Raw genomic sequence first — 140,474 nt, 5'->3', positions numbered from 1 at the left:
CCCGACGACCCCTCGGGCCAAAGGACAACCCTTTCTTTGCACAGTGTTCGTTCCTCATTCTGCTCGTTCCATCCCCAGTCCAGTGTCCCTCCCCCCTTCCGCTCTGTGTTCCTGTCAAATCGTCATGATTTAATGAAAAAATCAAGTGAAAAAAAAAAATTTATTTGCATAGGGATATAATTTAGCATTAAACGGGCCGTAGAAAAAAAAGGATTTTCAAGCGAGATTTTTGCTTTTTTTTTTGGTCTCTCTCTCTTTTATTATTTCTGCTAGTGGTGTGTGTGTGTGTGTGTGTGTGTGATAGGAAATGGTTCATTGCTATCTGCTGTTTGTCTGAGATTAATATGCCGTGCATCTGTCGGTTTGTTTCTGTGTCGCCGCCAGAGCTGGAGGGGATTGTCCCATAGATCAGGGCGAAAGAGAGAGACGAGACGAGACACTGCCTGTCAGTTGGCTTTCTGTTTATCGCTTGCCGCTGCTGCTGCCGCTTGTTTTTTCTCATTTCTCGGTTTTGAATGATGGTTGAAAATTAGCATGGATACGATTTCACTTTTTCTCTGTACACTTTTTTGTGTACTTTTTCTGCATTTTTTGGGTTAGCTGTTTGCTGTAATCGATAGGATTGGGTTTCGACGCGGGTTAACGAAGCGCAAAAGTGCTTTTTGGATGGCTGGCTTAGGGTATACAAACGTGTGTGGAGAGATCTACAGGGAGATGCTAACAGGAAAGATAGATATAGAGGGGTAAGATGAATGATGGAGAATATAAGTTGATATGTAGCTGGTTTAGAGAATGATCTGAGTGAGGTTTGAAGGTGTAATTAGAGCTTTAGCAGAAGATTTAATAACTGGAAATATTTTAATAATAGTCATCTCAATATGCTCAATAATTATGCCACTAAATGGCCACAGAATGTCCTATATGAGAGGTTATCTTTATGCAGATGCTATAGGATTATGTTTTTTTCTTAGAAGATTAATTTAGGGCCTTGAAATCTTCATCTTTCGAATAAATTTCCAATCAATACCACAGCCATTTCTATGACCACAAATCAGCCCAAATGTTCTCCAAATATTATCGGTAAGCCCTGTAAGCCCTGCCTGACTGATGTATTTATTACCAAACTTAAATTGCCTTCTAATTACAGACGACTTCTTTGCATTAGCATTTCCACGGGGCGCTTATCTTACCTGCCAACCCCTAAGGCAGACTGATTCCCCACCTTCATTTTTGGGGGTAAAAATAACATGCAATGGCCTGGCATTTACATAAGAAATTGGCTTGTAAAATTAATCCGCAATAAGCTGGCCGCGTCTCAGACATCAGACTGCTGCTGTTCAGTTCTCAGGTTTTTTTTCGGTACAGAAGTTACCGTATTAGAAAGCAATTAGCTTTTGAATATCTCGCGCCCACTCAAGACAATGGGGCAGAGACATGGGGGCGTGACAGATAATGAAGAGAGAGAGAGAGAGAGCGAAAAACTTGGACTATGTCTGCCAGACTCTCCGCCACAGTCTCGCTTTTTGCCCGTCTGCTGCCGCTGATGCTGGAAAATTAAATTTCCGTCAAGGCGTCGACGCTGACGTTTTTGTCGGCGATTGGAAATTAAATTTGCGCTAGGCTCTGGGCCAAATCAAATATGGCCAAATCAGCAGCAATGTTGGCTGATAAACAAACGCGCTCGGAAGCCATTAAAAATTATCATTTGCGCATATTGATTAGGGGCCAGACCCCACAGTCGCAGGACCCAGTCCCATTCGCAGTCCCTGACGTAGCTGCTGAGACATTGGATTAGGCCCAGCATCGATGTGCCAGTGGGGTGGTCCGTTGGCAGTTGCTTTTTCGCTATTTTTTGCCGTTTATAGAAAACAAATATCGATTCCATCCCTTAAGCTTTGGCACCCACATCGCCTTACCCTCAATGGCGGCCAAACAAAGGAAATGAACACGCAAAAAAGAGAAAAAAAAACCACCCACCCACAGCGGCAAAGATTCCACCCCTCAAGCAGGCTGTGCTGTGCCCAACCCCCTGACAACGCCAGACGACGACGACGAGAACGACGCTGACGATGACGAAGAGAAGTTGACTCTGGCAGGACTTGGTCTCTTGGGCTGTGGGTCTGGCACTGAGCTCTGACTCTGACTGTGCTCATCCAGGCGGTGGGCGAAGGGCAACCATTAAAATTTCAAAAATCCATCATTGGAAAAATGGTTGAAAAAAAATATTCACATCAGGCATAAGCAGAAGCAATAGCAACAACAACAACCACTTCCGTGGCCATGTTTTTTTTTTTTGTTAGCTTTTTTTGTGGGTGCTTTGTTGAGGGTGTACAAGGGAGAGCCTTCTCGATGCTCGAAGAATATTTCGATTTAATTTTTCAATATTCATAAATTTTGTGTGTGTGTTGCGTGCAACTTAAAGCTAATGTGGCACGTTGCGTGCTACAGCGAAGTTATTTCAAATTGTCAGAGCCAAAAGGTGACCCTTCCCCCTGAGTTTTCAAAGGAAATTGTCGGTGGAAAAGCCAACGTGCCGCAGAAAATTCTGCCAACGGCGTGTGGGGTCCGGCTTAAAAGTGATTTGATTTTCTAATTTGCAACGAATTTCGGGCAGCACCACACTCTGCACCAGAGTGCACATGTCTGTGCCCACTCTCAGCGCTGAGTCTGCGAGCAGGGTTTCGACTGGAGGGCGCAGCCATGTAAACACAAATCCAATCAAATAAACGAAATTAAGTGCCACGTTGATTGGAGGCAAATCTGTTTTTTTTCTGCCTTCCTTCCTGCCTTCCCCCAGCCTCAAATGATGACAATCAAGCAACGCAAATCAAAATCAAAATCAAAAATCCAAGCCAAAAATTATAGACAGACAGACGGACAGGACAGACAGGACGAAGCTGTGCAGAAATATATTTGGACGAATATTTTCTGCAAATGCTGCAAAAATGAATATTACTTCTCTCTCTTTTTTTTTTTTTGGTTTTCTATCCCGCTAAAAGTAAGAAAAATGCCACACAAATTTGCATTAGGCACCTGTAATTTCCACAGTCCTGAGGGAGAGCCAAGCAAGAGCCTCCCGCAGGACACACAACGTCTTATCCCCCAAAGGCCAGCGCCAGATGTGGGTGTGGGCTTGGATATTTTGATTGTTATTTGTGGGGACAGTAAAAAAGCCAACAATGTGCGGTGGCCCAGCCAAAAGGAGGATACAGGAGACCAGGACTGTGGCTTTTATTATAAGTTTGAAGGCAGCCCAAAAATGGGTAGGGCAGGGCGCTGTGTGTGTGTGTGTGTGTGTGTGTGTGTGTGTGGGGCAGATTGAAATGTGAAATATTTTTTGTAAAAACCAATTTCGTTGAGCCGCTCTGAAGCCCCGTTTTTTCGCCATAAAGAAAATTGTTTTTATGAAAAAACAAAGGACGAACGGTCGCCAGGTTAAACCGAGATTCCCCAGCAACGGTAAACGAATAACAACAACAACAACAAAACAAATGAAATGAAATGAAAGAAATTTCCAAATAATTGTTTTGCCTTTCTTTGCGGCACCCCCTCTACCCTGTGCCCTACAATCAACAGTCATTAGGAGAGAGTGAAGTGTGGCTTAGTCCTGCTGTTGCTGTTGCTGCTCCTGTCATAACTTCACTTCATAATTAGAAGGGGAACAGAAATTGGCACACTTTTTGGCCAGGACCAGGGCTCAGCCGCAACCCTCGCCGATTGGCACACAAAAGGAAAGAGGCGAAAGGTGAAAGTGAAATGGCAAACAGCTCGACAAAGGGAATTAGCAAACATGACACTGATAATGCAGCAGTGACAAAAGAGAGAGCAGACAATGGCACGCAGGCAAATCGATTTGATTTTGCGACTTAATTGCTTTGACATTTGACTCTGGCAATTTTTGGCAAAGCAAATCGATAGGAGGGTTGATCGGATCGCTTCGGTATCGGATTGGTGGGTATTGGCAGGGTGTTTATCAGTGTTTAGAGAGGATAATAGTTTGTGGATGTTGTGCAAATTGTTTGGGCGTTGATTGATGCCAAATTGATGGATAAAGTCGAAAACCTGTTGAGCAAAATCCGATGCAAAAAAAAGAAGAACAGCTGCCCGTGAGCGGATACTCTGCATCGGGTACTATAATTTTCAGCCTGGGAGTTTCTCACGGGCCTTTTCACTTGCATTATGCATGAGATTGCTCTCCTTTGAGAGCAGAGAGGAAGGGAGAACGTGCCTCTAGCTGCCGTGTCGCGTCTTTTGTGTGCTCCTCATCGGGTGCCCTGCGTGACAGGAAGCAAATGTCCTGTTGTGTCACTCATATGCAAATTGCCAGGACAGGCTTCCTTTTTTTTCTTGTACCCTCGCGGCATCATCATCTGCGTCTTATTAATTAGAATAATAATTAATAAGGCAACTCCTCGCACGGCGTTGCACGTGCAACGTGCCAAAGAAAAAAGGAAAAACGTCTCGCCGAGTGGCCTCAACCTCAACCCTTTGTGGCAGCCAAAGGAGTAGGAAGGATGTCAGGATGGCATAAATTAGTTGTTACGTGGCAGGAGTGTACCTGTGTGTGTTGCCCAGAGCCAAACCAATTAAATGACAAGCAAAACAGCAAATGATGCGTACTTAAACACGTCGACGTGATGTGAATCAGGAGCAGGAACAGGACCAGCTACAGTACCCAAAAGTGTAACCAAATATTATTTTCCAGCTCGGCCGAGTCAAGGGGTTAATGGAAAAACTCAATTTGAATTTGCATATAATTTATATTTAATTTGGGAATTTTTTCTGGCACTGCCAATGGCCCTGCCTTTGCCACTGTCTGGGGTGGTACTGGGGCGGCAGCTGTCGAGCCATGAGGCGACCTCTCTTGCTCTTTGAGTTCCAGCTTTTTGGCCAATTAATAGACAACATTTTTACTTTGACTACAATGCTTTTTACACCCAAAAAAATGAGAGTAAAAGCGGAAAAGAAAACCTTTCAATGTGCACACTTCCTGGACAGACAACCACAACAACAGCGGCAAAAAAAAAATAACGCATCCGCAGCATCCTGTTCCAGCTGCCGATACTCCTGCTGTTGTTGTTGCTGTTGCTGCCGCTGCTGCTGCTGTGTATGCAAATTTTTTCGGTTCTAACCTTTTTTTTTCAATGTTTTTTCTTGTTCCTGTTTTTCCCCCCGGCCCCTTGGCCTGATGGAAAAGCGTTTTGTTGTCTCCGACAATATGTAACTGACACTTGAAGGGGTGTTAGAGCAGCGTTTCGATGTTGAAGCTGCGATAAAAACCAGGAGAATCCAGTCAATGGGAAACAATCTCTAATGTAAAAACTCCATTAGCAGTTCCTGTGTACAGCTTTCTGTTGATGTTCCTGTTCGTCCTGCTGCTGCTTGTCCCGCTAAAAGTTGTCGCCTCTTTGATGATTCTCTGTGCAATGTAGCCGCTGATTTATGATGTCCTGTCTCGCACTTTCAGGCCGCAAAAATATACACCACAAGCGGCGCGCTCTTCAGAAAAAATAAAACCCCAAACAAAAAATTAAATAAATATATAAAAAAAAGTAAAAGCGAAAGGAAAGGAAAGAAATCATCAGCACGTGGCTGAGCCAAATTGATATGCGCCATTAGGGTGGCTGGAGAAAGTGATTAGAGTGTGGGAGAGCAATAGTGAAATATCTGGCAATAGAGAGAGAGAAAAACCTACTCCAGAGTCTGTATTATTTTGTGGATTTTCTTGGACTTGAGACACGTGTGTGTGCGTTTGTGTGTGTGGTGCGGCTTAGCCAGAAGTTTAAAAATTGTACAGAAATTTTAGATAAAAAAAATTGTGTGGCTCTGCAACGAATTTTGAGTGCACTGCAATTAATTTGTTTATTCCAAAAGCTGCTCTAGATCCTTGCCTATTAACCCTGCCAATTATTATAAATCTACTTATTTTTTGCTAGAAATTTTCCAAAATATTTCCATCCATTAATGCGTCTCCCCTTTTTCATAACAGATCTTCAAAAACAGCGCAAAAAATATCTCAAAATGTAAGTACAGCCTATGGTTGCATCATTTCCTGTGCCTCAATCATTAAATGCCAAGTTCCGAAAAGCTGAAAGTCCTTCAAGAAAGTCCTTCAAACGAACACAACGAATATGGCGACTCATGCCGACTGCCTTGAGAGGATTCAAGTGGTCCGGGGAGCTGGGGCTTGGGGTGGTGGCATGGTGGTGGCACCTTATCCATAAGCAATGATGAATAACGGTGCTTACGCTCCGGACATTTGATTAATGATGCGTTTACCGAGCTCCCCTCCCCTGCCCGCCTACTCCGGCCATCATCCTGCGCCCGCGCACTCAATTTTCAACGCCATTTTTTTGTGTGTGGATTCTTAGGAGCTGAATGTACACAGTAGCATCAGCAGGGGGAGCAGGAGGAGGAGTGTGGACACTATTTAGGTGGAATTTCCAGTGCGTTTGGCGGGAGAGGTTTTTGCTTCTTTTTGTCCTCCCCTCACCACCACGGACATAACTTTATTTTATTAGCACTACGTGGCAATCTGCTGGATTTGTGCGGCATTAAAAGACAATTTTTACAACTTACCAGAGCGATGATTTTTCATACTTTTTCTCACTCATTTACTTGCGGCTCTGTGTGCGCTGCTTTCTCTCTGTTTTTTGTAGGTTTTTTGTTGTATTTTTTTGTACTGTTTTTACTATCCTATCATTTATAGACTCTGCGGCAGGAGGGAGCCATCATTTCTTTTTATTTTGTGGTGGCCATAAAGAGCCGAGCCGGGCTGTTTATTAAATTCTTGCCGCGAAGTTCATTAGACAAAGAGCAAAAATTAATCAGCAGCTTTGGCCACGGATGCCACAAAGGAGAGAGGCTGAGGACTGGAGATGCGTGTTGCAGGGGGAAGGGCAGTGCTTTGTGGTAGGAAACTTGTAGCAGCCAAAGGATCTGCGTAATTGATGTATTTGCTACCATGATCCTTCAATCAAGCTTCAATTAATATTTTATAAATGTTTTAGAAATGTTTGAAACATTTTTAAATGCTAAAATCAATTTTTGTTAGGAAAATTGAATTAATTACCACATAAAATGATCAATTTCGAATGGATTTAAGGTGCACAGGGTAACTATTTTCTGTAATTTATTTTTAAACATCTTCAGTGCATCTCCTCTCTATTTTTCATAACCCAAATATGTAATCATCATCATGCTGAAGCTATAGATTCCCTTGGTCAGCTGCAGGGCCGTGTTCATGGACAGCGGCATCACATCGGCGGCGGTAAGGGAGATCTCGTGTTGGGACTTGGCCAGCATGAGAATTACCAACTTTTGCTCCTTGACAGGCAGCTCGTACCACAAACAATTGGCATAGATCTCCGTGGTTAAGTCCTCGTTCTGCAAACGCAATAAACTAAAATTTAATCAACGAACAAAGACAGAGAAAAGTTTACCGAATTCTCCACAATGGTGCCCAGTCCGCAGAAGGTGTACATGCCTATAAAGGAGTACACCAGATAAATGGGTGCTGCGGGCCAGGCGCCTATGAAGATGCAGGATATAGTGCAGAGAATGCTGACACAACCGGTGGACAGTTGGACAAACAAAATGATTCTGTAGATGCGCTCCGTAGCTCGGAGAATGCTAGAAAAAAAACACAAAATGAAGCTATAAATTGGGGGGGAGAGTGCACAGACCCCACCTCACATACTGCTGATGCCAGGCCAGCAAATCCCAGAGTTGAGTCTTCATCCTTTGGTAGTCCTTTCGCAGTACAACCACAGCATTGAATTCCTGCAACTTGACATTGAATATATCCTTCAGCGTGGGCACATTGGTAATGAAAAGGAACAAATACATGTCGCCGCCAAAGTTGCCGAAGCCGCCAAAGGACAGGAGAATTACGTGTGTCGAAATGAGCATCAGGTAGCCACCATCGGTGCTCTCGTCGATCCACGGCACACGGAACTGCATTACGAGGGTTTTCTCGTGGTAGAAGATCAAAAAAAAGAACGGATAGGCAATCAAACCGCCCACCAACACGATGTACACCCACATGAAGGCCATCAGCATGTGCCACGTCGTCTTGATGCGCCGCTCCAGGCATCTGCTGTAGTCCCCGCCCCGCTGCCCGTACTCCCGGTAGATGGACTCGTAGGTGCGCTCGATGTGCCGCACCTCAGCGGCCATTCTGGCGGTGACCAGCAGCTTGGTGAGGCCCTGCACGGCAGAGCCAACCATGGCAAAGGCCTGGAGTATCACTGTGAGATCTCCCTCGAGCACAACGCCCACATACACCGTGTACACTGTGCAGCCAAAGAAGAAGAAAATGGCACCAATGACCATGTAGGTGAGCCACCACATGCGATAGTCCTCGGGAATGACATCATTGCCGCAGATACCCACACAGAAGCGAATGGTGCGATTGATCTTGCAGTAACGTTCAAGTGGTACCCCAGACATGGCTATATGGAAGTTTTTTCACTGGTTTCTAGAGGGATTAACTTTAACTTGTATCTATCAGAGTTCTATGAAGTTTATGCCACTTTTTCTCCACAAAAATCCCCTTTTATAGGCCATCATTGCCCGACAGTTTGGTGTCAAAATATTGACAACTTAATGAAAACAATTAGCCAAGGAATCGATTTATCGATTAATGGTTATATCAAGGCTATGCCATGCCTCTTACTCCCCAACTTTATGCATGAACACATCTGACACGACACCTCCCACCGCCCCACCCCCAACGCAAGAAAAATCTCCACGCAATTGATTTAATATAAAATTTTTTATTAAAAAAAACGAATGAAAAACAAAGAATGTAAACGAGAAAAGCGAAGATTGGCAGAGACAGAGAGCAGGAAAATATTTATATCTATTTACAGAGCGCACGGGGCACGGCCGCCAGCTTGTGGAGTCCTTGTGTTCGTGTCCTTAGCGCGGAAATTTAGGAGCAGGAAGCAGGAAGTGCCCCAGGGCGGGGGTGACTGTAGCAGTGGCAGTGGCAGTGGGAGAAAAGCAATGTGTAAGCGCCTAAGCTTTGGGCCAACAACTAATAAAGGCTATCAACAACAGTTCAAACAGCAGCAGGCAGGCAGCAGCCAGGAAGCAGGCAGGCACCAAGCAACAACAACAGCCCGAACAATGGGCCCAAAACATCAGAAAAGCAAAAGAAAAGCGCACTCAAGTGAATATTTTTCTCATTTTGCTTGCATTTTCACTTTGAAGTTTTTGACATTTTTCATAAAGCAGATTCTCGGCGCACATTTCTTTCCTCCACGCATTCGCCGGGCCTTTATTTTATTTTGGATTTTTTCCAAATTTTTTCGACGTTTTTTTGTGCGTTTATTTTCGTACGCATTTCCTTCTTCGTTTTTTTTTTCGATCGAAAATCCAGGCAAACAAAAGTAAAAGCCCACCCCTGAAGGAAGGTGTGGCCTGTGGACACAGAACCCAAAAAAAAAACGACCCTCACAGGCCTACTACCCCTGAAAAACAGAACCAGAGTCAGAGCCAGAGCTAGAGCCCACCTCCAAGCGGAGTGCTGCTCCCCTGCTGTAGAGTAAGGAAAAACGGCAGCTTAAAGTAGCCAAGGCAACATTTAAAGACGCTGCCAAGGAGGAGCACGGACATGGCATTAGCTGGCCCACAAAATTACTTGCTCGTTAGTTTTCCAGGTGGCCCGCGCGCGCTCTCAGTCTCCCTCTCTCACTCTCTCGTACTTTCCACCCCTATGCAGCCTTCTCCCTCTGCCAGTAGGCACAAAGAGCGAGAGGAGTGACAGAGAGAGAGAGAGAGAGACAGGAAGGCAAGCCAAAAAAAAACTTCCACTGGAAAGTGCGTAAGCGTTATGCAGCTGCCGAACGCCAGGCGGCGCCACCTACTTTGGTGTAAGGGCGATTCCTTTGCGATGCCTTTTGCTCGTCCTTGTTTGTCTCTAATTATATTTTAATTTGCACAATCTTCTTCCTGTTATTATTTCTGTTCACGGCAATTGCCTCAAAGTGTTTGCACTTCTCAATCGCGCAGGAGGAGCAGCGGAAAAAGAGAGAGAGAATGAAAGAGAGAGCGAGAGAGAAGTGCCAGGCAAACATTTTAATTGCAATTATGCCAGGCGTGGCTTCGTCCTTGCCGCAGGGCGTTGTGTTTGGCACGTAGCCGTGCCGTGCCGTGCCGTGCCGCCCCATTTGAATGGACACTAATTATTGCCGGAGTTCGGCGGCCGCAGTTGCCACATCAAATCTTTTTGGGCAGGTAATTACATCTGGGAATTTCGGAATGGAAGGAAATTGAGCGAGTGCACAAATTTGGAATTTTAAACAGGAGACGGAAAACGGACCCCGCTTCGGGTCAACTTAAAGACGCCTTCGGTGTACCCCGTTCCATGACTTCATTTGCACTTGCAAATCCAATTTTGGAGTCGGAGAAACGCGTCGCTGGAGAACGAAAACAAGTCACGTACAGCCCAGCTCATTTCCTGTGCCACAAAAGGTGTCAAACGGATGTAGGCAACGTGCCGCGTATGCTCAATGTCCTGCCGGAATGGTTCCACTTCCTGGTCCAAGTCCACTGCCCCTGCCGCCTGCTGCGTAATCAAAAAGGGAACGCAGCATCCCAAATTCAGCGAACTTTAAACGTTTCTTAATTGTTAAACTGCCCCCGGGAATGTTCACCCACCAGCCAGACACGAAGGACACTCACCAGACGCTGGTCCACAATTAAGCCAAAGCAACAGTGAAAAAAAGCACTGCCAAAAGACAAGAAAAACAAGCAGCAAAAGAAAAGCACAGAGGAAGAGACAGAGAGCTGGAAGCAAACGCACGCCATGTTAATTAATTTGCCAGCACAGGCACAGGACATCCGCCAGCAGGCAGGACAAGGCCCAGGCTGTAGGAGAGTGGTCTGAGGGGGGAGCATGTTTATTTTATGCCGTCGCGCTTAAGTGGTAAGCCCCATTAACAACTGCCTGTCGTTTGCCCTGAAAATAATGGCGTTAGATCATCATCGTCGCGTCGCGTCCTGCGTCCTGCGTCCTGCTGGTCTCTCCTCAGTCGTCGTCATTTGAGCGTAGAAAGCTTTCAGCGTAAATTGTTGGAAATTAAGAAATGTTCTCGCCCCAGCAGCTACACTCCCCCTCCTGGCTGTACCACCCACACGGATGTTTTCTTACGTTTTTTGCTTCCTTCCTTCTCATGTTTCATGGATCGCTCACAGGATTCGCTCAGTGCTCTGTTCGCTGTTCTCTTCTGTTGTTTTATGGCCGCCATTTGCCCCGGCACTGGCCACTGGCACTGCCAGTTGCCATTGTTAATGTCCTGGCAACCACAAATGGCGCCACCCATGTCCTGGGCTCTGTTTTTTTTATTCTCGTTCTTCCTTCTGTGTTTTCCTTTAATTTAGTGAACGTCTTGGGCGGCCGCTCAACAATAATTAGATGTAACGGATATTGTAATTGGTGTTAAATTGCGTCAGAGGCCGTGTTAATGTTTGTCATGGTTCGTGGGTTCGTGGGTTCGTGGGAGGGGGTGTGTGCCACATGGCTGGGGGAATGTGTGGCTCTGTGTGGGGAGATTGCTTGTTATCACAGCGAACTTCACACGGCAAGGATTTAAGACAAACTAAGCGAGGGACACACGGAACCGGCACTACCTGGGGAAATGCTGAGAGCAATCCTTTGCTGCCTGTCTGCCGCTGCCCAATTAGCATGACAATGGAAGGATATTTCAAGGAAGGGATGCCTTAGAAAGGGTTTACTCAAAAGCACAAGAACCAGTTTGCTGATGAGAAACCTGACAGGATATGATTGAAATGCTTATGGATAAAGATTGTGCGGGTCTGAAGATTTCTACAGATTTGAATATGAGAAAAACAAGGCCACAAAAGAGCAGTAGAGGCAGAGGCAGAGGCAGGGGCAACAGAATCATCGCATGGCGTGTGAAACAATTTACAAAACTATTTGGTACAAATTCAATTTACGGCAGAGGAGCAGAAAGTTGTCTGGCTACTGGCTGGGTGCTGGCATCCGACTCTGTGTTTCAGGGCATAAATCACATGAGATAATTTGCATAAGTTGGCAGCAACACAGCCAGAGACAGAGAACCAGAGAGCCAGAGCAAGGTTTATCGCCCCAGAGCCACGCCTCTGCCTCTGCCACAGCCCAGCCACTGCCTTTGCAGTGCCTGCGCCTGCCCCTTGGTGGGTCTCTAATCAAATTAGCAACAGTTAACCGGAAGTGCGAAAATCCGCAAGCACTTTCCCTACATCCCACCCCCCGCTGCATTGTTGTTTGCCTTGTTTTTTGTTTATTTGTTGGCTTTGTTGCAACATTTTGGCATTGCTGCCGCCGCTGCATTGTGTCCCTGTGTTGTGTTGCGGTGCATTTATTTGGATTTGATTGTTGCGATCACACACAGCGGGAGAGGGGCGGCACCCTCCTCTCTGCACTGTGATTTTTGCATTTCGGATAATTTTGCATTTTGCATTTTGCATTTGGGAAATTTGCATTTGAATAATGCTCGCGTGCGTTGCATGAATCATTCATGTTGCCTCTGCTGTTGGCTGCCTCTCTGCTGCGACTGATGATGATTCAAGTATCGATTTGCATTGATTTGCATTTCAATTGCAGTTTTTCGACACTTTACAATGGATTATGCTGCTGCTGCAGTATGATTTATTTATGGGCTAGACCTGGCCCAGACCAGGCATTACATATCAAGTGATTTTTGCTTCTATTGAGAAGTGTCAATTGTTGCTGTTTTGATAATGATGCTTTGTTTGCCATTGTTCTCTACGACAACGATAGATAGTCCTTTGACATAGATATACACAAACCTTAAAGCTGTTAAAGTGCACTCTCCCAAGTACCCGCTCTCTGCTTCCCAGCGTAATAAATCATGGCGAAAATTACAAAACAATATGCAGCCAGTCAGCCACACACACACACAAAATATGCTGCAACAATTCTCCGACGCTTTGGCTGCGGGTTGTCCTGTCGCTCGATTTTGTTTATTCATTTTTTACATTTTCCTCGACTCCACTCACACACCTTGCCTGTCCTTTCTTGCTTCGTTATTTTTTTGTGTGTTTCGTGTGGCATGCAAAGTGAGTTGCCCGCCAGAACATATTGCAGCGAACTACATGGAAAAATTGCAAACGCATCCGCGGGTCGAGTCGACACTGCCAGCATGCAATTCCACTAACAAGTGGCTGCAGGAGCGTACAAAAAAATAGTAGGAAAATCAGAGGGGAAATGTGGTAACAAGAGACGACTTTGGGATACCCTAAATGAGACTTTAAACATTTTCGGTGGATTTTAATGAAAAATTGAATTGATTTTTGTTGGGATATGAGACACTTTTCTTACCATATATCGGTATTATGTAGAGGGAAATGTTTGATTGGCAAACAGCTGGAATTTAGAGCTAGAAATCTTCCGATTTTCGCCTTAGAAACTATTTAAAATAATATTCGGACGGCAAACATCCAACGACCATGGAAATTGGCAGCAAATATATTTCCTCAAAGCGTATCCTCAATTCCTAATTACAATGCTCCTTCATAGAGTATCTGGCCATATATAAAATAAAAAGAAATATTCTCAAACGGACAGTGGATTGGGTAACCAACCGACAGACAGACAGCAAATCCGTTGAATATTGGGTATGCAAATTAATTTTTTTCTTACCTACTGCGCATAGGGTCCGTTTCCGTTCCCTACCCTTTGACTCTCACCTACCGCAACCCTTGGTACCCTCATATGATGCTGCTGTGCCAGCATTTTGTTGCAGAGATCAGCGGCGGTCGGTGACGCGTCATGTCGGGATGAGTTCCGATGCGCCTCGAGCCCCGTCGACATGCGGATGCAGCTAAAAAAAAGAGAAAATAAAAAATTGTTAAAAAATAAACTGGAAAAGTGCGAGAGAGAAAAAACGGACGACAACGGACGCATAAAAGCAACCGCAAAATGTAGAGCTGGCAATGCCATTTATGTCGTTTTTTTCACGAGTGTGGCAACACCTTTTTTTAGCAGATGTGTGGGCACACTAATTGGACTGGAATGCACTGAACTTTAGAGGAGTATTTGGCGACATTTAAGTACATTCTAAACTGGGTTCTTGGATGAGAATAGATCACTGAAACCCAGATTATAATTAGTGTCCTTCAATGGTTAATAAAAACCTTAAGTTCAACTGAAATCCCATCAAAAGAGGGTAACAAACAAGTAATTTATGGAATATAATGGGGCGGATCAGCGTTTCTTATGATAAATACAAAAGATTTCCCACTCCTACGCTGAAAAGAGAAAAAACCCTCAAGAAAACACAGCGCGAGTAGGGGGAGAACAGTAGTAACAAAAATTTGACAGTTTTCCAAAGAACAAAAAAAGAAAAAAGGAAAAACACAGCGCTGGCCACGTGTACAGCTGCCCAGAGGAGACGCTACCACTCCCCCCGCAAGTCCTTGATGCCAGCATAGAGCACCCGTGGACCCAGGACGACCACGAACATTTACAAAAGGCGTGCAAAATTTATAGAGGCACGCATTAAAAAAATCCGCCGGGGCACGCTCGACTAACTGCTGCCAAACGCGCCCACGGCGCTGGCTATAACTGTGGCGGGAGTTACGAATTTTTGTTGGTCCCCAGTCCTGCCAGTGTTCGGTGTCCTGTGTGTCCCCCCACAGCTATGAATAAGCGACAGGACAATATATTTACGCAACTTCTTATACCGCTGCTGCCTGCCTGACTGCCTTCCTGGGTGGTTGTTGCTGTTCGAAAACAGAACTCAAGTGCTGTCGTTGTCCTTGCTGCTGTCCTGCCACAGCCACTGCCCATCCCCATCCCCATCCCCATACCCCGACTCTGGTTCTGGCTCTGGCTGCGCAGCATCTTGCCCCATTCGTTTGTGGCAGTTATCTTTTGGGTCCTGCTGGGGCGAAAAAGAAATGAAATTGTTTACTCCACTGTCATATGCACGTGAGGCGATGCTGGTGGCATCTCTCCTTGCGGCATGGTCCCTTGTCCCTGTTTCTTGTCCTCTGCTGTGGCTATCAAAAAATGGGAACTTTTCCCGTGTCTGTGTGAGGGAAAAACTCAACGTAATAATTCTTTTCCGCTTGGATAAGACGCGCGGGGTACAGGGTACACTTCGTGCCTCGTAATTGTGCGCAATTTCAGTCGGACATGTCCTCTGTCTTGAGTCCTTGAGCTTAACTGTCGCTCTGTCTCGAGTTTAGCGCTCTCTTTTTGCAGCGCCATTTTATCTATTGGTTGCTCCCTGCCACACGCACATGCCACACCACACATGGCACTGGTACGCCCACTGTTCCACCATTGTACATGGAGCTTATTAAGGGACTAAGTAAAAATAAACATCACAGTCCATTTAACCGATTTCAATGATGAAAAAGCAGTGCCAGAAGCAGTCGCAGGCCCAGAGTGGATCATAAAATAAATATTTATAATCATAACAATGTCCTGTCGCACGGTGCACGGTACGAGTCCATCTTAATGATGGGCAAACAATCGAAAAGCGTGAGCATTTTTAATTTGCAAACAGCCAAGACCCAAGACCAAGACCCAAGAGGGTAACCAAGCGGAGCCGAGACTGTGGCCACTCATTATTCGTAAACCGCGTATTAGCAGGCCATAAATACAGGATATGTGTAGTCTGATCGGATGGGATCTCTGACTCTAGCTGGTTCTTAAATATGATAAATGCCGCGTATTGCATTACAATTGGATTTAGGGCAGAGTGCTCCCAAAGACAATAAATTAGTGGCGGACACACAACGATAATTGCACACATGCAGCGCTGCACAACAGCCAGACCCAGAGCACCAGAGAGGCGCTCCATAATTATTGGTGAGGCACAGAGAGGGCACGGCAGAAGAAGTTTTTGCCAAATTTATACAAATTCCTTGGCTGGAACTACTGGAGTTTGCTCTGCTCTTGGCCACTGCCACTGCGATTCGGGGGAGCAGCTAGTGGAACGTGTTTCCAGAGCAATTATTGAGGGGCTGGGGGAGCACTCTGGCTCTCGGCATCATTATTATGGGCAGCGTGGCACCGCAATTATGTCGTCCAATTAATATCAACACAGCGGGAGTCCGGGAATCGGCTTGGAGTGTGTGGAGTGGAGTCCAGTGAATGCATTTTATGCATAAGCTATTTATGAAATTTATTGTCTTAAATGGCCAACGGTAGTCCCCCCACAAAAAAATAAAAATAAACTGTGGGTACGCGACCACCCGGGGCATTGTCTGGGCACTGTGGACTCCATATGCAAAAGGCTGACTGCCTGGCTGCCTGCCTGCTGGAACCGTTTCAAATCGATTTCGATTTCTCGGGCTAAAAATGCTAAAGAGACACCAGGGCGGGGCATGGGACAAACATCCATCAAGCTGTCAATATGGCCATATGCAATTGAAGTCCAAGACGGACGAGAGCAAGGTGTCTGCATAATTATGAGCCGTAACTGCGGGCCAAAAACTTGCTAAATTTATTATAATTTCCACACTTTGAGGCACGTTTTGGCTCGGATCACGTTTTGTGTCAGTGTCATTACAATTGATAGACGTGGCCCGAACCAGCGAACCAGCTACGCAGCTGCCTTGTGTGGAGTAGCCTCTAGGCCAGGTCTGGGCCTGTGCCGGTGCCTTTTAATTAACAATAAAGTTGCAATTTTTATTACGCAAACGCAACTCTTTAATCCCGCTGTGGCAACTAGTTTGCACTTCTGGAATGGTCAGTGTCCTGCCCAGATCCTGCATATGTGAAAGGGAACGGCTGAGTCGTGACGTTTTATTAAATTACGCATTCAGCTCGTTTCGCACACAATGAATCTGCAGCTGCAACTGGTCACTGTGCCCACAGATCGCAAGTGAGGATAAGCTGATCCTAGAACCTGCTGCGGCTTTTGTGGCTGCCACTTATCGCGCATGGCCCCGAACCTAATTGAATTTGCAAGTAACCGAAGCCGATGCCAAAGCTGTTCCCTCATCTTATTAACATGTTAAGCCGCACATTGTAATTCATATTTATATAAAATATCCTGTTTTAATACAAGTAAATGTGCCATAATGTGTGCCTGTATATTTTTGTGCTTGTGAAAGTCAAAGGAGGGTTCCCGGTTCGGGCCCTGGGGTGTCAATGGTGACATGCTGATGCATTACAGGCAAATTACTGCCAGCTCCGCCATACATTTTCGATGGGCTTTTAATGAATTTAATGGGCTGCGCAATATAAGCAGCAGGAGCAGGGCAGAATACGATGCGTTGAAAGGATCGAATGAAAGCTGGTTAGCCAGATGAAAGAGATATTTACAAGTATGTAATTTCAGCATTTTAATGGGTATGGAAATTGGGGAATGTTTTCCAACCGGAAAGCGGCGGCCCCCCATTAACAATGATAGTTTTAGTTATTTTATTTCTGTGTGTTTTTTGTATGTTTGCATTCAGAAGCAGTGATAATTATGCCTGAAAATGCTATTTGCATTTAGTTAATTATTTTCCATTCCATCGCAGAGCCAAAGCCGGAACAAGCCGCTGTCTCTGCTGCTGCTATGTTACTCACTTTATGGCCGGGTTGCACGCACTTGTCGTTGCGGCCAGATAATGGCTGTTGATAAGGCCGAAAGCCCTCAAAAGTGCACAACATAGTATCTAGTTTGATAGCAGCAGCAGCAGCGTGGCAACAATGTTGCATGTCAATGGCAGTGGCAATGGCAGGATAGGTTCTGCTGGTATCGCCTAATTATGGGCGGACTATCGCTCATCAAATATGCAGCAGGCAGAAAACACAGCCAACAGAAAAGATATACGAGTGGAAATCATGAAACGAATATGGAACTGGGGAGACTGCGGACTGTGGGCACTGGCTGCTTTGTGTGTTTGGGTTTGCCCTGCAATTAGCACGTTGTATTCCCGATCGGATAAATTGAATTTGCGCGCCCACACCCCTCCTAAACACACACACACACACGCACTGAAACCCAACACGTGGTGAGTTTTCTTCACCTGTGCTCACTCCCTCTCCCACCACAGATAACTGCTCTCTCTCTCTCTCTCTCTTTCGTTCTCTGTCTTTCTTGCTGTCTCTCTGGCGGCGGCAAAACAAATCGATATGCGTTTTGCATGAGGCCGCCCATCCACATCTGTGTACATCGTGACCCCCATCTCCGTACGTACTGTTCCGTCCGGTGTACGGAGTTGGTGCCCATGCCATTGCCCATCCTGTACTCTGATAGCATGACGACATGGCAAGGAGCACAGGAAACCGAGCATGGGGCATGCGACGACGGGGCATAATAATGCCAGACGCGACACCGGTCCCAGAACCATAACCAGGACCAGGGCATAAACTCAAACCCAATCCCATAGTCAGAGGCAGAGCCCAGGTCCAATCCCCAGCTACGGGCACACACACTGGCGGCAGCGCAACTGCTGCAAAGCGAACTGCTGACTGGCAACGTTAAAACCGGTAAATCTTCATAGAGTTTACTGCGTGTGTTGCCCTGCAATGTTTTCGCTGTCCTGTACCATAAAAGAAGGAGAGCAAGCGGGCAAGTTGGTTATCTGATGGGTTTTGTCATATACAAAAAATGTTTCTCGAAAGTTAATTTTATCAGAATTAATATTATCAGCAGTAAAATGTAGTGTCATGGGAATCTTTTTGAAGATTTCTAAGTGAGCGCATAGTAGATGGCAAAACAAATGGACTCAACTCAAGCATAAATAAGTAGATCTCAAACGCAGAATTCGATCAGAGAGCACAGCTATGTGGGAGTGGGACAGAGCGACAAAGCTTCATGCATTGCAAAAGAGCGAAATAAGCGCAGGTAGCTGGCAGCAAATGCAACAAAAGCTCAAAGTATGATCTCATCGACGAGACCCAAAATAACAAAGAAGAACAAGTCGAAGTCTGTGTAATTCGGAAGTGAGCGCGCGACACAGCAGCTTTTGGGGTTGAATCGAGAGATAAGCAAAGCATAACCGGACCAGGTAGAAGTGAAGACAGAAAGTGAGAATAGTAAAAGTAAAAGTAAGCATTTAATCTTGTTTTGATTGGGATCTACATATGTAGACATGTACATATGTACATTTGCGATGTATGCATATGTACTGTTCTGTACTACATATAATGTTTTACATGTTGAGCATTGTTTAGTATAAATGTTTGCTCAGTCGTAGGGCATCCCATTGTCATTGCGATTCACTCTGGGTTGTCGTTCTTGTTTGCCAGCGCGCAGGCAGGCAGGCAGGCAGACAACATTGCCGCTGCCATGTGCCGACGACGATGAGGGTTTATTTCATGCTTACTTTGGCTTTCTTTGCCAGCAGCCATCAGCCAGCAGCCCCAATGCTAAGCCCAGATCCGCCAAACATCCCCCACCTTAAAACCACCCAGACCCACTGCATTCCCCGCTCCATTCGTTTGGGGGCTCTGGTTTGCTACTTTTGCACATTCTTTTCAATTTCAGCGGCGACTTTTGGGGCGGGCAGCCTGCCACCTCGACTGGGTTGGCTGGAAACGACTTGGCCGAGGAATTTTCTTTTGCAAAACTTTTGCAATTTTCTATTAAAGCAATACACACATGGATGTGTGTGTGTGTGTGTGCTCGTGTGTCTTCATGTGGTGGTGGTTTGTTCGTATCTTTCTTTTGTGTGGCTGTGTGCGCGTGTGTGCGAGGGTTTTTCCTATTTTCCATATAGAATGGTAAATTTTCTTTATGTGGCCTTTGTTAGTTTTTCCACCCATGCGAAATGCTTTCATACACAGCCACCCACCCACCATTCCCCATCCCTGACGACTAACTCTCGCATTTATTCAGCAAATTCTGCAAATGTATTTACAAGGAGCTCTCTCTCTCTCTCTCTCTCACGCTCTGCCATCTCCGGCCGTGACGCCATGTTTGTTCGTTCGCAACCTCAAAACTTTGTACGCATTTTCCCCAAATTGCGTGGCATTTTCATCTTTTTCAGATACGAGAACTTTTTGGCTTTGAAAAGCATTGGCGGCTAACAGTTAGATGTAGTTTTTTCCCTGGCTTTTGCTGTGGCATTTGCTTTTAGCAGAATTTTCCCAATTGTTTTCGCCTTTCGAGTTTTAAAGCTTTAACTCTGTGCTGGTTGGCGCCAGTTGCTGGGGTGTCGTTGGTGGCGTGTGCTTAATCAGGCAGCGTGTCCAAAGCTCGTTCATGCCTCAATGATGACATAAGCTTAACACTTGAGCGCCGCACGCAGCAGCAGCAGTCGCGCAGGAGTATGAGTGCTGGGCAGCAACACTTCAAAAGGTTCGATGCACCCACAGAGAAAAGGTCGAACCGAGGATGGGGCTAATGGAGTGCATCCCGTGTACACACGGGCATTCCGTGCATTCCATCGATTATCTATTTGGGTAAACTTTTCTAGCTCAGATCATTGATTTTCTATTCTGAAATAGAACAAACTCTCATACCTTTTAGTCGTGTTTTCTAGCCATCTATCTAAGCATTTATTCTGCCAATATTTTTGCATACTCTACGCCCATCAATCTTAGCTCTATCGTAGCCTTATCCCAACCACATCCTGTCCATTTGGTGTCGCTATCTGCAACCCAAATCCCTTCTTTAGCTGCCTTTGTCTTTGCTTGCCAGCCATGAAATTTCCGTTCTTTCTCTCTCTTTTTTATTCTTTTTGTGTAGCCGCAACATTTGGGGCACACACAGGTGTAGCGTTGGAGACAATGTGGCAGGTAATAGGTACTAAAAGGAACAGGAACCAGGACTCTAATGTGGCCACCGTGTTCATGCGCCCGGGCAGCCCGTTCCGAGCCATTTTCTATTTTTATGTGCGCACAAACTGTAAAAACAGAGTCAGAGAATCCGGGGGAAAAAAAGGAAACTGGAACCTGAAGCTGATGCTTCAGGGGGCCGGGCTGGTGGGGGCACGGGCAGAAGAAAGAGAGCGTTATAAAACGGCAGTTTTGCTACGGTGGCCATAACAACACGGCCAGAACGAGGGCCAAGCGAGACAGCGAGACCAACGAACGACCAAGTTAACTGCATTTTAACGCGCATTTCAATTTGGAACGGATATAATTTATAGACGACTGACTGGCGCAGCCCGCTTATGTGTCCAAGTCAGAGGCAACGCGGATGCTGAAGCGGCGGAGTCTGTTTGCTTCAAAATTGAACCTTGCGCTCGACTGCCTCCACTGAGGCATACCCCATACCCTTCTGGCGCTCTATCTGCATGGCATATTTATCTAGATTTTGTTTTGGCCTCCACCCCACTGCCCCGAGCCTCTGCCTGCGAGGCTGTTAATGTGAAAAATGTAATAATAAAGTATTACGCCGCGGAGGCGCACAAACGGCGGCGGTTAAAGAGTTTAATGCAAATGCAATTTAATGCAAGTTTCCCGTTTTGCACTTTGGACAGGTCCTTTAATGGTCCACCTTCTCGACTGTTTTTAAAGACATTTCCGAGAGGGCAGTGCCGACTATTTTCTTGCCAAATTTGTCTATGACTGCAAGTGACTGCCTGTCTGCCACTCGTCTTCGTTTGCCTCCTCCCACTTGCCCCTTTGCTATCTTGCTGATGTTGAACTTTTTCTCTACGCTTTTCTTTTTCGGCTGTCCTGTCCAGCCAACGTGCAATTTTTCCACTCCTTTGCAGCCACTGTCTGCGTGCTTAAATTGAACAATAACCCTAAGTTGTCGTCCTCGAAATAATATTTTCTGCGCTCTCCAATGTTGATTTCTCATACAAAATGTGCGTCTGTCTCTCTACCCCCAACCCAGCTCAGTCTCTCTCTACTGTCCCACTCTGTCCCTCTCTTTCTTGCTTTCTCTGCTTAACTGTCCGTCTCTTTCTAGGTCCACCTTTCTTATTCACTCTCTGAACAACGGCGAAAATCGCAAAGCAATCAAATAAAATTTGAATAAAAGATTTTTGTCTGCCGTTGATTTGCGAAAATGTACGAACAACAACAAGAAATACCAACGGAAATGTTACGGGGGGAAATAGAGAATGGAAATCGTTCGGCATGGGTGTGGGCGTAACAACTGAAAATGAGGGGCGGAAACTTGTGAGTTTTTCCCTTTTTGGGGTAGAGGATGCGTACATCTCAAAGATGTACATACATATGTACAGGATGTATGCAAAGAATAAGTACAAGAAAATGTTTTTAAGCGTCAAATGTGAGTACAGTTTTGGCAAAGTTTCCTACAAATAAAGGAAACGGAAATATGTTTTGTATGAATCACGGGGTGGGCAGCACAAATATTGAAAGCATTTTGGGAATTCTCTTTGTGCCTTGAACAGGGCAGAATGCGGAAATTTGAAGAAAAAAATGTACATTTAATCATGAGAAAAGTTTGTGAATGGTGAACAGAAAAGCATTTCATTTTAATTTACTGGTTGAAAAATATATTTATTAAATGAATGCACTTAAAGATGTATCCATAGCTTAGTCTCAACTTTAATTTAAAGCTATCTGACAGCTCCTTATGACATCTTTAGTAATGTTTTCTTTCAATGAAGTTCTTAATTAATATTCCACGAATAATGATCATTCTTTCAACCGTCGAAAGTACCATTAATAACCTCTCTGGATTACCAGAAAGATTTTCTTTCCTTCCTGCCCCATTTTTTCCCACATTTCCAACACCTTTTTGGTGTACTCCACTCACTCATTAAATTCTTTAACAAATTCCAATAGCAACCAGTTGCCCCCAACTGCTGGCATGGAATGACCCTGACCCGAGTCAGAATTTATTTTGACATTGACCTTGACCAAAATATACTTGAAATGCAAATTAGTGGAACCCAGAGACCCATAGTCCCAGTGCCAGACTGAGACCCAGACCCGGACACGGACCCAAATAAAAACAAAAACTCATTATAAAGCTCTGTCCAAAAGCAACCCAAACAGAAGACAAGTTCCCCTGGGAACTTTGGTCTAATTTCATTTCATACCAAATTACATCCCCTCCCCCCCGCAAGGTCCACCCCAAACGATGACGTCACCAAGGCGGACACGAAACACAGAAGCCAGGAGCCAAAACCTAATTAGCCACTCTCCTCCTCCCACTCCATCTTCTGCTCCTCTGTGCTATCATTTTCACTGTCACGGGCGGCGACCCGAACAAACACAGCACCCAAGAAGGCAGGGGAAGGTGGGGGAAAACCACCCGAGCAGCTCCACCCAACCACCCCGCGAAGTCTGACCCAAAGAAAGGACAAACTGTCCTTTGGCCAAAAGGAAAAGGCGCTGAAGAAAAAAAAAAGTTTATTAACGCGCGAAAAAAGGCCACAGAGCGCGAAAGAGAGAGAGAGAGAGGGGAAAATATTTACGCATTGCATAGGGAAGGAGGAGTAGGAAAATGTTGGGGTGGTCTGGCGGTGACCTCGTTACGAAAGTGTTGAAAATGCCGCTGACCGCAAATTGAGGCTGCGACGCGCTGCGGCCCGGGGGTCAAAGTTTGCTGCAAGTGTCGGGCGCGCTAATGTAATTAACACTCCCTCCTCTCTCTCTCTCTCTCTCTGAAGCACTCTCTTTACGATGCGCTCTCTTTCTGTATGTGTGCGTCTGACTCTCTCATTCTCTCTATTGTGAGAGCATATCTATCTCTCTTTCTCTCCACCAAGGAGGCAGAGCAATTTGCCGTCACTTGTAACAGGCGCCCAGGAAGCGCAGCAAACGGCGAAAGTTTTTAATTAAATTTTACTGCTGGTGCCACATTCTGGAGGCGTGGCTAGACGTTTTGTGTATCTGTGTGTCCTTGCCCCTGAGCTTTGGAGTGTGTGTACCGGGATGTAGGTGTGAATGGGCCACAGAGTTGGCTGCCAAGTAAGTGCCAGGCGAACAGAAGCAGCCGAATGTGCACTGAGTAAATTAATCCGCAAACTGGGGAGAGGTCTGAGAAACAGTTCCAAGAGAGTGAAAGAGAGAGGGGAAGTGGACGATTTAACAAATTAAAGGAATGGTTTGGGAATGGGCTACGCGTAGACATAAGACTGAAACCAAATATTCCCCATCTTGAGATTCATTGCTAACTTGCAAACTCTCTAACATATTTCTAGGTTTCTTTTTGCCAATCGACACAGATTAATGATGGAATAATTGTATGCAAAATATTTGGACAAATAGATGCCGAATATCTTTCATCAATTGATCATTCTTCAGACATGTTGCTGTTAGTATTACAAACACACAATCCCTGAATATTTTACACATGCATCAACTTCAGGCATCAGAGTTTCAGGGTAAACCCCATAATAATCCACCACTTGACTGGCTTGGCTCATGTAACACGTAATTACCATTCATACGGCAGGAGTCAATGTCAGGGCTGGCAATTAAAATGGCAAAATGGCAAACCCACTGGCAGGGCAGGGCTGACACACAGACAATGCAAATTAGCACTTATACCATTCGATTATTGCCAATTGCCAATCGATGGGCATACAAAAAAGGCTCAACAGGATCACAGAGGGAGAGGTAGAGGGAGAGGGAGCGGGAAGTGAGAGTGCCACAACAAAGGCACAGCAAAACCAATGTCCTGTGTGTGCCACTTGCAAGAGGCTCCCTGCCTGCCTGTTCCTGTGAATGCTGCAATTAAGCCGAGCAGATCCGTCGTTCCCCTTTGCAGTATCTTTTGCCATGCATTTGCATAATTTGCATATAATTCTCTGTCGCACAGTTAGAAAAATATCCACACAATAAAGGGATAGCCAAACAGAAGACACAGCGAAAGGGTTCGTTTTTGCTATGCAAATGCTGAGCTCTGGCGGCGTGTGAAAATTTCATGCCGCTTATGGAGTCAAGACAGCTGCCGCTGCCACCGACTTTTGGCCCCTCTTGATGCTGTTCTCTTGATGCTTCACACCTTCGAGATATCATTGCATTCCATTCCCTTGCTGGCAGAACCGAAACCAAAACCAAAACCATTATCCTTTTCTCTTGCCGACTGCAGTCTATAAATATTCAGACCATCCATTGACAGGCTCCGCGCCGCAAAAAACTTTTCCCGGGCCAAAGTTTCCACGCAGCGACAGCTTAAAACAATAAAAAAAAGAACCGCGAAAAGAAAGCAGCCAAACATTTCATGGGAATGAAAACAAAGTTTTCGAATCATTTGGCATTTTGTGTTGCGCTGATTTGGCGCTGCCACCACAAGTTGCAGCAACTTGGCGAAGCATTTAAAGTTTTTTTGTGCGCCTCCAAGTGAACTGCGTGGCGGAAAAGGACACTTAAGCCTTTACCGGAAAGAGAAAAGTGGGAAAAATAAACAAATTTTAGAAGGGAAATTATTTTCGAGCGAAGCCTAACTAAAATGGAAAGCAGTAGAGTTGTTTTAAAGATGAAACTAGAAAAGATGTCGGTAGATGCAACGATAAGTTGGTGAAAGGAGATTACAGCAGATGATCCATAAAATATAAACATAAAATTATGGAAATAAAGTAGGTGGCAGATTTTCACAGGCAAACAGAGCTGGCAACTCTCTCAAACACACAATTCAAATAATATGGAGAAAGTAGAAAAAATAACCAAATGAGAGGTGGTGACCCCAGGCCGAGTATAGAAAGTCATTGAGGCTAAGACAGCTTTGAGCTGCCTTTTCCCATGCAGCTCTATGAAACCGCTGGAAATTGTGCAACCTGTGAGCAGTGAGCCCGTCGTCGAGCAGTTGAGCAAAAATCAATTTCAAGCATCATAAACTCGCGTCGAGAATTGCCGAAATTGAAATGAGCCCGAGACAAAAGGCCGCATATATCGGGCTGGCTTTACCGTTTCGGGAGCCAATTAACACGCCATAAAGCCAGCAGCTTGGCAGTTGGCAGTTGAATGGAGCCAACGGGCAGCAAACGGTAGCGCATAGCAATTAGCGGAGCTAATTAAGACGCGCCCATGGAGGTAGGCAGGCAGGCAGGCAAGCAGGAGGGCAGGCAGGAAGGAGCCGAAAACGTGGCTTATAATGAGCCAATTTGCATGTTTAAAAGCGCATTAAGGCATTAAAGCCTTAACAGCTAAAACAGAAATAAACAGCAAAAAGGCGAAAAGCCGAAAAGAGGCCATCGAGCAGAGGCAATCTCGCAAGTTCCGGTGCATTCCGTTTGCAAAATTGTATCCCAGCCTGAAGTGCATCTTGTGGCCAACAAAAGCAAAAAAAAAGGAAGAACATAAAACCAACAGAAAGAAGAACCCCCTGGGATGGCCTATAAATTTGGGCACTCGGCCATGTCCAAATATGTGGCTGCCCGCCCGTACCAATGTGAGGTCCAATTCCGGTGCAGACAACACAGTTGTTCACATTCACATTTGTGGCAAAAACAAAAGCAGCAGCCACCAAGAATGGGAGTGGGAAGTTTGCCTCTGCAGTTGGCAGCAGTCACATTTGGGCCACTGGCCATTTGGCCAGCCATTTGTCTGCCGCAGACACAACACACAGCGATGACGATACCAAATGACGACGGGGCGTGCATTTTGTTTGCAAAAGAAACCCCCAAAGGGCAACGGCAAATGGTTTTTGTTTTTTTGTGTGTTTTTTGGGGAAGCCAACTTATGATTAATTGCCCCTTGCAGGCGCCGGTTCAACCTCCGCATTTGAAGACAGTCGCCGAGGAGCTGAAACGAAACTTCACTTGTTAATACAAATAAATTAACGCAAATTATTTCAACGCATTCTGCAAACGATGGCCACATTAATTCCCCCTGCACCCTCCACCCGTCAGAGGGAGGGGCGTGACGTGACGGAAGGCAAAGACTGTATTTAGATGGTAATTAAAATTGACGTGAGCTCGTTTCAAATGGGAACCAGCCACCACCAACTGGCACATGGGGAAAAATGTATAAAAATGTTGATTGAAATTGTAAGCGAAATTTATAATGGAAAAAGTTTGTTAAGCAAAAGGAAAAAGGTCTTTAAAGACGATCCACAGATTAAATGCTGGAAAGCCAGAACGAGTTAATTACATGAGCGAGGCACAAAGTGATGCAGCAAATGATTAGCTTATAAAAGTAGGGAGCCCCTTTTCCCATTTCTGTTGCCAATTGAATCATCATTATTGGAAACCATTCATTGGCCACTCGACTGTCGGGCGGCCACTTCAGATCGGTATTATGGCCGTTATGCTCTCTCGCTGCACTTCAGCTGGCAAGTTGGTTACAAATTTTGTTTGCAATTGTATCTATCTATGGTAGATGATAGCTCCACTTGTATTTGTATCTATCTATGCATGCAGCGGGAACGGGAACGGCAACGGCAACGGCACTCCCAATCAACCGCCACTAATGAAGCCCATTCAGAGTGCAATGATATCCCGCTCGTAGCTCTCTTTATTCCCCGTCCTTTGGGAGCCTTCCGCTTGGCGTCGATTTTAATGGGCGCGAATATTAATGACATTTCCATTGCATTTGGCCTGGCCCAAAGAAGCGGCAAAGAGCGGTGAAGAGAGCCAGAATACTCTTGTCAGCATAATTATGAGCGCTTTCTCCTCCATCTTTTGAAGATGAATGTCTAGCCGTTAGGTAGTGTCTATCCATCCATCGTATATCTCTTTCTGCTGTGATTTTTTGTGTAATATTTTGAATACCCTAGGGCCAGGGGGTGCTATGATTTTATGTACATTTTTGCACTTAAAGTTTGAAATAATTTCACGAAAAATCTGCCTTCTAGCGAGTATCTCTCCAGCAACAGAGGGTATCCTTGTGTGCCATCAACCTGCCGTTAGGTTCCGCTTTTAATGCTGTTTTTTCCATTCGTTTTATATTATAAGCCAAAGGGAAAATCTCCCTCCCCAGGTGCTGGGGGCGTGGCAGCGACCATGCGAAATCTATACATAGTCGGTGTCTCTTCCCCCCCCACCATCCCTTTTGGCAGCGTGTTTCGCGCCAAAGTTAAAGTGCAGCTGTGGCTGTGGCAGCCACTGTGTTGCATGCTTCAATGCATATCCACTTGCCGAGCAACCAACCCAGAGCTCGAGGGGCAGTGGCAAAATGGAGTTGTTGTTGCCTGCCACTGCTGCCGCTTGCTGTTGTGGCAATACCTTGAAGTACGAGAATTATTTTCGCTTTTCTTTATTTCCATGTTGCCATAATTGCGTCGTACCCCCGAACCCCCCCTCCCCTTCGATGCCATCGCCTGCTGCAATTCTTTCATCAAAGTGCGCCTCATCAGTGGGGGTACAAAAAAAAACTGCTACCCACTCCACAAGCTGGTGGGAAGCCTCTTCATTCACCCACCCTTCCCCCTTCTTTCTCTCTTTTTCTCTCTCTATATCCCTCTTGCGCTCGCTTTTCCGCGCGGTAATTAAAGCAAACTGTGAATTTTTTTCGGCGCTTTTCAGAGCTGTAATTAAAAATGGCAAAAGTTTTGTTTTTGTTGTGTTGCCACAGCGGCAGCCGGCAGCCAGCAGCCAGTATGGGCTGTGTGGGAAAAAACCGCGTCAAAAGCAACGGAAATTCAATGGAACGGACTCGACCCTCAGCCCGTGTCCCGAGTCCTTTGCCAGCTCTAGGGTCCTGTCTGAGAGGGGCCTTGGCTTGGTTTTCCATCCTCCACTTCCTTCACTTTTGTGCAGATTTTTTGTTTTTTGTTGCCTGGCATTGATATGGCAAAATTTGTTGGATTGCTGTTGTTTCATTGGCGCTATGGGATTGGTGCTGGAGAGCTCTCTGGGGGCTTGCAGCTTGCGGCTTGTGGGTTTTGGGTAGTTATGACCGCAAAATCAGCTTAAAGTTGGGCCCCTGAGCTTAAATGAAGAAACAGAAGCCTCGCCGATGTTTCTCCCTTTCAAAACGTATCAATCATTGGCACTTAATCAACAATCAAACTTGCTGCACAATCATTTACATCCAATCAGCTGGTGTCCTTCCCCTGTCAAGCCTGACACTTGTTAAGAGGCAACCTCTCACCTCCCTGGAGTCACCAACCTCCCAAAAAAAACCAAAACCGTCAATCAGCGGAGACCAAAAGGAATAAATATTGAGACTCGAGCAAAGATTCGACTCTGACTGCTGCCAACTAGCCATAAATACAAGTGGCGAGTGCGACTTGGGGCCGAAATACAAATTAAATTAAGCAACGTGCAGACGAGAGACAAAAGGCAGGAGACTGGAGACAAAAGGCAGACGCAGACGCAGAGGCAGAGGCAGAGACCAATGCAGCAATTTACAGAAAAACTGCCAACAAATCAAATTGCCATAAAACCCAGAAAGAGGAGAGAAGAGGAGTAGCTGAGGAGCAGCCGCAAAAGCAAGGTAGGGGAGAGATCTCAATGCTCTGGTCCGGCCAATTCCCTCGTTGACAATTGCGGTGGCGGCGTCGGCGTCGGCGGTGGTTGCGGCTGTGGCTGTGGCTGCGGCTGCTGAGTAAATAATTTCGTCTTGGCCATAAAAAGGCTGACAAAGAGTGCCAGAAGCAAGGAGGGGGACGCTGGCAGGGCAGTGGATCAGGCCTGTCAATTTCTTGGGAGATTGATGCCCCTGGATAATAGCGACGCGAACAATTTGCAGACGACAACACGCCACAATCTGGTGGTGGCAGAGTGGCTCAGAGGCACAGAGACAGAGACACAGACTCCAGCGGTGGTCCCTGCCACAGAGAAAAGGAGACAACTGAATGACAACTCTTTAGCCTGTCTACGCCGACGAGAGGCGAGCTGCAGCACTCGATAACGGGATTTCTTGAGCAAGTTATTTGCCCAAAAATGGTCAACGACCACTGCCTGTGGGGCTCGCTGTGGCCTCTGCCACAAACGGACGAAGTGTTGACGTGGCTCAGACGGGTGACAACGGCGCATGCGTGACACCCCCAGAGACAGGGACACCGCAGTCAACAGTCAACAGAGATTGGGGAACAATCACAGAGATGCTGCTGCCTGCTGCCAGCCATGGAGAACAATTGGGGAATGTTGTCGTGTCTCTGGCGCTGATATGGTAAACAATCCTATCCCCGACAGACTTCAACTTCGACTTGCACTTGCGACAAATTTCCGATCTGTCCTCAGCTCAATTAGCCATCAAGATCGGGTTGCTGACTGTCTCTCTGTCTGTCTGGCATCCACTCTGCTCCGTGTTGTTGGTGGCACAGCTGCGCCTAGACAGGCCTAGACAAAGGCCGGCATTGTTCTGTGGATGCCACAGGATGCAATAAAACGCAGTCAAAGCAGGTGCATGGCTCCAAGCAGATCCATCTGCCAGTGCTCCCCGCTCCACTCCTCGCTCACCCAACTGTAGCTTGAACTTTTGCACTCCTTCTGCCATCAAATGCTGTGGCCAGGGCCAGGGCGTTCTCAACATGTTGCCAAGTCATTAACTTGAGCCTGTTCCTGGCTCTGGCTCTAGCTCTGGCTCCTTTGTTGCATGTTTGTGATTACACCAGGTCTAGGACGCGGGTGAGGGTGTCATGTGGGGGGCGTCGGCGGCAACAAAAGGCGGCCAGGACATGGACATGGACATGGATATGTAGCTCCTGCTGCTGCTGTTGCCTGTTGTTGCGCCTTGAGCGTTTAGGCCATTTGAAAATTGCAGCAACAGCAGCGGCAGCGGCAACGGTCGTGGCAACGGTCGTGGCAGTGGCAGGGTTGCTGGCAGTGGAGCCACCACTTTGGCCAGCCCTCTTAGCTCATTCTCTCTCTGTCTCTTACTCATGCTCGCCCTGTCTTATTCGTTGTGTTCGTGCTGGCAGCGGCAGCGCCATTGTCTCGTCCTCTGCATGCGTTTCTTGCTCATGTGGAAGTTTTTTATGACTTAAAGAAAACAACCCCCAAGTGGCAGTCACACACACACATGCCACACACCGAGTGGCAGACACACACATTCACGTGTGGCAATGTCAACTGGGGCGTCTACAAGCTGCTAAGTGCACTTGCCCAGCATTTCTTTTTCTTTGCCACATTCAAAGAAGGGTGTGGGGTAGATGATTTTCTTTTGCCATGAATACATAATGCCCTGCACTTGAGGCGGACGTCGTCTCCGACTCCTCTTTCCCCAGCGACACAAAAGCAAGCGGCTAATTCAGATGCTAGTACCTGCCCCTGGCCCCCTACCCTGCCACAGCCTCACTCAGGGTCCGTTCGTCAGATAAATGCATTCTCTAAATGTTGCAAGCAAAACCCAAGCCACTCTCACTCTTGCAACCCTTTTTCTTTTACTTTTTTTTGGGGTCTTGCTTGGGGGTGTGTGTGTGCGTGTTTGTGTGTGTGCCTTCCGTTGCCAGTCGGCCGGAAAGTAATTAAAATCTGCGCTTAAGTGCAGCTCTTCAGAGTGCAGCCAGCAAAAACAAAAAATGTACACACAAAACTTGCACAAGAAATGGGAAATAGAAGAAGAAACGGGTAGTGGTAGGAGTAGGAGTGGATGCTACGACGGGTTCTTAAATCAGCCAGAAAATGGTAAATAAATTTAAACTAAAACCCCAAAAAAACTTAGAAAGGGCGCCCTCTGGTGTGTATCTTGTGAGGCACCAAACAAAATTAGAATATTAATAGAAACATCGAAAATAGAAAACATGGAAATCTGTTGGCGCATCCTTTGAACCACCGCACACCAGCGCCATCTATGTGGCTGCAAAACTGTTCCCAGTTGCCTTTAGCACAGACACAGCTCAGGGTGGGAACAGTCTGTGCGGAGCAGCAGGAGAAACAACATCGAATGGAACCCACAGCCAAACGAAGGGGGATGAGCGATGAGAACATAGCAAAACATCGAAAAATATCGCATGAGTTGTGAATCAACTGGCGACCCCTGCGGAGCGACACTCAACTGTTACCCCTGCGCCGAGAACTCACTCGAAAAGGGAGCGAGCGCAACTCAAGAGCGAAGAGCGAAACGAAGGGGAAATATTCTCGCACGAGGATTGAGTGGAACAGGCAACAGCCACGCTACTCTAAGAAGGGAATCGCTGTCCTATGTATTTAGCCATCCTGACAGCTGTGCTAATTAATTGAAAAGTTGCAATTGAACAGAGAAATAAATGAAAATAAAATTGGAGGAATTTGAGCACATGGGAGGAGTGTAGGAGAAAGTCAGAGAGAGAGAGAGAGAGAGAGGGAGAAGTAAGAGAGCGCCTTCTTATTGCTTTTAAAACATACTAAATATTAGTCAGCAAATTAAAGATTTTATATACCAAATTAAAGTAAAAAATCAACAACGTTTTTGGGTATTTAATTCCAGCCATAACATAAATTATTTTATGCCTAATTTGCATCCCAGAACGATTTATAAAATATTCATTTGGTTTGAAATGCCCGCGGGGAACCTGTGGATATCTTGATTATTTTCAACTTTATTCCATTTTGCAAAGTCGGACGGCGAGAAATGCCAAAAAGAGTTTTCAATATGTTGCAAACATTTTCCTACATTTCCCGAAAACTTTTATGCTGCACGCCGCCGCAGCTGCCGGGGGGGAGCAAAAAAGTTGCCAGTGGCAAAGAAAAGCAGTCTAAAACATAGCAAAAACCCCAACCCGTGGCACAGAGAGAATGAATCTTCACCATCATCCGGCTCCGCATTCGCATTCGCATTCGCATCCCGCACTTCGCTTCGGGCACAAGTTCAATTCTCAAATGCAATGCTGCAAATGAGCAAAAAATTGTCAGACCAATGAGACTGGGGGGAAAACTGTGAAAATTGAAATGAAAATTACCCATTGTGGCAACAGCAGCAGCGTTTCAATTTGAGCTGCCATTTTGCACGTGCCCCGAGAAGGATTCCTTGGCATCCTTCCTTCCAGCACTCGTTTTGCCTTTGCCTTTGCCTTTGTCCCCCACTAATGGTCCATGGATGACTGCCTCCGATCCGGACTAGCCCCCTGTCCACTCCTCCAGCCCATAATCTTGGCCAAATGCCGTTGAGTCTTGCATTTTATTCATGGACCTGGCTCGGTTCCTGCCTGCCACGTCCGACTTTATTAGTTATTTTCCGCTCAATTTGTGTTCTCTGGGAGGCAGGATAACAAGAAAAATTATTTTCATTTCATTCAACACATTCTTTATGGGCTTCCTTTTCACACCTTTTCCGCTGCCTGTCCGCCAACACCTTTTTCTGCACCCGGACAGAGACATCTTTTGTTGCAATTCACTTTGATTAGCGCCTGGTTGAAGGTCGCTCCAATCTCTGCCTTGTCCTGTCCTGGGAACCCACTCAGCTGCTGGCCGAGAGTGGAAAAAGCTGAAAGCTAATTACATTGACAGTCATTTGGGCTTGGGAGTTGGTTGAAAAGTTTACGCACAATTATCAACACTCTGCAAGGCGTCGCATGATGGGGCACAAAAACTTAACAGACACGCCCTCGAAAGTCCTGCCATATAAATGGAGCCGACAGGCCGTAACCGCAGAATAGTACCCGACCAACACTTGATGGAAAAGTTCAACGAAAAAGTGACCAGCCAGGAGCAGGAGATGGACACGGCTCGCACCTTTGAGGACATGATGTGGGTGCCAGTTCAGTTCTATCGCAGCATTGGCGAGGACATCTACGCCCATCGATCGAAGCGTCCGTTGTGGTCGCTGCTGCTCAAGATCTACCTCTACGCGGGCTTCATTAACTTCAATCTGCTGGTGATTGGGGAATTGGTTTTCTTCTACAATTCCATCCAAGACTTTGAGACCATTCGCCTGGCCATCGCCGTGGCTCCCTGCATTGGCTTCTCTTTGGTGGCCGATTTTAAACAGTTTGCGATGGTCCACTACAAGGCAACGTTGATACGACTGCTGGACGAGCTGGAGGAGATGCACCCAAAGACCCTGGCCATGCAGCGTGCCTACAGAATGCCCGACTTTGAGCGCACCATGAAGCGGGTGATCAACATCTTCACGTTCCTCTGCCTGGCCTACACCACCACCTTCTCGTTCTATCCGGCGCTGAAGGCCTCCGTGAAGTTCAATTTCCTCGGCTATGAGACTTTTGACCGGAATTTCGGCTTCCTCATTTGGTTCCCCTTCGATGCGACGAGCAGCAATTGGGTCTATTGGATCGTCTACTGGGACATTGCCCATGGGGCGTACCTCGCTGGCATTGCCTTTCTCTGTGCGGATCTGCTGCTGATTGTGGTCATCACTCAGATTTGCATGCACTTTAATTACATTTCCATGAGGCTGGAGGAGCATCCATGCAAGCCGCACAAGGACAAGGAGAACATTGAGTTTCTGGTGTGGATCATTCGCTATCACGACAAGTGCCTCACGTGAGTGTCCGTCCTGTCCCGCTGTTCCTTTGGCATTCTCACTCGTAATTCATTTCACCCGATAGACTCTGCGAGCATGTCAACAGTTTGTACAGCTTCTCGTTGCTGTTGAACTTCCTCATGGCCTCCATGCAGATCTGCTTCATAGCCTTTCAGGTCACCGAGTCCACCGTGGAGGTGATTATCATTTACTGCATATTCCTGATGACATCGATGGTGCAAGTTTTTCTCGTGTGCTACTATGGCGATACATTGATTGCAACGGTGAGGGAGATCTGTCGGGAGGGACTCCTAAATCTCATTTTGTTCCCTTCCTTTTAGAGCCTACGAGTGGGCGATTCTGCGTACAATCAAAAGTGGTTTCAATGCAGCAAAACCTACTGCCAAATGCTTAAGATGCTGATTATGCGTAGCCAGAAGCCAGCCTCGATTAGGCCACCAACATTTCCACCCATCTCATTGGTTACCTACATGAAGGTGAGCTGCCAGGAGCTTCGATGTTCGTTTTCCTGAACTCTTTTTGTGGGTTTCCTTAGGTCATTAGCATGTCGTATCAGTTCTTTGCTTTACTGAGAACCACCTATAGTGCTAATTGAAGAAAGGAAAGTGCTAAAAACTAGCATTATTCTGCCTTATAGCTGTAGGCTGACCCTTGAATCACTTGCCTCCAACTCTACACGGCTGAAACATTCGAACTTAATGATGCCCTCGACACGCTTTGATAATATTTAATTAAAAATCGCATTTAAAATTAATAAGCTTAAATGGCAACCAATAGCGCCTGGCCGAGCACAAACCGAATGCCGGCAAATCCCACAGAGAGAGAGAGAGAGAGAGAGAGAGAGGAGAGCGAAAATGTGAGGCCAAACTTCAGGTTTTTTTCAAAAGCGAATATTACATCACAAAAACACAACCAGAAGAAGCAAAAAAAATTATAAAAATCATAAAAAATCAACGTTGAAATCAACAAAAAACTGTTATGCAAAGGACCTTCTCCCCATCAGCCAGCTACATCCATGTGGTGGTGCTCCATTGGCCTCCCTCCCCCGCCCAAGCGACCTGGTAATAAAAGGAACAACATGAAACGCAATCACAATCATCGGCAATAATCTGGCAAGCAGCAACAAAAAAGAGAATCACAAAAAAACATAAAAAAGCATACAAAAAAGAAAGAACGAAATGCTTATTATAAAATTTCACAGTTTTTCAATGAGCCAAAATGAAGGCAAACACGGGAGGAGATTCAATGGAGGAGTGGGTGGTGCGGCTAGGGATGGTGCGGTGTGGCTGGAATGGCAATGGCTTTTCAAAATCATAATGGCAGCTAGTAACAAGAGTTTTGTGTACAAATAGATGAGGAGTGGGCGAGGGTGGGGGAGTGGTACGAAAAAATGTTCCACCGATCGGAGAGGAGCGGAGAGGAGACTCGTAGCGGAGCTGGCAAATACCACGTCAGCAGGAGTCCCCTCCCAGTTCGCCCGATGTGCACGTCACGCGCGACCACTTAAAAAACCTTGGCCACCCAGCACACCCCCCCCCCCCCCCCCCCCCCCCCCCCCCCAACCACCCACACCCGCTCTGTACATGTCCCACACCAGGACCCATCCCCATCCGTAAAACTCCTCTGGCTCGTTGCATTTTCCCTTAACAGGCCGTTAGTCGTTATTATTTTGGTCCATTGACGCTGCGGGCCAGGGCTATATACACACAAGTAGAAGAGCAGGAAGGAGCAGCGGCAGGAGGAACGAGTCCTGTTCACTATGTACATAATAATGGCTCCCCGCATACATACATTTATATAGAAAAGAGCTTCACGGAGCACAGAGCAAGGCCAGAACTGAACAGAGCAGAACAGAACAGAACAGAACAGGGAAGGCCAACGGCAGTGCAGGGGCCACATTATGTACGAGTGCCACCCCCGAGAAAGAAGAAACCATTGCCAGGAGCACATTGAGGAAGAGAGTGTGAGGCAGAGGCAGTGGCAGGGGAGTCATTGCCATAGCCATGGCCGGACCCGGGCACACAGCCACCCTCATTGACGTTGATGTCCCGTATTGGAATCGCGTTCGTTTCGTTTCGTTTCGTTTAGTCCTGGTCCTGCTCGTGGTCCTTGTCCTCATCCTCATCACCATCACCATCATCATCATCGTCGTTAGGTTGCAGGAGCATGGGCAAGAGGAGGAGGTGCAAGGTTTTACTGTGGAAGCGCACTCTCGACAGGCACCACCACCGGGAGGGCAATTTTTATAATTTTAGTCTCGTTTGCTTTGAATTTATTTTTTATTTCCTTTTTTTTTTTGCCCATTCCCATTTCCATTTCCATTTTCTGCTTCTGCTGGTTCTTTCTCTTCTTTGGTGGGACAGACTCCTCCCCCTTTTGTACGGGCCACTGACTGCGGCTCGGGGGGGGGTGGATGCTATTTTTTCCCTCCTTTTTTTTGTGCCCTGTTTTTGCGCTGTTTCTTCTACGGCTGCTGCTGCTGCTGCCTGTTTCTTTTCTAACATTTCTTGTCAGAAAGAGAGCGTAATGGAAAGTGTGACAGACAGAGAGAGAGAGAGAGTTTCAGTTGACGCTTTTCCCTACCCCCCACACACACTCTCTCTGCCAATGCAAAATGGCGTTGACGGTATTGATTTTTGATTTATTGCCGATTTGCTTTTATTAATGCACAGAATGATGTGCCCACTGTGCAGGACTAACCAGGCTGCTAATGGCATGAGCCAATGATTAGTTAGTTACAGGCAAAAGAAAGGCAACTGTACTTAATAACAGGAGAAAAGCTACCAAGGGATGTGTGGTAAACACACATGGCAGAAGATAAAATTCTATTTTTTCCTAGCTTTATACCCAATCTTTAATGTTAATTATGGATTATCCCAATCCCAATCATTTGTGTCTCCCCATTATATGTCAACGTCCATCATTAGTTTTAATCGAATCTGTTGTGCTTTTTTCCATCCACTCCATTTGCTGCTCATATTTCCTGTCGCATTTCGCTCCAGGTCCCTGCCAAGCAAACATTTTCGTTCCGCTCGTTTCAGGATTGGCCGTTAAGGAGCGGAGAAGGAATACAAAAAAATGTACGCAAATACGTGAAGAAATCTTTTTATTTCGCCCCAGCATTTGTGCTCATCAGCTTTTAATTTTATGCTCCTTCCCTGCCTGCCTGCCCTGACATCCAGGGCTGTCTCGTAAGATGGCCCTGGTCGAGTCGCAGTCTCAGTGGCAGGCAGTCTCTCCCTGTTCCTCGCTGCTCGTAGACACTGACTGGGCCCCCGTGGCAAGCAACGCTAATGAGATCCAAGCCGGAGAGCGCAGGCAACTTTCCATTACGTCGAGTTTTTCCTGCAATTTTTTGTTGTTTCGCTTTTCCCCCTCCTTGTTGTGTGTTTCATTTTGAAGCTTTGTGTGCGAGATGGCTGGTTCTGGTTCTGGTCCTGGTCCTGGTACTCCTCCTGCGGGACAGCAAATGTCCTTTTGGCTTGTTAAGAAAATGTCGCTCTCTAATGCCCAGGACAAGGAGCGGCTGAGGCTCACAAGGAAGTGGGCGGCAAGGGGAATAAGTGCCACGACTGACTAGTCCGTCGTCGTCGTTGATGTTGCTGCCGCCGTCGCGCTCTTAAATTAGAAAAATGTAAATTTATTTTAATTAAGATAAATAAGTAACAAAATGTTTTATGGAAATTGCGTTAACAGAGCGTGGACAAGAGGGTGGCAGGATGGGGCAGGGAATTCGTGTTGGCCATTACTGGCCAAGAGGCGACACACTCCAAGCGGTGCAGGAGGCAGGAGAAAGTAAGTAAGGAATACGGCAAACGAGAAGCAGGACCGCAGGACAACTGCTTTAGCATGCAAATACACATAATCAGCAGGCAGCAGGCAAACAGCTAACAAACAGCAACAACCACACGCAGTCCTAGCAATTGTGAGAGAGGTCCTTTGCCGCCCCACTCGAAATGAAATTATTTTTTTTCTGCCATTTTTACCCATTTGTAAGTAAATTCCCGCCATCTTTTTTATAGCTTTGCCTGCACAAAGTTCTGCCTGCCGTTTGCTGTTTTTATTAACAATTTTTGTTTGTGTTTGTGTTTTTGTGTTTGCTTTTGTTGTTGCTGGCTTTCATTAAACCACCAATCGATGACTGATTCTCCATTATTTGCATTGATTACCCCACGTGCATGTACACACACTTTTGACAGCCACTGTTATCGACACTCGTCCGGTCGTCCGGTCGTCCGTCGATGTTGAAACTTTTAATTGAGCGAACCCCAAACCCCGCCAAAGCTCAACAATTAATAAAACATTTTTCCACTGTTGTTGTGCAAATTAATCAGAGAAAAATATTAAAATAAAATCAATGGGAAATTTATGGCAGGAAAAGTTGTGAAAAATGTCTATGGCTGAGTTTTTAATTGAACATTTGAGGCATTCAAATTATGAGATTGGCTGGGTTCACTTCTACTTTAAAGGAAATTCTTTCCACATCAGCCTTTCGAGCTCGAGCCTTTAACCACACGACAGGTCATGATGGGCTGAACCCGCTGTCAGGATCTTTGTTTCCTTTCCTCAATGGCTTTATACTTTCTTGAGCCCAGACTCTCATCCAGTGGACATTCTCTTGGACAGCCCTCAGGCACCGCTCTTCTGTCTTTCTTTTAGCTTACTTTTCATGCTTAATGGTTTAAATATTTACTCGTAATTAAAATTCAGCTCCATGCACAGCACATCAAGTGCATAATCACAGAGCCAGGCAGGGCCAAAACCAAAACGAGACCGGGCAGGGCAAGGCCATTGAGACAATTTTTAGCCAGGAGGAGGAGGCGGGTGGAGCTGGAGCTGGAGCTGCAGCCTGGCATTAGCCGTGGGGCAGAGTAGGCAACTGAAGATTATGTCGCCCCCAAAGTAAATGAAACTTATGCACAAATTACACAAGTCAGTTGACGGGCATCCACAGGGCTCATGGCTCATGGCACTCCCACCTACACCCCCCCCACGGCTGCTCCATACCCCTCTGTGGCTGTATACACTCGAGGCGCCTTCATTGCTGGGGCGAGCCTCAGCGCTCGCTCATAATTAAAACTCGTGCTGAATGAAATCCCATAAAATGAATTAAACATTTTAAGGCTATTTACGGGGAGCGCGCGGGTAGCCCTGGTAAGGCGCAGGGCGGGGGTGTGGTGGTGTATTGAGGGATATGCCTCTTGGGACAATTGCAGCGTTAAATGAAATATTAATGGCATGGATGTCGGCAAGGAACTGAGCAGGAGACGGAGACGTAGAACCACCTTCTTTGGCTCTAATAAAGCGTTGCCAGCCAGAATCCTGCAGGGGGATGGCTGGCTGACTGCCAGAGTGCTGACTGCTGGCTGCAGGTGGAAGAGCAGGGGCCGCTTTTAATGATATACTTTTTTTTTGTGTTGTGCAACTTGTGCCGCACTGTTGTTGCACACAGCACACACACACGCGAAAGAGTTTTTCAAGTGCATCATTATTTGTTGCAAATGGAGGCAGGCACAGCCAAGTGGGTGGATGGTGGGAGCGGCAGAGTCCTGTGCAAATTCAATGCGCTGCATTTTTAATCCCAACGCAAGGTTTTTCTCTCCTTTTCAATGCCTCAACTCAAGTGGATGCCACACCCACCGCTGTTGCTGCTGCAGTCGCCTGCCGGCCTCTGCCTCTCTGTTCTGTTCTGTTCTGTTCTGTTCTGCACTTCATATGCAAACATTTATGATGACGCTGATGTGGCAGCGGGGAGGAGCGAGTGGCACCGCGACTGTACAAAGGTAGTACGCCCAGCCTTTGTTCCCGCTGGGTTGCATGTGTGTCTGTGTGTCTGTGTGTGTGTGTGTGTGCCGCTTGTCGAGTGCAGGCCGCATAATGGGATGTCTGATGAAGCTCTTAGTCGGCATAATTACTTTTTTTTCCCCACATTTTTACAGCTTTTTTTTGAGTCAGCAAAGCAAATGATACTCTGCGGTGCTTCAGACACCCAACCACCCAGGCCGACCACCCAGAAAGCATTAGAAATGTTGGGGAAATTCAATCGGTAGGAATATGCATAGAAAGCAATGGAACGACTAGGTCAAAAGTGTCGGGTCCTTCCTCGAAGATCTCCAGCTGGAGTGAAACGATTTGGCAAATAACAGCAGGCGGTGCCCGCGACAAACCACTTGAATGCCAATTAAAAATGTGTAAATAATTTCTACAACAATTACGGAGCCAAACAAAAGGTCGCTCTTCGAATATGACTGAAAGGGAACGGCTGACTGATCGAAAAGTAAGGCAAACCTGTAGCCAGGACACAGAGCGACAGCGACACGAAATTTATGGCTACTGCATTAGCATATCAGGGTTAAGGATTGTCGAGTGCCAAGACCCTAAGAAGAAGAAGCCTGCAGAGGCAGAAGAAGGTCTGTCAGAGGAACGGTGAAGCGACGGAGGTTCGAAGGCAAATCATAAGCATAAATCGTGGGAAACAACGGCGAGGCAATATTCAAATTAGATGGAATGTCACTTCACAGGACACAATCCCGAACGCGAACGGAATACAGCCAGGATAATGCGGCATTAGAAACTAAGGCAACAATTTTGTCAACGCATTTCCCTCAAAGGGTGAATGATGAATGCGGGGAATAATGAATTCTGAATGGGAGAATAGAACAGAGAATGGTGAATGGAGAATCATGATTGTTGTTCTCACAATGTGGCGATCATCGTTTTGTGTATTCTCTCTGTTTGGGTGATTGTTAGGGTCCAAGGATGCTGCGGCTCGTCTTTTCATGCTATCCCATGCTAGAGACCCTTTCGTTTACCCTCCATTTCCACCCAATTTTAATTGAGTTTTTTACCTGAATTTCACCGAAACTTGTCTGTAATTTTCTCGCTGGCAAGCTTGTGCCAGCTGCAGCATCCCAGTTTCAATCCCAATCGCAATCACAATCCCAATCCCATCGCGGATCTAATTTATATGCATTCCCGTCCCGCTCGCTGGATATTTATATTTCAAATGGTTCAAATATTTTCATAAAAAATACCACAATATTTCGTTGAGTTAAGGAAACTGGTTTAACCGGTTCCCCCATATCACATACGCTTTAGCCCTTTTCTATGGGAATCTGCACCCATACATATTGGGTGAAATAATTTTACAATATTGCAGCATCAAAAGGAGTTGATTCTTGTTGGTGAGTTGGAAACTTTAAAAGATCTCAAGAAATAGAGAGCACATCGTACTCGACGTAGGATGCATGTCAGCGGATTTTCTCTACTTCTGTCAGTATAATTTTTCAGGGCACGTGTTCATGCTCATGTTTTCCATTTCCTTTCTCAAATTAATTGAAAGTTTAAATACATCGGAACCTTTTAACAACCCATGTAATTTGCTCATTCGTTAACTTTGCTAGCATCCCATACACATTCTCAGCATTCGGCCCTAAAGTCCAGGAAAACTTTTTTCTTTTTTCCTTCTCAAGCCAAACTTCCTCTGTGGCAGCTGTGCGCCGGTCGGGTCGGGTCGGTACGGGCTGGGACGCAATTCTCCATTTTTCGAGCAACTTAATTTACGCTGAAATCCATTTGACTTTATCTGACATTCCAATCAAGTCGTCTAAAAATTTGTAACAAAAAAATCAACAAAAAATATTATAATAAAATGCTGAAAAAAAAAAAGAGAACAGAAACTTGCCAACAGTCACGTCGTACAACTTTTGCTACAAATTTTTTCTAGATTACATTTTTTTAGGTTTTCGTTGAGGCGTTGATGAGGAGTGCCCTCTCCGCAGCATGATGATCGTGGGGTGGCACTCTGCTAATGGGCAATGGACCACCCCTCTCGCCACGTACAAAAATAATTCAATTGTTTGTGCCACACAGAAAGCGACGCGGAAAAATTAAAATAGTGTGGCACAGCCAAAAGATACACAAAAAAAAAAAACAGAAAATGCCCAAAAAAACGCGCTCCCTGTATTATGGTCTATATATGGATGGGTATACTACATACATATATTGTATATGTACTCAAAGCGAGTGTTATATGCTGCCGGAATTGGGTTTCCTTTCTGCGCTTTACCCCTCCCCTCCCTCCTGCTCAGCATCCTCGTTACGCACATAATTTCCGGTGAGTTTTTATTAAAATTTCTCTGTTTTTTTTTCATTTGCTCTTTGGAATCACATGCTGACATATTCTCTTTCAACAATGAAGGACCCAAAAAAAAAATACAGAAAAAAAGAAGAAAAAAAGTGTGTAATTTTATAGCCAAACTGTAACACTTTTTGTTGCTTTTTTTGTGTCGCTGTGTACCGATCTGGGGTGCTGCTCCCTGGAAATGAAATGAAATTAAAATAAAAAAACGCTCGCTTTATGCTCTATAAATTTTAATGTAAATGGATTCTCCTTTGTTGCTGTTTTGCTTACGCTTACGCTCGTTGGCTTAAAAGCGCATTGCCACTGACAGCCTGTCGGTTGCATTTAGTGTTATAAATTTTGACTCAACGAAATGTCCAAAGAGAAAAAAAACGGAGAATATCCAACTGATTTTCATGCTTGAGTTTGTCGAGTGGATATTCGGGTTTAGGGGAATAACATTTGGCTTTGGTATGAATGAAATGCATAAGTAGTGATATCGGTGAGGAAAGAAGAGCCAACTTTAGAGCCCATCATTTTAGAGCAGCAATAATAAGCTGTTACTTTGAGGCTTTAAGTTTGAAGAGGAGAGATCTGAAATCAGATAAGCCCTTGTTGCTACGATTCGAAAGAGAGCGGGAGCTTTCTGTGACATTCAAGTGCTCTCAAAGCTTGTAAGCTCTAACTGACGGCTTCACACAATTGCATTTTCTCTTTCGTCTGCGCTGCGTCCTCACATTCTGTTGTTGTCTTCATGCTCTTGCTTTCTCTTCTTATTGTAAAGTCTGCACATAGCAGCAAAGATGCGTCATCGTGCGTCTTTTTACATGGGAGTTTCGCTGGTAGTCACAACAACAGTTGTCTCTGACTTTAGAATACCCTTCTAGCAGTGTTAAGCTTTTGAATTATGCATTTAAGGAGTAAAATAGTCGAAGATCATTGCAATATTTAAGTTATTTTATAGAAATTATCTTAAAACTGAACTTGGACTATGCAGAGATCAGCACTTGATATAAATTGCTCCAATAAAAGCCTTTTTTGGAAGTTCCAGCTGGGTTTCTTGAACATTCCTACCAATTCTGCAATTACCACTCCCACTATTAATAGTTCTGCCACTGTCCCACTCGACAGACCTCATTTATAAACCCAAAATTCATCAGTTTAAAGCACCAGGAGGCAATCATGAACTATCCCACCAATTATCGTGCAATTTTCCAGTCGAATTCGTTCCACGTAGAGACAACTTCATCAGCCTTCATCTATTAAAACTTTCCACTAACTTAAAACCGCATTAATCTCTCTCTCGTTGCCAGCTGATGAGGGAACATCAATCAAACAGATCCGAATAAACCAGCAACAGGCAGCAACCAGCATCTCCCTGCAACAGTCAACAGCTCTTTCCTGCATATTTTGTTTTATTTTTTTTTTTGCAAATTTATTGACATACAAATGGGATTTTGACGGTGCCCGTCAAGAGTCAATAAAGCGGAATCCCAATCCGAATGAGACACAACGAAAATTGTCAGATTCAAGTGCTTGAGCAAATTTCACAATAAATAAAAGTCGAAAGTGAGTGGACGGACGACAAAAAATACAGTAAGCCTATTAACCTTTTGCTCCTCCACCCAGGGGCAACAATGGGAATACAAAAGATGAAAAAAACTGTGAGGGGTTGCACCCCTGCTGACGTTCACCCCTCATAAAAGGTACGCCAGTGACGGGTACGGTACGGGACGGGGAACTCGGCGTCGATCAATGCTCACTTTGCTGGTGTTGTTAGTGCCCCGATTGCTACTGATCGATTGTGCGGTTGTCATTGATTGGGATATTGATTGTTGATACTCTCATTATGGAGGAGAAAGGCATTGCATCGCATTGAGAGGGGTTAATGAGTGAGAGGTCTCAGCCCGAGGGGATTTCCGCATGGACCGCGCCTCAATTTGCTGCACATAATTGCATTGTCTGTGTCCCAAACCGAACCGCGCGCTACCCCAAGTAATTATTTTAATACTTTAATTTGCCACCTGAGTTCATTGGCGCCTCCTCGGGGGCTTCCTGATGCCGCTGTTGACCCTTTTGTGTGGCTGTGACTGTGCCTGTGCCCTGTGCCGCCTCCCCAGACGCGAAATGCTAAATGGAAATGCCGCAGACGCAGCCAAACCAACCAGAAGAAGTTCGTTTCGGTCAGAAAGCTCCCGTGGGGGGAAAGAGGAGCCAAAGCCAAAGGCAAGCAAAAAAAGTGCACATAAAAGTACAGTCACCAAAAGCCGAGAGAGTCCTCTTCCTCCTTGCGATGCGCTGCCCTACGGCAGATTACAGGGGGACGGAGCGAGCATTCTCTTTTACCTCTGCCTTGGTCCATTTCATCTGTAGCTCATCCGTGGGTCCTGGTGGCTGTCTCCGTTTCAGGGATTTCATTAAAAAATGCCTCAGCACTCAGCATTTGCCATTGCCATTGCCATTTCCATTGCCATTGCCACATTTGCCAAACCGCAGAGAAGGCAGTCGAGAGACACACGCAGAATGGAATGGAAATGAGAGGAAAGGAAAGAAAACGGAGGACAGAACCAATGAAAATGCCTTTAAACTGAATGTTGAATTCCGGTTGGGCCTTGGCTCACGAATATTTCTTCATTATGGCCGCATATTTGTGGGCTGTGGCAAATATTTTCCAGTTAATAAAATTATTTGACGACCTCCCTCACCCTCGTCCATCCATCCGCCGCCGTCGGGCCAAATGCAGTAAGCTTAGAAAACTATTATTTTTCACACAAAGTACAATATGGACTCGCCGGGGTTTCCTTATTAAATTTTCTACGCCCCACCCATCCAGGCAAGGCCTGTCCTGTGCTGTCCTCTCCTCTCCTGACGGATCCTGAGGCGGCGGCAGGACCTGGTAGGGACCCGCGCCACGCCACGCCATGCCATGCCACGCTCGTGTAATTCCTTCAAGGGAAATCTTTTCAATTACAATTCGTGCAGATGGTTGCGTTTCCTTGACATTTATTTTTTTTCTCCTCTTTTTTCTACTCCTTTTTTTGCTCCTTTTTCTCTGATTTTCCCCCTTATTTTATGTTGTTGCTGCTGGTTTGCTTTTTACGCCTCGCAGCAAGAGAGTCAGAGGCGGTGGCCAGAGTCGTCAGGAGGCAGTGGCAGCATCAGACAGTGGCAATTTCTTTTCATTTCGTGTGTCTCCTGTTGACAAACTGCTGTGCCGTTGCCACTGGGGTCCCTCGAGTGGCGCTGCGACATTATAAGGATGCTTAAAGCTTTCGTCCCTGCCAGCCTTTCGTCCTCTGTCCCGACCCCCCTCCAGCATTTTGCTTAACTTCAAAAGGTGAGGCTCACTGCCACAGGGCGGTGCCTTGTAGTTAATTAGTGTGTGGTGCGCACTTCTAATTGCATGTGACAGATGCTGCATCTGACGCTGCCCCTTCCACACTTGCCGCCGGATAATAGCCAGCACGAAGAGGGGAGCAGACAGTCTCGTAGCGTCTCTGCTCTTTACGACTTCATAAACCAGGTCCAAAGCCGAACGATCCACAAAGAGCTCTGCTCTCTCAGATCTCTCTGCCATTCATAATTCGACTGCAGATTGCCTGCAAAGTGGAACCCTGCTCTGTGCCGGTGGTCGGATATGGAGCGGACTGGCTGTGCCGCAAGGTGCGCGCTCGTAAGTTATGCCAATGGCTACAAATTGGAAAGCCATTTCAGCGCTAATGAAGATCCACCCATTGCTTGTAGCGCCATCACATATAAAAAACTGATACGGCCTCAGCCAGGAGGAAAGGGAGGAAGGTAAAGGCGTCCAGGGAGAGGTGCCATAGTGCTGCAGGCCTGGAAATATTCTTCATGGAAATATCACCAAGAAATGGAAACATTTAGATTAAATTTATACACAAAATCGGAATATTTTGCTCCTACCCTCCCCAGTGGACTCCCCATCTTGGGGCTGCCTCCTCTGCAACGTGAGGCAATAAAAAATTTGTTTATTGCCGGCATTGATTGAACAGATTCCCTAATGGAAGCGGCCCCAGCCACCTTGTGGATCCACTTTGTCTGCCCCGCTGCCACACCCACTCTGGGCACGCCCAAACGCTTATCGATGGCCCGGCAACACGCCTCCCCAGAGAGACAGAGGGAGAAATATTTTTAATATGTATTTTCTGCATTAATTATTTACAACATTTTCTCAACATTCGAAATGGCATAAACAAAAGCAGAAGGGAGGGGGCATGGGGCTGACCAATTTTGTGTCATGTTTGCTGACAAATTGCAGTTGGAAAATGTATTTACAAGCCAGAGACAGACCCCGATGTAAGCCCCGTGACACAATCCGCTTAAATGCATTTTGGCAGGAGCTGAGGGGAGTACTTTTCGCCATAAATTCCAGTGCATTGTTTCATGTCACTAAATCATATCAACAGCCACAATTTATGCAAAACCCACACAGAGATTGAAATCGAATCGAATCGAATCAGATCGGATTGGAGCAGCGTTCCCCGAATCGCTTGGGTGGACCAATTAAAATGCAAAGAATTGTTAATGTGCGACATTAAAATTCATTATTATTACATACGTTTATTGCAACTACAAGCCCCGGACAGTCGCACATGCCATGCCGCTGCGGCAGCTACAATTGTTGGCCTTAGATATGTGACTCTGGCTGCTGCCACATTTGCATGTGGCCTGGCGAAAACGCTTTGAGCCATTTAGGCAGCTTAAGACATGATTGCAGAGGCGCGAGGCAAGTGTTGAGTGGCCAGAGGCGTCGCTTAAAAAGGGAAATTACAACTAAAACATGTCACAACATCACTTTCAACTCAACTAAATTAATGATAAATTATTCATTTCTTTTAATTGCAGTTACAAGAACGGAATAAGCCCCCATGGACCACAGCCCTGCCACCTATCGGCACCTGAATGGAATACATGCGCCGCCTGCTATTTATGGTTCAACTCCTACCGTCTGTCAAACGCGTCGAAGACCAGCCCCAGCACACAGCACACAGTTTGTAATTAATAGACAATAATTTCAGTTATTTCTTGTTTCAAGTTCTATGGATATTTCCTGTGCACTGTGTCTGTGGTCCGCTGGGTGAGTTCTAACCGTGGCATGTCGCGTCGGTCTACCTTCATTTAGTGTCATTTAAATTGAAAAATGCCCCAACATGTCTGGCCGCGTGTTTGTTCATGCCCAGCAACCCACCAAGCCAACAGCCAACCAAGACAACTCGTTATAATTTATGTACAGACGGCATCTAGCCGCAACTTTTTCTGCAATTGTTATTATGCTTATTGAGTTGTTAACAAAAGTTGTTTAGCGACGGGCCAGCTGTCCGTTGGCCAGGACCGCACCAGGCCAAACCAAAGCGCGATAGTCTGTGAAAACCAAACCCCCGAAGGGCAGGCAGATCGATCAACCCCTGCCCAGCTAAGCTTAGCTGACCCCTGACCCCCTGTGCGGATTCCGAGATGGCGATAGGACAGACAAGATAGCGACAGCTGGCAGCACCCCCAGCCTCCTCGCACACAGGAACGGACCAACACCAGGACCTCACAGTTGGCTGCACAACAAAAGCTGCTGCTGCCTGCCTGCCTGCCTGCTGCCCGGGAGTGGGCCTTAACCCTTTGCCCCTTGAGCTCCTAGCTGGACCAGAGCAGGCAGGCCCAAAAAATGTCGAACTGAAAACATTTTTAATATGCACGCATGGTGGCCCCGTGGTTCGCGTTTGATTTGCAGTTCATTGCGAGAGATGCTGAACGTACTCGGTCCTCGTCCGGCTAGACAGCTGTCCTTCCCTGCCCTGCCCTGCCCATTCCCTACCCTCTGCCATGCCCGGATGGCTACTCAACCTCGCCCTTTCCACGGCCATCGGTCGGCCCCCCCCTCTCTCATTCAGTAATTACGAAGGGCATTTGGTTTTGCTTTTGTTTTTTTGTATGCACATCCTGGCATCCCGTAAAAGGATGAAGGCGCGCACTTAAATAAGCAATTACCGTGTAGCAGCGACCAGAGCCACCAGCAGCATCCTGTCAAAGTCCTGCCCAAAGTCCTGCCAAAGGGTTGAGGCAGAGTCGGAGGCTGAGGCTGAGGCTGAGCCACTCGTCGCGGACAAAGCAGCGAAAAACAAGGGTTCTCAACTAAATAAACCAAACCGAAAACCCGAACCGAAGCTGAAGCCGAAAGAGGCATACAAAATAGCCCAAACCCCGAGACCGAGACCAGTTCTGCCGCTGTCGACTCTGATTTAAATCTTTCGGCCCTGACATGTGGAGGCCAGACAAGGTCCCCTCTCAAACCCGTTCCGTGACTCTACTGGCTGCGCGAAAATCGATGAGAGTTTGGCTTTAAAAATGGTCAGACATCAGAGACAAGTTCAAGTTCAACACTTGATAATTAATTTGCCAGCAGCCCGGCGATACGGAGAGGGAATAGGAAACGTAGACCGAGACCCGCCCTGAGCAAAGTGCGTGGCTGACTCATTACCATAAGCTCCACCCCACACCACACCACTCCTGTTCTGCCATCCTGTGCTGTCCGAAAGGGTCACCAGTGCCCGAGTCGCGTCGGGCCGGGTCATTGTGCTTTTAATTAGAAAACGTTCCACGGCACGAAGCGAGCGGGGAAGGCAAAGGCCAAATGAAAACTCATTAAGATTTTTGTGTGTAAACCCTTTTTCGTCCTCTTGCTGACTGACCCAGTTTTTCGACGAGCAGCACGAGCGCTGAGCTGACCTTCTTTTCGCCCGGTCTCTGTCCGGGGCAGATCGTAATTAAGCAATTAAACTAGAAAACACTTTCACCCTTTTGGCCCACGTCTTCCACGGCCCTTCCTCTGCCCTTTCCTTCCTTCATTGGCATTGCCATTGCCAGTGCGGAGTTGGTATCACGCAGACCCGTTACTGACCCACGGCAAGGTGAAGTTTCTTGTGGAATCACGCATTCGGTTTTGGGCTTGGAGTTTGAGTTTGATTCTGTGGCAGGTGGTGTCTGTGCCTGTGCCTGAGCCTCGCCCCTCTCTGTGTCTGGCTCTGTTGCTGCATTTCCTGTCATTCGTTTTGGGGTAATCGCGACAACGTGATTGCATTTGGCATATGCAGACATGCACACAGGCCGCAGCCGCAGCCACAGCCCCAGCTCCCCTTCCGATCCGTTCTGTGTGTGAGGGTCATCCATCTGGTCAATCGGTCCCCGACCGGCCATTGACCAAATGCAGTTGCAGACTGCCAGAGTTGCTGTTGCCCCAGCTGGCTGCTTGACACATTTTTGTGTCTGTTGCTGCAGCTGGGGATTGAAACATTCCCACGCCTCACTGACCCGACGTAATGGTGATTTGGTTGCGGCGGAATTTCGGGTACGCTGTTTGATGTGTTAACTCTACTGGACTACCACATGGTTTTCATACGTCACAGGGCCTTTGCATTACCAGTCAATTGTGGAATTTGTAATTTTCCCATTGCGTTTGTCATAGCCCCCACTTTAACACATAAATATATTATTTGTGTAGCAACAAGATGAAGCACTTGCCCAAGCCCAGATACCATAAGGACAGCGTTCAAATCATTAAAATGCTGTCGGAAATCAATAAGCCTGCCAGCATGACAGAGCTCATTAAGCATGTGGAATTTCACTATAAAGTGAGTGCTTTGTTGAGGCATTTAAGAGTTCTTTGCTGAGGCATCCCCAACATCCGCAGCCCCAGCCCGCAGATCGTGACTTTTGGCACACTTTTGGTGAAAAGCTCGCAATTGGTGTCACCTGCGGATATATTCTGAAACAGAGCGGCATCTACTCCCTGGTTAAGCCACGGCCAACCGTCCAACAAATATTAACCGAGACCCTGAACCGAACTGAACCGAACACAAAACAAACAACAAAAACCAAAGTCAAAGTAGGATTAACCACGATGCGAACCTTCCTAATGTTGAAGAATGAAAAACGGTCCGAAGAACGCTTTGAAAAACGCCCCGAAAAGAGCTCCGTAAAACGATCCGAAGAACGCTCCGAAGAACGTTCCGAAGAACACACCGAAAAACGCTCCAAAGAACGCTCCGAAGAACGCGCCAAAGAACGCTCCGAAGAACGCTCCGAAAAACGCTCCAAAGAACGCTCCAAAGAACGCTCCGAAAAACGCTCCAAAGAACGCGCTGAAAAACGCTCCAAAGAAAGCTCCGTAAAACGCTCCGAAGAACGCTCCGAAGAATGCGCCGAAGAACGTTCCGAAGAACGCGCTGAAAAACGCTCCGAAAAACGCTCCGAAGAACGCTCCGAAGAATGCGCCGAAGAACGTTCCGAAGAACGCGCTGAAAAACGCTCCGAAAAACGATCCGAAAAACGCTCCGAAGAACGCTCCGTCATTAAGCTGCGTCATTAACTATTTGAGCATTTTTCTCGGACTAAAGACTTGCCTGGTTATTTGGCCTTCAGAGTTCTCTCGTCTCCTGCCGAACATTTCATTCACTAGTAAATGTGAATTGAATTATTTCTTGTAATATTTTCCAATCACTTTATGCGTCAAATTTTTAAAGTTTAATGTTTTTAATTATTAATTATATTTTTGGTATCGAAACACCAACAGATCAGAATCAAGCCACCACCTTTCCTTTAACTTAAGTTCGGGCTTAGTTATTCTTTTTCTGAGGTTAGAGTCTGTGCCTTTGTTTCCAGAATTTGTAGCAGATGTCTTCCTGTCGTTGGCCTCGTGCCAAAGGGGTTTGGTTTTGATCGATCGCGGCATTAGATGGAATCTTTAAAACTTGATTTATTGTCGCCGTGTGCACACATCAGCGGTAGCTTTTGTCTTCAGACCGAGGGTCAAGCACATAAATTAGATCAACTCTGCGATAGCCCAATGCAGCTTTTGGTCCTTTTCGTTCTTGAAAGTCGTTTCGTCGTTGCTAATGAGACGTTTGGCTCTCTAGTCAGCAGATTGGCTGGCGATTCCTTCTGTATTTAATTGTAGAGATAGTGAATATCCTTAATGATGGATCCGTTTTTTCTATGGTTGTTTCCACTATGAGTTTGCCCAATTTTGGGAGAGCCTCTGCTTTGATACATTTGGGTTTTGGTTTCTAACCGCATCCTTCTCCTTCTAATCTTCTTGCAAAGTCTTATAGTTGAATGTGCTAAAGATATACTCCTGCACTAACTAACTACCCAACCAACCACTCTGTGCCCCCCGAGAGATGCATGAATATCTCGTTATATGGCGCATTAGGCGCTCATTTCATCATTTCTTCCCATGACCCTGGAGCGGTCCCAGCGACTTAATCTGCTGCAGGACCTCACCTCAAGGTTCAGGGCTGACTTCCATTCTGCGGGGGAGAGCCCTGCTGATTCGCGTTTGCATTTGTATTGGTAATTTAGTGTAGTAGTGTGTGTGTGTGTGTGTGTGCTTGAGTGAGTGACGTCTGCCTGTGCTGTCCACGACCCTGGCACTGCCACGGGGTGGATTTTGTTCGCAATTTTTTTCTACACATTTTTTAGAATTTTTTGTGTTGTTCGCGCTCTGCCTCTCCCTCGCCCTCTCTCTTTCGCTCTGCCGCAACAGCAGCAGCAGCGGCAGTGTCTCACCCTGGCAGAACACCCGCCCCGCCCTCTAGCAGGGAGTGGATTTTTTTCTCCATATCTGCTTTGCGTTTTGCGTCGGAAACCGCCATTTTTTATGCGCTAACTGCGACACCCACCCCCTCGCCCGCTAGTTCGTTCTCCCTCGTTTGCCCAGCCTCTCATTAGAAAAAAATGTGGGTTGTGGTGGTTGTATGAGTGTGTGCGTGTGTGTTTGGCATACAAAATGGTTGTGTTTGTGTCGTGTAAAATTTGCTCAAGTCGCGATGGGCAGTTGTCCGCTTCGCGAGGAATTGTTGAACGAAGACAACTTGGAGGCTTGAAGCGGATCTAGGACCAAATTACGGATCGTATTGCTATTGCTAGTGCTACAACACGTCCTGACGCAGGACAATTTCTGAGGATCCGACTGAGCGTAGAACGGTGCCTCTTTGATTTGGCCGCCCGACCGCCGCACCTGGTAAAAAGTGGCCACCAAAGTTCCAAAAACAGTTCTAGCGACGCCACCTGTCTCAAGAGCAACAGCGCACCACTGTCAGCAGCGGCGATAAATGCAACCTGACATCCCCAAATTCGCAACAGCGCACAAGCCAGATGCTGCTAGCAACATGTTGACAAGTAAGAAGTTGATGTCAGCGTGTTGCGACTCGGACTTGCTGTCGTTACAACATTATTTCATTTCGTTGAAATTTGATACGAAATTGTTTTTCCAAGCCTTTGGGTTTTTTTTTGCTAATTTACATTCATCTATAAAAGGTTCAAGCCTAGCTGAACAGTGTAAAAATTGTTTTCTATTTTTAGAGCCGCACACCTGTGGGAGCTGTCGCAACAAATTCGCGTAGAACGTGTCGTCTCTTACCGATACATCGCTGTGTGGATGGGATGGTGCCATCACCAATGTGCGATTAGTCAATACAAACAGCTGATTGAATTTCATGACTAAAAACGAATTAAAAAGTGCGTGCAAAACAAAGCAAAGCAAACAGCAGCATTCTTGCGATTTGGATTTCGTGTGGGGCGTGGCAAGGAGAACTCCACCGTAGGGCAGCAACAACAACGCACAAGAGGAGCAACAACTGAGACAATGAACAGCAACGTGAATCAGGGTGGCTACGTGCCGCCAGGTTTCGGCGCTGGATACCAGCCAAATGCGCCGCCAGCCGAGGGCTACGGCTATCCGCCGCCAGCAGCACCACAGAATAATCCGTATGCTCCATCGCCGCATCACCAGCAGCCGGGACAGCCGCCAATGAATTATGTGAGTCATGAAATTGAGTCCGGTCTGCGCTTGGGGGCGTTGCAAAACCGAAACACACTCCAAAACCATGACGTCATAGTTGAGGAATCTTTAGTATCAATCATTATTTGTCATGTCTATTTAATTAGTTATGTATCTTGTCGCACCTACTATTCTCATTACATCCCCCCGCCGGGCGCGGTGGCTCTGCCTTTTTTTGCCCCCCCCCCCCCCCCCCCCCCCCCCCTACTAAGTTAGTTACAACAATTGCACGAAGAATTATATTAGTCACAAGTCAGCGGAACGCCGAAGAGAAAGGTTTGAAGTCGAGCCACGAGCAGATATACGGAACAGGATAAACCCGTTTCATTTGTACAGAAATTGTTACCAAAGTGAATAGAACCTAATTAGTGGAACGATCGATTTTTAATAATAATTAATAGCTTTCAACGCAGCGAATGTACTCCACAGAACGCCCACCAATTGAACATTTCTAACGCGAGTCTTTATCTTTGTAGGGTTTTGTGCCGGGTCAGCAACCACAGGGTTACGCACCAGTGCCACAGATGCCGCCGTACGGAGAAGCGCCACCTTATGGCGCAGGACAGCCACCGTATGTGGGCGGAGGAGGAGGAGGAGGAGGTCCGCCACCGTTGCAGCAATCCTTTGGCTATCCACCTGGACCGGCTGGACCACCGCAGGCGTATGGATATCCACCGGGACCGGCTGGGCCACCGCAGCAGCCGATTGTCACGCAGCCCGGAATGCCGCCCGCACAGCCGCAGCCAGGCATGGCACCCGGAATGGGAGCAGGAGGCAAGTTATCAAGAAAGTCGCATCTCTGTTTGTTTACGTGCGGACGTGTCAATGCACCGCCACTCGAGAGATACTGTCCAATCAGCTAAAAGAAACATTATATGGGGCCGCTTCCAGTGAACCCATCCGGCAGTATCAGATGTGAGTAGAAGGTGGGGAATCGCCGTAGTACAAAGTGTTCGATCTAACACTAAACGGACCGAAAATAAGCCGTGGGTAAATATTTACCTGGCCCAACAGAGATTCGGGTTCTTGTTTTACAATCGCTTATCAGGTCCAGGTCCAGATGTGCGTCTGCCTGCCTGTCACTCTCCGCGTATTCTTTGAGTCTTCTGCTGTCCGTTCGAAACTCGAAAACCGTGCGGAGCAGCTCGACGCTTATCGGGAAGCCTTAATTGGACCAATAAAGTAACACAAAGCGGCATTTAAAACGCTCGACTATGTGGACTACGTTGATTTTCCACACACAGACGAGCACACACAGCCTCCGGTTGATGTCAACTTGTGTACTCGGACGCTGCCAGACGCGTCAGTTCATCTCTGTGCAGCTTGGCAAGTGGTCGTCTTTCAATCGCGTTCGCAATGTCCACCGCAGGAGAAACAGTCTCTGCAGCAGCTCCTGGTGCGGCTTCAAACTACATTTCCACATTGGATTTGAGTGGCGAGCATGGGGAGCAGCGAGGATCAGGTGTTAGCAGCGGCTCAAACGTGATACGCTTCATCTGGCACACGCTCTACAGCAAGTACACTCACCTCTGCTCGAGATCCCAGACGCTGAAGCAGTTGGTCTGCCGCGAGGCCAACAAGCCGCTGCCCAAGAAGCTGCGACACACCATGCGGCTGAACAAGTCCGCCAAGCGCAAGGGATACGAGTATTACATCAGCGAAGAGGATAGAAGGTGAGCGAGGAATACCCAGTGTCCTTACCCGAACGAAAGTAGAACCCAGTTGGGTTCATCGTGTGATGTAGTTCGCTAGTGATGAAATTCAAGAGATTATGCTCATAAAGTTTATCTTCATCACAGAGATTAGATACAATAGCCGTGATATGTACGTGCCTTGAAGGCGGACAATTGGCTGTACACTTGGGGTTGGGCGGGCGCCCCTTTGTGGGGCCTTCAATTGGCGAGAGGGCAGCAGTAATTGTGTGGCGACATTGACCAATTGACACAGTGGCAACGAAACAAACGAGACAAGATGCCTCTTTTGTGCGCGTTGATTCAATTTACGAGAAGATTACGAGAAGACTTACTCTATATGATTGCCCCTTACCCGTTCTAGGCGACTGGATGAGTATACCAGCCGGAATTCCGAACTGTCCGCGCGGATTGGAATACCTTACGACTATCGACCAGCTTTTGGTTAAGCAGAAGGTGGAGCTGCTCGAGGCCTTCACCGGCTTCGAGACCAACAATAAGTTCTCCATCAAGAACGCGCTTGGCCAGAAGGTGTACTATGCGGTGGAGGACAACGACTGCTGCACGCGCAACATATGCGGTCCGTCGCGTCCCTTCGACATGAAGGTGTTCGACAATTACCGCCAGGAGGTCATCCACATGCACCGGCCGTTGGCCTGCTCGGCCTGTTGCTTCCCCTGCTGCCTGCAGAGCATTTCGGTGTCTGCACCGCCGGGCAACGTTATCGGCACCATTGAACAGGAGTGGTCCATCTGCTCGCCCTCCTTCCGCATCCTCAACCACATCGGAGACACAGTGCTGCGCATTGAAGGTCCCTTCTGCACCTTCTCTCTCTGTGGTGATGTGGAGTTCAATGTGGGTTTGGATTTACCTTATTTTTGAATGGTTTCCTTACTAATTGTTCTGTTCAACAGATTGTGTCTCTGACTGGCGAGAGGATTGGCAAGATCTCGAAGCAATGGTCTGGATTGGCGCGTGAAATCTTCACGGATGCCGACTTCTTTGGCATCAGCTTCCCCCTGGATCTGGATGTGCGCATGAAGGCGGTTCTGCTTGGCGCCACATTCTTGATTGTAAGTAGTTCCCATTGCTAACTCTGAGACTTGCTGCACTAACCGATCGAATGGCTGTGCCACAACTCAGTTGTACAGCGTTCACTTTTATCGGTTGAAGATAGCGAAACGGGTGCGAAACAGACTTCGTTGGTGCTGAGGGTAAGATGCCCAGTCCAGTACAAGTCCTGCTTTATTCGATTAGGCTAGCCCCGCTCTGAGTCAGAACCGTGTAACGTTTCAACTGGAAACCAAATGACTATTGTTTCCGTTTTCTGTTTTCCACAGGATGCAATGTTCTTTGAGAAGTCTGGCAATCGGGAGACCGACGGACCGGGCATGCTGTAATTACGTGCTGACACGTTCTGCTCTTGCAGTGGTCTCTGAACCACCGCGTACTAGTCTGCTGATGGCCAAAGCTGACGACTCTCTACCAAATGCTTTAAATTGGAAATGGAATCTAAATACTGGAATCTTTGTTAATGCTACGGACAACCGTAAACCGTAAACCTGTCAAACTCAGGTGTCCCTCGAATGGGCAGTGCCGGGATATTCGATTTTTTACTACGCTTAAGTAACAGGTTGGCATTTTTGCTCCTTTTGCCACATCCGCAATCTTCAACGAATGAAAATCTGCTTCCTTTATGCATTTTTTTGTACCTCTACAACGATGCACAGTGAAACAGAAACTAGCTAATGAGCAACTCCCACGTGAAACATGTACTTTAATCTGTATTCTGAGTGTCTTATACATAAAATAATATATTTAAAATGCATACCAACTGTATGCAATACAACTATCTACATACATTGATTTTATGTTGAAGTTTTCTTATATTGATGTTATCAAAGATATTTATGTACTCAAATGTATTACTCCGATGGTTTAATAAAAGAAAACCAAAATCAACAGAATGTTACTTAGATATAAGACATAAGTACGAAGTAAGTATAAGGATATCGTATTTAATGTATAACATTTAAATAGAATGTAATTTGAGTCAATGCATTGACCTATTGGTTCCCCGTACAGTCTGGCCTGTCTATAATTTCTTTAATGATTGTATCACACCTCAATATTAGTGCTAAGTTGGACTTGTATTAAATTATCGAAATACTGACTAACAGAACAGAACAAGCAACAGAATCACGCAAGGACCATAGCGCTGCAGTATGGATCAATAGGTAGAGTTTGAGGAGGCCATACTCATACAACCATACAACCTGATAACAGACGTTGAACCGATTGCATTCAAGAACCTGGTGGAGTATGGGATTCAGCGATACCTTTAGTAACAAAAATGTGAGATATGTAAGTAGAAAATGACAACTAAATGCACTGCAGAGGCTAATCGTTCTCGTTTTCAATATAGTTATGTATTTTGGTGCCGTCCTTAGGTTCAGCCTAAAGGGGTTTCTCCGTACCGTAAGTAGTGCCGCCAGGAGGCGTTATACAGTATGCCATCAGAATACGGACTTTGCCGTACCACTCGCCAACCTGCTGCTAAATCTCTTGCGTAAGATAATGCTCATTTCCTGCTTTTTACAAATACGATAACCCCCTCCGGTCGTTGCAGGAACTTCACAATTCCATAGATTTGGACAACCAGGCAGATGCGCAGAATCCACACTGTAACGATGGCTACTAGGCACTGCCCAAGGCGCGAATGGGTGCCAAGGGTGTCTTGATCGAGGCTCCGCTGGACCTAAATAAAGCCATGCCACCTTGAGAGGCGTACTTTATGAGGGTTTCGAAATGGCTGACAATGTGCAGGGATTCGTATATCGTATATATCGATATTGTCAAGACAGCCAATGAGGTAAGGAATTGCACAACAATATTGCCAGCAGGTCTCGTTCTACATATTTCCGTCTCGTGTTTTCCAGAATCGTACACATCTCTTCGACCCGATTTTGCAAACGGACAGGGCAACATGAGCGACAGGATAAGAAATTCTCAATCAAAGTGGCCATTTTCCTAGCTGAGAGTGGACATTGTCCTGGCTCGTTTGCAGTCACTTTGGATTCAAGGACATTAAGGATAATTCCATTTTGGCGTTGTTATTACACAGAGTCCTTACAACATTATAACTTAGCTGTTTCCTGTCGGATCAGGACATGCCACGCCTTCTCAATTTTTATGCAAGGACATTAAGAACAATGCCATTTTAAAGTTGTTTTTAGATATAATCCTTACAACTCTATATCTCGGCTGTTTCCAGTCGGATCAGGATATGGCTAGTCTCCTCAGGATCGGAAGAGTGTCCTGCCTGGCTTGAATAAATCAAGGATCCCAAGGACTGCAGGATAGGGATGTTTTTTTGCTATTTTGTAAATGGAATTACTTCAGCCTAAAAGTATGCCACACTTTTTAGGATAACGACAGTCCCCAATAGATAACACAAATATAAATAGCACCGAATAGCTACCCGTTTATTGGTAAACATCAATTCATTACATTTGTTTCCAAAATGGGTATTTAATGTTGTATATTTCAGTTGATCTCAATGTTGGCCAATTCGAAGCATATCGTTCATCTGTATATCGGAGAGCAGCCTGATCCTTCAGCTCCAGGATGTAGAAACCATTTTCGATTTGTTCTCTCTTGTGAAAAGACAGCTGCTTCAGTCTGCTTACCTTCTCAGTGCATGACTGGACAAAACTCGACATTAACGTTAGGTCATTGTTGCAAGTACAGATCCCTGCTCATATCCTGGCCGTCTGATGCACCCTTTTTCTCTTTATCTCCAGTAAGCCACGGGCGTTCATATTTCAGTGAAAAGTTCTGTGGAGCAAATAAAGTCACATTTTAGGTACACATTCAATTTGGTTGATTTGTTTTCTCAACTTACCAATTGAGTTACACTTGAGAAAGCCATTATACACCGGCTTCGACTTGGTGGCAGTAGTCGTGGCAGTTTGCGTGACCTTGAAACGGCAGCTTCAGTTGCAACTTTACGCTTGTAGCTTCCTTGATGGGTATGGGCTTGTGCTCCAGCTTCTGCTTCTCCAGTGTTGCCTTCTCCCGCAACGAATTATGACGGAATTCGCAGCTTCACGAGAACTGAGTATCTGCCTCAACAGGTGGTTATGTGTATGATGACATGATGGGCTGGGGAAGCATTAGGATCCAGATTCCAATTATACTTGAGTAGACCGCTCCACTTCAGGCAACAGGCGGGCCTGCTGTAGCTCTACCAGACGATCCGCTTTGATAACGTTAATTTGAGATTACTCCGCATGCATCTATAAAGATGATGCGTGTAGCCGGCCAGGCCAGTTGAAGGCATCCTGCCATTTCTACACTGTCCCTTTTGCTGCTTCCTTTACGAGCCATCGGGCTGCACTTGTTCGTCCTCCTCATTTCCCAGCCCAGCTGTGGAGGAGGAACACACATCCAAGATTGTCCATTAAGTCAATATCTATGGGTACCAATGGTAGACTCACATTCTCGTCATGCCAGGGTGGGATCCATGGGATCTATGCATACCTCCTCACCATCATCTGGTGTATTATCGAAATGCACATCGTTGCTGTTCTTCTCCTAGAACTCTTCGAACTTCACATTGCTGCGGTGTCAGTGTGTCTCCCAGAGTGTTCTGAAGAGCTGCGTTGACAGTTGGCCTGTCCGATTTCCGCTTCAGTTCGCTATTCTTTTTCCAGGTTATCCAGGCCTACATAAGACGAATGGCGTGGCTCAAAATCTGCTCTGTATCTCCCTGATGATCGGGTCCAACTGCAGCAACGACAGATGTGTCTGGATCGTCTAATTAGTATTGGAATGAGTAGATTCAATCTGGGGGAGATGATATTTGTTAGGCCTAAAAAACGGTTTGGCGACGGTTTAGATTACTTGGGTGCAGTCTTATTGGACACGTTCACATTGTTGTGCATGCGAAGACAGAATGCGCCGGTCCCAGATCCACGTTCCTTACAACTTTAAAGCCAGGTAGCAGTCCTTGCCAGTCCCGACTTGGACGCTGGATGTGGCGTGCAGCACAGTATAAGAGTTCTAAAAGCACAAACAATTGATTAAATTTGCAAAACAATCATCAAAGCAACGGAATAGGCGCCACATGGAGGGTTGTCAATGGAACATGCTGTCGGTTTGGTGCCTACCGCCTTGTACTCGTACTGTATTCGACACGCTGCGGTCTCCGCCATTCTTGTTCATCTTTTTACTTGAGATTTTGTTGCCTAATTATACTCTTTGTTTTGGTTTTTACAAAAAATAAACAAATTGAGAAATATGGCGTGATTATCAGTGTGACCGCGGAATTGTCGATCAAATATACCGACAGGAAATATACCGAAATATACCCTTTGATTTTGGAAATATACTGTAATTATACCGTAAATCTGAAATCATATTCCTCGATTTTGATATTCTAGTCAATATTAATAGTAAGTTGTTACTCTCTATACTGAACATATTATTTTATGAGATGAATGAAGCAATTTTCTAGAAGATCGTCAGTTTTGAATACTGCTTTTGATGGTTTTATGAAGCTTTTTCAATGAAATTGCGAAGTATCTGCTGTGTTGTTTTTCCAATTGGTGTTGCAAAGGGAGCAAGAAAATATCAAATATATTTTTGATGTCTGACATAGTCTCGTCGCCCTGAAACAGTGCTACGGATTAAATTCAAACAGAAAAGGCGCCAAGCCGTCGAGATATCGATGCCGATTGAAAGGCGATGGAATGCAATCGAATTCATCATACATTTAGCCATGGATCAACAGTCCCTGGTCGGTGGATTTTGCTCCTCTTCTTTGCACTTGCTCACGCTTCAGGGGATACATTAAATGTATTTATTAAAAGGAAACCGGCTTGCTGCAGGCATTCTGCCCGCCCCAAAAGTGAACTCAAACGGGTTTGCGTTAGGCTGACTTAAAAATAAACACAGCCAAGAACTTCAATCGGAGCAGTCACAGTCTTACTTTAGTGCCCAAAATGCAGGCACTAAGACTTCTGTTTGCGCTGCTCCTCATTTCCTTCGAGGCGTGGGCCAAGGATGTGCAGGAGTGTGAGGAAATCTCAGCGGGCAGTCACATCTGTCGCGAAATTGAGAGCTTCCAGCAGCTCAATGGATACGTGCAGGAGGATTGGCGCAGCGTCAAGGTGATCAACGAGCACACGGGCATCGAGAGTGGCGGCACCAAAGCTCTGCCAGCTCTGGCCCGGCTGCTGCACTTGGATCTGTCCGAGTCCGGTGGCCTGACGCTGGGCGACAGGGGACTGCGAGATTTCACGCAGCTGGAAGGACTCAACCTTACCCACTGCCAACTGGAGGAGCTGCAGGAGGAACACTTTCCACAGAACTCATCGCTACGCAGCTTGGACGTGAGCTACAATGACATACAGCTGATCACTGGGAAGGTAATGGATCGAATGCCACGTTTGGTGTATGCGAATTTCTCCAACAACCTCGTAGCAGAGGTGGAGATGAATGCTTTCAAGGGGCTGCGAAAGCTGGAATTCCTAGACCTGACCACCAACGAGCAGGAGAACGTGACCCTAGGGGAGAATGCGAATCTGCGTTACCTTTCCATCAGCAACAACAACGTGAGGGATGTAAGTAAACACCCGAAAGCAAATCCTTTTCCTTTTCAATACTTTTCTGTTTGCAGTTCCGTTGGTGCCGTCTGCGTGGTGTGCCCAACCTGGAGGAGCTGCATCTGCACAGCAATTGGCTGGAGAATCTCGACATGGGCCTCTTCTTTGCCACGCCTCGGCTGCGGGTGCTCAACGTGTCCAACAACAATTTGTACGAGATCAAAGCGAATCTTTTTGCGGCTGCCAACGAGCGAGCGGTGCCCCTCCAGCTGCTCGACTACAGCTCGAACAATGTCAAAGTGCTGGAGGATTCGGTGTTTGTCAAACTGTCCAATCTGAGGACTCTCAATCTGTGGCTAAACCAAATCAATCGGATCCATCCGCGTGCATTCCAGGGATTGTGCGCCCTGGAGTCCCTCCAGCTGCAGGGCAACAAAATCTCTGCCCTGCCCGATGAAGTTTTCTCAATGCTGACAGCCCTGGAACGACTCGATCTGAGCAGGAATAAAATCAAGCAGCTGGGCGCCAGTATCTTTGGGGGCACTCTGCTGAGACAACTCACCCACCTCAATCTGAGCCACAATAACATGATGGAGCTGCATCCACTGGCATTTTCTGGAGTGCCACATCTGCGAGAGCTGCGCCTAAGAGGCAACAAACTAAAGGTGTTGGATCTGCGCATGTTTGCCCCACTGCGGCGCCTGCAGCTGCTCACCATTGGCGAGAATCGGTTGGAGGAGATCGAGGGCGATATACTGGAGACATTCGGAAATCTCTCGCACCTGGAGATCAACAACAATCGCCTCAGCTATCTGGCATCGCTGCAGACATCCGAGTATCTGCTCCAACTGCGGCACATCCGCATCGAGGGTAATCCCTGGCAGTGCCTGTGCCTGGATGAGATCACCGCCTGGCTGGACAAGCGACAGGTGGGCTATGCCCGGCCCAGCAGCGCCTACTACAGTGGCCGCAAGCCGCTCTGCGTGGTCACACCCATGGAGCAGTGCCTGCGGGACCTGGAGGCAGTGCCCTGGGAGCAGCAATAAATCAATATCACTAAATGTCGGTGGAGTTTCGGTTGTGGTTACTGACCACTGGGAGGGATAAAGGATAGGGAGTGGAAGTAGGAGTAGGATAGAAACCTCCGTAAATCACAGACAATTGCATAACCATGAGGGCAAAACTTTTGCTAGCCAAAGTATTTGGCCAACTGTCGTAAAACAATAAAACGGAAGGCGGCCGCAAAAGCAGCACAGCTAGGGGAATAGAGGGGAGATTGGTACGCCAGAGGAGCAGAGATTTTCAAATACTTAACACCACTTAGGCGAACAGTTGGACATTGACAATGGGGGCACAAAGCATTGGGAATTCCAAGTTGTGGGCTGTCACCTTTGGCTCTGGCTCTCTGATTGTTGCGCGTCATTTAGCGCAGGAATTTCTTTTATTAAAATTCTCCATTTGTTTGCAATCAAAGTTTTGGTTTGCCAAAGTCCCACAGACCGTGACTCAATGCATTGATTGATTGATTGATCGATGGACCAAATCAAAACATGTTCTGTGGCATGCAATTGGGATATAAATAACGATTGTCTGGACAAACACAAAATGTTATGAATGCAACTCAAAAATCATTCAACTCAAAGCTTAAAGCTTTAAACTGACTCAATAAATCTGTAATTATTCCGATTACTATTACATTTTATACCCAATTATATGCAGACAGATCTCAAATCATCGGTGAAATATGTGTCGTGCCACATCAGCTTGAAGATTTAATGAATGCCAGAAAATAGAGCACCGAAACCCAACCCTGCTGCCGCCTGTCTCTCTGCCTTTCAGGACATTTTGCATTCAGAGTGCGTCTAGGAATCGCAGCAGTCGTAAGCAAATAAGTAGTTCAACACGTTGAGGGGGGTGCTGGGGTTGACCTATTCATGGAGGGAAATTCATACCCGCACAGGTAGAGCGAGAAAGGTATTCCAGGCATTCAAACTCGACCAGGGCACAAAAGGCGTTGGGCACAGGGACAATGGACCAAGTCGAGGTGTTGGCAAGCCCAGAACATGTGCAGTCAATATGGCAATTACACGGCAATACACACACAGAAAGGAGGCTGCTGAGGTGCACAATTTCCCCGCTCGACAGCTGCAATAAAAGTTAAGACTCAGACAGAACAGAAATTATACAAATGAAAGTCGTGGCAACTTTTTAACTTCATAAAAAAAGAGAAACTTAATTTAATTAAATTTTTGGGTTCGCATTTTCCCTGTCCCCAAAGTTGTTGTCGATGAATCAGTTTTCCGGTCAAAGGTGGACGACAGTTTCTGGCTACCCATTTACACGTACGTTTTCTTATGAATTTTGTCATCGACAGTGGGGACAGAGGGGACAGTGCGGACAGTGCGGACAGCAGGGTCGCTTCAATTAATTTCTGGACAAACTTTGAACATAGTCGTTGGGCTTTTGTTTGCTCAATTTGATAACCGAAATGGCAGGAGTTGCAGGGGAGACAGAGACCCCTGTGTATCTTCTGTGGAGTGTATCTGTGTGTGTGGTTCTGACAAACTTGTTGCTCCGCTCAAACACAGCCAGGCAGCACCGGGCTCGGACCTGCACCCGGGAGACCCTCAAACATTGAACCCTTATCAACATGAAATGACGCGCCGCTGAGGTGTCAAAGACATTCTGGCCCTCGGGATCCCCCAGGACCATATACAGGCTCAAAAATTGAATTTGATTTCTCTACGTAATCGCTGGTGGTATTTTTTTTTCCACTCACCATTACTGGAGTGTTGGCCGACAGCACTTTGCACCCACCCATTTTGTTTGGTTAATTACGTGCATGGCTAATTGCATTTCTGTGGCTTAAATTGCCGCCAAATTTGTTAACAAAATATTTGCTGAAAAAACAGGCGCACAGTTTTGCACAATTAGCTCGGTCATTGTACATTTTAATTTGTCAGCAAGTGTGAGTGTGCTGTGCATATTCATTATTGCAACAAAATTCCCAAAAACTGAACGGAAAGAGACGAGACTGAGCTCAGGGACTGGGACTGGGAGCGAGAATGGGACAGTTGCAGGATGCGGTTGCGACTGCACTTCAAATTACAACATTTTTGCGGTACTCTGAATTTGTAATTATCAACAGTTGCAGTTGCAGTGGCAGTGGCAGTGGCAGTGGCAGTGCTAGTCCCAGCAGCACCAGTTGCAGGTTGTTCAACTAAAGGCAAAAGGGGGTTTGGTTTAATCAATAGATTGAACCTTAATCCAGCTCCAAGCTCACCAATAAATTTCAAGCTGAGATCAAGCTCCCGGGGCACTGTCGTGGAATTGGTAACTAAACGCCACAAGCCCTTCACTTGGCTGCAGTTTGCAGCGCCGCTTGTGCAGTTCGACATCAATCAGCGCCTCGTATAGAATGTCCAGCAGTTCTGGCTGCTGCGCCACAATGTCCATCACCTCGTCAATCATCTCCTCATATAGCTCATCGGGATTTTCAAGTGTGCTGCCGGAAGACATCTTTCTGTGTTTCTGTGTTTCTGTTTCTCGACTGGCAATAGTTTGAGTGTGACTAGGGGATCTCCTCTACAAAGTCAGAGCATGCTACGAGGGCTCAAGTTTAATGAAAAATGCCTGCCACAAAGTATGCAGCAGCGGCAAGCAATGTTGCAGGCATGCCTGACACACACCTCATGTTTGAGCCTCAAGGGGCAAAATTCCCTGCCGCTGCTAATGATTTTTAATAGCCAAATTGCATGAGCTGACTGCCACAGACTGCCACAGCCCGGGGCCCCAGGACGCAGCTGCCACAGTCTCCACGGCCGGAGAGATGGCCCTTAAAAACGTATTTGTGGTTGTGAGGCCACTCCATGGCACACACACTACACACTCGTGCATACTCGATGCGTTCAATAAAATATGCAAAGTGAGGATGTTTTTGGGGAGGCAGGATGTTCTGGCAGAGAAAGAGAGTGTCCATCCAGCAAAGCCTTAAAAAACAAATTAGTGGCGCTTACTCAACAAGATTGAGTGGTTCTTGCAACGCAGTCATCGTCATCGTTGTGCCCATCATCTGGAGCAGTGGCAGTAGCCACAAGCTACTCAGATTCCATCTGGCAGTCCCCCCTTTCAGAGCTACGCCACTGCTCCTTGATTACGCGTCACATGAAGAAGAAAAAAAAACCTGAACTTAATTAATGAAAGAGCTTCCCATCTCTGGACCCTGATCTTCATTCTATTTCTGCAGGGGGGGTGGCCAAATATGTATACAGATACTCATACCCGAGCTGATGAATATTTATGCGAAAAGAATGATGCAAAAATGAGGAGCAGAATCATCTAGAGAACCAGAGACCCCACGCCCACCACCGATGACGGGGCAAATCAACAGCTGAGCATAATTTTTGGTTAATAAAAACGAGTAATAATTTGCTGTGTGGCGGACACATGTAGCAACATGTCGGGGTGGCAAAATGAAATTATGTAAATGTGACAGCAGCAGCGTCAGATGTTGTATCTGCAACTGAATTTTGTATCTTTTGTGGGTGTTGCCGGCGGTTGACCCACGTACACAATGGACAGAGCAGGGCAGGGCAGGGTCTGGTGTTAGTATTGCTGTCCTGGCCATGGACCAAACATGGCTTAATGTTGATTAGAAGCATTAAACATGCAAAAGCCCACAAATACCCGCATGCCACAAAACTGTTGCCTGCATTGCGGGGCCAGTGGCAGTGGCAACAATAAACGGCAGCATAAAATAGATATTCCCATTGCATATTTACATGTGCGGGCCGCGAGGGGGATATAAAATTAGCGCAACGTTTTAACTTTTGCGCGGCAATTGAATAACTTTAATTGGTAATAAAGCCACGGTCCATGGAGCCGGAAATTGCGGAATTACAGCGCCCAATCCCCACACGACAATCGGCACAGAGCCAATCGGCATTTGAAAAGGGGAAAGGGGATGAAGAGCGACCCCCTGTCCAGTGGCCCGCAAGCTGTTTACGATCCCCTGCAGTAGCATTGACTCGCAGCCAACTTTAATAGTAAATAAGAACAATAACAAGCGCCGCAGGAGCAGCTGCGAAGTGCCACAAAGTTTCAGCCGCACGCAGAAAAAAAACCAAGAGAAAAATAACAAAAAACAAAAAAACATCGCAGTGGGAAGACCAGAAAAGAAAAGTTGGAAAACACTTTACTTTGATGACCGTCCAAGTCTTTGGCTCTCGATGTTGAAGCTGTCGCCATGGTTGCCAGTTGCCGGTTGCCGGTTGCCATTGAAATGGTCTACCCTTACCCGTGGGATTGCAAGAACTTTTTAATGACTGCTGTCTCAGGCTGAAAGGTGAACATATTGCCAACAGCTGTCTGTCCCTTCGTGGCACGTCCAGGCACCAGAAGGTGACACGCACAATGCCTCTAGGGGCTTCGAACTACTAGCCAAAGGGTGACCCCGACTTGTTTCGGCACCACAGGAAGATAGCAGACATCATTTGGTGACCCCGATATGCATGCATTTATGCAGTTTCTTCATGGCAGGCTGGTGTAAGCACTAAAATATTTGTCCTGCTAAACTTTTCTCCAGAAAGAGTATTAAACTGTCAGTCAATGAAAGCCGTACGTCAAGTCATTTTAGAGTCGATGGCTAGGCCAAATCATTATTGATTTCCCCCGATTGGGTGCCGTTGCCGGTGCCGTTGCCCCAACGTTCTGGCCAGGCTTATCTGGCAAAAAGGGTGAGCTCCAAGTGCCACTTGGGGCGCTTTGACAAAAAGTTTCTTTTGTACATATTATTTATGCCCGGTTCCAGCCTAAGGCCTCAGCCGGTGCCTGTGCCTGTGCCTGTAGAGGTTCTCTCTTCAATATTTCTCGTTCCCTGCCCTGTACCCTCTCTGGTTCTGGCTCTCTGGCTCTGGTCCGTTGTTATTATTGCTGTTTTATTTGTAATGGCCGACTTCGTTTCGCGTCTGCTTCAGCTTTGGCTTTGGCCTTTTTTTATATTTTTTAATTTATGTAGCAGCTGTTGCTTCCACGTAAATGTCAAATGCATTTGCTGGGGGGCTACTGAATTGACGGGTGGCAGAGTCAAAGCTCCAGAACTCATAATGTGTTAAGTTTTCGCTTGTCGAGTGAGTGGGCTCGTGGCTCGAGTTGTTGGCAAACAGTCTGCCAGCCTGCTCTACTCTGCTGAAGCTCCCGAATCAACTTCGCCACTTCAAATGGCACCAGAAAGTTTTGCCCCAAAAGAGGCCAGCAAACTAATTATTTAGTTTCCTTCCGTGCCGTGCTGTGTCGTTCCATTTAGTTTCCCGTTTCCCATTCTCCGCTTTTGGGCTAAGAAACGAAACGGCAACTGGCAACTGGCAACTGGCAAAAGCGGTAAACGGCAAATGCCAAACGTCAGCCAAATATCAATAAGAACTCCTCCAATCGAGATCTATTTCAATTAACTTGTTAAAAAACTTTTTAATTAACGGCATTGCAGACGCTGGAAGCCACTCCGCCACTCCTCCAGCCAGCTCTCTTTCTGGGCTAGTTTTCCTTTCGCTAACTTTCTCTTTCTTTTTTTTTGCAGCTTGAATTTATTGCTGCGCCTAATTGGGCAGCAACATCCCTCCCTAGGATCCAAGTGGTTTCCCTGTGATATGTAAATGTTTATAAATCAAGCGGCGACTGTTGTCCGTGACAAGTGGTCGACTGTTTGGACACTTCAAATAAATAAATAAGCAAACAGCGCCTGCTCCCCCCTATAACATGTCTATGCCGTGCTGACCCCATTCTGCGGTTAGTTCAACATTCAACAATCAACAATCCATTTTCCAATTCCCCTTTTCTATATTCTATTTTTCCTCTCTTGCCCTGACTGGCTATTTGTTTAGCATAGTTTCGCTAGGCAATGGAAACAAAGGAGCCAGAAGCCGAAGGAGACGTAGGAACCCTCATCAAAATTGTCTGAGAGAGAGTTTTTTTTTCGCCTGACACCTTGTGATTTAGAAAGCCGCAACATATGAAACCAAAGTCTGGTACTCGGTGATTTATACGATTCCCTCTGATTTACTGCCACAAAGGCCATAAGAGGGGTGTGGTGCGGTGGGGTGGTGGAGCCTCCCCGAGTGGACACTCGATTTGCTGCTGTCGACAATTACATTGTCTAGACCCAGAGCAAAGGCGACTGTCAAAACTCGATGCTCGGAACATACTTCGGGCACTCCTTGGGGTTCTGCTGCTGGTAACAGTCAATGTCTCCTCCAAGTTGATTATAGAAATGACAAAAGCAGAAAGCAGCAAAGCAAAAGCAACACGAAAGCAAAGCAAATGTCTGTGGATCGAGTTTTTTAGCGCTTGATAAATTACTGTGAGGAGAGGAGCTTAAGGCTATTAATAAGATAAATGAGCGGCCATAAGTGGAGATGGCACTTTGATTCCATGCGATGCCGTGCCGTGCCAGGACATGCCGCACCGCTCCTTCCTTCCTTCCGCTGCACAATGCGACGTATGCGTAATTACCATTTCATATGCATTAAGAAGCGGCTTCAATCACACGCCACACAGAGCACGGAGCAGAGTGGAAGGAGCTGTAGCTGTAGGAGGGTTTCTGCCAAAACCCGCTGGTCATTAAGCGCATTTGAAAAATCATCAACAAAGCGTTGACAGTGTTGCCAGCTTGGCCAGCAAAAGCCATTGTTAGCGGCAGCAGAGAAAGAGTGCCGGAGAGCGGCAAATGGATGGATAAAAAATGTACCAATAAATTGAAATACGATCAATAATAATTATGACTGGTGGGGGGTGGCGTTTGGGGTTTGGGGTGTTCCCAGACAGCGTGAATACACAGAATAATTGCGTTTCCATGCAATTGCTCAATTCCACAAGGAGCAAGCAGCAAGCAGCAAGCCAGGAGCAGCAGCTGCCTATCGGGGCACAATGGGGGCGATTATCCTTTCGATAAGTGAACGCCGCGGCGGGTCGGAGTGGCGGGTGGAGCTCCACAAATAATCATTAAAGAATGGCCTGACACAAAGTGGATTTTTGCATTCAAGTGCTCATCCTGGTGACAAGTGATGCGGCGGGGCGGCTGGGGAGTGTGGAGTCTATGACCTTGGGCGGGGTTGGTTTTAAAAAGTATTTCCCATCGAATGCACTTGACTGAACAAGCAGACATAAGGGAATTGTGAGGCTTAAGTGGTAGCACAGCTGGCAGTGGTATTACTTATTATTCATCATTAATTATGCATTGGGAAAAAGGTTAAAAGGTTGCAGGACTGTGTGCAGATTTGATCGTTATCCTTAGCCATGTTTTAAACTCATAAAAATTGTTTCACAAACGTTTATGAAACGTTTTTCTATTCAAACAATTCTCTTTAATAACCATTTTTCATAAATCCATTCATTCAGCTATTGTTGTATCCCACAGAGTGCCGACCGCAAAATCCCCATCGATGTTCCCCATTGTGCTCGCAGTACTTTTTCTCCCACCTCTTGCCACGTTCTCCGACAATGGCAGCGTTTAAAAAAACATTAGTTCAACTGGCCAGCCAGCAAGTTCAACTGCAAAGAAGCTCAAGTTGATGCCTAACGAGAGAAGGCGGAGGAGCAGAGTTAAATGGAGAGTCCAATCCAAGGACTCGGGTCCAAGGTCTCTTCCCCAGCCTCCTATTTGAGTGAAAGCTATCCTCAGCGAGTGACCGAGCGACCACAAATTTGCCCCTGCCTTCCGTGCAGTTCGTCACAATGGAAATCCAATTTAATTTTACTGATTCTGCACTTTGCACAAATCGGAGGGGGCACGTTAAAGATGTGGTCCAGCCACAGGCCGCAAGTGTCCAACCACAAAGAGGCTGCTGCATTCCTTAAGAGGATGCGGACGAGGACGAGGACGAGGACGAGGAGGGTTCCATTTCACAGATGCCCGAGCATGCATCAGGGCAAGGGCCAATCCCCTAGCACATCTAATTATTGTTTACCGTGCTTAAACACCGGGAAAATTGAATTGAAATCAAAATAAAAATGCGACCAAAATCGAATTTGCCTGCGGAAGTTGAGGTTTTCCTTTTAGACCCGGACTCAGTCTCAGGCGGAGACGGAGACCCAATGTCAGGACAGGACACAGGACACAGGGCAGCAAACAAATCCTCAAAAAGAATTCAGCTTAGCCCTCGCCACACCCAGAGGCAGGCAGGCAATAAGCGACCAAAGAAGCGTAAAGAAAATACGTAAAGAAAAGACACCAGGTAAAAGAGAATCAAATAGAGTCCTCCTGAAGAGCAAGGAGCAGGCAGAAGCAGAAGCAGGCCAGCTCTGACAAGGTTAGGCCGTGTCCCCTGGCCCCCGGTACACCCAAACGTCAAGTCAATGTGTATTTGACATTTGATTTCAGACATTTGTCTGGGCCAAGACCTTTTCGCTTCCTCAATGTCTAACTCGGAGTCGGACTCAGGCACAGACACGACCACTGTCTCTGGCTCCACTTTCGTTGGGGTAAATGCAGCTGACCAGAACCGGAGCCATCCAATTAGAAGCAAACACCGAAATGAACAGGCAGCCAAGCAGCTGTCAGTCCCATCGAGCATACATTTGCATTTGCATTTACCGAATGCAAATGAAATTCTCTCGCTCCAAATAAAAATCTGGCTACTGCCCGTCTCTGCCTTTGGGGCGGCTCTCAGATTTGTGTATGTGTTCTGGCCTGAAGTGGGTGTGGCTCAGCCTAAGTTCTGGGTAAACATTTACCTTATTAACACACAGAGCCGCGACACAGACATCAGCCGAGGGACAGACATCACATCGAGTGGCCATGACGAAGGCCGAGAGCCCAAAGCTTTTGCCGCCTAAAATAATGCCACAAAAATCAACTTATGCTAATGCTCGATGGCTGCTGTCTCTCTCTCTCTCTCTGTAGTTGTTAGCTGCCCGCTGGGTGTTAATTCAAATGACATTATTTAATGCCCAGCACACGCAAGACCCGAAGCTAAAACCAAAGCCAGATCCCAAGCCAAAGCCAAAGCCATCTGCAAATGTGTGAAAAGAAAGTGACTTTAATTAAACGTGTATGTTTAACGCCTTGCATAATTCAATGGAGCACATCGAATTTCTATCATTGCGCAATGTTGACAGACAGTCAAGTCACTGTGTGTGAGAGCTTGTAATTGTGGCAGCAACAATGCCCAAATTTATGGCAAAATTGTAATGACACAACTCCATGTATGGAGTAGCAATTAAAAGCCCATCAACCAGCAACATCAGCAATGCACTGCCCCCCAAAAAAAGGGCCTTGAGGGGAAAAGGATGAGGACGAGGACGAGCAGGAGATTACACGACACAAACACACGGCAAATGGGATAATCGAAAAATTGCCATGTTCTCGTGCCACAAATTTGCATATTTATTAAATTTTCTGATTGAATTTGATAAACCCGCACACAGGCTCAGGGGCACAGCGGAGATACAGAGAGAGTTCTGATTTATCGATTGAGGCTTCTGATTTGTATTCCTCCCGAAACTTGCGGTTTCATTAGTGTAAATACAGACACATTCGGCAGCATTGATTTGCTGTCTGCCAAGTCGTGACTAAATTGGTTGTTCAAATGAAAACATTAAATTAGTCAGCAAGTTCCAACAAGTTTCACATTCCAATGCACGTCATAGTTGCTGTCAAATCTGCAACTTTATTTCGGGCGCCGTTACTGTAAGTTCTATGACTCAGAGCGAGTTCGGGGGATAAATTTCAGGGGATTTCCAACTTTAATGGCTAGACAGGAGATGAGAGATGAAAGATGCGAATAAAACTTTTGCCAGCGCAGCTAAAATGAATTTATAGAGCGTATCAGAGCGTACCTTTAGCCCATGCTAGACTCTCGATGAGATATACTATTGATATGACATTGATTTCCTCTATTCGTACACCCAATTTCAGCACTTACTTCACCCATCTCGTTCCATTCTATGCCCATTCGACACTTCAGTTTGACAGTTTTATGAGCGTAAATGGTATTTTGTTAATGGCCACGCCCCTCACACTGGCCTCCTCCTTAAAGTGTCAATTAACAAGAAGACGACGCCGCCACAGCCAATAACCAATACATGAGTGATCTCTGGGTGTGTGCCCTTGTGTGTGTGTGTGTGTGTGTTGGCCATAAATAAATTATAAAATTGCTTGAAGGCAACAAACAAGAGCAATTGGGTCTATTTGCCTCGGGGGAGTGTGTGTGTGTGTGTTTGCTGTTGGTGTGTTTTTTTTTTCTATTTCCATTTTTCGTTGATTTTGTGCTTCCCTTTTTTTGTTGCTGTTGTTGTTTTTGTTATTGGCTTTTTGATGCTACCTTGTCCCCCCATCGCTCAACCCCAGCACAGTTGTTGCCGTTATCGTCGTCTCAGTGAAAGAAAGAGAAAGTGCCCGAAGCCAGTTTTTTGTTGTTTTTTTTTGTTTCTTCCATCTTTATTTTTTTTCTGTTTGAATTGTTTTCGATGTGTTGCCGATGCTGGGGATGGCTGGCTGGATCGCCTGCAGGGGGACAAGCAAAGAATGTCAATTTCTGGCCATAATGTGCCTCAGACTTTTGCTTTTCTTTGAAGCTGTAAAAACGAGGCAGCCAGGCAGGCAGGCAGGCAGTCACACTCTCGCACTCCCTTGCTCTCTCACACATGTGCGACGAGCAGCAGGCAACAGCTTTCCCTTCCTGTGCGGAGAGTCGCTCTCCGCGGCTAGGCCCTAAGCCACCAGGCCTCGCTTGAGCAATAAACGCAGAAAAGAGTAGAGGGAGAGAAAGAACTAGGCACATAAACAGCTCATTAGATTGACTTTTAATGAAGTTGCCTGTAGCCTCAGCCGTTGACAACTTTTTCTTTCTGGCTTTGATTCGATTCGATTTGATTTGACTTGATTTGGGCCTTGGATAGAACTAGCCTCATCTGCATATCAATGTCGGGCCACGGACTCTCGGACTTTCGCTAATTGAAAGACAAGCGGCAGCAGGCAGCTGGCAGTTCTCTCTCTCTCTCTCTCTCTCTCTGCAGTGCGCCGTCTGCTCTGTCATTGCAGTGCGACACAATTAAGGCAGGTAGAGGCAAGTGGAGACGCGCTTGGCCCAACCTCAAAAGCGATGGAGAAACAGGGGGAGTGGTGCGGAAAAAAGACTCTTCTTCAGTTGCTGGTCGCGCACTTCGAGTCACAAATTTAGAAAACCTTTTGAGGGCACTTTCATTTACCATTTCTTCTGCTGTTGTTGCTTCTGCTTTTGCTGCTGTTGTTGTTATTTTTGTTGTTATTGCTGCTGCTGATATTTTTTTCGCTTGTATTGAAATTGCTTTGGTTGTCTTGGCTTTCGTTCGATGGATGCGTTCGCCCATTGAATGCGAAATGAGTGTCGAGCCGGACAAAAGGCGGCAGAGGCAGGCAGGAACTTGGGCCGTGAGCTGTAGTGGGGTGGGGGCTGGGGCTGGGGCTGGGGCTGGGGCTAGGCGGGCATTAACGGTCAAGAGAGCTACGTAGCTGCCTATTGTGTGCGGGCGTTGTACGTGAATGAATTCATAAAGAAATAATGCCAAAAAACAGCAACGCTCGGCTGCATGAAAAATTGAATGTAATGCGGCAAATGAAATTCAACAGCGGCAAATGCAAAACGCACAGCCAAATCCAAATTCCAACAATTCCCCCCGCACTCTGCATCTATTCAGTTTAAAAAAAATGAAATTGTCCGCACGCATTTTGCATTTAATTGGGGCACAACCCACGAATATCCATGAACAGCAAAGGGACAGCCGCAGCTAAATATTAGCGACTAACTATAAGCTGATTTTTGAAAATCGATTAGTTGACGGGGCCTCACGCAATGGAAATGCGGAAATGGAGGAGTGGCTGTGCAGCCCCGCCACCCTCCACCGCCCCCTCCATCACTGTCATTTTATTGACAGTTGGCGCGTGTGAACAGCCAGACTCCTCCTGCTGGCACGACTTCCTCCCACACACACAGAAAAAGTGTGTGCCTTGATTATTCCAGGCACACAGAGACGACGCTTTCATGCATAATCTCACCTACAACAAATACAACAATTACACGAATAAATACTACAACAATTAAACCAACACTTACACCAACAACAACACACATGAAAGGAAAATGGAGAAAAGTCGTGAAGGTTTGTGGCTTGTGGCTGAACTCGAAAACACCAAAAGAAAAGCGAAATTTTCGTGCAGACTTTGACTTGGCAGCGACAAAACGTTGGTAATCAAATAATTTCATGCCTTTAATTGTCTACCTTTGGGAGGGAGGGGCAGAGGGAGAGACAGAAAGAGAAAGAGAGAGTGCTAAAGGGGCAGAGGGACTTGGCTTAGTGAGGATAATTGGATTGGTTAAATGAGCAACGGTACAATAATGAGCGTTAAGTGAACAATGGAATAAGGAGGTACAAGGGTGTACAAGGAGCTACAAGGGGGTCCTTTTGGGGCGGCAAAGAAGCAGCCACAAGGGCCACACAGCTGAACGCCAGTTAACGTGAAATGGAAATGGATATGCGGATAAGGTGAAATGGTAATGCAAATGGCAAGCACGAATTGTAAAATGATGGCAACAAAATTACGAGTGGCAAAGGGGGAACACTTTACACAATTAAGGAAGGAAAAGCGTGGCTTCAATTCATATGAGAAACTTAACAAAGATTCCACCAAACTACTCAAATATCTATGCTGTTATGCTTTTTCTTGAATGAAACTATATTTAAGAAGTAGTTAAACGTTTGACATGCATTATTAATGGCCAAAACGGGGCCAAGAAAACTCTAAATTAGAGTTTGCCAATCGCTTGGCTAAAGATTTGCAGCGGGTGGTCCATTTAGCAGTGCCAAACAAGCAACAACAAGCCAAGCAAAACTAATAAACCGGAAAAACTTTTGGCAGAACAGAAATCCAACCCACAACCCACAACCCACAGCCCATCCCTCCACATAAGCCAGAGAAGTCGGAGTCTAAGCAATTGCGAGCAAGTTGAGCAAAAATTAATTAGTCAAATGGAGTAAGTGAGGGAGGAAGGGGACAAATAGACGACGACTTCTTAACAGATTTGTTTATGAAAATACTTGGAGCGAGAGAGAGAAAGAATATTCGGATTATTCTGCTGCTCGTGCTGGCTGTCAAGTGTTGATTTGATTGGTTTGTTTTTTTTTCGCCACTAGTTTTCCACGTGAGTGACCCCCCCACTGTGCACCCCGCTGTCCAACTGTCAGAGTGTATTAAGCCATTAAAATGCTAAATTATATGCTTTTTGAACTTGCCTTCCGGCGCAACTCTTTCATGCACTTTGGCTTCGTCTTCGACTTCGACTCCGACTTTTGCTGCTTCAAAAATAGTCAAAGTTTTTTTTTTGTTTTTGCTCTAACCATTTCTTTGTTCAGTGGGCAGAGTGCAGAGCGGAGCTTCTTTTTGTTGTTTTGTTTTTTGGCACATTACATACAATTTCGTAACATTCTGTGGGCAAAAGTCTCGCTAAGCGCCTGCAGACTCGACTCTGCTGTTCCAGTCTCAGTTTTCGTGTCGAGTCGAGACTCTAGAGTGTAGCGTCGGTTTCGGTTTCTGTCTTTCGGCATTGGGCCATGTTGGAACTTGGAAGAAAAATCCACTGACCTGTTAACAGCAAATGCTTTGCAGAGACTTACTTTGGCCAATGACAGAGGCTGAGGCTGAGGCAGAGGCAGAGGCAGCAGCAACCAACAACAACCTGCGAAGAAAGTTATAGTAGACAGCTATACGGCCAAGACTACAGTAAAAACAACTTTTGCCCAACTGCAAGAAGCAGCAGCAGCAGTGGCAGCAGCAGCTACAAACGAGTAGAACACGTTTTACTGTTGGAAGGCGTCGCAGCCAGCATCGACAGCGACAGCGACAGCGACGGCGACGGCGACATCGGCCACCAATTTTCATGGGAAAGCTCTGACTTTGACTTCGAGCAGTGCAGTGACTGTCAATTTTCTTCATCCCGGACATTGAAAATGAAACGTCAGTCAGGGCAAAATCATATTAACTACGAGCACATTTATCGCTGATTATATTTCTTCACACAACAAAAAGCTACACACATTTTCCACGCTCTTTTATTGCTATTTTGTGTGTGTGCATGATTGCGATTTCACTTTAATGTGTTGGTGGCTCAGAAATTAGCACTTGAGGAATGCCTGTGAACACACACACACACCTGTATCAATCTGCTAATATATATTTATGTAAATATGTAAATATATATCCATTTATAATATGCGAATGCGAACGGATCGAGGCCAGGAGGCGACTGCGGAATGGGGTTAGGGTGCGGAACGATGACTGGATAAAATCAATATAGCACTTTGCGATGAATTTCAGGTAGAAGTTGAAATATATTGTTGGAGTTGCTTCTGGCCAGAAGCGGGAGGAGCTAGCTACGAGCCAGAGGCATAGGGGAATATGTGAAGAATATTGCTAATGGACAGTAAATAAAGAATTGGGAATCATATATCGACTAGAATAGGCGCCATAAACTGATGTAATATAAGATAAATTTTCATAGAATAAGCTAATAAAATATCTATCCCATTTCTGTAGCTTTTCCTCCAGTTGTACTCCCATTAACTTCTTCCTTTAAATAGCACAAAACTCAAATAAAACCAAATTAACTTAATGGCTTACCATATCTAAATGAAATCAAGTAGGCTACAGCACTATTTCCTCATAGAGCAGTCCCTCCGTTCCCCCATTTATGGGGGGTCGCTCGGTCGTCTTAGATCATAATTTATGAGGCGCTCGAGAAGTCGTCAGAGCCGCTGACAAGCAGCTTACTGTTATAGCCGGCCCTGGCCGTTTAGTGTGCCAAATACTTTCCCAGAGTGGTCGACACCGCCTTCAAATGAATTGAAGAATCAAGTCAAGAGAGCGAGAAATGGAATTGAATTGGTAGGAGAAGCAAAAGCAATGAAATGTAACTGAAACGAGCTTCGGGCCGAGCCGGGCTGGGCTTTGCTTCGGGCCAAGCTTTGGTGGCGCCTCTGCACGGCAGTTGGTAAGCGGAGACCGGAGTCAGCGATCAGTTGAAGACGCTCAGTCGTGCGAGACAGTTGTGTGCGCGGCGGTGTGAAATTGAACGAGAAGCTCGAGCCCAGAATTCACAATCGAATCGGAGATATACTTCCCCTACATAGCGCCATAAACAGGTAAAGAGCTGCGACTGCGCTGCGACTGCGACTGAGCTGCGACTGCGGCAGAGCCGTTAAAAAAAAGAAAGTCTGTCCAAGAATCACGTAGTCGAGGGGGGGCCTCAAAACCATCCAAGAAGCGATCCAGCCACGACAGTCTTCATTCGCAACTCGAGGAGTGCGCAACGGTGCAAACTTAATCTGTTATCGGTTGTTATCGTGTGTGCTGTGTAGTCTATCGACTATCTAATAATTATCGCTTGTACTTAGAGTCAAGGTTAGCATTTGGATAAAAAATCACTGCCCTGCAATCCGAGAGGATACTCAGCAATTGGCAACTATTTTCTACACAATTTTGTTAGAACTTGGATAAAGAGAAACAGGAGAGGATTATCAGCGACTGTTGTTGAAAACCGTGATTTAATCACTGTGAAAACTGAGATGAAAATCAGCAGTGTGCCCTGTTCCATTCATTGTGTGAAACCCAAGTTGTTGGATGCAAAATTCTTTCGCGAGGAGAATGAGAAACGGGAAACTGGAATCGTCTCCCTCGAAACGTCCGAACGACCCACATAAAGCTTGGCCTTGTGCCGCACAGCAAACGTCTTCGGCAGGAACTTTTTAATTGATTTTCAACTACGAGCACAAAAAGCAACTTGCACTTGGAAGCGGACTCTTAGCTGGCGTTGGGTCATAAATTGTATCTGCAGCAATTTAGGAGGCACCATTCCCGACCCCCTCTCCTTCGCTTTTTATGTGCTCTATTTTCACATGTGAGCTGCTGCTGCTGCTGCTGCTGTTCTTGATGTTTGGGAGGTTGGTTCTCTGGTCAGCAGACAGCCGAACCCAAACCCAAAACCAAACCAAACCGAAAGAGAACCCAGTTGAGTAATCATCTCTCATGGCTCTCAGGTTTCTTCTTGCAAGCTGACCTACATACGGAACGACTCGAAGCAGTTAATTTAAGTGTTTCCTGGCCAGCTCAACAGCAGAAACGGCAGCAAGCAGCAGCCTGAACCAGTTCTCCAGCCAAGTTATAGTTTATACTGTTTACACTGCCCAGCACTTTGCTGCCAAAACAAAACACACTCAAGGCGGTTAGAGTCTGAGTCTGAGGGGTCCAGCAAGGACAGGCTATTAACAGTGCAATTCTCTGCTGTACACCATTCGCTGGAGAAATTTGAGTGGCCCACAACTCTCCTGCTCCAATTCATTTTCCACTTTTCCACACATTCTTCAACCGTTTTTTGTGTGTGTTTTCGCTTTGTTTCGAGTGTTGTACCTTAGAAATGGGTATACAAATATGGTCCAAGACTTTGCAACAAGCAGCGAACCATAGAGACGCTTGATGGCAGATCAATCTTTGTGTAAATAGCTTTAAAAATATTAGTTAAAAATTCCCGAACAGTTGATCTTCAAGGGTAATATTAGCGTCGAATTCCCATTCCTTCTATTTTCCGCTGTTGCTACCAAAAAGTTAGTTCATGACACAAAATGTTGAAGTTTATGCAGCTTGTCAGTCATGGCTAGACCCTGTCCCGTCCATTACCTTTCGCCTTGTGGGAGATGGGGGGTTGGGGGGTGGACTCCACTATCACAAAAGGCTGCTTAGTGGCTGTTCCGCCAGGTGACGCTGACGCGACGATAACAAAGTCCTAATTCATGTGACGTGCGAATGCATGCGAAAGAGAGCGCAAAGCGGGAACCCTGAGACTTTTGGCGTGTACAGTGGAGACTCTAACAAAATGAAACCCAGTCCCAAAAGGGCACTTGCTTCAATAGAAAATCTCTACAACATTTTGGTGTGGGGTTTTTTGGTGACTTTTTTTTCTATTTTACCACTTGGCTGGCATTGTCTTGGAAAATTAACTGCCACGCAGGAGCAGTTGCAGCTGCAGCTGCTGGAGGAGTTGCAGCATACGGCAGGCACTGCCTTCCCCTGGCAACATATGAGACAAAAAACGGAGACAATGGCTGCTGTGTGGTGACACCACATGTAAATCCTGTCTGCACGTGGCCTTTTGTGGGGCGGTGGCCCTGCATATTTATTGATATGACGCTGATAGGACAATGCGTTCCCAGAGGGTTAGGGTACCTCATCAAGTGGCAGCTGCCTCGCCTCAGGCATTGCCTTCAATAGATTCTCTCCCCCTCTAACTCGGAGTGGAGCTTAAGTAATTTTTGCTGCCACTGTGTGACGTGCAAGTGCACAGCAAACACTACACCGAACCAGTCATCCAGGCAGCCCTCTGTTAGAACCCCTCACGCCCCCTTGTATGACTATCATCTGGAGCTCCATCAGCATCACGCACATGAATATTAATGTAAAATGCACACACGGTTAGCTATGGGGCAGGGGCATTAAAATATACCTATAGTGGGAGCAGCGTTCCATATGAGTTAGTCCCCACAATAGACAACAAAAACAACAACAACAAGAAGAGGAGCAAAAAGATAAAGCAGCAGAGGCGGCAAATATAGAAGAAATATATGAAGAAGTATGAGCAGGAGAGAGCGAAAGAACAGAAAAAGTTGCTTGTCCCCACCCCCGCACTCTCTCGCTCTCTCTTGCATCTGGCATCTCTTTCTTCTACCACTCAAGCTTGTCAGAAGTTTTGCATTGCATTGTTGCTCTCCTGCTACCTCTCTTCACCGCTTTAACTCTTCCCATTCTTCCGACTCAAGCTCTTCCCACTCTTCTTGCTGCCCTTACTCCTCCCTCACCTCTTGCTCTTCTTTCCCTTCCTTGTTCGTTCTATTCTTGTTGCTGCGGCATGACGCGTGAAATGTTCAGAGTTCGTTGCGAAAAATGGTAGATAAAAGAGCGCATTGTATGGGTGCAGAGATGTGGTGGGGGGATCTAGGGTCGAGGGTAGCAGATACTGGAGGTGTCAAGGCAGCAGCAGCAGGAGACTTAGTGGGAAAAGTAAATGCAATTTCCCCAAGACTTCAATAGGCAGGAGTTTATAAGTACTTCGAAACAGTAGACGGACGGGGTGGAGAGGGAGAGAGGGTTGCACCGTACAGTGGATGCAACCAAAGTGATACCAAAACTTTATGAATATGCACGATAGTGTGTGTTATCTGTGTGTTCCTGTGTGTTTTGTTGGGTGGAAATTGAAAGTGGGGGAAAAACTATTTTGCGTCATTGAGCTAAAGGAATAAAAGTTTCACGGCTCCTTATCTTTAATCCGTATTAAAAGGATGCCACAAGAGTCTGATAAGTGGGTTTAAGAGTTCATAAATCAGTTCTAGTGCTAGTTAATAACAGTTTAGTTTCTTGTGGAGAATAGTCCCATTAATTCGAATTTTAAATTTGGACTTTTAACATACACGATGAGCTTCACTAACATGTTCAGCCATTAGTTTTCCATTACTAACTTCCATCCCTAGATATGCCCATCATTCATTTATCATCCGCAGCTATTTCCATCACTCCTTTGCTATTGATGACACCCACTGTAGTTGTGCTTAGTTTAACAAAACGCTTTGCCCAGGTTGTCTATCATCATATTTAGTCTAAGTCTTAGTCATTCTACCCCACCCAATCCCCCACTCCCACTTCCTGCTCTGCTCCCCCGCCTGCGGCATTGCTATTTAATAAACACCGCTCAAGAGCTTCGCTCCGTAAAACTTTTAATTAAGCAGCGCAAAGCAGTGCCCTAGTTGGTGGCGTGGCAGCTTCCATCTTCCATCTTCAATCTGGCAGTGTCTTGAGGCATTGGGACGCCATAAAACTGCGACTCGACAGCTTATCAGAGCTCCCAAAGTCATCGGCAAAGGCCCTAAGACCCGTTAACCAATCCCCCACTTGGAGTCGACTTGGAGGCTGCTGTCAGAAGTTGCGCTCTGTGGATGATGTTGCCGCTGCGTCTGCTGCTGCTGCTGCCTCTTGCAGTTGGTTGGGCAGTGGGTCACTGGGTTTTCACTTTAGTTTATGGCCACTTTGCCGTTTGCTTATCAGCTCTGGACTCGATTTACAGCAATCGTTTTAACCATTTTTCAATAAGCAACCGCGCGGCAACTACAGTTACTGCTGCAACAAATCGTTGGGCGGACGGGGCAGGCAAACAAGTTTTGGGGGAATGACGTCGCTTTCACTTGGCCAAGAGCTAAGGCCGCAACAGCCGCACTTGACACTGCGACAATGGTAGCAACAAAAGCAATCAGCAAGTGGAATGAGTCGAGGCGATTGATACCCAAAAGTTGGATCTTTTGGTGGCCTTACAATTGAAAAGCGTTTCAATTTTGGTTGAAATCTTGCTACCCTTTGTGGCAGGGTAACAATTGGTGTTGCTGCTGCTGTCGCTGCTGCTGCGGTTGTTGGTTATAGCCGCTGGCTGTTGGCCGTGCTGATTGTCATGACTAAAATGCCACCAAAAGCAACAGCAGCAGCAGCAACAATGGCCACAATGGAATTGTTCAAGCCGAAACGGGGTATACACTGCGTAGGTAAAGGACTTCCCCTGGCCATTCTTTATAGAGAAACGTAGCTGCTCCAACTGCTGTGCCAACCCATCACTGCCTTTACCTGCCCTGACACTGTGGCGGCTTCCTCAACGGCGCCTGAAGCTGCACAAAGAGGTGTTGTTGGTGCTGTTGCTGCTGTTACTATTGTTGTTGCTGCTGCCGCTGTGTGTCAAGTGCCAGCAAATGGACATGTGGACACTGCCGGCGGCTACTTTGAGGCGTAGCTCAAAAACATGTTTACATTCGCACTCCAACTTACACACAAAAACACACACACTGCACACACACTGCACACACACTCACAGAAAGAGAGAGACTCGCTTTTGTCTGCTTTCTTTGCGGGGCTTACTGGGTCTGGCTTATTGACTGAATGACTTTGCTGCTGGCCATCACCACTAACAACAAAAACTGTCGCTGTCGCTGTCGCTGGCTATCCGCTGGCCTGCCTCAGAGTTGACTTTGCCACTCACTAAATATGTAATTTTCGATGCCATGAAAAAGAAAGTGTTGTCCGTCCTCCTGCAACCAGTTAGTCGCCAAATTGGGGTCAACCGCAGCAAAAGTAAAAGTTCTCCATCCCCTCTCCGAAAAAACAAACTGATTTCTCATGACCAATCGCTCATCCCACTGTCCGTCCCTCTCCTTGCAGATCTGAACAAACAGAATGAAGTTCGTGATATTGCTGTGCGTGCTGAGTGCGCTGCTGCTGCAGATTGAGGCCTCGCCGGTGCAGCTGCTCTCCAGGAGCGAACGGGCAGTGGCACGCCAGCAGGCGGTCAACAATGATGTGGCCCCAGCCGCAGCGCCCGCCAGCGACGATGATGATGACGATGATGACGAAGATGACGATGATGATGAGCCGGATCTAGGAGATCTGATCGATGACGATGATGGTATGTAGAGGACAGACTTCAGTTTGTTTTTGTGTTGTAAGAAGTGCACGCACCCCACGCACTGAGCACCGAGCACCACCACCACCAACAAGACCCAGAAAAAACCACCACAAAAACCAGCACCACTCTGCAATCCAATGAATGAAGCACAATCTGCCACCTCTGCCACTCCATCGCATGTTGCATGTGCCATCGATGATGTGTTTGATCTTGCCCAGCTTTTTATTAACGACAATTTTTTGACTCTTCTGGTCCCTTCCCTTGGGTAACAAAGTTCTTTTGATTTCGGGACTTTCAGATGATGATGAGGAGGAGGACGATGACGATGAGGAGGAGGATGATACGCCACAGGGACAGGCAGCGCCAGCGGCCACAGCCAGCGATGATGATGAGGAGGATGACGATGATGATGATTATCTAGACAGGCTGTTCGATGATATCCTGGGAGGTGAGTTGCTCAGATTTTTTCCTCTCAAATAGAACCCTCATAATCTTCTCCCATCCCTCCCCCTAGATGATGATGATGAGGATGACGATGATGAGGTCGCACCCGCTGCCAGTGCCCAGCAGAGCTCAGTTGCCGCCTCACCAGCTCAGGCCTTGGAGGAAGTGGCTCCCGCTGCCGCCTCCTCGGTCAGCTCTGGCATCTCCGATGGCGTCGATCTGCCCGCCGAGTCTGGCAACGCTGTGGCGGATGCCGCCTCCGGCAATGCCTCTGACGATATTTCTGCGGCAGCTGCAGTAGCCCCGTCCACGGCCGCCTCCAGCAACAACGAAGGTGAACAAAATGTTTTTTACGATGAAGATGCACTTTTAGATGGTATTAGTGGTGGCACAACTAGTTTAAGTAGCACCAATGCAATTGACGAACAACAGAAACAAACAAACGCACAACTAGTACAGCAACTGCAACAGCAACACCTGCAGCAGCATGCCGCACAGTCTGCCGCAATCAGCCAAACATCATCGCAGCATCAGAACACTCTAACCAACAGTATCCATACAAACAATAATAATAATAATAATAACCAAATAGTCGCCGGGCCAGCGGCTCTGGGTAAGCCCGCACCGGGATCTGATCCTGGGGCTGTTGCTCCTGGCGGCGCCGACAGCAACGCTAACGACGACGACGACGACGAGTACGATGAGGACGATGAGGAAGATGATGATGATGATATTGATGATGGAGTCGATGAAATTGGTGAAATTGCAGGTTTAGCCGGCGGCGATGACGACGAGGAGGCCGACGATGATGAGGACGACGACGATGATGATATCATTGGGGACGATATCATTGAGGCCCGGCGCGAAGCACGTGAGTCCAAGCCCAAGTCAGCAACAGCCACAAAAACAGCCAAAGTCAAGAAATCTACAAGTCCCTCGAAGAAGACCAAAAAAGAGCTCAAGCATTAACAAAAAACAAACTAAAAACTAAACAATTGAAACCACAACTAAAGACAGGGACCAACCACTACAACAACAACAACAACGATCAACGATGAACGATTAACGATGACAATCGATAGCTCCCCCCAAGCAAGGAAAGTGAATTTCCAATATATTTCCCACTGGGGACTAGGACTCGATCCGGACAACAGATCTTTGCCTGCACTGACTACCCTCTACGCACCCACACGCAAATCCCTAGCAATCCCTAGCAAGCCCAAGTTAATTTCTATTTAATTTAAATCATGAGTTAAGCAAAAGAAACATCCCTGGAAAGGCGATGATTGAGAGTTTGGTGCTAGTCAAACTATCTGCAAAAAATGAAAGAACGCAAAATGCAAACTGCAAAATCTTTTCAAGCTGCACGCTGCACAATTGTCCACACACTTACTATCAAAAGTATACACCCATAACGCACCCTTTTGTTGAGTTATTTACGCACGGACTGTTATCACCTGACTAAGAATTGCAAGAGCAACTGTACCGCACCAAAAAACAAAACACAACAACAACTGCAACATGTTTAATGCCCAAGCACAAAAAATGGTTGGAAATGAGAAGACAAAGAAGATGATGATGATGATGTTAAAGAAGACAAAGATGAAGGAGAAAAAGAAGACGCTGATGATGATGATGAATCCCGAGAAGAAGCAGAGCAGCCTGAGTGGCCAGAAAGAGACAATCATTAGAGCTGCGCTCTCAGACTGCTTCTGCTCTCTTTCGCACTCTTAACCCCTGCCCAAAAAATCTATTATCTATCTCTCTCCCACACACACACACACACACACACTTATAGCTAAATTGATGTAAAACAGCAATAAGAATTGTTTACTTAGTGTAATTTATTTATTTTTAGTTGTAATTAAACACCATAATTTCTCAGATTCGGAATTAATTGTCATTACGTCAACCAACACACTCACACACATATCTATCTCTCTCTGTCTACCCTTTACCTATCTATCTATGTCTATCTCTCATGCACACACAAACACACACAAGCACTATCGCTATCTTGCTTTCACACATTTGGCTTACAATTGAACTATTTTTTGGAACGAAAGAAACAACAAAGAAATTGTAATATTTCTGGCTTTTCCTCTCTCTATCTCTTATTTCGGCTCGCATAATTTTCCAAAACGTAAATAACGCAAAATTCTTATGTAAAGTAAAAAATTAACAACAAAATTGTAGCTAAAAGTTGAACGCTTGAAAGGCAGCAGCGCGAGAAAAAATGTCACATAAAACATAAAAGAAGATCCCATAGAAAAATGTTAAACTTTGCGTTTTAGGTCCATTTAATTTGTAATTTATTATTTATTTATTTATTTATTTATTATTTATTGTAAAAAAAAGAAAACCCAAACAAAAACCACAAATCAAGCAAGAAGAAGAAGACGAAACACAACACGAAAAATTTGCTTAAATAAATTTGCGAAAATGAAATTCTATAATTGTATAATTATTTTGTGCGGAGTCCTTTCGGCGAGGAGAGAGTCCTTTCAAGCGTTACCTTAGGCGAGGATATCGGTGCTGTCACTGTCTCTTTCTCTACATGTTTCTCTAATTTTCTCTCTCACACACATCATTAGCTCTACTGCTGGCTGCTACGTCATTACTGTAATGTTCCGTACTATCTATTCTCCCCGTACTTATATCATCCATTCCATCCCGCTTATCTTCTGCTGTAACATTCGCTCTAATTAGTTCGACTCCCCGGCCCCAGCTCCTGGTGCATCTGCTCTCCCCTGTAATTTTGCAGCCCCACCATAAGCCTCGCCCCTGCCAATCGCATGGCCTTGCAGCAAACGCCCACACAATTATCTATTTTAGAATATGTCGCTTTAAATTTAACATTTTTGTGCTTCAATTAACAAACCCAGAAAAGGGCAAATGCTGCAACTAAAGTGGCTCCGCCAGAGTGTGGGCGAGTACATAACAGAATCACTGTTTTACGGGGGCAGACAGGCACGAAGCAGGGGTTGGGGCAGACCAGGGCTAACATGCAAAAAGTACATTAGTACCTCATCATGCCGAACGGTGGTCGAGTTTCCGATTATATCCGCCCGTGGAATGGCGGCGCGAGGGCTGATGGGCCTCAGTCACTGCCGCGGTTATGGGTCACTGCGATAAGACAGGGATAAAGTGTACCTAGAGGGGTGATAGATATTTCTGGAATAGCTACATGCTCTATTTGTGATGGTTAAATGTTGAAGAAATCACTTAAATGAAATGTGACCATCTCACCTTTGGCAGCAAAATCAAATTAACACCAGGAAAAGTTCGAAAATAAACCAAATCGAAGTAGATTAAATTAGAATCAATAAATATAATACTTCTATGCCTAAAAGTAGTGCAAATAACAAGCTACTAATTCTTAAACTTTAACTAAAAATAGAAACAATCTTCCTCTAATTCTCGCTGTCTTTAACTATAATTAAGGTCTGGCCAGGAATGTCTTTCCTTAAACACAAAATGTATGACAAATCACTCAATTAACAAATGATTAAGTAGCCCACGATTATTTTCCATTAAGCCAGGGCGATGAATTATTATCGGGGGAAAACTGCAATCAATCGCTGCTGCTGCGCCCATCCCTGACAAAGAGCTGTAATTATTTCTATCCGAATGGGGAGGTGGAGGACTGGCAGACCTGCTTCTGGCTTCAATGTCAATGTTTTTGTGTTTCTCTTTTTTGTACATTATTTGCTAATCCAACCCACACCATGCACACACACAGAGCCGAACAGAATAATCACTGTCCCTGTGCGTGGCTGTGTTTGTATCTGTGTGAGTTGCTGTGGTTAGAACCGAACATCAGCTTATGCCCACACACACAGATACTCACTCACACTGTCGCACTTGAATGTAATTAGAGGCTGCAAACATAATGAAAAGCCCACAACACACACACACACACACACACACCCAAACACACACCATCTCTGAAAAGGAAAAACCACAAAGCTTCCTCTACACAAACGACCTTTGTCCCCCACCCCCCGGCAGCACCTCCTTGCCCACAAATTGAACTTTGATTGTGTAAGCCGATCCGAACTAATGTGCATTCCTCTCCGTACCTGCCCCACCTTTGTGCCCCTTTCTACACTGTCCCTGCAGGTGACCTGAAGAACAACGTCATCGACATGTCTACGGATGCGTTCCAGGCGCGCCACAACCACTTCATCGATGCCATCTTCTCGCGCATCAATCGCATCGTATCCGATAACTATGATCCCTTTGTGGTGCGACTGGCCGGACGCTCGGCCACTCCCACCGCAGGCACTGCCACAACGGTGAAGGCCAGCAGCAACAAGCACAAAGGTTCCAAGGCCGGCGGACACAAGAAACTGTAAGTAGGGACCAGGCGGCAAAAGAAATACAAGCAATTTTCCCAATAAAAATTACTACCAAAAATAAACAAAGAAATTACACTAAAATTCGGTAGTTTTCAGACAGTTAAAAAAAAATAATATAAATTATTTTAAAAGTAATTTAATAACTATAAAAAATTAAATTTGAGAAACTGTAATTGGACAGGCAATGAAAATTAGCAAAGAAAATGTAATTCAATTTTTGCAGTTCTAATTTTATTTTAAAAGTTCACTATAAATCGTTAAACTTTGAGAAACTGTAAGTGGACTAACAAGAAAAATTACTTCTAAAAATAAACCAATAACTTAAATTAAATTTCGGCAGTTTTCGGACATTAAAAAAAATATTTAACAAGCAAATTTATAGCTTTTAATCTGTTAATTATTTGGATATTTATTTAGTAGTTCTGATTGTGATTTTTCGATTTTATTTATATTCTATAATCCATAAATCCATTAATTTTATTATGATGTTTATCTTTCAAATATTTATCTCCAAATATGACCCAAAAATTAAAAGAAGTCATTTCAAAAGTACTTAATGTTTCCGTGTCTGCTTCCGTTTAAGTACTTCAAGAAGTTTTAGTAGTAAACTCAATTTTCGATGATTTAAGGAACAATCTCTCGTTTGAGTGCACTCGCCAGAATCAGAGTGAATTGATGCAAATTTTGTGAAAATTTTCCATTGCAGCAAGAACACACGCTCCGAGCCAAGGGCCAACGGCAGCAACGGCAACAATCAGGCCAAGGAGGAGGATGCCGGCAAATTGCAGGAGCAATTGATGCAATTACAGTCGGAGCTGGCCATCAAAGCCATCGAAAAGAAGCCCAGTGCCTCGGACCAGGGAGCTGCCTCGTCTGCTTCTGCCCCGTCCACTGCCATTGCCAATGATTCCGATGCACCCAAAGCGGAAGTGCGCACAGTGTCCGGTGGCAAAAGCGGCCAAAAGAAGTCCACTGCGAACGGTGCCTCCACACAGAGCCACAAGCACAGCAACAACAGCAACAAGAAGACTGCAGTGAAATCTGGCAACTACAATCAACCGGCGGGTGCCAGCAAGGCCGGAGATGTCGAGAAGCTGCAGAAGGCCGAGGGCAGTCTCTCGGGACTGGCCTCCCTCAAGCGGGTGGGCAATGTGAAGGTGATCAGCGATGCGGAGGGACGCAACTCCACGATCAAGGCCAAGTTTACACTGGGTCCGTTGATCCTGCGGGTAGAGAAGTCCTTCAAGCGCGGCAGCGTGAGGAGCGTGAAGAGTGCCACGGCCAGGACCAACGAGATGATCGGACGCATCAAGTTCAGCGTGGTGGACGATCGGGCCACCCTCATGTCCATCAAGGTGCAACAGCCAAAGCAGGTGAGTCCCCTTTGATTGTCCTTTGTTCAATTAGCCTTTGACTCCTGCTGTCTGTTTCTGTTTCAGGTGGAAGTGGAGAGCAAGGACAATCACGATAGAACACGCGAATTGGTGTGGCGCCGCACGCCAAAAATTGCCAAATTGGTCAACGAGAAGCTCAAATTGGCAGCCGAATCGCTGTTTGCGCCGCAGGGCGTTGAGGTTGTGCGGCTCTAAAGGGTTCAAAGGATAATGTTTCCTACTCGTTTCAACTCTTCTTCTTCAGTTCTCTGCTAACTAAATTGTAGTCTACGCTTTAGTGTAATGTGCCTAATTTATTTATTTATTTAATTTATTTAAACTCGCTATTTATCGGCCCAACTATCGATAATAAATGCAACTCTGACTATGCAAACGTTTTGTATTAACTGCACTTGGTTTGGTTTGCAGATGATAGATTAAGGTAGCTCATTTAGTTAATATTTACTCAGTTGTTGGCCCCCCCTCTGTCCCTGACCGAACTGTACGAAATTAATTAAAATCCCCCCGAGCCGAGCACAAATTATATTTGTATAGCTCCCCAAAATGACAAACAATCTGCTTCAATTATTTCGTAATTATCTTTTTGTACCCCTCTCTATCCTGTCCATCTGCTCTTACCGATAACAACATGCAACTCTGTGTACATCTTGCCGCAACTGTACCTGATTTGCCATTTAGTCGAAGCCCCTTGCTAACCCATTAAACCCAATTTAGTTGGCAATTATCCAAGATCACCTGAAGGGGCATGCAACGTAAAAGGTAAACGATAAAAGGTACAAGGAATCTTGCACAGCAAAATGACTAAAAATATTGCCCCATACTGAAAATGCTTTCCTAGCAATTGCCCAATGTCCCCGCACCCTCACTCCTCTTTCCACCCTCCATTGACTGTAAATAAAGGTGAAGCAATGTCGCCCCCCAGTGGCAGTTCTTGGTCCCTCTGTCCCATCTCTCCGTATGTATCTGTGTCAGGTCGCTTGCAGTTTTCATTAATGTTGCAGGCTGCATGGGGGGCAGGCGTCCGTCCGGTTAGGGGCCGGGCAGACTGCAACAGGATTCTTCGAACAAAGTAAATATGAGTGCGTTGTATATTGTGTTGCAACCCAAGGCGGAAGGACATGCAATTTGTTGTTGTTTGCCTTTGTTGTTACACTAGCTGTAGCTCTCCCTCTCCCTCTCCCTCTCGCTCTCTGTCTCTAGCTATGGTTATGCCTGTCTCTGTCGCTCATCCTGCATGCTGTTTGTTTTTGTCTTGTTCTGTCAGACGGGGGACTGGATATGGGTATGGGGCTCGTTGCTGCTCTTTGTTGCACCTAAATTGACAACAATATCGTTTCATTTGCTCACTGAAGTGAACTCATCAGTGCCCCCAGACCTATATGACTATCCCATCCTGTAAATCTGTCCCTAACCCACCCAAGACACACACACACAAACACACACACTTTGGCACTCCATTTTTTGCCAGCTGGTGCTGCTGCTGCTGTTTGATTATATTGGCTGGCAGCAAGGACATCTACGGACAATGTGTGTTTGCGGACTTTAAGTTTAGACCGATTTTCGCTGCCGATTCCCAGCTGCTGATTGTTGATGCATGAACCCAGCCCTGCCCCAAAAACTTGCAACAATTTAAACAAATTCAATTGTCCAGGGATGGGGCAGCAAAACTCATTTGCACTTTTGCCTGCTGTTTCCCCCCGGCAGGCCCAGGCCCAAACCAAAAATAAAAACCGAATATACAACTGACAACAGCAGCAACAATAACAACAACTGACAACAACAACAAAAACAACAACAGCAGCAGAAAAATGTAACAATTTTTGCAACTGAATATTCTTGAGCTTAAAATTTGCATTTGTTATTACTTCGTCGGTTTTGCAGTTGCAATTGTTGAATATGCAACAATGGCCCGAGAACAGAGTCCAGTCCGACTAGCGGGCACCCAAACGCTCTGCTCTGCCCCTGCCCTGCCCTTGCAGCCCACAGGCTATAACTCGGTTACCAGATTTAATTCCAAGCCAGATCCTGATTGTAATACAAAGTGGGTGGAATGAACGCCGCACTGTTTAGTTTCGAGGAAAGAGAAGACAAGAACAGAAATAGAACATTTTCATAAATCATAAAATGTTCACTCAACAAATGAACTTCCCTTCCGCGTGGGTCGCTAAGCTGGCCAGCAACGCTCGTGCGGGGTGGAGTAGGGTGCAGGAAGCAGCGTAGAGCGGCAGCAAATGAAAGATGGATTGATGATGTATTGGCATTCATTGGTGGGACTTTGACTTGGGAGTACTTCCCCTTCACTTAAGCAGATCAATCATAGCCACTAGACTTTGAATTCGATTGAAAAAACAAAGAAGCACAACAAAGAAACACAAGTGGCTTTTGCTCTAAAAATAGACTGAAGCTAAAGAGTTTCAGGTACTTTAGAGTGAGGCTTATACGACGTTTAAAGTTCCCATAAGAGAATGGCTGAAAATATTAAAATGATATGCTTTCCCTGTTCCATAGAGCATTCCAAATTCTTTATCCATTTGCCTCGCTAAAGCACACAAAATTTCCTGCAACAATATTTTTCATGCAACTAAATTGAAAACTTTTGGCTCTCTGACATTCCATAAAGTTTCGAATGCCCAGGCAAAGGCTTTGCAGGGCGACTGGCGCTCATTAGACTGAATGAAGCCTGCTCTCACCTAGAACTTGACCCAACCAGCAACCCACCAGTCCTCCAACCACCCACCTATCCACCAACTAGAGCAGCAGTGACCTACGCCCGGAAAACCAATATACTCAGACGCCTCGAACAATATGTGTGTGGAAAGTTGATAGCTGGGCAAAAGGCTGCATGCGTGTGTGTGTCCGGCCTGATATAAGTTGTGTGGAAACTTTTCTGAAACAGTGTGTAGGAGTTCCAAGTGGAGGAAGCTGTGGACTCAAGGTCAGCGGGGGACGCACCAGTAATCGGCTTGTTTAATTAACTCACTAAGCTCCACCTGGATGAGGCATTAGCGGGTCTGTCGGAATAAGAATCTCTGATTGAAAGTGTCCTGGTGTCGCGGCTTGCCACAAAAGCGACAACTAATTGCCACATAATCAACAACAAAACCAGCGCCAGCAGGAGCAGCAGCAGCAGTGCCAGCCAGCCTCGAAGTAACCACAACAACAAGGGGGGGACAACTATTGGGTGGTGGGTCACACTGAGAGAAAAGGGATTCAAAAATCAATAAAATAATTGACTTCTCGTCCTAAATCGGCGCCTCTCTGCCATAATTATCGTAATTTTGCTGCTCTTTAAATACATTTTTAGCCAAGTGTATGAGGTATAGGGTGGTAGGAAGGAAGGGTAGCTGTAGGTTGCCCTGCCTATCGGATTTTGAGCATTTTCGCATTTTACCAACTCAATTTACGCTAATTACTGCCTTTCGCTTCAGCGATAACTGCTGTTAGCCCACACCCACAACACATAAACCTTCCTGGGGAGGCTGGGTATCTCTTATCTGGTTTTTGGGGTACGAATGGAAAGAGCGTTCAGGCCAGCACCCGTTGCCCATCTGCGGCAAATTTCCATACGCCATGTGAATTTATATTGTCATTAGCTCCTTTTTATGCAAACTTCTTTCCGTCTTTCAGCTCGCTGAGTGTACGTATTTTATTGAAATTTCTGCCTGCTGGCCACATTAATGAATTCGCCGTTTGAACAAAAAGAGCAGAAAGAGAGCATAAGAATGATTTAAAATTAAATATATTTGCAGTGGCATGCGCGCTCTTTGCCTCGGTTCTCTTTGGCACTGACCTAAAGGCATTCGTTTCGGTTGGGATAGAGTCGAAGGCAGTGATAATGAACCTTAAGATATTGCTGGTGATGTGAGGGATCTATATTTAGAAGGAAGATTTAAACACATTCAATACTCAATACTAAACCATTTTTCAATTCTATTAATTGTGTTCCAATTCCTATTAAAATAAAACTTGTCCAGGCCCGAGCACTACCCGTCAAAGGCTCGTCTTAAGTGCCTTACCATAAACATAAATTTCCTATTTCAACTGTGAAGAATATCATTAAATAAATTTGTATTAAGCGTCAAGCTATAATTCTGCACCATTAAGTATTTCCACCTGTCGCGACTAATATATTTATTAGCGATTGCCGAAACTATTTCCAAACATTTTATTGCTAGACCTTTAATGTTAGACCTTGAAAGAGAGCAGCCTAAATGAAAGAGCGCAGAAGAATACCAAAAGAGAGCGAACGCAAAACGTGGGGTATTTATAAAAAGGTGAGGAAAATGTTGTTTCACTTTCGTTTTTCTTTATTCATGCAAAAGAACGACAATCAAAGAGCAGCAAGCCTGCCACCTTTTCATGAATATGCCTTAGACAGATGCTTAGGATGGGACACAAAAGAGAAAGAAACATAAGAGAGAGAGAGAGAGCTACTTTGCTAGCCAACGTAAGAGAGCCAGTCCTTCTCCTCGCGGCGAATTCGGCAAGAGCTCAGTTTGGAGCTCGGCTCAGTATGGGCGCCTCGGCATGTACTCCCCTCCCAGCAACACGAAGCGACAGCCGAGGCATCTGCTCGCGCTGCTTGCTGATAAAGGCTCGTGCTCGTGTGTGTGCTCGGCCGCCCCCTCTTTCGGCTGGCGCCTTCTTCTGCCATGCTGCCGTGCTGCTGCCTTGGGCCTCCGCCATGGACGAGGGCCCCAAATCAGTTTCAGTTTTAACGCGACATTCGAAAGCGAACGCAGGCAAAGGCGGCGGCCCCACAACGCGATAATTATTGAGAATCACGAACCGAACGAAGCCAACTCCAACTTCTAGTCCAAGGAATTCCCCAACAAAAAAGTTTATGAAAATGTAATGCCAAAAAAAAAACGTGAGACGCGAAAGTATCCACCATCCAACAGTAGATGGGTGTGCATATACGTGTGTGCCTCAGTGTGTGTGTGTGACAGAGCAGGAAGGAGGCAAAAATTGTGTCGTAAATTTTGGAAAACGTGTGAAAACGCAGGAAAAGCCTCATTGCCTCATTGCCACATTTGCCGGCAGAGCTCCAAACAAAAAAACACAACAAATTGAATGACCTTTTGTCGCATTTGTCGCTGTTGTTGTTTCCCAGTTATTGTGGCTGTTATTTTTGTCGGGCAGTTAAGTTAAAAAGCATTCGGCACGCGAATACTTTATGGCATCGTCTCCAAAATATTATGTACGATTTCGTTTCGAAAGAAAAAACCCAAAAACTTGGTGCGTGTCAGCTGTGTGGCAGGCGACCAAATAGCAGAAGAGACCAGAGACCAAGTCGCAGCCAAACAAATTATAAAAGTGTTAAACGCCCACACAACGACCTCCAGCCCCGCCCCCTTGCTAGTCAACACCCCCAGCCCCCTCATTAGCATGCAGCAAATTAAGTTGTTTTATATTTAGACAAAAGAATGAGACAGCAAGAAGGAGCAGGAGAACCCCAAACACTCGCAAGAGCAGACCCCAAATATAAATTAACAAATTGGAACAACAAGAAAAACAAGAACCAAAACCAAATCTTTGATCTGTTTGCTGCCGCTACACCCCCAAAAATAACACGAAAAGCGCGCGTCAAAACAGAAATTGGTGGACGTCCCGTCCCAAATGGTATATCGAACATTAATATATTTACCCTCCCCCCGTCCAGTGTAATACAATATTTGCTCAACAGAGACGGAAAAAGAGTGTGACAAAAATTAATAGAAAACACATAAAATACTAAGGCAATGCACAGTGAGAAAAGAAAGTGTTTATGTTGGCTATGAATACGAATGATCTTAAGACCCATTATTTGGTTGCAAAAAGTGAATGAAAGAATGAGCAAGTGAAAGCATAAAGTTGTTTGAACGAACGATTGATTATTGATAACAGATCCTTGATATTTATTTTTAAAACAAAGTCTGTGCTGCTACTCTTTGCTCTTATCCATGCCAAAACTACATACCAACATTTCTCTCTCTCTCTCTCTGCTTAAGAGACCCACGTAAAGTGGAGGCAAATTTATGTTCTCGAGAGCCTGGAGGTCTGCTGCTGCCTGCCTGCCTGCCTCTGATGCTGTTTGCCGATCACATTGCGTATGCGCAATGCGTTAAAATAAAAGAACTACGAAGAATATATTATACAAAATATTTTCTGTGCCTGCCTTGTTTTGTTTCGACTGGCAACAAAAGGAAAAACTTTCACTGGCAAACTTTTCACACACACACGCACACATTCGGATGCTGCAGGAGAAAAAACACTTGGAGCAAAACGAATGAAAATAAGAACAGTGGAAATTGTCAAGTGTCAAGTGCTTTCAAGGCTTGCTTCTTTATCTTTATTTGTTTTACAGAAAATGCAGAGAAAGTGAAAAGACTGTTAAGAGACTTCTGGCTGGATGAAAAGTTTTTCTATTAAGCAGTTGCCACGTCTCATGGCTGAATTTGAGTGGCTCAAATGGGAATCAATGATCAATGAATGCGATTAGACTTTGTTTAGTTTTTGAATAGATTGAGTCTTATATTCGCATATTGTCTAAAAAATATTGGATTGAATACATTTTTATCTTTATTTGGTTCTATGATTATGCTCCTTACCATTTCCTTAATTATTGTTTATTCGTCTTTGTTCGTGGCAGCCAAAGCACCCAAACGAAAACCTTACTCAATAAAATATTCATACCCAAAGGAATTTACTGCCACACAATGGGCCAGAGCTAAGCAACAATGGGAATAGGGGGAAGAGAGCAGCTGCCGTGGGTGAACCCGGAACTTAAGTTGCTTCCTAATCAGAGATACTAAGCATTAGAGCAGAAGCACATACAGACACCAACACACACATTGCCTCAAGGACGAGGACAACAAAGTGCAGACGTTTACAATTAAGCAGAGAGAGAGAGAGAGGGAAAGGGAGAGCCTAGAGCAGCCTAGGGCAACGTTTAGCAGAGACAGAAAGACAGAGTGAGCGAGAGAGAGAGCTAAGAGTTGGACAGAGTAAGGAATAACAGGAGCAACAACTGCAACATTTGAGTGCGTTAACACTTTTGAGAGACATTGCTGACGTTGCTGGTGAGGAGAACTCTGGAAATGTGCCTCTGTCTTGGAAAGCTGCCACTCCAGCACTACTAATACTCCCCTACAGCCGGCTTCCCCCTCTCTAATTCCATTACGGAAGCAACAGTGACAAGTGGCTGGGGTCCTCGGGCAAGGAACCGGGCCCGGACCCGGACCCGGAGACCACTAGGCAATCTGTCAGCAGCAGCAACTTCTGATTGAAGCCACACAGGAGATGGGCCTTGGCATGGGACTCCAGAGAATCTACAGATTGGACTTTACCTCTGCAAACTCCCTCCTCCCCTCCCCCTCTCATTAGTTTTCCCCTCTCTCCAGAGGGGTAGTTTGGAATTAATTAAGTTTTAATTAATTTCACACAGCCGACGAGCAAGCGGCAGTTGAAAAACTCCACTGCTGGAAAAAGAATTTTTCCCAGAGGCGTGTGAAAATGGCGATTCCTCGGCAAATGTTTAACAAATTAGAAGCCAGGAAAATGGTAAAGTTAAACTAAAACTTTTTCCCCAGTTTTCCCCAGCTATCCAGAGGGGGGACAGAAAATTGATTGATGCCAATGTGGATGTTGGATGGCTGGATGGATAGAAATATCCAAAGACATAGTTAGAGGCGTGACAGGATACGGCTTGCTTTGTCCATTTTCCCATTTTCCTTTTTCCTTATTTTAGCTGCTCATAATTTTGTTTGCATTTATTTTCGGACACCAAAACCCAAGAACTCGGAAAACATGCGATCCAAGGACTCACTCATGAAATATGCAAGAGACACGACATGAACTGAAACCCCTCAAAACTCAGTCCAGTTTATGCATTAGCAATTATTAATTGTATGATAGAAGAAACTTTAGTTTTTGTGTGCAGAGACAAGAAACTATATTTTTGTGTGTGGGGCGTTGCCCCTGTAAAACCTTTTTTCTAAAAATGTGGTGTAAACTTTTCAGCCCCAGGGAATACTTGGAGTGTGAGCAAAATTAGGTGAAGGTGATAGGAAAATTCTTGCTGCTGGAAGGGCACTCAAAGATTTCAGAGATGTAAAAATAAGGCAGCAATCTGGCACACTTTTCAGCTCTGTTTGCATAATCAAGGACCCAAAATAATAGCCCCAAAAATTCTGAAAATTACTCACTCTTCAGTGGCCACTTCGAACGTTCACAGAATATTAAAAAAATATATATATAAAACCATAAACCCTATGCTAGCGAATACAATCCCTGCCATCGATAATTGTTGTTGCTTTTGGTTTTCTATTTTGTTTTTGTGTAGCCCTAAGCAGCTTTTGCTGGCTCCTTTTCAAACAGGAAATTGCATTTCCTGCCAAGAGTTACTTACAAATTTTCTGCTCGCAACAAAAGAGGCTACACTGCACATTCGATCAAAAAATCTGGCTTATCAGAACACAAAATTTAATCAATTTATGTGCCCATAACATGGCAAAATCCCCTGTTAAAGCTCAATGAAAATTCATTTTTGGGTGGGTTGCAAGCTAAAAGAGGAAAAAGAAAATTCCGGTCAGGAATTGTGAGGGCAGGGGAAACAAAATAAAAATATTTTCCGGCCTAGGACCAGGCCCTGCCAGCGAAAAGAGCAAAACACAATTGCAACGGCAACAAGGACACGGGGCATGGTGCATGGAAACGGCAGCATCGAGTGCAACAACAACGACAACAATGCAGCAACAAAAAACAACAACAGTTCAACAAACGAACGTTAAAGGATTAAATTGTCTGCCATTGATATTAAGTGTTTTAAATGTCATTGCAAGTGTTTAATTCACGAGCGGGAAACAGAGCAAAAAAGAGAGAGAGCGAAACGGCAGAACGGTCGAAGCGAAAGAGACAATGGGAGGTGCATCGCTCGGTAGTGTGCAAAAAAGAAACATAAAAACAATAAATTCCCGTATCTCCTCTAGAGATTTTGCCATAGATCAAAACCTGAACACAAAAACACAACAAAAGTGCGAATTGATAGCACCAAAAAGTAAAAGCATAAAGCAAAAGGAATAAAAGAAAAGAGAATTAAAGAAAAAGAGACTAGAAATAACAGAGACTAGCAAAAGAGAAGCCACTGCAAAAAGGGTCATCGCAACATGTTGACCCTGTGGACGGCGCTGTTCTGCTGCCTAACGGGTAAGTTGATCTTTTAAGTAATTTATTTATTTATTTAGAAAATTAGCTAAAGATTTAACACTACATTTTAGACGATTTCAAATGTATTCAATTTAGGATAAATCGCGTATTATTTTAGTTATACTCGTATTTCTACCCCTAGTTCTGGTATATATCTCCCTGCGATCAGCTTCCTATTTATATGAAATTTATACAGCAAATAAAAATAAATCCAAACCTACGCCTTAAAGACATCTGTGAAATTAAATTAAAGTTAATTGAAGCTGAGATTTCTTTGGGATTACTCTAAGAACAAGGCAACATAAACCACAGACACCTTTCCTACAGTTGTGCCACACACGCGTCACTCACGTTTGAAGAAGGAAAGTGGACATGGGGAAAGTGGAAATGGGCATGGCAATGGCAAAGCGCTCGCTCCTTCGCACATCCCATCTATCCCATATCCTGTTTAAGCATGCATAAGATTATCAGCAATATATGTATGTACATATGAGGATGAGTGTACTGAGGGTTGTTGCCACAAACACACACACTCCTCCTCAAGGTTATTATTGTTGCTCTGGAGCTGCCACAGCAATGAATCCTTTTAAAAACATTTGTGGTTCAGGCTGCGAAAATCCTGATTTATGTTTCTGCCTGCTGCGTTGTCCTTGCAGTCAGCAGTCCTCCTGTTCTGTTCTGCTATGTTTTGCTCTGTACCGTTCTCTTGCGTTCTGCTCGCAGCAGGAGCAGAAGGAGAGCAGAGAACAGAGAGGAGGAGAGAGACGGTGGGAGCCAAAGCAAACAAATGCGGTCGCTGGCTGACTCGCTTGGGGTCGCCTTTGGGGCATATCGCATAACAGCGACGGCAGGCGGTTGGCGGCTCCAATGAGGAATGTGGCAGGCCGGCTTGACAGGCCGAGGGTCGTGTTGTGTCACTGCACTTTAAATTTTAAACGCAGCCAAAGCACCGCATAACACAACAACTCACAAATTGCTCTCTCTCGGCGCTCTACACATAATTATGCATAATTGAAAAGTGTAATTATGATACTCTTTCTCTTTCCTTCTGTGACTTTATGAGCCGCAAACTGTAAGCTCAATCAAGCGAGCAGGCAACAGGCATAAGAAACAGCGAGGCAGACACCGCATCGCCACCAGCACCCGCCAACAATCCACTCAAGCGCAATGTTTATGACTCGCGAGTCCTTTTAATTGCCACCGCCTGCTGCAGCCTTGAGTGGGAGGCAAGAAACAGCACTGAAGGCTGCGTAGGGATATGGGTGGAGGAGTAGTGTCCTGCCACAGACAGACTTTGCTTTGAGTATCTGCCTAAGATTTCTTTGTCTAGTTGCTCGGCTGCTAAATGGCAAAAGAAAATTACATTTACATTCTCTTTCTACTCCCATTTCGAATATACACATTTCTGCTCATTAATTAAGCATTCGTAACCCATCTTTAAATTCATATTAAAAAGTGCAATCAAAGTCATTTTTAGTCTCAATTAACTATACGATTAATACAATTATTTAATGGCAATTATGCATAACTGAGCATTTATTCTTAATAGATTTAATTAGAATGAATATAAAATAATCATTTTTGTGTCCTTGTCTTCCAATTAATAAATAGCAAGAATTTTGATGTAGCCATAAATAATGCATTCATTTCTGTAATAAATGTTGAAATTATCTCTTAATAACTTTTATAAATTATAGAAAACTTATTTCTATCAGCAAGTTTCCCGTTAAGTAAAAAAGTTTAGTAATGTTCATGAGAAGTTTTCCCTTTTCTGTGCAAGAAGGCGGCAATAATTTACATCTTACAGAGCGATAATTTATCGGTGAGGTAATCAACGCTTTCTGTGTAAGCAAAAAGCGTTATCGAACGTGCAGCTACACTGACTCTCAGTCGTGTCCTTTACTTTGTACCTCACTGGCCATCACTACACGGAGAGAAAAATTGGGAAATATTGGATACAACAAAGAAAAAAGTTCAGGAGAATTTTCGTAGTCAAACCAATGCTAATTGTTAACATTTCCTTTATTTTAACTGCATTTTTTACGTATTGTGTACTTCAGAACTGCTGGTATTTTTCTCTCAGTGCATTCAACAATGTCCGTTTGTTTTGTGTGTGTTTTTTCCTGCCTGCCTGCCATGTGTTTTTATTGCATTAATTTTTATGGTCGCTTACTTTTGTTGTTCTTTGTTTCAGGTTGTATTTTGTTGTACTTTGTTGTAGTTGTTCTTGCTTCTCATTCACTCACAGTTGTTCTTGCTTTCGCTCTGCTGCTGGCGTCACCGTTGACTGCTTTTGTTTTACTTTGCTGCTGCTGCGTATGCCCCAAAGTAATAAAGCGAATTGGTTTCCTTCAAATAATTTCCATTTTAAATCCAGTTGGCAAATCCAGCACAGTGCCATTGCCCCCCAATTCCCCGCCCACTCTACTGCTTTTTGGGGATTGTTGTTCTTAGTTTTTGTTGTTGTTTTGTGCGCTTAGGAAAAGTGGCTTCATTTTCCCGCATAAAATTGTTGCCAGCGAGTTGTGGGCCCCGAGATTTGTTGTCGTTTGCCTTAAAGTGGCATGTGGCATGGGGAATGGGGCAGGGGCCAAGTGCCGCATTTGCAATTGTTTCTTTTACGCTTATCCTTTTGCCTTAGACTTTGCTCTTCCTCCCGGCTCGTCGCTTTATATTTATTCTGAGTGATTTCCTGTCCCTCTTCTTGTACTGCTTGATTTGCACTGCCAGCTCCTTCTTGTACTGCTTGATATCCTTCCTTCCTTCCTCTCTTCTTATTCCGCTTGATTTGCTTAGTCTCGTTGGATCCTGGCTCTTGGAGCCTGGCCGACTGTCAGTTGTCAAAGTAGGCCTCAAAATTTAATTGAAATTTAGTGTAAACACAATGACAGCCAGACGATTATCCTGCCTTCGAGATCTTCCCCCTCCGCCGAGTCCCCTATCCCGTTGCTGCTGCTCCCATTCCACTTCCTGTTCCGTGAACACATCGCCTGATATATATTTTCCTGGTCTAAATCCTTTTGCGCGCAAATCCTGTCAACTTTTGGCCTGACTTTCAAATTTGCCAGCGTTTCGCCCCTTGTATATGTCAAAAAATTTGGAGCCCACTGCCTCTGCCGCTGTTGCCCCGCTTGTTCTTGCAACAGAACATTTCACATTCACACGTGTCACTGAGCATGGAGTTGTTGCCTGTCAAGATGCCACAACCCTAGAATACCCAACACACCGAGAACCTCCGATAGCCCTGCTGCCAAGACAACCGGCAACAACAACAATGTTGCCAACTCTGCATTAACATTCACTCACAATCCACACACACAACCCACTCACACCACACCACACCTCATTCCCCCTACCACAATTTGTTTGCCTATTTGCTCTGTGCATATGGAAATGAAATGGCAAACAGGAACGGTCTGAAGTGGAGCAAAAATTACGTTGACACAATGAAGCACACACACTGAGTGCGACACGCGCTCTCCCACTCCCACACGTACAGTAATGCCATCAGCGATTGGCCTAAGCAGCCTCATCATTTGGCATTGCTCCCTCTCGGGGGATTCGACTGTCTGTCATCCTCACACGCTGATGAGTGCAGCAACAGTTTAATGCAATCCTTCGACTGCCTCTGTGTAAAGACTTACAGGCCATGACCTTTCTATGCCTGTACATTGCTTTTGCAGTATTACTGCTACTTTGTATTATTATATCGTATTTCGTTGCCCCAGGTTGATTTTGATGCAGTTTATATTTAAACTTCAATCAATAAAGAGGCTTCTGCAGACAAACTTGACACCGAAACCTGACAGTTCTGTGATGTTATATATGCAAGCAATTTATCGAAATGTTCACAGCTCAATGTTGCTAATTATTTATAGTAGAAGTTCCGTCAGACTGGACAGAAGATTGAGTTTGCATTGAAAAAGATTATTCATAATCAAGTTAGTATTTTCCAAAGGATTTTTATGTTTTTGTGGGGTGTGCTGTAAATCCATCAAATAGTTTTCAATTGCTGAAAACTGTGCACCTCAAACCCTTGCCTTAGCATTAAAAGGTTTTGTTATATTGCTGTCATATCTAAAATCAATCAATTAGAAATAAAATAAATCTCAAAACATACCAAAATATTGTAGTTAATGGCAAAAGCTCTGATGCAATGGAATTGCAATGTGGTCAGTTGCCATGCAGTTGCTTAATTCTGAAAATCAATAGAGTATTAAGTGTCATTAGAACATTTTAAAATGAAATATATTTTGAATAAATAAAAACCATTTAGGGTATTACCTACACTCAATTGAGATTAAAATGTCTAAAAGGCTTACCAGACCTGGGAAATCTGTTAAATGCAGTTGAAACTTTTACTGGCTCTAACACGAACCTCAATGTTTGAAAGTACAAAACTGTTTGGAAAAAAACGAAAACTCATTTAAGCACTTTGCAAATGGATGGCATAGAAAAAACAAGAACTTGTGCCCAAGCGAGAAAACCCTTAAAAAAAGAGACCAGTAAAGAAAAAGATTTCATTTGATATGCAACGTTCGCTAACACTTGATAATTAACGAGCTGCCCGCAAGTTTTTCTTTACTTGATGCTGTCAGGGTCAGGTTCCATCTTAACCCAGAGAAAACCCCAGCCCCACCCACAGTCAAGTCGAATTTGTAATCCGAGGCGTTGATTGCCACTTTTAACCCTTTTTTTTTTTGAATAATTCTTTGGACTTCTTGTGTTTCTCTTGTGCGGAATGGCAGTTCATTTGAATTGTTTTTGTTGGGCTGCTGTTTGGAACCGTTGGAACCCTCGTAATAGGGTTGCCTATTTTCAATTTCTCTGTGTTCATTTCTTTATTTTGCTTATCAGAGGACATCCTACATAAAGAAGACATAACAGGAGCGAAAAAAAAAGAGGAGTACAAATTGTTTACGGATGTGTTTGTGTCCTTCTCCGAGGCACGATTCTGGGCCAAAGGAAACCCCCAAACCGAAAGAGGATGTAGCAGAAATTCATAACAAACTACATTTCATGGCATTGTGTCTCCTCCTGTTTCCCTGTGGCAGTGTGTATTGGCGTGGATCTGTGTGTGTTGTGCTGAGGAAATTCACTTGACTTTTGGCTACATTTTTTTCACTCTGCTTGGCAAGGCTTCTTCTTAGTCTGGTCGTCCTTCTCTCGTGCTTGTGTCTGAGGGCATAAATAAGCTTGGGGCCAGACTTGCTGCAGTTGTCGCCGCTTGGCTGCCGCTTGACTGCGCTTTGGGCCAACAATGGTCGATGTTGCCAATACCCAAAACCTATATGTACTTATATACTCATGCTTGGTACTTATTTATGGCTATTTGTCGGTGGAGTTGGCCAACAGTCTGATGCCATCTTTATATGTACATACACAACTTCTTTGGTTACCCCTATGAAAACTTTTGCAACTTTAAAGTCCAGAGATTTTGTGTATAAACAGGAGAAAGTCACGTAAAGAAACACACAAATTCCGCAACTTTTCACCGGAAGTTAACTTTGCTGAAGTTAACTCCTTTTTTTGGCTACACATTTTGAAAGTTTGTTTTTTGAGGAATATATAATCTACGAGCTTCAACTTAAGCTGGTGATTAAACCATAAGTGCTGAATAAATATTCCGGTTTTCAATATTTCATCTTGAAAATCCACAACTCCTACAATTTATTCATGTTTTCATATTTTCTCTCCACACAGCTCGAAAGTTTTCTCAATATTGTTAGCCGCTTATGGCTTTGGGCCCCGTTCAATGGCCATTCAAGTCTATTGTTGACATAATTGTCCAACAGCAGACTTCTAGGACAGAGCAGCTGGCTATGCTCTTGCTCTTGCTCTGATTTTCATCTCCCTCTAATCTGGCTCAGTTTTATTATTTCGCTAAATTGATTTTGAATTTAGTTCAATGTTTATGGTCAAATGATTTCATTTTTGTGTCACCAACCGAGCGACCGGGATCCGGCAGCCAGCCATGGCCAAAGGTGAGGCTTTTACTATCAAACTGGGGCTTCAATTTTTGCCCTTTGTCTAGCTTATAAATCATTTGTGCGACGATGCGTAAGCAGACACCCCTAAGAGCCTTAATACCCATGACTTACCACCCCCACCCCGCTCAGAGGGGATAAGCTGGAGGCCCAAAAATAAATATGTACGTGAAACGAGGTAAAAATGAAAAGCGATGCCCCGAAAGTAATCCCCAATCGATTTTCCAGGAGGCACAGGCAAAAAAAAAGATGAGGAGCGAGACTCATTGAATGAGTTTCCGTTCGCTCGTTCGCTCGTTTGCCATTTGGCGACTTTGAGAGGGGTTCCCTACTCGTTTTGCATATGCTTTCAGGGAAAGGAATGAGATATGGGACAAGGCATTGGGGCGGTCTGGTCTCGTGTATAGGGTGTAAAGTATCGGTGAATGCTAGGTTATATGGATACATTTTTTATTTATTTCATATCCATTAAGTTCAAAGCGAAAGATGTGTCCGGGCAGGCAGCAATGGAACCGACAACGGAACCGTCTAATGTATTGGCTTCCACTTTGCTTCGGTTCGGGTCTGGTTCGGAGTCTGTGGTGCCATCCTCCACCTCTGGGCACCATTCCCATCAGCACTCCCATCCCCCATTGATTGCCCCACTGCGCTGGGGCCGGGCGACGTTGAAATTTCAATTACTCAAGCAAAATGATAAATGAACTTGCAGCCGCAAATTTTTGCCCTGCCTTTTGTCTCGAGTACCTCCCTAGCCCCCTTTACTCATCCACAACCGCAACTCCTTTCTAACCAAAAGCCATTATGGGAACAGCCCACTAAGTGTGTGGGCGTGGCAGACATGTACACGTATACATATGCATGTACATACATATGTGTGGCATGTGCAACTTTTGCTAGTTTCTCGACTATTTGACAGTTTTTCTCACTACCAGAACGGGAACAGTGTCTTACAAAACTTTAAAGACACTTAACTGTAACAAGGCAACACAATAGACATAGGAACATTTCCAAGCTAATTAGTTTCATGACCTAATAAATATTTCAATAAAATTTCACACGATTATTCAATTGCATCTGCTTTGAGGTGTGCTTTCACTCTTACACTTTTGCCACGCACTGTATACAAAGGCTCGCTTCGCTTGGAAGGAGTGTGGAATAAGAGAGAAACGAAGGAGAAGGACCGCAGTGATAAGTAAGGCACTCAAGTTTGTTTTAATAATATTTGTTTGGCTCAGAGCTCGAGAGAGCTGTCGTGACTAGTCCCGTTACAGCTGCAGTTGCACTTAATTAGCAGCTGAAATATGGAAAGCCCCTCGGATCTTGCAGAATATGCATACATGGCTCATGCTCGTACATTGAGTTAATTAAATAGAACTCCCTAAGCCGTCATGACAACTGCTACTGAAGCGACTTCATTAGTGCCAAAACACTCACTCACTCACCACTTGATACTTGCACTTCACATGCACTCACAAAAAACACTCCGAAAAACTCTTGGGAACCTCATTCGTTCTCGGCTCCTCCTTTGGCAACGGTATAGTGCCTGCAATAGCAATAACAACAACCGTGCCACTCATCAATAATCAGGTGTTGCTTTGTTTGGTGCCTGCTGGCTAGAATGTCAGCCATCCAGAGACGTCATCCATGTCCATTCACTCAGTGAGGCACTGTAAACTCGTATCGACATCAACTTAATTGCATTTCATTCATTGCTAAGCCGAAAGGTGTAAGCGTGGGTGGAGCAGAAGCAGGGGCGAAGGAAAAGAGCGAGATAAAGGATAAGGAAAGGGAGCAAAAAGAGCGTCAGTGATGGTGTGAAGTTGTATTTCACTTGAATACCGTTGCCACGCGCCAACCGTGGAATTGAAGTAAAAAGAAAAACAGCAAACACACAAAATTTACAAAGAGGAATGGGAAGCTAGAGCACTGTGAAATGACTTTGAAATACCCTTTTAAGATAATTATGTTTCGAGTACTTACTGGTATTGCCTGATATTGATATTGCGCATTGTAATATTGATATTACCGGTGTACGAATTCTTTACCCGAGAATGTAAGCTTTAGGCCGTGCACTCCGCTGCATTTTGCGTATTAAGTTACTCGCAAAAACAATATTCCCGCCAGGCACCGCGCACAAAAAAGAAACAGGGAAAGCAAAACCGAATTGCAATGCCAAGTGGCTGTTCTGTTTTTCTGCGAACGCGGAGCGGGGTGCTGGCGCGCGACACCAAAGTGCGGCGTTCAAGAGTGTGAGTAACAGAAGTGTGGGAGAGAGAGGATGAGCGATGCTGGCAGAACAGAGAAAAGCGTCAAACAATGGGTGCAATGAGCGAAAAAAGTGGGCAAAAGAACAACTTAAGCCGGCTTTTGTTTGCTTCTGCATTCGTATTCATTTCGGGGCATCATTTGGAACAGAAATTGTTTCCCCTGATCAAATACGCAAAAACTTTGTGCCATGACTAGCGATGGGCTATGAATGATTAAAGATTATAGATAACGTGGCTATCTTTACTATTTCTAAATAATTATCTTTGACCACTGTATGGAACTGTACAGCTGTCTTCCCTAACTCTCTCAATCGCTTTTGCCTCTTTGGCATGCGGTTGAAATTGAGACATTTCCCCTTCCCAGCCAACGCAGCAAACGAATCGAGCATGGAATGGTACAGTGAGAGAGAGCGCAAAGTAGGAAAACAGAGTAAACTCCGTTAATTGAATTGTGTGCCCAACAGCTTCAATTGCTGGCGAAAAAGGGATGGCTGCATTCCAGCTGTCACATGGACTGAGTGCCAGAGGGTAGAAAGAGAAAGATACAGAGATCCCGTTAGGTAGGGGCAGGTAACGCAATTTGAAGCTTATGTTTCAGTTTCTATTTTAAGCGTTTTGGTTTTTGGCACGTTTTTCGTTTTATCTTCTTCCACCATACAAACACACACACACAGATAACACCCTGCATCCGCTTGACTAAATGCGGATCCCAAAACATGCTATGTAAACACTTATAACCGCACATCTGCTGCTCCCCATCCCCCACCCACACTGTTCTCGCATCTCCCTTTCCCTTTACGGGTTTTATTAACACAAATATTAATTTTTGCGGCGCTCCATGTGGCATGTTTGTTTACATTGACGCCACTGTACGCTATATACTCTACCTCAAACACCCTTTCCGCTGGTCTTGAATATCATCAAATTTCATCATCACTTGAATTTGCATGACACAAAGAGAATGTCCCCCAAAATTATGTTCACCCTCATTCAGACCTTGACTATGGCTTAATTTCTGGACACCTCCTTTAAATAAATTAAGTCCAAGTCCTCTTTTAAGGCCTCATCATGAAAGGAAAAGGGGCGAATACACTGCTGCTGGAAGCTGAACAATGTCCATCAGTCCATCGCATCCCATCCCATCCCAGATCTGAGATCTGGGCAATTGCACCTGACCTGTAACCCAGTTCGTCAAGGCTTCACGGCACGGAAGGGGAAGAGGATATGCGGACTGATGGCATGGGAAGCGACTGGGGAAGCCGGCGCAAGCGAACATTCAAAAAGCACCCCATTTGGGGTGCATTAACTTTGTGGAAAAGTTTGCGGTCGAAACTAGCTAGAAACTATGGAAACTTTTCCCTTTGCGGTCACATTCGGATCTCAAGCGGAATCAAAGGGCTTGTCTTAGGATATGAAGAAATTCTGTACTAAACTATTTCCATGCCACTTGTAAGTGGATTTTTATATAGCTGAAACTTCACTTTGTTGTGTGTGAGCCAAGTGTCCATGTAAGATGGTATCAAAGGGTTTGTCTCTGATTTCCAGGAATTTTCTTACAGCAGAGGAATCTTTTTATAGCTTTAGTTACGGCCGAGCATAAGGACTTTATGTTAAAGTATTTCTCATTTTAATTTTCTTTTCCTCTTTAAATATTTCACACTTTTTGCCAACTAAAAGTGCGGCTGTACCTTTTATTGTCAAAGTTGAGCCAAACTTTGTGGGTTAGAGTATACGGGCGCAGGCCCCCAAACTGTGTTGTGGCCGAGTATATTATGGTCCAGTGACTGTTCTGTTGGCCCTGCTCTGCAAGATGTTGATTCTTGAGAATTGTATTGTGCCAGCATCCCGTCGAAAGGGGTGTCCAGGGAGCGGCGGCGGCGGCTGCAGGAAGCAATACAAATTGCAGCAAACTCTCGGCAGACTCTCGGAATGCGGCAATTGCACGCCTCGCTGCAGCCAGTGCAGCACCACCTAGTTTCCCAACCACCCAACCCAAACCCATTCGAGAGCAGAGCAAATATTTTCTTAATTAGTTGCTGCCTCGCAAGACGAATAAAAACCCGCTACAAAGAGAAGTGCGGAAAACGGGAAGCCAGGAGAATGGTGCTGTGGAAGTGACCAGGCAGCAAGGTTGGCTGCCAACTCAGTTGTCAAGTGTGAAAAATTGCAGCTCAAATTGTGGTACAAAATGGCTGCGAGCCTCGTGTGCCGCTCGTTAAAAGTCACGCAGGGGGCCAGAAAAAGTTTAAACCTAAAAGAAAACACCGGGGGAAAAATGTTTTCAAATTTATGCGTATGAAAACAGAAATTATATTAATTGCAAATGCTGGTCAGGTTGGCAGGGTCGGCAGGGGTGTTGAGAAACATGAAAATTCAATGAAAACAACACCAAAAACAGTATAATCATCGTCAGGGGGTTTAGGGAGGCAAACAGCAAGCAAACATACAAAAAATTGCATACAATTTGCATGTCAAAAGTGCGTCTCGAGTTGGCAACACCCCCCGGAACGGTCATTGTATATGCGCCTCCTAGGCGAACCCCAGAGCAGAGTAGATGAGAGCAAAGCAGTGCAGTGCCGTAGAAAGCAGAGCAGAGCTCTCCCTCCCATCAACATAGCAAAAAGCTCCTTCTGGCTATTCCCAACACAGAACTGCTGTCCCCCAACCCTGAGCTGTGTCCTCTGGCCACTCAACAGCGTTGTTTAGCAAGCAATTGAAGAGTTTACTTTTGCTCTCCCTGTCTCTCTCTCTCTCTCTCTCCCTGGACACTTGCAATCAACATAACAATTATGCGAGAAATGCGAGAGGATAGTGGTGCGGTTTTTGCGGCTGTCGGTGTGGCCCCCATGTCGGATTTTATATGCAAGAATATTTATAAAATATATACAAACAGAGGCCAGGGCACAGCCATATGGCAGTTTATAGTGCAGACAAATTTAAAGATCAGGCAGCTAATTACATTGCGAGGGATTTACTGTACCAGGCGGACACATGTTCGGGGAGGGAGCATTGTCTGGTTCCCGCAATCAGATAAGCAGCGGCAGGGCGCTGCGATTGACAAAGCGTATTTAATGAGCAGACTGCCAGCACAGACCCTGCCTCTGGCTCTGGCTCTGGCACCACCCAAGTGGTGGTGGGGGCACACGGGGGCGGTACTGCGAAAATCACAAAATCAGTTGGCAAGAAATCACAGCAGACATAGCACATGAGTGGAGAGGTGGGGTGTGGTGCTAGGAAAAACCGCGGCGACAACATCGGCAGCAGAAGCAGCGGCAAGGAGGCAAAACACGACAACGACAACGACGACATCATGCTGGCAATGTTTGTTAGGGGATTGTGTTTTTGGGTAGAGGATTGCTGTGTGTGTGTGCGTGCCATGTTGGAATGGCAACTAGAAGCAGCTTGTGGCATATGCCACCCATGCGTGTCATCAACTGTCTGTCTGTTGCATATCGAGTGGTTGGGGGGGGAAGCACCCCAAAGAGGAAGACCGAAAATTGTCTAGGCTGCTGCTGCCGTTGCTGCTTAAGGTGGGATAATGACATCAATATGCCACACGAAATGCTGTGTGACCTTGAACTCAAGTCTTGAGTGGGGGAGGCAGAGAGACAGAGAGTCATAAAGTGCTGATGACTGGAAATTGTCTCTCTCTCCATTTATTATCCCACACACACACGACGAAGAGGAGGCTTCATTAGCAATCTTTCTCTATAGCAAATGGAAATGTTTCCCAAAATACCAACCCCGCTCCCCCCACTCACCTGTCCCCAGAAATCTCTAGGGAATTGCCACAACTTTCGGTTTTTGGGCAAAACTTTTCGCTAAAGTGTTGGTCAGAGAGGGGGAGCGAAAAACACTTGCCTGGCCACCTCCAAGTGCCGGCAACCGCCAGAGTTTTTCATTAGTGCAAGTGCAGTGTGGAAGGTGCACGCCACACGGAGCAACACACACAAACACACACATGTGGGCCAGCTTCCAGCACGTTTCAGGCATTGCGGAACGTGCCAAAAAGCATTGCATAAGCGCAGGCGGACAACAAAATCAAAAGAGGATAGCAAGAAAGGAAAGACGCAAATGTTGTAGGAGTAAAAACAAAAAAATAAAAAAAACGTAAATAGAGAAAAGGACGAGGACAATATTTTTGCAAGGCAAAGCAAACAAATCTGAGGCACAAACACACACACACACACACACACACGAAAATGGCATTGGAAATGCGTTTAGCAATCATCTCACGACTCGGGCAGACAGTCCACAGGACACTCAGTCGTCCTGCCAGTGCATTGCGCATACACACGTTGCATTTGTCGAACTGCTTATGTGGCACGAACGAACTGCCTGTCTGTCTGTCCCGGGCATGTGTTAATAATGCGTGACACACACGACCAGCTCCAAGTGAGACTCTCTCCTTCGATGTGACATTCGAATTGAGTGGAGACGGGCATTTTAAGTGACAGCTTGCAGCATGCCCCAAGTCCAGTCCGAGAGTGCAGCAAGCTGAGGCGGCACTGGCACTGACTTTGTCCTGCGTGTGTCTGTGGCGTGTAAATGACATGGACAGTGCACTGGCAGGCAAACAGAGAGGAAAGTATGCATTTTGCGCTCCATTGGAGCCGAATTCTCAACTATTCAAGGGGTAAGCCACAGTCGCAACACTTTTTACACCACCCAAAGGGGAATAATGCGCTCCTAACATTTAAATCTTTACTTCAAATATGCCAAATAAATGTTTCAAGGCGCCAATGTGGAATGGAAAGGAAAATGGAAATTCCTTCCAACTGTGAGTGTGTGAAAATTTCAATTTCCTGCCACCCATCCACTCAACCTCACAGCCTGACACCACCATGCCACAATCGATGAATAAATTCTGCTGTGTGCAAGGAAATTAAACCAAATTGAAAATTGTTGCGCACATAAAATTACCTTTAAGGCGGGTGCGGATCCGTGCAACGTAAGCCCCTGCGAAAGTTTTAATTTGCAATTGACATTTAGCAAGTACTTGCCTGTCGCTTCCTTAAGCCTGGCTCAACAAAAACCGGGGGTACAAAATAGGGCATAAAAATAATTACAAAGTGCAATTATTAGCCTCGGATGCGGCATGGGGCATGCGACAGCCAAGACGCCTGCCAAGGCAAATCCAATTAAGTGAAAAGCAAGTGTAAGCCGATACCTTTACCTGGCTGCTACTTTGCTCTGCTCTATCCTTTTTCTCTCTCTCTTTCCCCTGTAGTTAACGGTAGCTGCGCTAACCTTCTGCCCGCCCCCCTTTAGACCAGGCAGCACAAGTTTTGTCTCCTTTAATTTTGCGCTTTTTTTCTCGGCGCTCCTCCTGCTGCTGCTTGAAAGCATACAATGAAATTGGCCAACAAGAGCAGCAACAATGGTAATAGTCATAATAAATAATAATGCCTAAATGTGTTTGCTAAAAAGGATAGAAAGAAATCTTTTGTTGGCCAGTAGCTGGGAATTGCCGAGCTGCCGCCCAGCCCTGCCCCTGCCCTGCCCTGGACTTGGACTTGGACTTGGCTTACTTTTGTCTGCTGCAAAACTGTCACTGCGTGTTGCACTTACAATGGAGAAAGGCAAGTGCTGGCAAGAGATGCTTACACTGAAACAGAATGAGATATTATGGGGTCAAGGGTTGCCACAAAAGTGCCCGTGAAGCACTGAGGCATCCCACCAATAAACTGTTCAAGCAACCCTCGGTTGCTGGCCCTGCAATGAAAGTGAAAAACTGTTGCACCACCCACAAAAAAAAAGAAAGATGAGAATTGCCAGCAGAAAACTATTTCAATTGAGGTACAAAATGAACGACAAGGACATGGCGGCATTCTCTCTCTACCTCTGCCGTTCCCTCTCCCAAGCCCTGGTTTTTTTTCTTATTTTCTTTTCTCCATTACTCGACTGTGTTTTGTGCCTCTCTCTGTGCTCAGTTTCTCCACTGCTTTTGGTTTGTTTGCAGTTTAAATTGCACCATGAAAGGAACATTTTCACATTTAAGGATTCGTTTTCATTTGGCTTCTTCTCCATGCTTTTCCTCTTTGGTTGGGGGCCATACATCTAGGATAATATGTCAAGTGGCATAAGTCTGTGAGGCAACAGCTTGTGCACCTTTGTAGCTACAGAGCTGCCAATGGCATTGATCGTCTCGCAGCAAGTGTCAGCCCCATGGATGACTACCAATGCCATTTGCACTCCACTCCACTCACCCAAATGGATTGCTGCTGTGCTTGTCTGCTGTCGAGGCTTAGAGTTAGTCTCTCTCACTCTTTCACTCTCTGTGCTAAAACAGCTGGCCCAAATAATTGTCCGATTGCAAAAGCAGTTGGACAATCCACTGCCCAATTCCAAGCCCAATTCGCTGCTGTATAAAAAGGGGAAATCAAGTGGCAAACTGGCAGTCAGCATCATGTCGCTAGATTTGGCATTCATTCTGTGCGGGTTGTGCTTTGGCTTTTTGCTACTCGAAGGTGGCAAAGCGGAGTCTCAGGCCTCCTTCGACTACTGCCAGCCAGGTTTATGTCCCCGCTTGAAGCGACACATTGCTTGCTCGAAGAACCTTGGAGTAAGTGCAACACAAAATACAAGATTGCAGGAAAGTTCTTCCTTCAAAAATCCTCCTTTTTAGAACTTTGGCATGCAGTGTCCACGCAATGCCACTTCGTTGGTTAATCTCACAGACTATCAATCGCTAATCCTCAACGAACACAATTCGCTGCGGAATGCCCTGGCAGCTGGGAAGAGCAACAACGAACTGCTGCCCCTGCCCGATCGCATGGCCACGCTGCAGTGGCATGCCGAATTAGAGTACCTTGCCACCGTGAGTGTCATGCATTGTGCGCTGCTAAACGAGCCCTGCCACAGCACCAGAGAGTTTCGGAATACTGGACAGAACATGGCACTGATTCATGTAAACTCCTCGCTGCCCGCGGATAATCGCACCGATGAGGCGCTGATCAAGGATTCCATTGCGGCCTGGTGGTCGCCGCTGGCCAAGGTGACGGCCGAGCAAGTGCAAAATTTCCCCAAAGCCAAGCTGCGGAAGTGAGTGATTCAAACTGAGAGCATTATTTGTGGGAGTACTCTCCATTGACTTCCCCTCCCACCCAGTTCCCTGCGCAATTTTGCTGTGATGGCCCGCGACAACAACACCTTTGTGGGCTGTGCCGTTGTGCGTTTTGTGCGTCGTCGGCTGGAGCCTCAGTTTCTGCTGGCCTGCAACTATGCCAGCAACTATCTAGTGGATCGTCCCATCTATAGGGCAAAGGCAATGGGCTGCCAAAGGGGCGCAGATAGCAAATATCCCGCACTGTGCCGCAGGGGGGAGCCGTATCCGGATGTAGCGCCCAACGAGAGCAGCAACCGACAGTCGTGGGGCTAAAAATGTGTTTGCAAGAGGCGTTCGTGGATATGGTGTGGCATACACACACTCACAGTCTATTTAACATGTTGATTTGTGTCGGAATACGTTGTGGTCATATATCATCTACCATCTACACTGGCAGGCAGACACCTGCACCATTCCTACATCCATCCATGTAGCCATTTCGCAGACCTTCCCCCATCATCATCTAAAATATGATACGCGTTGTTTTCCAGGGTGTGTGGGGGGACAAGTTGGCATCTAATTTTAACGTCAATATACAAAATGTAAGAACGTGTCTTCATCAGCATCGTAATACACCAGCCCCAGCCCCAGACCCAGACCCAGTCCCACCCCCACACACACTCTAAGTGCCTATTAATAATGTTGCCCCGCTGCTAAAGAGCAAAAAACAGAGGGAAAAAAATACGTAAAATGTTTTTCCTGCCTGGCTTTTATATTTTTAGTGGCAGCTACTTCTATGCCGTTTAATATGCCGTAACTTTGTCAAATCTGAGGCTCATTAAAGCAGCGAGAAAAAAGAGAAACCCAGAAAATGTCGCACCATTTTTTTCATAATTAATTTCCTACTAATGCGGAGCGACGACACAACACATCCATTGTGACTTAATTAAAATTCAACTGGAATTAGTAACAATGTAAACCTATTGCCACGGCAAAATATGTACACCCCTGCGGCCCTAGTCCACTTATGTATTTCTAATTATGTTTTGCGAATTTTTCACTTGTTCATTTTGACGCAAAATATTCAAATCAGTCGCTCATTAAAAGCCGTGTAAAACTAACAGGGCCAACAAAACTCCAACTCGCAGCACAAAATGCTGTCTCACAAAATCATGAATGCGTGCAGCATAAATAAAGTGAAATATAAAATTATATGAGCTGTGAGAGTCACATAAATTATGGACAGGACTAGGACTAGGACAGAAGAGCAGCATCAGGAGCAGGATGGTCGAGTTTTTGTTCGCTCTAGATGGATGGATGGATGAGTGGATGGGCTATTGTTTGCTATTTTGGCTCATTCTCAGTTTTAGTTGGTTGAATTTTAATTGGTTCGGCAAATACTTGGCTTATTAGAGGAAAACATTTTTAACTTGATATGTGGTTGAGGGAGCGAAAAAGAGTTTTTTGAATCAGATTTTCTAGCTCTCTGCCTCTCCGTTCCACTGGGACTTAGCACTGGAGAGTAAATTTTTTTACCATTAATTTATTTTCAGAGTTTTTAATCAAATTAATAGTTCTTTGTATTTCCCAGTTTGTCTTTTCTCAAGTTTTGCATGTACTGAAAATTTATCTCTATAATTTGGCAGTTAATCAAATTTAACAAATATGAAAATCAAATTTAAATAAATGGTAATTTTGTTGAATTCTTTCATTGGGAATCTACATTCTTTCTCTTTTTCTCTATTCCATTATGCCCAAGTGAGTTTATTATGCACGAATAATTTGTTTTCAAAGTTTAAAATCAAATTAGTATTTGTGTTGTCTTAAATGTTCAATGCCTTTCACACACAAATGATTTTCCTATTGAATTTTTCGTTTAGGACCTTAGGAAGAAGCTGTTTACAATTTTATTCCAGTCTTTTATTCTCTCTATCTCCTCTTTTAATTGTGAAAAAATAATTTATTTCAAAGTTTTAAATCAAATTAATGTTTGTTTGAATATCCCAATTTGTCTTTTCTTAATTATTTATTACAATAAAAATATTTCTGAGCAACACAAAAATTCTGTTTGCTCTGTTGAATTTTTCGGCTAGGAAATTGTTTATATTTATTGAAGCTAGTAAACAAAAAGATTGAAGGCTTTTAAGACTTTCTTCAAATAAATAAATGCTTGAAAATAGCAAAATATTTTAAGCTAATTTATTATTTAAATTCCCATAAAAGTATTTCATAAACAGACAGCAAAATCATCTGGATTGTCCATCTGTCCATTAGTCAGCGGCTGTGGCTACCCAAAATTTAATTGTTGAAATGATTTGATGATTTCGAAATAGAAACTGGCTAAATTTGGAAGCATAGTTAATGCGTTATTAGTTGCTAACGAGCATTAATTATGTGGAGCGTGCTCGAAAGATATTGGTGGCAGGATTTAGTGTTGGCTCATGCTGAACGTTTAATGAGCACTCAGATGTGTCAACAGGCTAAATGGAAATTTATTTAATTATGATTCATAAGTCACAAAGTGGCTTACAGCCTGGCCACAAAAACATGCGGAAAATGAAAAGTGGCCCGGCTGTCATGGCCTGGCCTTCGTCTTTCTTGTTCGCAGTCTTGGGATTTGCCACAGTTTTTCCCTCCCACATTCCTGTCTTCCACTCTGCATGTTTGAAGTGTTTCGCTGTGGCATGCAAAAGAGGACTTCTACGCCTCGGAGTCCGACTTGTTCTCGGACATGGCCACATCCAAAAAGGCAATCAAAAGTTTCTTTTAGCGACAAAACAAAAACCAGACTGTAAAAAAAGAAACGCAAAACAAAATGTTGTGTACAAAAGCAAAACTTTTGATTTATGCAATTTACGCTAAAAATACAAATCCATTTGATGACATTTGCGTGGATCCGAATGGGGAAATACAATTTGGCCAACAATTCCAATAAAATGGCCAAAGTAGGCTTTGATTTATTTGTCCTTGACGGCCAGGATATATGTCTGTCTGTTGTGTGTGGGGAAATTCCCCAAACAAGAGGCTTGTCCTCGCTGCCAGCAAATGTCAATGGAGGTTCCATAATAAATGGAGCTTTGGGACCAAAACTTTCAGAGCAATTCGTGCTTGAGGGTATCGTTCGTGGATCGTCCGTCTGTGTGTCTGTCAACCCAAATGCAAATGACCGACAAATATGCACAGCTTCATGTATACATACAGCAGATGTAAGCAGATGTGTGTACATTGTACACACACATATTCTTAGGACCGCAGGCTATGGGGCATTGTGGCCGCAAATTTCCACACAATTTATGAATGTTTGCGGAGCAAGGAGAAGCATCCAAAAGCGTCTACCATTGCCGGATCATTTATTTTATAGTCCGTCGCCTTTAAGTTATTTTTCTTCATTATTTTTTATGGGCCCACGAAGAGAGCGGCCAAAGAAAACAATTGCCAAAAGGCATTTTGACAATCAGCGAAGGAAGGAAGGAGCATCACACATTGGTCTATCCTCAAGTTCATTTCCAGGGACCTCTCTGTTCATTAGCGCTCCCTTTGGTCAGAGCGGGAACTTTGCCTTATTAATCCTCCTATGGCAAGACAAAGGATATGGCTGGGCATAAACACCAAATTAAGTTTTACTGTTTCATTTATTTTTGGCCAGAACAGAGCATACATTATGTGCTGTTTGTTGTTTGCTTGTCTGTTGTGTGCTGTGTGGGACGGGACTATTTACTTTTATGGCCTTAACTATCCTTATGTATCCTGTAAGCCCTCAGTGTTCTGTGTAATTTTAGCTGCCTCGTATTGGCATTTGATTGTTTGTAATGAGCTGCGCGGGGTCATCAACAGCATGAATAAAACATTGATCTCAACGGCCCAAGATAGCTGCCCCTGTCCCACAGTCCCGAGAAGTGCTTGTCAGGCAGTCGAAATTGAAGGAGTGATTAGGGTTATGCCAAGAGGGAATCACTAAGAGAAGCAGAAGTTCATATAATCTATAGTTTAATTTAGATTTATCTGCAGATTTTTCGTTAATAGAAATAGAATTTAATTTGCTCTTCAAGTTCTGCCTTTACCCCCATGAATATTAAAACATTCTTCATGGAATTTTCTGCTGCTTTCTTTGTGTATTTGCTTATGCACAAATACCATTCATATATCCATTATGTATGTGCTCCAATTGATTATGAATTCATTTTCATTGCACAAATAATTTTCAATGCATGTTGCAGAGGGGCAACGGGTGGGGTGGAAATTTGTGTGTTGCTTTCCGATTAATTTCTGATTTAATTGTTTCGTTTGAAATGCGATTCCACTTGATTTGTGTTTATGTGTGTATTTTATTTGATTTTTTTGAGCATGCAATTTTTTTTTGTTTCATTTTAAAACACATTTTTGTGCACATTTTTCTACACATTTTATATTTAATTAGAGGTTGCTTGTGGGCTTAGGAATGGCTGCCCCACAGCATTAATTTTGTATTTCTAAGCCACTAATTGATTATGTTGATTTTTGTTTATTTTTGGGTTTGTTGCACTTGCCACCACACGGCGGCCAATTGTGCGGCAAAACATAATTCAATTAACGCCTGACCAATGGATGCCACAACATACACAGAAAAAAAACAGCCTGCTATCGAGGGGGCGTGGATTAATGGGTGGCAAAGTGGCCGGAAAGTGGCGCTCTACAATTTGAACAATTTCCGCCGCTGAACAACATCAAACACAAAAATCTCTCCCGACAGAGAGAAAAAAAAATAATAAAAGTGAAACTTTTGCCTCGTTTGATGTGTGAATTGCGCACATATTTTTTAGTAAAAAATATAACCAACGCCGGACCCAGGCCCCGCCTGCAGACCTTTCCAGCGAACATTTATCATGTTTACATATTCATTTATAAGCGCGTTTTTATGGACACTTGTTAAATGGAAAACAAACAGAGACAAGCAAAAACAAGGGAATATATTTTCCATTTAATGCGATTAGCGGATAGCTTCGCCTCGAATCGGTTATGGATAAGGATTTGGCGGCACGGATCAACGGTAGTTGGACTCAATTGAAAGCGCGAAAAGCAACGAAAATTAATTGTCAGCTGATGCGACGGTGGACATTTTGCAGCCAGCCATATTTCCGTTTCATTTTCATATTCAATTAATTTTCAATTTGTGGCCATTTAATGGTTGTCCTCCTGCTGCTTCGTGCTTGCTGCTTGCTGCCATTCATTCAGCTGCAGCTGCAGCAGAATCTAATTAGCATTTCAGCCACGCCCACATGCAAGGCACAGCCCCTGCCCGTCCGGCAATAATTGCTTAAATAAACACCACGACAAATAAACATTAATAAACATCAGCAGGGAGAAGTAACAATACAGTTGAAATGTGAATTATGGCAATCCCAAGTCTCTGTGGCATGCAACGAAGCGCGCGCGCACGAAGCTCTGCCTCAAAGTGGCACAGAAAGTGGATTGGAGGCAAGCCCAGTTGCATGTTGCACTGATGGTCATTCACTTTGGCATTTGGCTGCCAGCGGCAGTGCGTTTCAGAAGTGTAAGTGCGCAGGGAACAGCTTAAGCTTCGGGCAATGAGCGAAAATACAGCAGCTACAGGCCTCCTACACTTATGCCACGCACTGTAGCAGTGGCAGCCCACAAATAGACAGTGCGTGACGGCTTGGTCGTACTCTTCCGGCAGCTCCCTTCGAATTTAACATGGAAATTATGCATTTTTAATCAGATGACAGACAATAATGCTACCCGGAAAGGCTCATGGCTTGCGGCTATTGATTTTTTTTCTGTATGCACAACAAACAATTGACCTACCAAGAGGTGAACTGCAGTGAACTCTCTACGTACTCCGACGTGGATATGGAATATTTGATTCTATTCTAATAAGCCAAATCAAACAGGAGCGAGAGCAGCGTAAAATCAAATCGGAAATATTTGTAAAGAATTATTTTCAGTTTTGTGAATGAAATTTGCATGCAAATGCAGGGCTAGATTAAGATCTGAAAAAGTCAAATATACAGAGAGTACAGCTACAAGCTCACACACACAGTGTACTTTTCCTACAATATTTACTGCTCAAGATATTCTCAGACATTGTTGTGTGTGGGTGGGTGGGTGGTTGAAGGACGCATGGAAGGAACTCACAGAACTTCTTCAATTACAATTTGATTTGCAAATGACATAGAGGGGGGGGGCATGAGGGCAACACTGCCAAGAAATTGAAGTGGAAAAGTTTTCTTACCGAGTCATGCAACAAGCAAACGAACAACATAAAAATTCCCATCGCAAAATGTGACAAGTTACAAGCGGAATTAAATGTTTGTTAAAGACCTTTGCCACTGATTAAAAATGAGTGAAAGCTTTGGCGCTGAAATATGTTCACAGCACAGCTCTTCTGGCAATTGCAACCTTTAAGCTCGCACTTTTTTGTGCCCATTTTTATACTGGCAATAAAATGTTGCAACAACATTAAAAGGGCGTTTGCACATAAATAAAAAAGTTCCTGGGCTAAAAGCAAACGAACACAAAAATTGGGTTAAAAATTAACTACACCAAAAATTTAAATCAACTGCTGAAGGAGTCGCGGAAGCAGGAGGAGGCCTGCTGACAGCGGTGGTTCGACCGTTGGGAGTCGTAAAAAATCGACTCCTGTCCGGCGTTGTCCGGCTACGAGGAAAAGGCGCTCGCTCTCGATGGCTGCCTGCCTGCCTGCCTGCCTGGCAGCCGTAAATAAAGCCCCGCAAACATTAATAACTCCCATTGGGTGTGTTAACAAGCAATGACCAGAGTGGGGCACCTCCCAATCCCATTGCGGAGGTCTGGTCTGCGATTTTTCCCTCCCTCCCTCTGCCTGTTCCCCCTCCTTGTTGCCACTGTGCATAAATTGCAGTAAAAATGGCGCAAAAATTTTACATTTCGTGGCTGAAAAACGATGTGCAACAAAAGGGGAACAAAACGTGGAAATAAAGTAACACGGAGGCAAGCACAAAAATCGCGCATACGCCAGGTGCCCGTCCACCCCCAACCGTGCAGCAGGCAAAACATAAAATGGTTGAATGATGAGTGCCAGGGAGAGAGACAGCGCACAGGAGGAAAGTTCAGAACAGAGCCCTGGTAATGCATGTAAGACAATCATTTTGACAAGCACTCTGCCAGTGTTGCCACCACAACGCTGAGCTCAGCTCAGTCCTCCGCCCTTTTGCTGCCGGTGGGTTGGGGAGGAGCTGACTGTGGAGTTACGTTACTCATTGGCCCCGTCGCTCGCCTGGCTGCCTTCTGATTACTATGCACTTTGATACTTATCTTTAATTGAGGTAACATTCTGCATGCAAAAAAAAATAAAGAGAAAAAAAAGGTAAAGCGAAAAAGGGAAAAGCTTTAGCTGAACAAAAGCCTTGTCTTGTCTGCCACGCTCCGCTGGGCACACTTTTCATATCCTTCTGGTGTGTCGGTGGGTCCTGCATGACTGTGTGTGTGTGCGACCTGTCTGCCTGTGTGTTGTGCGGCTGTTGCGAACGCTTTTCGGGTGTAACTTTGAGTGGGTTTCAGTGTTGGGCGCCGGGCAACATCAATTACAGCAGATGAGGCAGCTGCCGCATTTAGATTTCAGCTGAAGAAAAGTAACAGTTTTGGGGAGAAAAGCAAGAGTTGCTGGTGGAAAGTGGCAGAGAGACAATCGAGTGGTTTTTATGCATTTTTCACAGTCCAAAAATCGTTTAGGAAACAAGAAATTATCAGCAATTATTAACGCAGAAAAGGCTCTAGTTTTAGCTCTGCTTTGCTCTGCCTATAAATTCTCTGCTCTACTTCATCTTAGATATATTTCTCATACTAGAAACCCTAAACCTTGAGCACAAGAGTCACAGAAATTCAAGCAAAAGTCATTCTGTAGTTGCAACTTAATCAGCTTTTCCCTGCGACATGCACAAATAGCTGTCCATCATCGATGGGTGCATCGATTCCAAGTAAGCTCTTTGCAGGAAGTTAAATTATATTCAATTTGCCGTTGGAGGCCTCACAGTGTTTATGCGTTGCTCCCTTTAAATGTTTAACGAGCGTAGAGGCGGGGCCCACAGCAGTAGTTGAACTCAACTCGGTTTCAATTAATCGTTAACCCTTTCAGTGCCGGGCTCCGACATCATTGTGGAGTTGTGGAGTTTGCGGCTGCCCAGCGTTTGCTTTATAAATATTTAAGACCATTAAGCAGACAACGGCAAATGGTAGTCCACACACACACAGACACAGAGAGAGAGAGAGAGAGAGAGAGAAAGAGAGAGAGAGAGAGAGAGAGAGGGAGAGGGGCAATGAGTGGCATGCGTAATCCTGGCCACATTCAAACATGCAGCCAGCCAGCCAGCCAGCCAGTAAGCGTTTTATGGCCATTGTTTCCTCGGAGGCTTTGAGGCAAAGTCTTACCCCGCTGCCACACCCTGCCTCCTACTCGGTAGTGCGCTGTAATCGTTATCGTAATCGTTATCGTTGCTTGTACCTGGCCCCCCAAGTCCGGTGGCTTCAATTGTTTTGCCGTTAGCAGGTAGCACTTGTCTGCGTCGGATGCCAAGGCTAATTTTGCGTAAAATGAGAGCAGAGCGGCAGCAACCGCAGCCCTCGAATCATTCATTATGACCGCAGTCAGGCGAGGGCCCACAGGACTCGTTGCATGTGCCATATGCAAATAAACAATGAGGAGGAGGGAACGAGAGAGAGAGCCGCTGGGAAGAGTCTAGGCACTAGGGGTAGATCCACTGGGGGATTTCCACTGTAGTTCCATGTCCTGTGGTGGCTCGGGGCCAGTGCACCCGCAAAGCGAATCAATCATAAATTGTCAACAGCTCCAATCCACTTGCCCCGGTGTAGTCCCGGTCGTATACGTGCCATTGCCAGGCTTCTGTCGACTGTGTGCCCAAGGGAACACTAATTGATTTATTGCCCGGAATTAATTCTGTAACCGAACATTAATATTTATTGCAAAAGTTTCGATTGTGACGCTGGGGGAAACTCCAACCCCAAAGCAGCGCCTTGACCTTTTGGCGGATCGTTGAATAATTCGAGTCTGTGGCACGGATTTACCTCGAGGGGGCCGCTGTGGATTGTTTGTGCTGCTTTAAATTGCTTCTATGAATAAGTGAGTTGTGCCCCGCAGACAGCAGACAGCAGCAAGCAGCGAGCCAGCAGCAGCAGCACAAAAGCCATGGCTAACGAGTTCGTACAAACAATCTGCACATTGCTCGAAAAGGGATGGTGGGGCATGCAGATCTTTCGTCAGGTATTTGCAGTTTTATAAAAGCAATACGCATATCGTATGAACGGCATGCCAATGCCAGAGCTCTGCTCTCCTCTCCTCTGCTCTTCTGGTATTTGCATTCACTTTTCCTGCAGTGCCTGTTGTTTGCCTCCAACTGTGGTATGGAAACCCATCAAAGGCGGCAGCTCCCTGTAAGGTCTCTCTCACTCTACCTCTCTCTCACCCTCTCTTTCTCTCTCTGGCCGCCACAAATTCTCGTTTGGCCAAGCGACATTTTGGCTGTGAAACGAAATTTGTTGAGCTTTCAGCAGCTCCTTGAAATGAGCATTGAGCACAGAGTCCAGAGCGACGATTGAAGTAATGCCATTATGCGAGTAGGTGGCCATTGAATGAATTTTCCTACGACCAAAAGTATCCTTCAACCGCCCTCCTTCTCCCTCTTTCTCTCCGCCTGTGCTTGCTGCGGCTTGTGTGGCATGAATACTTTTGGCTTTCAGGTTTTGTGGCTCTGCAAATGCTGCAAATACTTATTTCAATTATAGCTAAAATTTCGTGGTTATTCCTAAAGAATTTATCCCTTCCACTCCTATGAAATTGTGGCTTTGTTTTTTATTGGTTTTCGTACAGATTTTCTCTCTAGCGAATTTTCAGTTCAGATTTTTCCTCTCTTCTGAAATATCTGTTGAATTTTCTAAGCTGGAGCTGGTTTTTTCTCTGCTTTTTATTGTTTTTTAAACCGATTTTTCTTTTGCCGAAAATTTCAGTTGAATTTTCTAAGCTGCAGCTGGTTTTTCCTGTGTGTTTTTATTGGTTTTAAACAGATATTTACTCACTCCCATTCTTCAGCTAAAATTTTAGTTTAATTTTCTAAGCTGTGTTTTTTCCTTTTGGCTTCATTTTGCACACAATATTATTTCAGCTCCAAAAATCGTTGACTGCTGAAGCGGTATCCGCCCTTCCCCTTTTCCCACCCACTCATTCATTTTGGCAAATGGCAAAGTTTTATGAACTGCGCCGTTTGGGAGTCAGTTTTAGGTTGTTGTTTTCCTTTTTGTTTTCTGTTTTGTTTTGTTGGTTGGATTCCTTTTAGGCGGAAATGAAATTTTTGCAGTTTTACAGTTTTGCAATTTTTGCTGTTTTACTGTTGTTGGGAAAGGGGTTTTTGGAGGAGTCGTTCACTGAGTTTGAGTGTGGGGCCATAAAAGCTTTCTGCCATTTCAGCTGACGATTGTGAAGTCATAGAAAGTCGTCGTCGTCGTCGCGTCGAGTAATTAGAAAATTAACCCCAACCAGCCGGCCATAAATGAAAATGTAACAACTGCCATTTGCAACGGGAAATGGGAACAACAACAAAAAAAACTAAGGGAAACAGCCGAACCAGCAGAAGCGGCACCAGCTCTGCCACTCCACATGCTGCACACTCGGCGATTCAGCCAGCCATGTGGCCGCTCGAGCAAACTCTTCGCTCCGCAGTGAATAAAGGAGCACAAAAAGAAAAATATATACGAATGAAACATTATAAGGGGAAGGATTTTTTGAAGATAAAACGACTGGCAGATGCTCTACAAATAGTTGTGGAAAATGTATAGAAATTATATGAAAACAAAAAACCAAAACTCATTTTTAAAGATAATTTCATTCCGCTGACATTTGTATGGAAATTTCGCTGCAAGGCTTCATTTTCTACTGCTTAATTTTGACACTTTTAGAAGTGCTGCCACAGTGCAGACTGCAGCCACAAGAAGAGCCACTGAGAACTTTTTTACTACTTTGACCAGGATCTAATCAAAACTCTAACAATGAAAAAGACCACAAAAAAATAAAACTAATATACAGATAAGCCACAGACAAAACGCTCTTCCTTGATGCTCTTCCTTTCGTTAATGTTAATGTTAAATAATCTGTAAAGATAAACTCCTTCCTTTGGCAACTCGAATGTTAATGAAAATTTCGATGCATGGCTTCACTTCCGACAGATTAATTTTGTCACTTTTAAAAGAGCTGCCATAGTGGAAAAACTGCCAGAAAGTTAGCGTAAAACTACCATTACCAAACTAACAAAAAGAAGAGCAACTCTCAGTCCAAGTGGTGCTGTCATCGCTTTAATTAAACTACACACGTGTCACATGTTTAGGTGCAGTTGGTGGGCATTTTCATTTTTCTACGTGCTCTTTTTTTTCGGCCACACTTAAGCTCAGACAAAATGCGAGTGAATGAGTGTAGGAATGCGGTCCTGGTGGCGTCACCAGCAAGCAGGTGCTTTGCCACGCTGGAGTCACACATTTTCAGTGGCTTTTGCCACACCATTTTTGCACACAACACACCACAATTTATCACTACTCTAACTTCTTATCTTTCTCTCTCTCTCCCTTTGCAGGACTGGCCGTGTGCTACCAGCGGCAATCTGTGAGCAGCAGCAACAACAATCACAATCATAATAATGCCGAGTCAAAGCCCACACACATGCCACCATCGCATTATCCGCACGGCCACAAGTGGAACGAGCCGTACTTTGATCTGACCATGCCCCGCAACATCACATCGCTGGTGGGCAAATCCGCCTATCTTGGCTGTCGTGTGAAGCATCTGGGCAACAAGACGGTGAGTAAGAGGCTCGGTCCTCTTCGTATATTAATAATAATCTTGATTTTTATTTACATTTAATAAACAAAGAGAAAGCAGAGGGGAAGCACAAGTGTCGCAAATATGCCACCGAATATCCACTTAGATGGTCGAGATAGTCATCTCGGACAGACTTTGCGTGGAGGATGCTTATTAAATTTGGTGCCAGTTTATTATGTAATACGTGACAACAGCAGACAGCAGATGCTGTCCCTCCCCTCCCATCTACTCGTTCCCTGCTGAATGGCGTCACTTGATTCGCATGGCCCAATTAAAGTCTCGTCTTTCAAGCAGGCCCCCCAGGCGGCACTTTAAATCCCGCCCCAGACGGGCATTGCATTTCAGGAATTGAGCTCAAAACTGGGGTCTATGCCTGCCTATATCCTGTTTCAATATGCCGCAGCGTCAGCCAGTGGACAGACACAATGCGGAAATACTTGCCACGCACTTGCCAAACATTTTTCGCTCCCTGGGAAAGTTTGCAGGTGTTGGCCAGCCAAAAACGAAAACGAAACGAAACGCAAAAGAGGAGCTGTGGCAACGTTGATTACGTTAAGCGATTTAGCTACAGTCATGACCGAGGCCGGGGTCATAGATTTCCACATAGCCAAATCCGCTTCCGCAATCAGTAAACTACACACACAGAGTGTGGGGAGGGGAGAGAGCGCGGAGCTTTGGGTAGTAAATTTATGGCCAGACTGGGCACAAAGTTTACTTTTGCTGCTGCCTGCCCTTTTTTTTTGTTTTGGCTGCCTTTTTTTCGTTTTTTCCTGTGTGCTGTTATTGCAGAATTAGATAGAGAGACAGACGGACCCACACACGGGGCAGTGGCACTGCACAGATGAATGCCACAAGGCAGCACACAGTTGGCTGACTCTGACGCAGTCTCTCTGCCAAACACCCAACTGTCTGTCTGCCTGTCTGTGGGGTGCGGTGTGTGTGCTATTGGTTAGACAGTTAGCCGCATAAACAAGGAGCCCCAAACGTGGGCTCTGCAACAGCAAAAGCAATCCAACTCGACTCAAAAATTGTTGTCGGCAGGGAGGCAGGGCAATGTCGACTGAATGTCGAAATGAAGTGGCTGCCAGCAGGGCCAGGGGAATGCTGGAAGGACCCTCAGTCACACAGCCGAGTATCATTTTCCGGGTCTGTCATGCGTTTCGCACACTAATTTCCAGCTTGTATGAAAATGTCTGCATAAATTTTGTGGCAGAACAAATTATAAGCAAAAAACGACAACATTTGGCACACGTTTTAATGGGTTTCTTCTTCTCATCTTGTTCTTAGGTCGCCTGGATAAGACATCGGGATCTGCACATACTGACGGTGGGCACCTACACCTATACGACGGATCAGCGCTTCCAGACCTCCTATCACCGGGACATTGACGAGTGGACACTGCAGATCAAGTATGCCCAGCAGCGGGATGTTGGCATCTACGAGTGCCAGATATCGACACAGCCAGTGCGCAGTTACTCGGTCAACTTGAATATAGTGGGTGAGTAGTCTCACATCCATCTATCCATCCATCAAGAGGGGATGTGTATCCTTTTGGAGTGTGGCTTTCGGCCGCATGAGCCCTACAGCTTTTTGGGATATCTGCTGCATTTTTCAGACGGACGCGAATACGTACAACAAGCCATTGGCTGTGGCATGAGGTTGGGGCATGAGGTTGAGTCCTGGTCTGTGGGTTGTTTGGGGAATTTCACATATATGAAAGTATCGCTTCGAGTTTATTTTTTCTTTTATTTTTTGCATATTCATGCAATTTGCAAGAGTGTAAATTATGCAGACTTGGCAATCGTCGAAAAATACACAGGATATATGTACAACAAAAACACAGGACACATCCGCGTCGAAATTTTTTGAAATGCTTTCGGGTAGATTGATGGACTGAAAGCGACGAGCCAACTGGAGGCTTAACCCCAGCCACAAATAGCAGATATTGACCGACATAAAGGTGGAACCAATTTCAAAAATGTTTTATGTTTCCCACTGCGGCAACATTTCTATTTTAATTTATATTGAAAATACTTGTGTGCAATTGTTTTAAGCTAAAAACAATGACAGACATTAGACGGGAAATTGTTAGAGTTCTAAGCGAGTTATAATGAAATTAAATCCACCACAAAAGCCTACAATCATCGAACATCTAGCAATAATTATAATGGACAGCGGGCGGTGGGTTCTATTTCTATTTCTATTTCCATTTCTTACCATTCTATTTTTACCCATTTTAGTTAATTAGTTTACCTTTTTTGTTATAGTTTATTCACTGATTTTCTGATGCCTATTTTTACACCACACACAATTTTGTTTATTTGTTCTTTACTTTTTGTTTGTTTTTCGATATATTTTTGGGACAGACCTTATTGATGCGGAGACCAGCAGCATGATGCAGCAGTACTACAATGATGACGCCTTCTATATAGCCGCCGATCGGGTGTATCAATCCAGCGATGATGAATTCGCTGGCATGTTTGGACCCATCCAAACAGTAGCCGGTTTGTGCACAATATATTTATTTATAAGCGCAAACAAAGTGTATCCGCAAGCCAAGCTAACCGGAAGAAGACAGACACGGACATGGATGGAGAGATGACGAAATAGACAGCACGGACACGGATAAAAAAGGAGCGAATGAGGGTGTTGCTTGAGGGCATGCCATGCATGCATATTATTTTTTAATATTTTACAACATTTTTTCGTGCTCAGAGTGAAAGTGATGCCAGCCAGCCGGCAGAATTGGCTAGGTGTGGGTACACCAAAAGGGACAGGTTTGGGTTTGGGGTTTGGGGAAACCGGGAACGATAGTCAAGTGCTGTTGGTGCGCCGCCTTGAGCTTACATTTTCTGTCTCATGACGAACAAATTGGTTTCCAACCCAACGCAGCTTTTACCAACTAACTTCTGCCAGCTACTGTTCCTTTACGCTCTTAATATTTTCCACCTTTTTCACAGTTTTTCTCGCAGTTTTTCCTCCCTCTGTCTGAAATTTACATTTTCTGTTTTTCTTTCCACTATTTTGATTGCCCAAGTGGTTGGTTGGGCACATTTAATTATACTCAGAACGTTTGCAATATTTATTCTGGCCAGTACTCACCGACAGACATACTTTAGACATTTTTGGGCAACGTGCCGCAGAGGTTGGCGTAGCGTTGGCTCCTGCCAGCTGTGCACTGACTTTCGTTGAAGTCTCCGCTTATGTAGAGGTTCTGCTTGCGCGGGGCATCCCCATCGTAGTAGCAAATTAGCACGAAGCGAACATTCCGATTGTCGTAGTTCTGGCCAGCGGCACAGCCCATGTGGGTGGCGCGATCGTTTATGATGTGGCGAATGGCACGGGGCGCCGTTTCCGTGTGGATGCTCTGTAGTTGATAGACCTCGTGCAACCAGCTTTCCGTGAGGAAGGTCACCTGGCGCATATTCGAGATTAGATGCAGGGCACGCGACTGCAGGTCATCGCCGTAGTTGACTGCTGGTTCGGGAAAGTCATCTGTGGCCACACACACATCGTTCAGTTCCCTCAGACAGCGCTTCAGATGATATTCCGCCACGAGGGCCAAGTAGATGTCCCACACCAGCTCGGGCATGTGCTGGGCCTTGGGCAGGCCGCTGATCTCCCCGCTTGCCACTTTCTGGCGGTAGGTGTTGTGCATTGCCAGCAAATACGAACGGTACATTTCCATGTTGACCAAACGGCGATCTTTCATGCAGCTCTGATCGAATTTCTGCAAAATAACGAGAGATAAATTTAAGTTACCTGCAGGGACACGAAATACTTACCATGCTGTTGTTGCAGCCCAAATGAGTCATGCCCTGACAGGCCTTAACCTCGCAAAAGTCAATGGCCAGACAACAGCTTAGCCAGAGGAGCCCGAAACTCAGTAAAACAAACGGCCATTGCTGCATTTCTGTATCGTACTGTCTTGTTATTGCCTAATACGAAAGCAACGGCAACAAGTGGATTTTGTTAAATGAAACAGACTTCAGAAGTTTAAATAGCAAAAATTCGAAAGTTTTGTGTTTTGCTGTGTGAAACAGCAAACGTACAGGCTTCTGAGCAGTGCTGACAACAGTTCAGGTCATAAAAAAGGCTAAGCTGGACTTTGTATAAACTAGAAATAGCCAGACAACTTTGAAGTGAAAAACGATTGTGAGAAAATAGCTAAATTGCCAACACTGCTGCTGAGTGCCGAAATAGTAGAAAAGAGTTTGTATGCAAAAATTGCGGTACATTTCTGCGAGAGCGAGATTTTGAGAGAGCAAATCAAAGTAAGTCGCCCATAAGGTGACGCCTTCAACACATTTGCGCTCTTTCGTTTGTCAGCATGCATGCGAATGTGCGCTCTCTGACAACCGAGAGAGCGAGTGGAAAGACGGAATCGCAGAACGTCACCCTATTAGAAACATCACTTGGCATTTGTTTCCTCTGATGACCGTCATGAAATGATCCATCCCTCTCTAACACACGTTGCGGGGTACAACAACACCAACTTGTATAATTTCATCATGCTTTGTGACTATCTGCAGCAGTTTTTCTGAGCACTAACATTTTATGACTGCCTACAAAAGCTCATAACTGTAACCCCGTTATGTGTTCAAATGTACTACATATGTGTGGATGTATAGCCCGTTGATTGGCATTTAAATTTAAAAAGTCCCAACGGAGCAGCAGGGCAAATGTTGAGCGATAAAGAGGAATCACAGAAAATGTATTGGTACACAACACAGAATGGCTGCTCCAGCTCAGCCCAGATATTTCCCATAATCCTATACTCCCTCCCATGACGAGGGGACCCGGGCCGGCCCGTAATCGATTATTTAACGTACTGACTTTGACTGGCAGAACGTTTCCTACTCAACTATGGAAATACCCCCTACAAAAACAACAACAACTGTGGCCCTGGGGGCTGCAGCTGGAACGGGGGCTGTTGCTGTTGCTATAACTGCAGCCTGGAGCGAGATGGGGCACTTGTCACTGGTCAAATGCAGCTCAAACCCAAGCTGGGGCAATTTCTAGCACTGCCATGGAATGACACTGGCAGTTGGGGCTGTGTGACCATTTCGGAATTTCACAACTCGTCAGAGCGAGCGAGAAAGGGAGAGCGAGGAAGAGCCAAAGCTGTGAACGGAGCTGATTAGGCAACGTAACCAACTGATTGGCACAGCTCAAGTGGTAGGCAGGCAAAAACGAAGAGGGTGCAGGGACTGGGACATTAATCTATGGCATAACTGAAAAATGTTCGCTAATTTCAATGTTTCCAGTGCCAACGGCCACCATTTTGGGCGGACCCGATCTGTACGTGGACAAGGGCAGCACCATAAATCTCACATGCATCATCAAATTCAGCCCAGAGCCGCCGACGCATATCTTTTGGTATCACCAGGATAAGGTAAGTACATACATATCCGCCACACACTCTTGAAATCAATTTAGAGGGATAAAAGAAACCAATTTAATTTCCCATTTGTTGGTGCCAAATTATCTTGCAATAATTGAGTTTTTGTGCGCAGTAAAAAGCGCAAGGGGGCCCGGTGGCCCCGCCCAGCCAATTGCTGTGTGGGCGGGATAAATGTTTTTAACTTTTATGAGCTCCGGGGGGTCGCTTGGCGCCTCTTCAGGGGTGTGGATGTGTTGCGCAGTGTCTGTCGTGTTTGTTTACGAAACGTATTTAATTTTGGCTTTTATGATTATGAGAAAACATGCTTTTGCATTTAGGTTATATAACCCCCGTACCGCCCACACACCCACTTTGAAAATAACTTTTTCAACAAGGGAGAATTTTGTTTTAATATTCTTCTTCATCGCATCACGCAGGTGCTTAGCGAGGAGACTGGCGGCGGACGTTTGAAATTCAAGACCATCAAATCGGAGGAGACCAAATCCATTTTGCTCATTTACGACGCGGATCTGCTACACTCGGGGAAGTACTCGTGTTATCCATCCAACTCGGAGATAGCCAGCATACGCGTTCATGTCCTGCAGGGTAAGTATTCCGCTCCAAGTTTAAGGCCTTTAATTTGATGCTGCAGCCTGATAATGTAAATTATTTATGCATGCATTTGCTTGACCTCGATTTGTATGCATTAAAAGTTGCAGCTCCAGCTACGACAAAACTTTATGCAATTTATGAACTTGCCACAAAGGCGAACCAGCGCAGAGGCCTTTTGCGACTCCCACAAATTGTTGCCCATTCAAACTTAAATCTTCTTCTTTTTCTTCCTTTCGGTTTGACAGGCGAACGGCCGGAGGCTATGCAAACGAATGCGGCGCCGGCTGCTGTCGCTTTGGCCTGTTGGTCCTGCCACACGGCCCAGGCCACTCAGGCGGTCAAAGTAATTAGCACAATGGTCGCGGCATTTGTATTGTTGGAGGCATGCTCCTCGCTGCTGCTTCAGGGCGGTGCACCAGGTGGTGGTGGTGCTGCTGGAGCAGGCGGTGGCGGTGGAGGTGGCGCACCCAGCCGAAGTCGTGCCAAGGAGAGACCCAGCCAGGAGCAGACCCTAGCCAAGTCCCTGCCCATGCCCTGCGGCGGCTGTTGCCCTGTCAATAATGGCAGCAGGAATGCGCGGTGATAAATTAATGTCGCATCGCTGGAATTCCACCGCCAATGCAGCAGCCACTGCACCTAAATGAGGCAGAGCTGCAGCAAAAATGATTTATAGCAGCCACAGAGGGGGAAAGAGAGAGCGGTAGGAGCAGCAGCCACAGTCAGTTTTCTTCAAAGTTGTTCTTCAGACTTGAGCTGCATGTAATACCTTTACAAGAAATACGAAAGAATATAAAACTGAAACTAATTATGCTAATGAGGAGGAGAAGATGTTTCAACCAGCTGCTCCTGCTGCTGCTCCTGTGGCTTTCTCCTTGCTCCTGGCTCCTGCTAAGTTGTAAGTAAGAGTGTTTCTAATTAAGTGTGCCAGGATCTACAATACTTTGGGTATTAGGGTGTACATAAAACTGCCAGAACCCAGGGCAAAAATAAAAATGGTTAGCAAGCATTTGGAAAACGAATCATCAGCGAGTCATTAGCGGAAGTAAACAACAATTATAATCATATTGATAGCTTCTAAAAAACTAAATACTAAATAGTACATAAATACGATACATAGTGAGACATTTGCGTAGTTTGAAAAAGTTTATTCAAATTGTTGTAAATATTACAAATGGAATACCTAACGCGTTACGCATTTGATTTAGGTTTCTCTTTGAGTTATACTTTCCCCCCCTGTATAGCGTAGTCCTTAAGCCCTGTACATAGTTAGGTATATGTATCCATATGTAATGCCAGTGTAGCAAATAATAACTACAATATATTTCAATGTGTGGACTTTGTCAAAGGGTTCCTAAACTACATACATCTTTTTGGCAACATTTTTGTAAGCGAAAACAACAAAACAACAATTTTCCTCTTTGGAGCATTATTTTTTAATGTTTTTTTTTAATAATCTATTGGGGTACATTAAAATTGTATGAGAAATTCCTGCCAAAAAGTGCTGCTAGCTGCTTCACTTTGAAGTAGTTGGAAAGGAACCCCAGCCGAGGCTAACAATTTATTTAAGAGTTTTCCAACGGCCACGGAAGAGCTGCCAGTCATGTGGGAAGGTCCTGTGCCCGTTCACAATTCCTGTAAATGGGTTTCTTGCCCCAAACTCCAGCAATATTTAGAGCTCCTCTTCGAGCATGTCCGGTTGCATTTTTGAAGCCCCTTCTTGGCCGAACGGCCGACTCACTGCCGAGTACGTTTGTCGACAGAAATATTTGCATTTCCATTGCCATTTCCCGAGCGCTATGTGGAAGCTCCCTCAGTCGTCACTGCTCTCCATTGAGTAGCGAGTGACTCATGGCTCGAATTTGTACGTTCAAAAATTGTAAATAAATATGCATATGGGAATAAACTATATAATGTACTCAACTATTTATATGTGGTAGTTATACATACAAGATATATGGGTAAAATATATATAAATATATTTATTAATGTAAACCGAAACGCATGCAAAATTAGTCGCGACATTGTAAATGAATGTTTAATGGGTAAAAATTTAATGTTGCAGAGAGAGAAAATATATTTAAACCATACCAAATAATTGCAAATTAAGCAAATAAAATTAATGTTTAAGCGTAAAATTAGAACATCATAAAAACAGAGACAGAAAATACAAAAAATAAATATAAACAGAGAAAAATAAGAAAAAATCAGTAAAAACCGAAAAACCCACAAAAAAAAGAACAACTCCGACAAACATAAAACCAAACTTTGTTGACCTTTTTTGTTGCAAACAAAATAGTGGGCAAACGAACACATTAATAATGATTATGAAATTGTTTTTAATTTTTAAGCGGCGTGTAGCTACGCAACTATGGCGAAAAAAAACGGCATGGAAAAATTCAATAAAGTTGTGTGTTTTTTTCTTTGGTTATTACCATCCAATGATAAATATGAAATTTATTACAAAAGCATACACTCTCCGTGCGCTCTCTCTTTTCGCTTTCTCTTTGATGTGAGTTTGGGTTTTAGGTGTGGGTTTTGGGGCAGAAGCTGGGGCCTACCCCCCCGCTGTGCTGTGAGGCCGGGAAAGATTTATGCAAATATTTTCCATTGCTATTCATGTATTTAGCCAGAGAATTTTAATGGTCCCACACACAGACAATGGATCGTGAGCGCCTGCGGGGGAGACTGTAAGTTTTCACTCTGCTATTCTCTCGTATTTTTCGGGAGGCATTTTCCATTTTTCAGCCCAATAAAGCCGCAATGCAAACGGCAAGCAAGAAAAGTGTAAGCCAAGAAAAGGAAAAGCAACGTCAAGGAATGGGCATTAAGTGCCTGGCAGCATGGCTGTCGGGCAGGCCAGCACTAGGCCATGTGTGTGTGCTGCCACTAGGCTATCCTGTCGCAGGACTCTGTTTGGTAAGACATCAGAAGCCGTTAACATAAAAGTTTATTATATGACAAGTAAGTACATATATTTCTTTCCTTCTCGCTTGCATTAGTCCTCTCTCTCTCTCTGCTTCCCACTCTTTGTCTGTTGGCCAAGGCAAATAACGGCAATGTCATGCCAAAAAAAGTTTAATAGCGCACAACGCGTCAGTCCCATTCCTCTCACCTCCTGCTTGCCCCATCAAAGCGAATTGAGTGGAAAGGCGCATAAGGCACATGAGCCGGAAAGTTTTACTCCCCACTCTCCTCCGTAGTGCCAAGGTATTATCAAGAGAGAATGATGATGATGATTGGACTACCCACCCGCATGCTGCGCCCTTTGCAAGATAATTTGACTCTGCATTCCACAGAAGATTTGCGATCAATGGAGTGAGAGAATAAAAGAGAACATTGTGGGCACACCTAAGTACACATGTACTTATGTATAATGGAATTAAATGGTTGACTTTTAAATACAAACATCATAAAAACAAACAAACCTCACTTTAAATCAAAGATAAATGTATTAAAAGTCTTTTTAAAATAATGTAAAATAAATAGCAAAAGTACTTAAGACAAATCTTTTTATGTTTACATCAAAATTGACATAGTTTTGGTTATTGTTTATTATTTTGTTCACCATTCAACTTTTGTTTTTTTATATTTGCTTAAAATTGTATAGAGAATTGTCTGAGGCATGGTTAAGTATCCTTATTATTATTATTCAGATGACTGTATGCTAAAAATAATTAAATTAAATGTGAATGGAAGACATAGTGAAAAAATAACCGACTCAGGGCCTTAGAGTACCCCTGGAGCAAACCAATCTCTCAATTAATATATGCAGACATACTTCTAATACCAGACATAACAATTTGCCGACCTGCAATTACTCTTCAGTCAATATATAGCCAAAGACCAAGCCAAATTATTGGGTAAATACATTTTATTTTGGGCCTTCGACGGAATAACATTTGCCTCCACTCAAATATATTATAATAAAGCAAAAAAAACAAATCAAAATCAATAAAGAAGAACCAGAAATAACTTTCTTTGTGGAAGGGTCTGCCAATTGGTCTCACATGACCAACTTGCGAGTGCCATCCTCTGTGTCACAGCCAGAAGTCTTGTACTTGTCCACCTCGGCCTGGTACACTGACCAAAAGTCCGTGGGATCCACAGTCTTCTCTGTGGCATCCTTCGGTTTGGGCACCCGTCCGGTCTTCAGGATCTTGCCACCACGACGACGACCCACAGAGAGAAGTGGCGGTGGTGCTGGCGCGCCCATGGACGCTGCGATAATGTATGGAGCGGCGACATTAGTTTCTTCCTGTTGAATTTTCTTGAAAGTATCCAAGAAAGATCCATCGTTGGCGAAGCAGCAGCCGCTCGCCGTCTGCTTGGCTGGAGCAGGCCCTTTGCTCTCCTTTGATATGGAGTCCCGCAGCTTCTGTAGCTTCTCCTGCGTCTCACGGTGAAAGCGCTCCTTGTCGAAGGGCTCGTCCGTGTCCAAGTTGTAGTAGTCCCCCACCGCAGATCCATTCTTTGACTGCTCGTCCTTCTCCTGCCTGTGGCTAGTAGCTGGTGAATCTGAGCGACGAATCCGTTTGCTGCGCCTGGAGGAGTCATGATAGCGATGGTGACGTTCGCGCTCCTTGGAACGATAGCTGAACTCGGTCTCCCTATGGTGGCGTCGCTCGCTACGACTTTTGCGTTCATCTGATCGTTCTGTTGTTCTTCCCGAGCGTTTTCTGCTGCCACAATCCATAGTCGGGCTGCGTCTCCGCTGCCAATTGAGTGACTGAGATCCGCGTGTATACATTAACTGCTCCTCACGCATTTCCTTCTTGTGTTCAGTATGACGACGGGACATTTCGTACTAGCTGCAATGCGAAAAAGTTTGCGTTTGTCCACTGTTCCTCATTGTCGACTCCTCCATTGCATACTCACCAAATAATCGCAAGTAACAGTGTTTAGTTCAGTTAACTAGCTGCAAATTTGTTTAATACTTGTCCTTTTTGTTTTGCCAGAAAGAAGTATTTAACCCAGACTACTGGGTTTTGAGAAGAATCAGATCGGAAGGGGAGTAGCAGAAAGTCAGTTGTCGTGATGTTACAGTTTCATGTTAAGTTAGCAGCGAGCTAACAGCAAGTGAAAACGAGAGTGCACAGCTGGGCTACAGTTTGTTCCAGACACATGTTAGTTTAGCATTAAGCTAACAGCGAAGAAAACAAAAGGTACAAAAAGCCGCATGTTAATTTAGCAGCTAGCTAACAGCGAAAGAAAAAGAGAGTGAGATCTGCACAGAGAGCCACAAGCCACCTACGCACTTAAATCCGCGTCGCTCTCTCAACTTAAATTTCCCTGACCAGACACAGGAGAGAAATGCCCTGACCGCTTAGATACAGGAGAGAAATTCCCTCAAAAAATATGCTTCCATGCAAAAGCACGTTTTTTCGCGTCGCGGCCCAAAAAAAAATTCTAAAAATGGTGAAAAAAAGTGCGTTAAAGTTGATAAAAAAATGTGTGATAGTTAAAGACAATGTTTAAAAGATAAATATACTAGAAAAGTGCTAGAAACTCGAAAAGAAATGTGAAAAGTGGTACAAAATTCGGTAAAATGCAAGCGCTTGTGAGGAGAGAGTCAGGCCACTTCGGGAGTGGCACATAAATGGCACTCTTCGCGTCGCAAATTTCGGGGTAAAATAACGGGATCATTCAATTTAAGTTTTTTTTTCTCTTGTGTTATTTTCAGTTGCTTTGATTTTTTTTCTGTGAGAGTGAGTGTAAATCCAAGACAGTCAATGTGACGGCAAGGGGTGCCAGGCGGTTTCGGCAAAAGTGAGTGAAGTGATGAAGTGCAAGTGAAAAAGAAAGAAAAGAATTATAACGCATAACTGTTGAAAGAGCGGCAAAAAAAAAAAATTGATGAAAGGCCTAAAAGTGTGTGTCCGTCCCTCGCGTAAACCGTTGCGACGGTCAATTAAATCGCGTATTTCGTAACGGTAAAGCGGCTCCAAAATTTGTATGTGATTACCTATTACACAATCATATGCACTTTTCGGCCACCTTTCGATAGACAGAAACGAACAGAAACAAAGTCAGATTCGGAAGCAAGTGAGCACTGGGAGCAAGTGAGTCTCTTTGTTTTGTTTTTATTTCCTTATATATTTTTCTTAATATTTTATTTATTATTTCTGTACACTTCGGGAGTGCTAATCCCATTCTATGCAATTCTCAAATGGGGCACCTAACCTAAGACTCTTTATGTTTTTACTCGTATTTTTTTAAGATACTTAAAAGGCATGTTATTAAACGATTTGAATGCAATTTTAACTACGAAACGTCTGTGGATATTTTCATTTGGAATAAACAAACGAAAGCAAGAATTGAAAATAAATAAATATTATCCAGACCAGACCAGATCACCTTTTTTGAAGTTCAACAACTGTCTGAGCCCTCCCTTTGAGACTTGGTGTTTCTGGAAAAGTTCAAGCCCTAGAGGAATTGTTGAAAATTGCCTTTAATTGCGCATTGCTCGGCTACCAGAAGTCGTCAGATGAAAGCGAGAATGCCCGAGGCATGTAGCACACAGCTGTGTCCAAGCCATCGCCACAGCCACAGCAGGTCAATCGAGAAAAGGGAAAATAAATTATCATCACTGTGACATTTTCATTTGTCAACCTACATAATTTGCTTTGTCTCGCATTCCTTCCACAGCCTAAAAACACCCTACACGCACCCTGTAGACATCCTGGCCGGATAAACATGATAAAAAAACTGTGGCAATTTGGCGTGGAATTTCACTTTTCTTTGACGGCTGAAGAAAATAAAAAAGCGCAAACACAGACGGAGCATGACACGTTTCGCTTTTATTGGGCTTGCCAGGACCTGGATGTCGTTAGGGCTGGGTACAATTTTAATGTGAAAATATGATTTGATTTTATTCCTCTGCACCGACTCACATTTATTCGTTTATAGTACCGGAGCACTGCAATTTATGTATATTTCTCTGGCACCCTCTTGGCTGAGTACTCGCATGATTTTCTCATATTGAACATAAATCACGCGTCTAAGGCTTCAAATGCAAAATAACCAACACAAGTACACGTGTAGAAACACACCTGTTTGTGTGTGTTCGTGTGGGCTTGTATCTGTGTGAAAATCCAGTACATAATTTATTGACACGACTGTGAAGCCTGGCAGGGGCCACGTCAGGCAGGTATTGCCGAATTCTGTCCTCCAGCTGCCAAATGGAATACTGTACATTATTTTCCGATCCTAACTCATGCATCCCATCATCCCACCATCCCCAATACCCCATACATTTCACGCTGTCACAGTTACCCTCTGTGTCACTTTTCTCTCTAACCCGTTGCGTGTTTGTGACGTCGTCAAAGCGAATGACAATGGCGCCGCATTGATGGCCAATTTAAATGGCAGCAAAGTGAGTTGTTAAATGCATTCCAATGCTGCATTTCATATTGATTGGGTACGGTCTTAAGTTTGCGCTGGTTGAGCATTGGTAGATTATAAAGAGGAGTGACATATCAGGAGGAAATTTCTGAAACAAACTCCCAAGTACTCCTAGTGAGTTTATTTATACATTTTTCTTTTCGTATCCAATAAAGTATTTGTTGTCACATGTTTCACATAAAGAGATGTAACTCTTTTTTTTAAATAATTATTATGTTCTAGCTGAAATAATTAAGTACAATAATTTCCGTATATCCTCATAAAATTATTCTTCTATTTGTGGCAGCAAAAGGCAGCAACAACATTTATTTGCTTTATTGTTTACAGATGTAATGAAATTTCTGCGGTTACTCATGCGTTCCATGGGGATGGTCGGAGTCAGCCGTAGGAAATATGGAAGGGTGTTATTTTAGCGCCAGTTTTTCAGCTAAATTTCCCATTTTGGCCTTTAAAAATAGCAAATTAATTATATTTCACGCCGAAAAAACAAAACGGCAACAGCAAATTTGTGTGTACTTTGGCTCATAATTAAATTTTCCTCTGGTGCGTGAGGGGGAATGGATGGAAGGTTGCTTGTAGCGGGTTTTCATGCGTGTGTGTGTGTGTGCGTGTGTGAGTGTGTATGTGGTTTGATTATGAAATCGGTTTAAGCGGGCGGGATCTGTTGTGTGTGTTTTTGTTTTTGTTTGTTTTGTTTTTCTTTTTGAAGGATATATTACGATGTGTACTTTATTTTTCACCTATTTGTGCTGGTAAAAATTCTTCAAGAGTTGCTACATGTGAATTTAAAAAGAAATAAAATACTTCTCCCGTCGATGGCATTTTTATAGTCCTGTTTCCATTTGTTGTTGGTGTGCTGTGTGTACAGGGACTCAGTGAGAATTGCCTTTTGTTTTGTTTGTTTCTGTTGCTGTCTTGAATGAATGAATAACCAAGCCCGACAAATTTGTTGCTCACTTTTTGCACACTTTGTGCTGTCATTTTTGTGGTCAACACTCCCACTTCATATCTACAACCTAACCGACTGCAAGTCACCCCCCCACACCACCCACTGCCCACTGCTCTAGTCCTGTCCCTAATGCAATTTGTCATTTTCAATTTTTGCTCCTCTGGCCTAGCCTTTGTCTCAAATGGAATTTTTGGCATTTCGTTCACATAAATTAGGCCTGACTTTCGGTCCGTCTGTCCTTTGTTGCTGTCGTCTCCCTTGTTATTCTATTATTTGTCCTTGTTTCTGTTGCAAGAGTTACTGTTGCACTCAAATTGCTGTGTAAATAATTATTTTTCCAATTTCATTTAGATGCAAATTGTTTATTTGTGAAAAACCATTTTCACTTTTCGTTGCAGCTGGGAAAATTGTGCAGAAGTCTTACATAAAATAGAATGTGTTCTGATTTAAATGTTGACTCGCCTTTAGGCAGCTGATAGCTACAATTGTTGTCTAATCATGAGTGCCACAATTTAAGTGGATTGAAAAGGCGAGTGTCTTTGCTAATAAACTTTACTTGACCTCAAGTTCAATTGCTGTGGTTGGAGGCGATGAGCGTTGAAAATTAGAACCAGAACTGCTTGCAAAATGATTATTTTTTGATCAAA

The 140,474-nt window shown here is 45.1% G+C and overlaps 10 protein-coding genes and 1 long non-coding RNA gene across 20 annotated transcripts; 7 read left to right on the top strand and 4 right to left on the bottom strand.

Moving 5' to 3' along the window:
- Positions 1-7,158: 7,158 nt before the first annotated feature.
- On the bottom strand, positions 7,159-8,498 carry LOC117579446 (odorant receptor 67d). Its single transcript, XM_034265335.1, has 3 exons — positions 7,691-8,498; positions 7,443-7,632; positions 7,159-7,386 (listed from the first exon to the last, which is right to left on the bottom strand). Exons 1-3 carry the CDS (start codon positions 8,449-8,451, stop codon positions 7,165-7,167), a joined length of 1,173 nt encoding a protein of 390 aa, XP_034121226.1. The 5' UTR covers positions 8,452-8,498; the 3' UTR covers positions 7,159-7,164.
- A 24,833-nt stretch (positions 8,499-33,331) lies between these two features.
- LOC117580522 (odorant receptor 67c) lies at positions 33,332-34,968 on the top strand. Its single transcript, XM_034267114.1, has 4 exons — positions 33,332-34,158; positions 34,224-34,422; positions 34,480-34,635; positions 34,695-34,968. The coding sequence occupies exons 1-4, from the start codon at positions 33,332-33,334 to the stop codon at positions 34,752-34,754; spliced, it is 1,242 nt and encodes a 413-aa protein (XP_034123005.1). The 3' UTR covers positions 34,755-34,968.
- A 14,764-nt stretch (positions 34,969-49,732) lies between these two features.
- Positions 49,733-50,794, top strand: LOC117579553 (eukaryotic translation initiation factor 4 gamma-like). Its single transcript, XM_034265472.1, has 2 exons — positions 49,733-49,921; positions 49,981-50,794. Exons 1-2 carry the CDS (start codon positions 49,799-49,801, stop codon positions 50,656-50,658), a joined length of 801 nt encoding a protein of 266 aa, XP_034121363.1. The 5' UTR covers positions 49,733-49,798; the 3' UTR covers positions 50,659-50,794.
- A 1,974-nt stretch (positions 50,795-52,768) lies between these two features.
- On the top strand, positions 52,769-56,316 carry LOC117579495 (phospholipid scramblase 1). Of its 4 annotated transcripts, none has more exons than XM_034265397.1 (5): positions 52,769-53,109; positions 53,607-53,904; positions 55,186-55,676; positions 55,736-55,894; positions 56,162-56,316. In XM_034265397.1, the coding sequence occupies exons 1-5, from the start codon at positions 52,936-52,938 to the stop codon at positions 56,219-56,221; spliced, it is 1,182 nt and encodes a 393-aa protein (XP_034121288.1). In that variant the 5' UTR covers positions 52,769-52,935; the 3' UTR covers positions 56,222-56,316. The 4 variants fall into 4 exon arrangements, with proteins under 4 accessions (XP_034121288.1, XP_034121287.1, XP_034121290.1 ...); XM_034265396.1 differs by having other exon boundaries at positions 55,186-55,680; positions 55,740-55,894; XM_034265399.1 differs by lacking the exons at positions 52,769-53,109; positions 53,607-53,904 and adding an exon at positions 54,399-54,803 and having other exon boundaries at positions 55,199-55,676.
- A 1,969-nt stretch (positions 56,317-58,285) lies between these two features.
- Positions 58,286-65,005, bottom strand: LOC117579496. Of its 3 annotated transcripts, none has more exons than XR_004573491.1 (5): positions 64,713-65,005; positions 59,727-59,885; positions 59,321-59,669; positions 58,726-59,249; positions 58,286-58,658 (listed from the first exon to the last, which is right to left on the bottom strand). It is a non-coding gene; the product is annotated as an uncharacterized LOC117579496 (long non-coding RNA). The 3 variants fall into 3 exon arrangements; XR_004573490.1 differs by lacking the exon at positions 64,713-65,005 and adding an exon at positions 59,993-60,132; XR_004573492.1 differs by lacking the exon at positions 64,713-65,005 and adding an exon at positions 59,993-60,132 and having other exon boundaries at positions 59,364-59,669.
- Positions 60,749-62,490, top strand: LOC117579494 (insulin-like growth factor-binding protein complex acid labile subunit). The gene is made up of 2 exons (XM_034265395.1): positions 60,749-61,447; positions 61,504-62,490. The coding sequence occupies exons 1-2, from the start codon at positions 60,827-60,829 to the stop codon at positions 62,473-62,475; spliced, it is 1,593 nt and encodes a 530-aa protein (XP_034121286.1). The 5' UTR covers positions 60,749-60,826; the 3' UTR covers positions 62,476-62,490.
- A 12,457-nt stretch (positions 65,006-77,462) lies between the features above and the next one.
- On the top strand, positions 77,463-98,221 carry LOC117579476 (acidic repeat-containing protein). Of its 4 annotated transcripts, XM_034265367.1 has the most exons (9): positions 77,464-77,596; positions 82,698-82,941; positions 83,216-83,389; positions 83,456-83,719; positions 84,155-84,256; positions 87,508-87,739; positions 88,453-89,119; positions 89,186-89,338; positions 98,212-98,221. In XM_034265367.1, the coding sequence occupies exons 2-8, from the start codon at positions 82,713-82,715 to the stop codon at positions 89,333-89,335; spliced, it is 1,818 nt and encodes a 605-aa protein (XP_034121258.1). In that variant the 5' UTR covers positions 77,464-77,596; positions 82,698-82,712; the 3' UTR covers positions 89,336-89,338; positions 98,212-98,221. The 4 variants fall into 4 exon arrangements, with proteins under 4 accessions (XP_034121261.1, XP_034121258.1, XP_034121257.1 ...); XM_034265366.1 differs by lacking the exon at positions 98,212-98,221 and having other exon boundaries at positions 89,186-89,513; XM_034265368.1 differs by lacking the exons at positions 77,464-77,596; positions 98,212-98,221 and adding an exon at positions 77,723-77,855 and having other exon boundaries at positions 89,186-89,513.
- LOC117579477 (zwei Ig domain protein zig-8) lies at positions 93,867-133,615 on the top strand. Of its 2 annotated transcripts, XM_034265371.1 has the most exons (8): positions 93,867-93,991; positions 98,110-98,326; positions 125,238-125,461; positions 126,770-126,980; positions 127,849-127,986; positions 130,750-130,877; positions 131,303-131,471; positions 131,723-133,615. In XM_034265371.1, the coding sequence occupies exons 2-8, from the start codon at positions 98,287-98,289 to the stop codon at positions 132,058-132,060; spliced, it is 1,248 nt and encodes a 415-aa protein (XP_034121262.1). In that variant the 5' UTR covers positions 93,867-93,991; positions 98,110-98,286; the 3' UTR covers positions 132,061-133,615. The 2 variants fall into 2 exon arrangements, with proteins under 2 accessions (XP_034121262.1, XP_034121263.1); XM_034265372.1 differs by lacking the exon at positions 127,849-127,986.
- On the top strand, positions 112,990-114,840 carry LOC117580406 (antigen 5 like allergen Cul n 1-like). The gene is made up of 3 exons (XM_034266953.1): positions 112,990-113,145; positions 113,209-113,624; positions 113,691-114,840. Exons 1-3 carry the CDS (start codon positions 112,990-112,992, stop codon positions 113,959-113,961), a joined length of 843 nt encoding a protein of 280 aa, XP_034122844.1. The 3' UTR covers positions 113,962-114,840.
- LOC117579478 (antigen 5 like allergen Cul n 1) lies at positions 128,557-129,490 on the bottom strand. The gene is made up of 2 exons (XM_034265373.1): positions 129,268-129,490; positions 128,557-129,212 (listed from the first exon to the last, which is right to left on the bottom strand). The coding sequence occupies exons 1-2, from the start codon at positions 129,391-129,393 to the stop codon at positions 128,598-128,600; spliced, it is 741 nt and encodes a 246-aa protein (XP_034121264.1). The 5' UTR covers positions 129,394-129,490; the 3' UTR covers positions 128,557-128,597.
- Positions 133,616-135,361: 1,746 nt separating the features above from the next.
- Positions 135,362-136,437, bottom strand: LOC117579491. The gene is made up of 2 exons (XM_034265390.1): positions 136,353-136,437; positions 135,362-136,285 (listed from the first exon to the last, which is right to left on the bottom strand). Exon 2 carries the CDS (start codon positions 136,273-136,275, stop codon positions 135,481-135,483), a length of 795 nt encoding a protein of 264 aa, XP_034121281.1. The 5' UTR covers positions 136,276-136,285; positions 136,353-136,437; the 3' UTR covers positions 135,362-135,480.
- Positions 136,438-140,474: the final 4,037 nt, after the last annotated feature.

Source organism: Drosophila guanche, unplaced genomic scaffold, assembly GCF_900245975.1.
Source record: "Drosophila guanche unplaced genomic scaffold, DGUA_6, whole genome shotgun sequence".
NCBI lineage: Eukaryota > Metazoa > Arthropoda > Insecta > Diptera > Drosophilidae > Drosophila > Drosophila guanche.
Note: the sequence above shows the minus strand (reverse complement) of the source record. Positions and strands in the feature narration are given on the sequence as shown.

Coding starts and splice junctions, on each gene's coding strand:
- LOC117579446 (XM_034265335.1), bottom strand. CDS start 8,451: ATGTCTGGGGTACCACTTGAACGTTACTGCAAGATCAATCGCACCATT. Junction 7,633..7,690: donor TGGCATCAGCAGTATGTGAG/GTGGGGTCTGTG, acceptor TTTTTTTTCTAG/CATTCTCCGAGCTACGGAGC. Junction 7,387..7,442: donor GCACCATTGTGGAGAATTCG/GTAAACTTTTCT, acceptor TTGCGTTTGCAG/AACGAGGACTTAACCACGGA.
- LOC117580522 (XM_034267114.1), top strand. CDS start 33,332: ATGGAAAAGTTCAACGAAAAAGTGACCAGCCAGGAGCAGGAGATGGAC. Junction 34,159..34,223: donor TATCACGACAAGTGCCTCAC/GTGAGTGTCCGT, acceptor TTCACCCGATAG/ACTCTGCGAGCATGTCAACA. Junction 34,636..34,694: donor CATTGGTTACCTACATGAAG/GTGAGCTGCCAG, acceptor GGGTTTCCTTAG/GTCATTAGCATGTCGTATCA.
- LOC117579553 (XM_034265472.1), top strand. CDS start 49,799: ATGAAGCACTTGCCCAAGCCCAGATACCATAAGGACAGCGTTCAAATC. Junction 49,922..49,980: donor ATGTGGAATTTCACTATAAA/GTGAGTGCTTTG, acceptor CAACATCCGCAG/CCCCAGCCCGCAGATCGTGA.
- LOC117579495 (XM_034265397.1), top strand. CDS start 52,936: ATGAACAGCAACGTGAATCAGGGTGGCTACGTGCCGCCAGGTTTCGGC. Junction 53,110..53,606: donor GACAGCCGCCAATGAATTAT/GTGAGTCATGAA, acceptor TTATCTTTGTAG/GGTTTTGTGCCGGGTCAGCA. Junction 55,677..55,735: donor GTGGTGATGTGGAGTTCAAT/GTGGGTTTGGAT, acceptor TCTGTTCAACAG/ATTGTGTCTCTGACTGGCGA.
- LOC117579494 (XM_034265395.1), top strand. CDS start 60,827: ATGCAGGCACTAAGACTTCTGTTTGCGCTGCTCCTCATTTCCTTCGAG. Junction 61,448..61,503: donor GCAACAACAACGTGAGGGAT/GTAAGTAAACAC, acceptor TTCTGTTTGCAG/TTCCGTTGGTGCCGTCTGCG.
- LOC117579476 (XM_034265367.1), top strand. CDS start 82,713: ATGAAGTTCGTGATATTGCTGTGCGTGCTGAGTGCGCTGCTGCTGCAG. Junction 82,942..83,215: donor TCTGATCGATGACGATGATG/GTATGTAGAGGA, acceptor TGGGTAACAAAG/TTCTTTTGATTTCGGGACTT. Junction 83,390..83,455: donor GTTCGATGATATCCTGGGAG/GTGAGTTGCTCA, acceptor CCCTCCCCCTAG/ATGATGATGATGAGGATGAC.
- LOC117579477 (XM_034265371.1), top strand. CDS start 98,287: ATGTTGACCCTGTGGACGGCGCTGTTCTGCTGCCTAACGG. Junction 126,981..127,848: donor GGTCAACTTGAATATAGTGG/GTGAGTAGTCTC, acceptor TTTTTGGGACAG/ACCTTATTGATGCGGAGACC. Junction 127,987..130,749: donor ACCCATCCAAACAGTAGCCG/GTTTGTGCACAA, acceptor CAATGTTTCCAG/TGCCAACGGCCACCATTTTG.
- LOC117580406 (XM_034266953.1), top strand. CDS start 112,990: ATGTCGCTAGATTTGGCATTCATTCTGTGCGGGTTGTGCTTTGGCTTT. Junction 113,146..113,208: donor CTTGCTCGAAGAACCTTGGA/GTAAGTGCAACA, acceptor CCTCCTTTTTAG/AACTTTGGCATGCAGTGTCC. Junction 113,625..113,690: donor CCCAAAGCCAAGCTGCGGAA/GTGAGTGATTCA, acceptor CCTCCCACCCAG/TTCCCTGCGCAATTTTGCTG.
- LOC117579478 (XM_034265373.1), bottom strand. CDS start 129,393: ATGCAGCAATGGCCGTTTGTTTTACTGAGTTTCGGGCTCCTCTGGCTA. Junction 129,213..129,267: donor TGGGCTGCAACAACAGCATG/GTAAGTATTTCG, acceptor GTTATTTTGCAG/AAATTCGATCAGAGCTGCAT.
- LOC117579491 (XM_034265390.1), bottom strand. CDS start 136,275: ATGTCCCGTCGTCATACTGAACACAAGAAGGAAATGCGTGAGGAGCAG.